The following is a 115,122-nucleotide window of genomic DNA, read 5'->3' as shown; positions in this document are numbered from 1 at the left end:
GGGGAGCCCCAGCCCGGCCGCCAGAGCCCTCGGCCGTCTCCTGAGCCGCAGCGATGGAGGGAAGGAGGCCCTTGGATTCGCCTCCCGGGGAAGGAGCACTCTGTGTTTTTCCTTGGTTCCTGGGTTCATCCGGAATTGTACGTTGACAAATCGAGGGGAGATAAACTGAAGATCAGTCTCGATGGTATTTTTCCACACATGCCTTGTGCCTGTGAGTCAGACTTCTGAACCCTGGGGTGATTTTCACCCCTGCCGAGGCCCGAGAGGCTCCGTGTGCCTGGGGCTGCCGAGCGCTGCCTGGGCCAGGGGCAGGGGGGGCTGGTGGTCCCTTGGGCTCCCGCAGGGATTCCAGCCGGGCCCGCTGGGCGCTTCAGCCAGCGCTTCCAGACAGGAAGCATTATTTTTCTAGGTTCTAAATGAGGCTACGGTGTAAACCCACTTAGACTTCTGTCTGGTGGTGTACTCTGTCAGAGAGCTCAGCAGTACTGAAAAAGCTGGCACAGAGTTCAGCTGGGACTCGAGATCAGACTGTGTGGCTGTTGAAAACCTGTATAGAGCCTCCTTGGGCAGTTACTTGGCGAGGCACAACTTCTCCGTGATTTTTGTACTTAAATTCTGACCGCAATGCCAATGCCACGCGATAACCTTTCTCCAAAACGTTTACAGTCAGAACGGGCATTCAGAATCGGATTACCCCTGAACTACACCTAAAACAAAGTTGCAGGGTGAAGTGACGGAACATTTGGCCACTCTGACGGGGTGTTCCTGCTGCGCATGTTACCCGACCGTCCGCTCGCCTGCCCTGCGCTGGTCCTGTTGGAGTGAGTCCTCTGGGTACCGCGTGGGCTCTGGGCGTGGTGAGTCTGACTCCCTCTGACACCCAAGACATTGCTGGTCTTTCCCTCCCTCGCATTCCGAGGGTGTGGGAAGGCTGCAGAGACTGGCAGGCTCTGCTGTGCCCTGCAGAGCAGCTTCAGCCGCACAAGAGCGTGTGGCCGCGGGTGCATCGTGGTGCTTCGACACCAGCCGGGACCACAGACCTTCTCCATCAGCTTGTTAAAGGGTCCCAGGGCAACGTGCTGGGGGGGAAGGGGGAAGGGTGAGGGGGGTCGAGGCAGGAGGCAGCTTTCAACCAGTGTTAAGCTGAACTGAAAATGGTTCTGGGCTTCGAGAGGGTTGGGTTTGGTTTTTGCCTTGAGTGTGTTATTACCTTTCCGGGTGATGCTTTGTGTGGCCGTTGGCAGCGGTCCTTGTGCACCCAACCCCAGCTCGTATTTCCACTGTGGTTAATGTCTCTAATAGTGATGGTGTTGTATTGAGAATCACCAGGTTAATGACAAAGAAACGGGTGAAGTCAGGACTAGTTTCAGCAAGAGGTGCCCAGCAACTTCCTCGAGATCGACATCTTCAACCCCCAGAGTGAGCGTGGACCACAGCGGATCCCCCCGCTCTGAGCTCCCAACGCAGCAGAGACACACGCCCTCCTCTGCGGTGTCTGTCCAACGTCCCCCTCCACCAACGGAGCCGGCTCTGCCTCATCCCTCCTGCCGTGACAGACGGTCCTGGCAGAGAGAGCCCGGAGCTACGGACTGAATGAACTCACCACACGGTTTGGAGGGGTGGCCACAGACTGCAGGAATGACATGTGTGTGTGTATATCACCCCCCACCATGTCCCCGGTGTCCCCAACAAGGCCGACAGCTTCATAGGAGCCTTTTATTGGGGAGCAGGGGGGTGTGTGTGTCCCAGCCCCCCCCAGTTCTTGGGCCTCGAGGCCTCAGCCAGCACCCACAGCGAGTAGCAGGTGCCTGCACGGACAGGGGGGGCTCAAGGTCACCCTGTACCCACCCCTGCCAAGGGACCCAGGTGTCCAGGAGGGACCCAGGCATCCAGGGGGATGTGATGGTGGTGGGTGCAGCCTGGCTGGTGGTGGGGAGGGGACGTGGGAGTTTGCGGAGCCTCATGGACGATCTTGTGGATGGAGGACACTTAAAAGGGGGGTGCAGGAATTTGGGGAGCACAAGGGGGGTTTCAGGTCCCCTTGGTCACCCCAGGGTGGTGACAGTGGGGAGGGGATGGGGACAGGGCGGTGGGAGCGGTGGCCGAGGAGGCTGAGACCTGTCGCTCTCATTTCTCAGATGAGCGGCAGGAAGGTGCGGAGGTGGGGTGGGGCAGGGGGACGGGGTTGGGGACAGGGACACTTGCTGCTGGACAGGAGGAAGACACTGCTGGGGCTGGTGGCCAGGCGGCAGGGGACGGCGTCTAAGCAGGTACCATGGAGTGTGTGACTTGACCTGGCGGAGGGAGATGGGGGTGGCAGCGGTGACAGGGATGTCCCCAAGCCCCTCCCCCAGCCTCGTTAGGGCTAAGCACCCCACAACCTGTCTGGTTGTCACCTGTTCCCCTGTGGTCCCCACTGTCCTCTTGGGTCACTGCAGGGTCCCCAAAACGTTCTCTGGGACCTCCGGGATGCCCAGTATCCCCCTGAGTCAGCCCCAAAGTGTCCTCTGGGGTCCCCCTGGGTCACCTCGTGTGCCCCATGATCTCCCTCGTCCTGCTCATTCCCCTCGGGGTCCCCAGTGTCCCCCTGGGTCACTTCATGGCCCCCAATGTCCCCACCAGTCACCCTGTGTCCCCAATGTGTGGCAGGGTCTCCCAAGTCCCCCTGGGGTCCCCATGTCTTGCCCTGGTGTGACCCAGTGCCCCCCTGATCCTGCCTGTTCCCTCCTGGGGTCCTCACTGTCCCTCTGAGTCCCCCTGGGGTCCCCAAGTTTCCTGGCAGTCCTGTTGTGTCCCTGCTGGGGTGCCCCCATGTCCTTCTAGTGCTGCTGGGTCCCCCCGGGGTCCCCAAAGTCTTGCTGGGTTGCCCTGGCCCTGCCTGATCCCCCAGGTCTCTCCCAGTCCCCCTCAGTCCCCTCCCGGTGTCCCCCTGCTCGCCGCAGCTCCCCCGTGTCCCCTCAGGCCCAGCCCCGCTCCCCAGCTCTGGGCCCCCAGAGGTGTGTTCCCCCACCAGGCCTGTGCTCACCCACCCCGGGCCAATAAAGCCGGTTCGGTACTACTGGGTGTCACCTTCCGTGGCCCCCCGGGGCTGTTCCCGCCCCCCCGGGCCGACCCGCTGCTCCCGGGCTCCATTGCCCGTCCCGGGGGCTCCCGGACGCGGCGCGGCCCGGCGGGAAAACCGCGATGGGCAGGGGGAGCAGCCAATGAGAGCGGGGGCGGCTGTGTTGGCCCCGCCCCCTAAGTGCCCACGTCTCGCCGATCGTCCCGGTGCCCCTTCGCGGCGCGGTGCGACTCCTTGGCCTGGTCCCTCCCTCGCCGGGCCTGGGCCTGGGCCTGCGCGTCCCTCCCCCCCGGCCTGGACCCCCCCAACCCACTGGGTCTGCGCCCCCCCCCCCCGCCCCGGGCCTGGGCCCCTCACGGCTCTGAGCGCTCCTCGTGAACTGGGACCCCCCGGGCCGGGAACCCCCCGCGACTCCCCCCGCCCCGGGTCCGATCCCTCCTCTCGCCCTGGGCCCCGGCTCTGTGCCCTCCCCCGGGCCTGAGTCCCCCCCGCTCTGACCCCCCGAGGCCGTTTGACCCCGGCATTGGCCCCTCCCCGGCAGATGCCGCCGCGGGGGGGCAGCGCCCGGGGCCCGAAGCAGACTCGCAGCCGCCGGTGAGGGCGGGGAGGCACCGCACCCCGCCGCGTGTCCCCCCCACCCCGTGTCACCCCCCGGCCATCCCTCGCGGTGCCCCGTGGTGTCGCCTCTTCCTCTCCTGGTGCCCCCCCGCCTCCCCGCGATGGCACTCGGTGTCACCTTCCCGTGCCCCCCCAGTGTCGCCCCCACTCCGGTGTCCCCCCTTTGGTGTTCCCCTGGTGTCCTCCCGTGCCCCCCGTGTCCTCCCATGGCCCCCCAGTGTCCCCGCTATGTACCCCCCCTCTGTGCGGCGCCCCCATGTTCCCCCCGCTGTCACTCCTGTGCCCCCTGTTGTCCCCCCACGTGTGCCCCCCCCGTCGCCCTACTGTGTCCCTCCCTGCCGTGTCCCCCCCCCAGGCGCCCCTGCCGGGACTGGCGCTCGCTGCTCCCGGACCTGGAACGGATGGTGCCATGGCCCCGCGGTGGGGGGGGGCACCCTTGGGAGGGGGGACACGCTGGGGGTTGGGGGGAGGGCAGGGTGTCGGGGTGTCTGTGGGAGGATCCTGAGTGCTGGGGGGGTCTCAGAGAGGGCTGATGGGGGGCAGGGTGCCAGGAGGAGACTGGGGAGGGGATCTGGGTGCTGGGGGTCGTCTGGGTGCTGGGGAGATCTAGCGGGGGGCTGAGGGGGGGCTGCACCCCCACACCCATCTGGACCCCCCGGACTCCCCTCCCCAGGCGCAGGTACTGGAGAACGTCCTGGGGTACATCCGGTACCTGCAGAGGATCCTGAGCATTGCCCAGGGTGGGGCAGGTAATGGGGACCCCCCCACATCCAGGGACCCCCTCCCTGACCCCCACCCCAGATTTTTGAGAATCCTCCCTGGGACCCTCCACCCATTGGGCCCCCCCGACCCCGTCCTTTGCCCCCCCCCCTCAAGCTCTACACGCCACCCCTAAGCCTCTCTGCCCATTTGGGGACCTCTCCCAGTTGGGGCACCACCCCCCCAGTGACGCCCCCCCAGTGACACCCCCCCCATCTCCACAGGCCGCCCTGGTGACGGTGACACTGCAGAGGTGGGACTGAGCGCTGGAGGCACATGGGGGTAGGTGATGGGCAGGGGGAAATGGATGGGGGCACCGCTGGGTGCTGACCCCCTCCTCGCCCCCCTCAGGCCCCCCAGGCAGCGGCTGGTGCCCTACAAGGAGGAGGAGGAAGAGGAGGAGGTAGGGGGGTCCAGCGGCCCTTGGCTGGGCCCTGGGCCCTACTGGGAGGCACTGGACTGGGATGGGGGGGGTTCCCCTGACCCCCTGCCCGGGGAGGGAGGGGCTGCTGGGGCTCAGCCCCTCCCTGCTGGCCTCCCCACCCCCCCCCGGGACCCCCAGATGAAGTGGTACGAGGTAGGTTTGCGGGGGCCGGGGGGGTGACAATGTGTCTGTGTCCCCACAGTTCAGTGTCACCGCCCCCCCCCCAGCCCTCTTCGCAGACGTCTATCTCAGCCCGCAGGTGGGGACTGTCAGCCCCCCCAGTGTCACCTCCCGCCCCCCACCGGTGTCACCCCTCCCAATGTCACCCCCAGGGGACATGACTGTCCCTGCAGGCTCCAGCAGTGGCACCGCAGGAGGCAGCGGCCGATGGCAGCCCGGTGAGCCGCAGGGTGGCCGTGGGGATGGGAGGGACACCGCGCACACGGGGACAGGGTGCGCCCCCCCCCCCCCGCCCCAAGAAGAAATGTGTGAACGGGTTCATCATGTTCTGCAGTCTGAACCGGAAACACTACATGAGGTGGGGACACAGGGACAGCAGGGGGGACACGGGGACCCCGGGGGGGGACATGGGGACCCTGGGGACAACATGGGGACCCTGGGGACATGGGGAGCGGAGGAGAGGGATGTGGGGATAACATGGGGACCCCAGGAGGATGGAGACCCCAGGGAGGAGGGGGGGTGTGGGGACCCCAGGGAGGACATGGAGACCCTGGGACAACATGGGGACCCCAGGAGGATGGGGACAGCCAAGGGGGATCTGAGCTCTGTGGGGCGACACGGGGACTGGCGGAGGGGTGTCCTGAGGTGGTGACACCCCGACGGTGGTGCCAGCGCCCACTCAGGGCTGGCCTCCACTGTGGCCACGCGGGAGCTGGCGCAGCTCTGGCACAGCCTCAGCCCCGATGAGTGCCGCCCATACTGGTACATCCTGGTTCCGACTGGGTGCCCGGATGCCTGGGTGTCCCCCCTGGACACCTGGGACTTCCCCCCCAGGACACTGGGGTCCCCCACAGCGTCCCCTCTGTCCCCCGCAGCCTGTGGGCCCGGCGGTTCAGCCGTCTGCACAATCGGGTGACATGGCCGGACGGGGATGGGGACGGTGACACCAACCCCCCTGCGCCCCTCCAGCTGCTGCTGGCTGCCTGCGCTGGCACGCTTGGGGGAGGCCTTGTGCCACCCTGATGTCCCCTCCTGTCCCCACCCCTGTTCTTGTCCTCATATCCCTGTCCTCATCCCATCCTTGTTCTTGTCCCCATTCCTTCTCTGCCCTGGTCCCTGTCCCCACCCCTGTCCCCATCCCTGTCCTTGTCCCCGTTCCTGGTGGTTTTAACCCACAAACCATTTATTCCCCTGGGGGGGCTGGTCCTGCCCTGCAGGGGACAAGGACACCTGTGGACACTTGTGCCCCCCCCAGGGCAGCGGCTGTCCCAGCTGGGCGCTTGCTGAGTTGGGCAATAAAATCCCTTCTGTGTCTCTTGCACCCTTGTCCTTCCATGTGTTTTGTGTGTGTCCCAAGTGTCCCCCCCATGTCCCTGGTGTCCCCAACAAGGCTGACAGCTTCATAGGGGCCTTTTATTGGGGAGCGGGGGCTGTGGGGGGGTGTGTCCCAGCCCCCCCCCAGTTCTTGGGCCTCGAGGCCGCAGCCAGCACCCACAGCGAGTAGCAGGTGCCTGCACGGACAGGGGGGGCTCAAGGTCACCCTGTACCCACCCACACCCCCCCCCCCCCCCCCCCCCCCCCCCAAAGGGACCCAGGTGTCCAGGAGGGACCCAGGCATCCAGGGGGATGTGATGGTGGTGGGTGCAGCCCGGCTGGCGGTGGGGAGGGGACGTGGGAGTTTGCGGAGCCTCATGGACGATCTTGCCCATGGAGGACACTTAAAAGGGGGGGGGGCAGGAATTTGGGGAGCACAAGGGGGGTTTCAGGTCCCCTTGGTCACCCCAGGGTGGTGACAGTGGGGAGGGGATGGGGACAGGGCGGTGGGAGCGGTGGCCGAGGCGGCTGAGACCTGTCGCTCTCGTTTCCCAGATGAGCAACAGGAAGGTGCGGAGGTGGGGTGGGGCAGGGGGACGGGGTTGGGGACAGGGACACTTGCTGCTGGACAGGAGGAAGACACTGCCCAGCTTGGCTGCCCCACGGCCAGGGCCCCATCCTGCCTCCATCGTGGTGGGGTTGGGGGTCCCAGCCAGGCTCGCAGAGGGGTGAGAAGGATGGGTGGGGAGGGAAGGGCTTTCTCCTCCCAGGGTTTGCAGGTGAAGAGCAGCCGTGGGTGCCCAGACGCAGCCTGGCACCCCCAAGTCCCCCACCAGCAAGGAGAGCGTGTCCCCAGTGCCAGGGCATGGCTGGGGCCTGCGGGTGGGGGAGAAGGTCACCCTCTGGCTACGTGTCACAGTGTTTGTCCTCTCTGGATGGCCCCTGCCGCCCAGCACAGACACTTCTGGGCCAACCTTGCCTTAGAGCTGCCAGTCTTGGCCAAGTGGTGCCAGCCCGGCCAGGGCTCCGACCTCGTGCAGGCTGGGCTGGGTGCGGGTGCTGTGCCAGGGCCTGTCCTGGGCGTGGTGGGTGCCCCACGTGCCCCATGGTTTGGGATCCGTCCAGGGTGCCGGGTGCCTCTCAGGCGCTGCCCCCGTCCCAGAGCCATGCGGTGCAGGGTGCCAGGCACCCTCTGGGGCAGGGCTACCCCTCAGCTCTAAATGCTGACCTTTATTTTGTCCCTCGGCTGCTCGAGGAGGGGACAGAGGTGTTCAGCAGTGGTCATGGGCCACCGCAGAGTGCCCCAGCCGGGCTTGTCTGCGTCCTCGGGGAGTGGGACGTGCGTTTCTGTCTGTGCGTCTCCTGCAAGGGACGTCTGTCCTGTCTGCGCCTCCTGTGCCAGCCATGCCGGGGCTGTGGGGTTGGGTCTGGTGGGTGCCAGCACCCCTGGGTGCCGTCTGGCCCCAGGACCCTCTGGGCTCAGAGCTGGGTGCTGCCCGGCTCTCCCCTGTCACTGCAGTGTTGTCCGGGCGCTCGGCTCTCCCTCTCTGTGAGATCTGATCTCTTTCTCTCTCTTTGTTTTCTCCCCCTTCTTTCATTGTTCCCATTCCCCGCACACATCCTCTCCTTCGTCCTCTCTTTGTCTACTCTGTGACATGCCTCTGTCTCTTTCTCTCTCCTTCCCACTAGTTCACAGTGGGAAGGGTATCAGGTTTACCCTTAGTGAAGAAATTTATCCTGAGAAGGGTCTGTGTGCTGCTCGCCCATCCCTGCACCTGCCTGCTGCCGCCGGCCTGGGCTAGTAACAGCCCTGGCACTGTGGGCCGGGGTGGCCAGCAGCCCTGTGCCAGCACCGCCAGCCCTGGGGACTCCTGGCATGAGCTGGACCCCTCCACCCACAGACTTGCACTCCCAGAGCGGCTTTGGGCTGAATTTGGAGGAACTGTGCTCAGCTGTGCTGACCACCAGCCTGGGGAGGGGGGCTGTGCCCCATGCGGATGGGGGTGCCTGCCTTTGCTTCAGTCCCGGGGCACCCTGCATCGCCCGGGAGGGCCGGCCCGTGGGCATCGCTGTCCTGCAGCTCCGCGACATCCTGCAGCACCCGGCTGTGCCTGCTGGCTGCCCCTGCCTCATCCTGCCTCCATCCTGGTGGGGTTGGGGGTCCCAGCCAGGCTCGCAGAAGGGTGGGAGGGCTGGGGGGGGGAAAGGGTTTAACTACTGCCTGTGATACTGGTCATTTCAATGATCTCTCCTTTCTGGACTGTCTTCTCTTACCCAAGGTGATGACCCTGCTAATTCAGCTTACCTGGCCTGGCAGGAGAGCAAGTCTGGGAAACAGGAATGATGAATGGAAGGGGAAAATGAGGGAAGCTTCGTGAGCATTTGCATATTCTCTGCCTTCTCAGATCTGGACTGCACTTGTACAAGACCACCTAAAATCAGATCTCCACTGGAAAAAGTTGCTCCTTAAAATTATTAACAGAAGGCCAAAAAATATGTAAGAAACGGCTCTTCATGGCATCTGCCAGCCTCACCAGGACATCCTTTCTGTGCTTCTCAGTGGTCTCGAGTTTCCTTTCCAAAGGTGACACCTCTTGATGTAGAGTCACAGTCTCCTTTTTAGAGCAGCAGCCTCCTCCTGCAAGGCACTTTGTAGAGAGTTCTTCTTGCGTTCTGCCATCTGTGTCTCTGCAGCAGGAAAGGCGAAGGAGAAGATGACAAGCAAAGCAAAACCAAACTGATTTGCATCCTACACAGAAAACATCATTTTCTTACCTGCCTGTCTGTGTTTTCCAGGCTCTAAGCCCACAAGGACTTTCAAACCACACATAAATAAAGGAAACTTCCAGGCAGAGAATAAAAGAAGAATGAGAGTGGCAAGGTTCAGGAGAATGTGAAAATGTGCTTGCTCTTCTGTGAGTTGAAAGGGCAGGGCTAAGGGCATGGCAGCACATCACCCACAGGGTGAGAAGCAGGTAGCACTGACATCAGTGAAACACGGGCAGAGACAGGAGGTGAGAGTCAGATCCGGTGTCCTAAAGGAAAAGGAAGAAGCAGCAAAAGTGAAGACTGACTGTGACACAGTTCATTGACCAGGAAGACTTAAGAGACTTTACAGAAAACAACAGATCTGTCAACGTTGTGCTTGAAGATGCGCTTTGGTATTTGTTCAAAAGAACGAAGCTAGGGGAATATGTTGTGCACTGGCAGGAAAAAGAAGAAAGGAAATATCCAGTGGTACTAGGACAACGGCAAGGAAAAAACAATTGAACATCACACCAGTACCGAGAGCTGAAGCAAGGATGACTACAGATAGACAGGAACTAAAACTAAACTAATAGACAGGAACTAAAGGTGGAAAGAACTGACTAGTGGGACAAGCAGGATCCATCCAATGGCAGAATTTCAAGTATATAAGCTTTGTCATATGTAACATATGTAGTAAAAACTGTGAATGTTCCAGAAAAAACTGATGATCTAAGGCCTGGAAAACTCTGAGAAATGATCAGCAGTTCCATCTCAGAGAGGGAACATGAAGAAACATTGAACAGGTAAAGGCTCTACATGAGCAGGAGACAGCCTGTGGGGGAGGCAACGAGCAATGCCCACACCTCCCTGTTCCTGCAGTCTGGGACAAGGAAAACATGACAATGAGATAAAAACCCAATTCTGATGTGGGGAGTGGGAAAGCAATGACAGAGAAAGGAGAAGGAATGTCTGTCCAGCTATAATAGAGAGAGGCCAGTAGCCCTGGAGGCTCTGGGATGGCCTGGAGATTAGAGGAAAAGGTGACTAGTTACATGTGAAAAACAGTTTATAGATAAACATGAACATGTTACCAAAGGCTACGGAAGTAAAAAATTGTGTTTTCTATGGCTGTGAGCTCAGACACCAAATCAGTGTCGGCAAGAAAACAGGTGAGAAGGATGCAGAAGCACGAGGTACCAGAGAACGAGGAAAAGCAGCAGAAGGAAGGATGCAATACCACAGGAACTTAACACTGAACCAATGCTCTGTGAATCTGCCATGTAAGAGGAAAAGGAAGTCGACAAAGACAAGGCTTTTTGAGGCTGGTGCTTTCAAAGACCACACAGAGAAGGATACTGTGAGGCATCACGCTACACCTACTTAGCAGTGACATGGGACCTGAAAGGCACCACCTCTGCACATTATCACCAGTCACACAGCCAGATGCACTGCCAGACACTGGACCTTTCTGCTCAAAAATCTTTCCCTGGTAGTTCTATCGATAAGTCTCAGGCTTGTTGTTTTTCTCCTCTTCCCATCTCTGGGCACTGCATTTTTCCTCTGCGTGGTATCAGAGACCCCCACTGGTGAGACAGGATGGGGTCAGTGGGTTGGAAAAGGGAAGTTGTACCTTCCTGGCTTTGAGCCAACTGTGTCTGAAGCTCTTGATCACGGGCACTGAAATACTCCTTCTCAGCTTGCCTCTTGCTCGGCTCCAGCTCCGAGTCCTGTATCTTCTTCCTTGCATCCTTCTGGAAGAGGTAAGAAGAGAAGCATCACCTCACAGAGCCACTGCTGGCGGGAGACAAAGAGGTACAAACACACAGGCAGAAACAGCCAAGGTGGGAGGGGGCAGCTGGGCAGTAATGGTACATGGGATGGGGATTCTCCTTTCCCCCGTGGCAGCAAGCCAACCTGGCCCACAAGAATTTACATCCGTTCTGGCTTTGGCACTCTGCTTGTCAGTTCAGTGCAGCAGCAGGACGGGATTTCTGGGTGCACTAGACACAAGTTACCAGATCTTGCTGAGTCTGCTCCAGGTGCTGACGCAGGTCTCGTAGGGCTGCGGCCACTCTGTCCACTGTGAGCTCCGCAGGGAGGTCCCTGGCCTGGGAAGCAGCTGGGCCCCAGGCATGACCCTGCTCTGGAGAGAGAAGCCATTCTGTTGCAAGCTTTAACCGAAAGGGTCTCCAACAAACAAGGCCTCTTTATGCACAGGAGGAGGTGGCAGCGCCTTTGACGTCGTCCTAGAGCTCGTGTTACAGCACGACGTGTGTCCCGGGCTAACGTTATTTTGATGACCACTAATGTCAGCACTGCCTCGAGGAAGGACGCACGTGCCCTGGGACTTGGGCCCTATTTCATTCTGATGCTGGTCATTTCCCCACATACAAACACGGACTTGTCTCTGCAGGGATGTCAGGCTTCCAAGACTTCCCAAGGCTTGAATCAGCCTAAACTGACAGGACAGGTCTGTCACATCAGGATTACAAAGAACCACCCCCCCTGCACCTGCTCCCCTATACCCGCCTACAGACCTGTGAACCCAGCCCCACACTTGCCTGAACTCCAAGGGACTAAGTCTCTGCTGTCACAGACCGTGCGCTGGAGAACCAAGCGCAGTTTGTCCAGCTGGGATCGGGCTTCGCAGGGGGCACTGTTGGCTGCTGACACCCCGTGGCCAATGCCTGTGCTCTGCTCTCTGTGCTGCAGAGCCTCAAACGCAGTTCAGACACCTCAGCCTCCAGCACGCGCAGAGAGTTCCTCGAGCACCGTTCGCCTGCTTGGGACTCCTCCAGATCCCGCAGCAGCTGCTCCTCCTGAGCTGCCAGGCCAGCCTCCTCCTGCAGCGACTGCACCTGTAACACAGACGCACAGCGCTCAGGGACAGCGCTGCTGCTGAGGCACAGAGCGGGACAGAGGAAGGGGCCAAGGAGGAATTACTTCAACCCAAAAACCACACTGGAAACAGAATGCACGAGGCCAAGGATTCAAACTGAGCAAAATAAGCTACAAACAGGTACCCTACCTACCCTTTCTCTTCTTTCTTGCGTTCCTTGGACAGTCAGTAACATCTGTAACTGGTGAGGCTGGCAGGGACCCTGCTCAAGCCCTTCCAGACACCCGTTGGGATTTTCTGAGGAATGAGGAAACAGATGGCAATAAGAAACATGCTTATTTCTTGGGTGCCTCAGAGGGGAATCTGGCTTAGTTCAAAATCATGGTTTTAACCAAAGGTATCAGGATGGAAGACTGATACACATCCCAAATGTTTAAAATTTACTAGACCCAAGACAGGGCTGATGGATGTATCTAGCTCATTACACTGCAGCTCGTTCTGCCTCCTTTGGTGTGTTTCAGGTTTGAAACCCCTGAAAGTTTCATTTCACAGCATTAACATGCCGACCTAACAAAACAACACCTCATTTTAAGGAAAGGACTACTCCAAAAGCCACTGTCTTCAGAAACACTGTAACTGAAGGATTAAAAGAAAATGAAACACCACATCAAGACAATGAAACATATCTGCATGGATAGTTCAGAACTCTGCTTTTTAGGAACTGCTGCCAGAGCCACTTGGATACGTGAAGATCTGAAAGAGGGAATCCATTAAACAGAACAGAGAGTTTCACAGACTTCCATTTACCTGGCGTTTTCATTCTCTAGAAGCTTCAACGAAGCCTGAAATTCTGTGTTGTGACGCTCCACTTCTCCTCATCGACTGCTTTCCCCCTCCAAGGACTGCAGACACACTTGCAGCTCCTTGTTCTGATGTTCTACCTTCTCCCATTGACTCCTCTTCTCCTCCAGGATCTTCTGGACGTGCACAACCTCCAGCACCTTCTGCCTTGACAGTTCCTGTGCCTCACTCGGATCTTGCTGAGCTTTGCGGCCAATCGCTTGCTGGGACTCTTTGGAGGCTGCTAGTTGAGATGTCAACTCTTCCACCTCAAGGAAAACACAACAAAGCAGTCAAAGACTACAGCTTGCCACTGTCAGCCATATCAGCCATATCATATACTGTGAGGAAATGGAAAGAACAACTTTAAATTCCACCCTTTCATGGAAATACCAGATCCACAATGGATACAGCTGGCTTGTTTAAAAAGCTAAGTGGGTCACCATGTTCATCTGAAAAAGCACCTTAAAAAACAAGGCTAGGAGTTACAGGCCAGCAGAAATCCATTCTGATGAGTGCTGGCAAACAGGCACAAAGAGCAGCCCATCTGTCCAGGGCAGCAGCTGGCCGGTCAGTCTCCTTCAGCCCAGCTGAGATGGAGACCACAGTGTGATGGCAGCCAGAGGGACTCACCCCACCCCTGCTGCTCTGCCATGGGGAGAGACCACCTGGCTGATGACTGCAGTGGCTATTGCTGTTTCACTCACCTGCTTTTGTAGAGCATCCCTCTGCTGAAGGAGGACATTAATTTCTTGGGTTTGATTTCTTCCTTGTGCCTCTTCTCCACTGCCTTGATCTTACTCTGAGTTTCCTGCAGCTCTGCTTGCAGTTTTCCTGTGATGTTCTGCAAACACAAATGGAGAGCAAGCTGCTGGGACCTGCCATCAGGTTCAGCTTTCTCTTCTTTCTGTCTCAAAATCACATTCATTCAGCCACTTCTGCTTTTCTACCCAGCTCTGCTTCCACTTTAACACTTCCTTCCTGTTGCTGATCTCTGGAGCTCATCAGGCTCTGGGCTTTCAGTGCCTGCAGCAGTCCCTGCCTCCTCAGTCACAGCACTTAGGTTTTACTTCCTTGTCACTGCCCTTCACTCTGTTACCTGGGTCTCTCAGCCTCTCTCAGCTTACGTCCAGTTGCCAACGGCCTGTTCCTTCAACCCACCCTACTAGTCAGACTTACCTGCCCATCCTCGTGCTGCTCTTTCACCTCCTGCCTGAGCTGCTCCAGCTGCTGGTTGGCTTCTCTTAGCTCTCCCTGAGGCTGAAGTAGTGTCTCTAACAAAGCACTCTTCTCACGCTCCTTTTCTTGCAGGACCTGCACAGAAACAAGGAGAAGACAGGTTTAAACTTCCCACACAGAATTTGCGTGGCAAGGCTCCAACACCGACGGGCTGACACGTTCTCAAAGCGCCGTGTTGCTGCTCTCCCAGGCCCTTCTCTGCCCACTTGCAGACACAGCTTCCTAAGTGAGACTGGCCGTATGAACATGGTCCAGCCACAGTCCCCCTGTGATTGAACCTCCAACAAACATCTAACGCCTAACAGGAAAATGTGGGGCACTTCTCAGATGTCTCGCCTTGCTGGTGAGGGTGTCCCTCATCTTCTGCTGTGTCCTGTTTGTCTTTCAATAGCAACTTTTACACCTAGTTAGCAGCAGAGAAAATGCAGGGCTGCCAGAGGGCTGAAGCAAGCAGCTCCTTCAGAAAACTCCTGTATTCCAAGTGGGGTTTGGTGAAAATTACTTCATTTTTAGGTATTCATTAGACTTTGGTAAAGTACTGACATGACAGGGACACACTGACATCTCTGAGCACTGCCCTGGCATTTCAATACCTGCAGACACAGTTGGGGGTACTGCTGTCCCCAGGCAGACTCCGTGAAGAGGACTTTGGGTGGGACACAAGGAGGACTCTCACTGTGTCACTGGGTTGCACAGGAGATCTGGGCACAAAACAGCTTACCAGCAAGTGACTTAAAACAGCCCAGAAGACACCCCTGTTTCACTGCTCAGAAATATTTCAGAGGAGTCTTGAAAATTGTTTTTCTTTTGTCAACAATCCTGCCATGTCCCCCTGTCCCCCCCAGACAAAAACCCCATCCTCATGGGGATTCAGTCCTACAAATTCTGTTTGGTCTTTAATGGAGTTAAGGTTATAAGCATGTATCAGTACAGATCAAAGGAGGACTGTTAAGAGAACTGTGAAGATACTCTGAGGTAAGTCTTAAAAAACCAATAGCAGCACAAAAATCTCAACTGAAAGGTGATGCTTCTGCCTGGCTTCCTCTGACAGGTCTCACTCCTAGTCCCAAAGAGAACCCTGCTTGCCTTTCACCTCACCAAATTCAATGTAGAAAGCATGTAGGGCATGCTCCACACAGCCCGACATCCAGACATCTCCCACGGCTCTAGCCTTGCAAAAAAGCTACACAAATTCTCCTTTCACAGTCTTTACCTCTTGCTTGGCATTTTCGACTCTGGTTCGTTCCTCCTCTTGTTGAGCTCGTGTGGTAGCAATTTTCTGCTTCATATCAAACAGCTTCTTCTCGTGCTCCTCTTCTGTCTCCGCCTTCTCTTTTTCCCATTGCTCCAGTATCTTCTGCAGCTCTGAATGATGCCCTTCCCACTCGCTTGCCTGAGGAGTGGAGGGAAAGACTTCAGGGTGAAGTCCCAGCCACGCTCCTCAAAACAAATGTGAAGCTTCATCCCTCCCACAACCCCCCACCTCAACAGTGCACAACAATGGCTTTGTGCTCTCCATAAATCACGTCCTGTCAAGGAACTTAAAAGGTGGGTCAGCAGGTGGATGAATCATAGAATCATTTAGGTTGGAAAGACCTTTAAGAACATTGAGTCCAACCATTATGAAAAGGAGATGTTACCTTCCTCTCTCCATGGCTGCCTGTTTCCTAGCACCTGTCTCCTCAGGATTTCTCTCTATTCTTAGAGTCTATTTTCAAAGCTCACATCCCTTTCCATCAGTGAAAAGATGTAGATGAACTGCAGGGTGAGAAAGAGACCGGTACCCTGATGCCCCAGTCACAAGACAGGCCACGAACGGAAGTACCAGGAACAAGGGGCCTGTTCCACATGCGTCACGCTCAGAGATAACACCTCTGATGATGGTGACAGGACAGAAAGAAAGGAAGAAAGTTCCCGTGACTGCAGTTGGCAGCAATGTGAGGAGTCTACTTCATGGCAGACAGGAGTCTGTAAGATCCTACCCCTTTCCTGCCAGGCTTTGGGTGGGGAGCACCCAACCTCCAGCTAAACTCGCCTTAGGCCCACACTGAATCTCTGGCTGCTCTTACTGTCCTGGCAGAGTCCTGGGGGTCTTCACATGCCTTCAAGTACAAGGTTTAGGGTTAGGGAGAATAGGGGATAGGGTTAGGGATAAGGGGTTAGGGGCTAGGGGTTGGGGTTAGGGGTAGCAGTTAGGATTAGGGGTTAGGGTTGAGGGTTGGGGGTTAGGGAGGAGGGGGAGGGGTTGGGGTTAGGAGCTGGCGGTAAGAGGTAGGGATTAGGGGTTGGGGTTAGGGATGGGGTTAGGGATCAGGGGTCAGGGTTAGGAGTTAGCATTAGGCGTAAGGGTTAGGGGTTGGGGTGAGGGGTTAGGGGAAGGGGTTAGGTGTAGGGGTGAGGGGTCAGGGATTAGGGGTTGGGGGTCTGGGGGTAGGAAGTTGGTGTTAGGGGTTGGGGGTTAGGGTTATGGGGTTAGGGGTCAGCAAGGTGTGACCTATGACAGATGGTTTCTCCCATTTCACACACTCAGGCTATTACTCTTCTAAAGCCAGCCCACAAAGCTTGCTTGAAGAATTCAGAAGCATATTGTTTCCTACCAGGTCTTGCAGGAGCTGGTTCATTTCCACTTCCTGATCAGCTTGCCGCAGTTTGAGGGTATTGTTACACTGCTGTTCCGTCTGCAGGAGCTGTTGTGCCATGTTTTCCCGTTCCTGCCTCATTAGAGATCGCTCTGCTTCCAGCTCACACTGAAGGCACTTCACTTCCCCTGCAAACAGGACAAACGGCAAGATTCAGAGTCTACACAATGGTTCTGACTTCACTGACCTTACGCCATCTGCACTTCAGTGCAGGAGAGATCTGCCTCCATCTCCTTCACTCCTCAGAAGCACTGCGGACACAGAGCTATTTTTATACCATCTTCCCTAGCAGGGGGATCACCAGAGACAGGAGGCTCTCACCTTGTATCACCTCCACACAGTCACGCAGGCCAAGAAGTTGGATTTCCAGCTGACTCCTGGTGATCTCCAGCTGAGATAAGTTCTGCTGAGCTTCAAACAGGCTGGATTCCAGCGTCTCCTTCACTGACCTGTGAGTTGTGAGTACAGAGAGAAATGAGTTTGTTGCTCCTGACACCCACTGAGAGTTATTCCAGTAAGAAGTCATTCCAGATCCCTACCCCTGAGTACGGAAAATGGGTTGCAAGGAAACTTGTATACAGAAAGCATATTTCTGCCATTTAAAATAGCAATGCCGGCCCCTCCGGGAGATGCCCAGGCTTTGCTTATGACCCAGCATAACACAGAAAGCCCAGCCGAATTTGATCTCAACGGCCCAATCTGGAATTGCTGTTGGCTGACACACGGGTAGCTGTGCCCAGAGTCTGGGCCAACAAGCAAAAGCCCGGGCTCTGCTCACAGCCCTCAGCTCATCAGCGCTTCCAAGCTGCTCTGCAGGGGGACAGAACAAGAGTATTGCCCTGGGTGACTTTTTGAATGCTGTTCACAGTGTAGCTATAGGTAAGTAACTTTCCAGACTCCTTGTATTTAAAAGGGACTCAAGAAATACATCAGATGATATAGCAGGATCTCTCGCTTGGAGCAGCATTCGTAAGAAACCTGAACTAGATTTCATCTGAACAAGGACCACTGAAAGGAGAGACGGGCAGCCTTCAGTTTCAACTGTTGAAAGTTCAAGAGAAAAACTTGCTGCTTTTCTCTAAGTGTTGCTAACTAAGTAGGCAGCAGCCCAAGTGACTTGTTGCTCTTTAAAATGGAAGCTGTAGTACTGCAGAGCCAAATTCTTACAGCCACAGACTTCAACCAACTGCTGCGTATGACACGAGGGTTCTGGAACCAGGAGCTGAAGTGACCTCCCTGATCTAACACAGCGCCCTGTGTGCCAGGTTCCCACAACACACAGCACTGCCTCGCTAGGACGGGGGTGCCATAAAAACCACAGCAGTAGAATTTCACTGCTTGGATGGACAATGGAGGGTGTATCTTCAAGGAGAACAAGCACATATTTCTGATCGTGCCAATCTCTGGCAGTCCAAAGCAAATATGCTCCATTTCAGGATAAATAGAATCAGTCTCTAAAACAGAACAGAAAAGATCGAGTCCAAAACTGTGACAACAAAAGGCTCTTGAGAACAACATCTGCCAAGAACAGTTGCTGAATTTTTATCTGTTGTCAAAGGTTCTTCAGAACTAATTTATCTTCTCAAAAAATAATGTATCCCTTTTCAAAAAAATTTTTAAAAAGGAGATGAACATTTAATAGTTTAGTAACAGCCCAATAATTGACCAAACATAACTCAGCTCGATCAAATAAGAGAAGCTGGAGCTCAGAAGAAGCAGCAGCTCTCAAGAAACACACTGAGTCAAAACAGGTGTTTATCAGCCATCCTAACGACATACTCTGGAGTAATACAGTGTAAAAGTCAAGAAACATGAAAAACAATGTCTAAAACATCATTTGTACAGCTCTGCAAGTTCAGGAGTCTTCTAAAAAACACCTACAAGGAGGACAAACAACTCCATTTTTTTTTTCTGAGCAGAACTTGTCACATATGACCTTAGAAAGGCAGAAGGACAGAATCTTGTTCCTTCTCTGTAACTTCTCCACATCTGTCTCTAAACAGCAGGTGGTAAGGAGTACAGGGCACAGACATCAGTGATGGGCAAGAATCCTCAGAGACGTGAGGATTCAAAAGAGGTTTCCCAGCTGCTGGTGTAACCAGCCCTGGGTCCTGCACCACAGTAACAAGAGTTACCTTCCAACCAGAAGGCCCTCGAGATCTGCAGCACCAGCCTCTGGCTCCACCCTAGATGGCAGTGTCCTACTCACAACGTCTGCATGGAACAGCCATCGACAGCCAAACTACTTGATAAGGACAGATCTATGTTCAAATGCATAGAACAAGAAACCAAAGCCAGAGAGAAACTTCAGTTTCAGTAAACACCTGCAGGGTTTAATTATTACCCAACTCAGAGCCAAGCTGCCTTGCTTTGGACTTCACACAGGAATGTGCAGGGGGACATAAACCTGAGCCCGAGGCCCAGGAGATGTTTGCTAGTTTGAGCTGTCAGGAAAACAACGTTAAAATCATAGTATACTTTTTTTCATTTTGCTCAAGATTCTTTCATTTTCTGCCCGTGGAAGGTGAAAACATTTAAAAAGCACACAGGATGCAATAAATCCTCGTGGAATGATTACCACTTTTATAATTACAGCCAATATATAATGTCCTGCCTAGGGTTTCCTCCCCGCCCTTACCTGGCCTCTGCCAGCTGCTCTGACAGGCCTTGTCTGTCCCGCTGCAGGGCTGCCAGGCGCACCTCTAGGGCAGCCTCCTCATGCTCCAGGAACTCCTTCTCTTTGGACACCGTGGCCAGTGCACGCCCCTGGCGAGAGGACTCCTGGCACAGCTGCTCAGACCGCTGCGAGCTGACTCTTGCTGGTGGTAAACCTGACAGCAGGACAAAAGACAGTTAGAGCCCTTTCTCTGGAGTTCTGTGCAGAGCCAGCCAGTGCCACTTCTGCCTCGGCTGGAGGAGAAAGAGCTCCTGTACTGCGGGCTGGAAGTTTAAGAGCATCTGCTCCATACCACGCTAACACCCTGGGCTGCCAAAAGGCACTGGGACTGTTAACTTGAAGGTGATGAGTAAGGCCACGCTGGGCTGCCTGGGACCACACAGCCCCTTCACAGCAAACATAAATACACCAGACTACGTGTTTGCACGCAAAAATACGGCATCTTCCAGAACTGCCACCTTGCAAACTGGAGTTCTATCAGAATCTATCCCAGTGCTGGAAATTTGCTGGCTGAAGAAAGTGAAAATACACATGGTTTCTCCTTCTGGAAAAGAAGAAAAAGATCCAAGTGCATTGGCTGCAATGAGGTGATGCTGGGCAGGGAAACAGCCCTCGGGGTGAGTTATGAAAGTCTGGCTGATGCGGCCAGAGAAAAGGTAGACTCTATTCCTACAGCAGTTCATGTCAACAACACTGTCTGCTTGTTTCACACAAAGAAGTTGTCTAATATACCTTGCTGGTAGTCAAACTTGAAGATTAACCATGATTCTTTAGCTTTTTTCTTCAATATAACACCTCTGCTGGGTATTTCCCAAACATACCGTGGACTCCAAGACTGACCATCTAACAGAGAACAGACCATCAGAAACAAACAATTCTCTCAGAGTTATCCCATAATACCCAAGATTGTACATTATGAAACTGACATTTAAATGATGACCAACTCCCTGGTCTCCTTCAGCGACATGATTCTCCCAAGCTCTTTTTCCAGGGTATCAAAATCAGTTAGTCCCGAGTGAAGAGTCTTGTGTGATCACCTCTTTCTCATCTTCCTCAGAGCCTGAAGAGGCTCTAACAGCTCACAGAATCAGAACCATTTAGGTTGGAAAAGACCTCTAAGATCAGCAAGTCCAACTGTTAACCCAGCACTGCCAAGCCCACCACTAACCATGTCCCTAAGCACCACATCGACATGGCTTTTAAATACCTCCAGGGATGGTGACTCAACCGCTCCCCTGGGCAGCCTGTTCCAAGGCCTGACAACCCTTTCCATGAAGAAATTTTTCCTAATATCCAACCTAAACCTCCGCTGGTGCAACTTGAGGCCTTTTCCTCTCGTCCTATCGTTTGTTACTTGGGAAAAGAGACCGACACCCACCTCGCTACAACCTCTCGGGTAGTTGTAGAGGGCCATGAGGTCTCCCCTCAGCATCCTCTTCTCCAGACTAAACCCCCCCAGTTCCCTCAGCCGCTCCCCATCAGACCTGTGCTCCAGACCCTGCACCAGCTCCGTTGCCCTTCTCTGGACACGCTCCAGCACCTCAAGCTCTTTCTTGTAGTGAGGGGCCCAAAGTGAACACAGTATTCAAGGTGTGGCCTCACCAGTGCTGAGCACAGGGGGACAACCCCTGCCCTAGTCCTGCTGGCCACACTAGTTCTGACACAAGCCAGGATGCCATTGGCCTTCTTGGCCACCTGGGCACACTGCCAGCTCATAATCAGCCAGCTGCTGACCAGCACCCCCAGGTCCTTTTCCCCAGGCATATTTCCAGCCACAAAGTTGCATGTATGTCTTAAAATACAATTTCAACAATTTCAAGATCTCATTCCCGTTCTTAGCAGTACAAGACAGCAGACACTGACCTGCAGCTTTGTCCCGCTCTCCAGGCTCCAACAAATGGAGTTTTGAAAGGTGCAGATTCACAACAAAAAGCATAAATAGAAACAGGCAACCCCGTGGTTTTTTGACTCAGAAAAAGGGTGAAGAGCTACGCTGTTTGCTTCTTTTGCCACATGGGGGAGCAGCAGCCTCACTCAGATTCACGGGCAAGACAAATCATCTCTCTGCAGCTTTTCAAAAGCCAAAAAAGAGGCCACCACAGGCAGGTGGATTGAAGTCATCTGTAGCAGCAGAGGACAACTGAGAGAATTGCAGAACAGCTCTGCCAGCCACCAACACATTTCCAAAAGGCAGTAAACAAAGCTTCTGACCTCCAGCACTACCAAGTGTCTCCTTGACAAAACCACCGCAGAATCCAACAGACGGAGCTTCACTGAGCCGAGCAGCCAAAAGCCCACCCGGAAAGCACCAGGTGTTTGGTCTCACGTGACTGAGCTGCTCTTGGTTTCTGCCTTCTCCTCTGCCAGTATCCTCAGCTCTACCTGCAGCCCCTCCCGTTGCTCCTCCACTTTCTTCAGCAGCTGCTCCAGGTGGGCTTTCTCTGCACCGAGCTCTTCATTTGTTCTTTCACACAAGCTCAGCTTCTCCCGGTCAGAGATCCTTACTCTCTCCAGCTCAGCCACTTTACCCGACAGATCTTCATTCTCTTGCTCCAGCTGCAGTCACAGAAGCACAGAGGAAATGAAATACAGTGAGATTTACCATGGAGAAGGTTTGGCTTCGACAGAAAAAGGAACATTTCCATATTCAGGCAGTCATACGTCTGAAGGCAAGAAGTCTGAAAAGCAGCAGCAGCTGCAGACGAACACTTGCCAAGATCTTTGGCAACTGCTCACCTGCGACACAAGTTTGTTCAGTCGCACTTTATCCAGTGCAAGAGCTTCACTGACACTGCTCATCTGCGCTGCTGCAACGTGTAGATCAGCTACTTCAGCACTTGGCTTATTCTGAGCCCCTCTCAACTCTGCCACTGACTGCTCTGCCTGAAGAGACAAAAGAACAACATGAAAGCAAAGACAAGAAAATCCCTGACTTTAAGCAGCGACTCCAGATCCCCTTTGGTGTCTCTGACACACCCCCCGCCCAGTGCTCCCAATAACCACGTGGGGACTGACTGCACCAAGGAGCCTGTGTGGTCTGATCTCCCCTTTCCAAGAAGGAGAACAACACTGTCACTGTCTTCTGCTGACAGAAACGGCACCTGTGCTGGTCTTGCTATCACAACTCCCTCTCCCACAAGTTCTGCTAGGAATAAGGTGACCACACCTTCTCCAGGGCCATGGTAAGCTCATGCTTCTCTTGCCTCAGCAGATCCCTCTGAAGGTGCGATTCCTCCAGTGTCTCTCTCGCAACTACCAGGTCACTCTCTAATAAAGAATGTTCTTCTTCAAGTGCAGCTAAGTCCTTCAGCCTACGAGAAGGGGAAAGACAAACAAGTCTTTAATGTAAAAACATTCTCATTTCCAAAACCAAGATTACATACTATTTCTGAGATATGGCAGTTGGAACGATTTGCAACAGCTTTCTATTTACCCCTAAAGAATGCTGCAATTTCCTGCCTAGCGCTGCATCAGTCTTTGTCACTGACCCAGGTGAAACATTCATCATTGAGAAAGTAAAACAAGCTTCCAGAAATCACAGGTTTCCAAAAAGTTCAGGTGCTCCCAACACCTTCCTGCCTGTTAGCTCTCTCTCTCCTTTTTGATACATTAGACACCAGACTTTCCAAAGTTCTTCTTTGCATAAGACAGACTTTTAAAGTCCAGATTAACATTCTCTCCATTATTCTTGCCTGTGGCAACAAAACGATGAAAGAGCCTGCAATGTATGTGGGGAGATCTGTATGAATTTCCAATCCAATAACCATAAGATGACAGGATGATTCAGGCTGGCAGGGACCCCAGGAGGCCTCTAGCCCAATCTCCACTCAAAGCACCTGGGGTCAGTTATGGGATCAGTCCAGGTTGCTCAAGGCTCGATCCACTTGGGGCTTCCAAATTCCCAGGGATGGAATCTGCACAACCTTTCTGAGCAACCTGTTCTGCTGCAGGATTGCCCTCATGGTTCCATTTTTTGTTCTCCTTAAATCCAGCCTGAACCTCTCTTGTTTCACCTTAGGCCTGTCATCAACTACTCTGGTCAGCTTTGGAATGATTTTTTTCAAGGGCCATAAAGAAAGTACAAGGAGGCACCTCTGCTGTGTGTCCTGCCCACGGGCTCCCTTCACCAGTCTGTGCTACACATGCTGAGCAGACAAAATCCACTCTTTTAGGGGGGCCTCCCACCGTCCGGCAGCGCCCACCCCTGCCCAGAGGAAGCTTTAATACTCACAGGAGCTCCTGGTCACGACGCACTCTCTCCACCCTCTGCTGCTGCTCCACCCTCTTCCCCTGGGCTGCATCTTCCCTCAGCTGCAGCTCAGTGTTACTCAGACACGAGGCTTCTTGCTCCGTCTCTTCAAGCTGTTGCTGTAGCTCTGCCCTGGTTTTCTCGAGGTTTGCACAGTCACTGCAGAGACAAGGCTCAGTCAGAAGAATGAACAGGCCTGAAGAGTCACGGATCCCATTCCAGTCACTCCAGGCTGGCGCTGTGGGCAGCACGGTAAGGAAGAACTTGCCCTTCCCCTCACAAGGTCACTGGAGCGGGACAGAGGAAGGCAGGCAGGCTTTTGCCTTCATTCACTGAGAAGCCGTGGCTAGGAAAGGGCCCCCAAAGAACAGAATTCAGAGAAGCAGCACATCAAGAGGGAGGCGTCTTGTATTCCAACGTCACTCTGAGTCTCCAAGACAGCCTTAGGATTCACAGTAGAGCAGGAAAAGCAGTGACAGGAAGTGCCAAACAGGGGCATACATGGGGAGGGCAGGCGAGTTCTTTGCCCGTAACACCTCTGAACTGCCAGAACTGGAAGCAGATTGCCTCCAGAATGCAGGAGGAGGAGGGAACACTCACCTTCTGAGTGCTTCTACCAGAGACTGCAGGTGCTGCTGGTGGCTGCTGGCCGTCTGGCACTCCTGCTCCAGTTGCTCGAGGCTTTGCTGCAGCTTCCAGCACTTCTCCTGCTGCTGCCTGTGCTGGTGCAGCAGGAAACTCATAGAGTCCTGCCTGGCAGAGAGCTCTTCTTTTGGGGCCTGAAAGGAATGGGCAGGGAAAAGCACAAACAAGCAATAAGGAGCAGGGAAGATGGCTCCTGATAGCTGTGAGAGAAGCAAGCAGCGAGACAGCTCACCTGAAGGCAAAAGTTGTGATGAGGGGGTGGAGATCAAAGAGAGAAAAGCAGCAGAACACAGAGCTGGTGAGACTGGTGAGGCGATATAGTACCAAGAGTGGGATGGCTAGAAAGAAACTGGTTAAGTGAATGGAAAGGTTTCAAGATAAGCAAGGCATCAGCAGCTGAGCCTGCGGCCAGTGGTGAAGGCAAGGAGAAATTCTCACCTGTGCTGCTCCTCTCCTCCTTGCCAGCGCTTCCTGAACCAACACAAAGGCACGCTCTGCATCAACGGAGCTCAGACAAGAGAGGACGTTGCTAGACTCTGCCTGCTGGGAGCTGTCAGCGACCACACTGGCACATTCATCTAACACCACCTGAAAGCCCACATCAAGCTGTTACTCTCTGCTCATTCTGCTTGATTTTCTTTGTCTATTTCTCCTTTTTCTCCCACTTCACCCCAGAGTCATTAAAAACTCAATTCTCTCATTTCTTCAGTCAACAAAGAAGTTTTGTCCCTGCGGTCACAAGTGCTCCAGGGGTTTCTGAATACAGCTACTACAAACAAGAAGAAACAAGTGTGAAGTGGCTGGAGGCTGCCTGAACGCTCAGTTTCTTGAAGCTCTCATGAATGGTTTTAGTCTCCTTCAGCTTCTTAGAGCCACGGAGATGAGGAGCACCAGGTCAACACTGGAAATAGCAATGAAAGGAAATATTAATGCTACCCAGGGAAGAAGGAAGCTGATGAATACTGCAAAACAGCAATGAAAAAGCTAATGTTTATTCTGAGCAGTAGCACAAGAGGATAAAAATGACTGCATAAGGGGAAAGAACTGACTTTGTGAAAAGCTGTGTAAAACATCTGATGATTAAACCCCCCTCCCTAGAGTGAGGTTTAGGACTAAGCTAAAGTTAGCCCTAAACAGTTAGATCAGTTGCAATTCTGGGGAGATAATAATGGTCAGTGAATGCAGAGTGAAGGAGCAGAGTTGGCAAGCGCATTGATTCAGTCAGTGACCTTTTATAAAAATCTAAAGAACAAGAGAGTCATTGCTCAAGGAGGTGGGAGAAGCCTCCAGGCAACACTAGAACACAAACGTCAAGTAGCCAACTCAAAGCACAGTCAAATAGAGACCTTATGGGAAAGGCAAAGGTACGGAAACTTCTAGTGACTTAGCTCAAGTGTCACAGGACAGCCAACTCAGCAGTTATAGCAGGTTTGATGTCAGAGAAGTGGTATAATAATTAAACAGCCAGTAGCAGTTAACACAGACAGTATAAAACATATATATCTATTCCCTGGGCCAGTCGTTAGCCTTCCTCAAGTACTTTTAAATCAAATTACAGGGATGTGGTCCCAACTCTGTACTCACCTCCATTATATCTTTTATCAGCTTTTGGAGGGAAAGATTCTCTTCTTTGACACTTTTAGTCAATGAAGCTTCATATTCTTTCTCTAACCGACTTGCTTCCTGAGAATAGAATAAGCAAAGGGTGGGTGGGGAAGAGCTGCTCCCCTCTGCAGCATTCCCAGCCTCAGCAGCATCGTCGTGCTGATAAGCCTCAGCCCTAGTGATTCCAGTGTATCCCTTCCCACATCTATTGAACTCCTTCTTTGCTAAAACTAAGAAGAGAAAGACCAACAGCTGGTTTTCACAGGCTGCTACGAAGCTGTCAATTCCAAGGAACTTTGATCCCTGGAGATCTAGTCACAGGCAGAATAGCACTGGTGCAACCCCCAGAACTGTCTGCAGCTCCCCCGCCACTGCCTGCCCCTGGGCTGACTCACACGTGCCTGATGCTCCCACACAGTCAGCGTCCTCACCGCTCTTTCTCTTGAGGAAACCACACCCCTTTGTGCTAAAGCTGGAGAGCAACCATTGGGCCATCTCCCAAATAAAGGTAAAACATACTGGGATCTCCACAGTGTCGTTAAGTGTTTTCACGGTCTTCTCCTTCTCCTCGTTCTGCTTCTGAGACTGTACGAGCAAGGCTGAGAGCTCCGTCCCCCTGAGAAGAGAAGGTCCACGTGCCATTCCAAAAGCATCGCACACCAGCACCCGCTGAGGAGCTAAGCAGCTCCCAGAAGCACAGCAGAGAAAGTTCAGCCCAGAAAATACAGCAAAGGCAGCGTTCATCTCTACAGGTTAACATGCCTGATGTTGCAAAATGGCCCTTCCTGCCCCAAAGGACTTCTGCACTCAGTCTGGTAAGGAACTGTCAGTGCAGAGGGGCTTAGGATGGCCCTGGGCAAATCCCTCCCAACTCCTCTGCACAGCCCTGGGGGTACCAAGGGCTGTACAAGAGACACAGCTCTCTTTATGCTGGTCTCAGCTTCTCACCAACAATCAGGTAACAGCAAAAACACTGTAATACACTGTGATCTCTTTTCCAGTCTTGTCTTACAAAAGCTTCTGTCGGTCAGACGTGTTTTTCTACCCGTGCTGTTGAAGGCCATAGCTTGGCTAGGGACAGAAACAAAGCTGTGCAGAACGGGTGGGTTTGAAACGTGAACACAGCCCGCCTGTGAATCCAAGAGGCAGCCACAAAAGGTAATGTTGGTAACAGCAAAGTTTAAAACACATTTACCTGTCCTGAAGCTCCTTCTTCTCCAGGTCCCCCTTGACTTGTAAGTGCATCACTTCCCAAGTCTTCTGGCTTGTTTCCTGTCCCGCTTGCTGCTGTGCCTGACCCTTTAGGACAGGTCTGCCCAGGCTGACGGGCTCCCAGAGCTGCACGCCAGAGTTCAGGTGGGAGCAGTTTACAAGTACAGAGCCCAAAAGCCTCCTCTGCTCTGCCTTCAGCTCAGACACATCTCTGCAAAAGGATCAAGAAAGAGATCATACTCACACCACCATCTTTATCAGCTGACTCACTTCTGAAGCACGTTAATGGTGCAGCAGTAAAAGCTGGCAGGAAAGATGACATCTTTGCTGGGGACAAATCACCCATCTGACACTTTGGGATCGCGACACATCTTGATAGTTGAGCAATGGGTCCATTTGACGGGTTGAGGAGTGAGGCTATTTTCTCCTCAGAGATAAGAAGAAACATATGGAACAGCCAAAAGGCTTCAAGAATTAACTAGTAGGTCAGGGCATACCCTGCACATTGAGGGAAGCTTACAGCCAAGTAAGGTAAATGGCTGACAGCAACTCACAGTTTGAAACTGCATGACAGGAGAAACCTCCTGGGGTGAGTCCCCCAGATTCAGCTCTAGGGGCACTGAAAGGGGAAATCCCCCGTGCTCAGCGGTGCCCTGGCTGCTCCCTGACAGAACGGGGAAGGAAACCCAGAGAAACTCTGCAGCAGAGATCACGATGGGCAGAGGCAGCGCTGGCTGTGAAGGCGACGGCGAGGGCTGGCAGCTGGGCTGGCACTGGACAGTAACTGGGCTGCCTGCTGACAGAAGGGCAGCAGCACGCGAGCTCAAAGCTTTATACAAAAAGTTATTTAGTGATTGTTCTCTCCAGTAGGTACCATTAAAGCATCTTGGCAGGACCCTGCCCTGCAGGCCCAAACAGGGCTTCTCTCTCCTGGCCAGCTTTGCCTTGAAGAAACCTGCAGTAACGACATCCCCAGAGCTCTCGGGGCCTGAGAAGATTCACTCTGCCAAGGGCAGCTCTGAGTAGCCCCAGAGATCCAGAGCAGAGGGAAGAACAGTCCCAGGGTGCAGGGCTGAGGCAGACGGGGGCTTCTCTTCAGGGCAGCTCCTCTTCCCCCCACAGACTGTCACCCTCCTCCTGCAGGTCAAAGCTCTGGGAAGGAGCAGGACAAAGAGCTGCCGAGAAGTACGAAAGCAACAGCTGCACTCTGCTGTGGGTCTGTCAGATTGGGTCTGGGGCAGCGTGGGCTCTTCAGAGGGTCCCCACCTCAGCCCTTCCAGCCCAGACACCAGCAGCACACAAACCCCGTGGGTCACCAGCACAAGGCCAAGCTTCCCACGCCTGCAGAGTTTTACCCTCTGCCCCAGGCTCTGCTTTCCCCAAGGGAAAAAAGAGCAGAGCTGCGAATGACCCCAGAGCAGCGCAGGAAGTGGAGCCTTTCTTACCTCCAGTTCTCCCACGACCTGGCCCAGGAAATCTGAATTCTGTTGGTGAGCAGCTGCTGGTTCGATGCGTCACTGAAGAGCTGATGGGAAGGAGAACGCTTGTCACTCTAAGCAGGGGGCACTGGGTGTCTGGAACACACGGAAACTGTTCCCACACCCCAAGAAAAAACCCCAAACCTCTGCAACTCCCTGCAGCGACCGCCCCTCCCATGCAGCCCAAGAGCTGCCTCAGCCCATCTCCTGCTCTGTGCCTGCAGCAGCCTCCGTGTCCCTGGGCTGCACAGGGCTCTCAGGGGTGGTGACCCCAAGAGCTGGGTTCTCCCTTCACTGCACTGGTGCCACCTGCATTTCTGTAGGTCCTACCCAAACCCCTCTGTGTGCCCCAACCCCACACGTTCCTGTAGGTCCTACCAAAACTCCCCTATACTCCCCATCTCTACACATTCATGTAGGTCCTACCCACCCCCCCGATAGCCAAACTTTGCATATTCCTGTAGGTCCTACCAAAACCCTCCATATTCTCCATTTCTAAACATTCCTGTAGGTCCTGCCCAAACCGCCCCGTCCCACCATACCTCAAGGACAAGCCAGGTAGAGGCAGTGACGAGGAGGGGGAGGACCTAGTAGGGGTCATTTCCTGTGGTGGTTTTTTTTTTTTTTAAAGTATATCATGACATCATGGCCGGCAGTGGTGTCACGCTCCTCCGCCACTTCTCCCTTGTGAGTGTTGCCCTCCGTGGTGACGTCATGGCCGTGCTGGGGCTCTGCGGAGGGAGGGCTTTGCCCCTGGGGTGGGAGGCGATGATGTGATGTGACATCACATGGCCCCCCCCCGCCCCCCACCCCCCCGACGCTGCGGGGGCCCCTTTGGGCCTGGAGACACCCCCTGGGGCTGGGCCCCACGTCCTGAACCCACCCTCGCCACCGCCAGTGCCCAGGTGAGGGGGGGACGGAGGGTTCGGGGAGGGGGGGGGGGGCAGATTGGGGGGGCTGGGGGGCACCACGGGGCAGGGTGGGGGTTCGGGGGGGCTGTGGGTCAGACCCCCCCTATAACTCCCATTCTCCTCCCCCTCCCAGGCAGCCTCCCCACCCCCCATAGCCACCGTGGGGTGAACAGAGCCCACCGTGAGTCTGAACCCCCTGCTGCGGGTTCGGTTCCCCCTCCCCCTCCCCGCCGTGTGTGTGGAGGGGGAGGAGCGGATGGAGCATTTGGGGCTGGGGGCCTACACCCCCGCGGGGCTGGTGCAAAACTTCCTCCGGTTCCTGCACCTCCACGTGGGGCTGCCCTGGTGGGGGCCATGGCTGTTGGTGAGCGGGGGGGCGCTCTGTGGGGCTGGGGGGGGTCTCTGTGGGGCTGGGGGGGGATTTGGGGAGTTGGAGGGGGTCTCTGTGGGAGTCTGTGGGGCTGGGGTGTTCTCTGGGTGGCTGAGGAGGTCTCTGGGGTTGGGGGAGCTCTGTGGGACTGGGGGAGGGTCTCTGGGTGGTTGGGGGAGATCTCTGTGGGGCTGAGGGGGGATCTATGGGATCGGGGGGGTGTCTGTGGGTTGGGGTGTCTCTGTGGGGCCAGGGCGGTCTCTGTGGGTCCGTGAAACGTCCCTGTGGGGTTTATGTGGTGGGGATTTGTGGGGGCTGCCTCGGGGCAGGTGTGGGGGGGGCTCCCTGGGGGCTGCCCCTGACCCCCCCGTCGCCCCCCAGGGACGCTGGGCCCCGCCTGGCCCCGCTGCCACCGCTGGTGCGTGAGCAGTGCGAGGCCGCCCGCCTGCCCGCACCCCCCCGCCTCCAGCGGCTCCGCCAGCGCCGGGCCTGCGGGGGGGCTGAATTCGCGCGACCCGCATTCGGGGCGCTCGCCGGGACATCCCGGCCCCCGGTGCCCCCCGGGAAGGACGGGGAAGGGAACGGCGACAAGGAGGAAGGGAAGAGGGGAGGGAGGACCCCAACCCCCCCCCCGAGCCGCCGTGTTCACACCCCCCGGGCGGGGTGAGGCCGCGACGCGGGCGTGACGCCACCCCCGAGGTCCGCCCCCCCACCCCAGGTCCCCCCCCACCCCAGGTCCCCCCCTACCCGCCTTCCCGCCTCACCTGAGCCCGCAGGGCCCGGAGGAGCGGCCAGAGCCGCGAGGCCGCCGCCGCCATCATGGTAGCCCTGAGGGGAGCGGGGAGAAGGGGCGAGACTAAAGGTAGGCGGCTCCGCGGAGGCGCGAAGGGGCGGGCCCGGCGACGCCACGTCCTCCATGGAGAGTGTGGGCATTGCCAGGGCAGGGGCGGGGCCAGTAGGGCGCATGCGCAGGACGCGGAGGATAGGTGCGGAGCAACGCCGAGGCCGCCATGGGGAGTGTGGGCATTGCCAGGGCAGGGGCGGGGCCATTGGGGTGCATGCGCAGGACTCGGAGGGGGGTGCGGAGCGACGCCGCGGCCGCCATGGCGGGTGAGGGCAGCCCGTTCGGGGGCGGGCGGCGGCAGGGCGGGAAGGCTCTTTCCTCCCCTCAGCAGCCGCCGCCGCTGTCGTTGTGGAGGCGGCGCTGGTCGGGGCGGGCGCTGCCGCCGCTGCCCCCTCCTCTCCCCCCTCCTCTCCCCGCCTTCCTTCCTACCAGCCCCTGAGGTAGGCAGGGGCTTCCCGCTGGGCGCCCCCTCCCCGCGGCACCCCCCGCGCTGGGGACGGGGGTCCCCGAGTTCTCCCTGGTACCCCCGGACCCTCACGCACCCCCGTGTTATAAATGCCGAGGCAGAGGCGAAAATATCTTTAATAAATTTATTTGCAATAAGAACAAGCAAAAAAAACTAGGCACGCCGGGGGGCAGGGGGGGGCTTCCCACTCCGCACCGACGAGCACCGGGTGGTGCTACGTCACTCTCTTTTGTAGTCCCTCCTTCACATGCGCAGCGGGGTCCCTCAAACTTTCCCGGGCTTTCTGGTGTTGCTGGGGCTCCTGGCAGGGATTCCTCCAATCATATTTTACTTGCGCAATCCGGTGTTGCTGGGGTCTTCTGATGGGGGTCCCGCCAGTAATTTTCCACCTACTTAGCACCTGTCACTGAGGAAAAATAAACCTCCAAATTCCTTTTAACAATAAAACCATGTCAAATCTCCTTTAACTTATGTACATGGCAAATTCTTAACAAAGTCATCATATTTTAACACGAATCACCACCCTATTCTTCACACCCGTTCCCCCTCCTCCCGGGGACCCCTCTGACAGGGCACTTGGGAACGGGGGACGGGACCCCCCTGACAGGGTGGGGAGAGGGACCCCCCCCCCCCACTGGGATCCCCCCCACCAGGGGCGTTTTGGGGGACAGGACCCCTCGGGGACCCCAGGTGAGGGGTGCGCCCCCATTAGAGTCACTGCTGCCCCGTTAACTCGTTATTTTCGCCATCACCCCCCCCCCCAAATTTCCCTTTTCCTCCCCGTTTCTCACCCCTCAGGTGATGGTGGAAGAGGCCGAGCCCAGTGCCCCCGTCCCAGCGGAGGGGGCTCCACACACACTCCGGGGGGGCCCCCCCCATCCCGGAGGCCTCTGAGGGGCCCCCCGAGATCCTGAGGGCTCCCCCCACACCACGGGGTCCTCCCAGGGGTGCCCCCCCATCGCGGACCGCTCTGAGGGGGCACGCCCCGACCCAGGGGGGGTCCCCCCGAACCCTGGGGGGCAGCGAGGGGCCCCCCCGCCCAATCTCGGGGCGCTGCGTGCGGCACTGGAGGTGGCTCTGACCCAGGACCCCGGGGAGGCGACGCTGGCTGAGCTGAGCCCGATTTTGGGGGTCCCCCGGCCCCCCCGAGACAAGTGTCAGCACCTGGACGGGGCCCAGCTGCTGTGTGACAGCCTGTGCCTGGTGTGGTGGAGGGGGGGCCCAAAATGCAGGAGGGGGACACCCAAAATTACGAGGGGGCACCCGAAATGGAGGGGGGCACTCAAAATACGGGGGAATGAGGTGTGGGGGGCGGTGGGAGGGGGAGTGGGGGGATGTGGGGGTGCGGTGGTGGTTTGGGGGCTCCCCCGACCCTCCCTGTCCCCCCCCAGGTGCCGGGGGGCAGCCACAGGGTTTGGGGGGGCTGCGGACGGCGCTCAGCACCCTGGAGAAGTACGGCTGGAACCTGCTGCAGCCCGGCCCCCCCGGCACTGCCACACCGTCCACTTCGGGAACCCCGTCTGCTGCGGCACCGTCGACGCCGTGCAGGTACCCCAAAACCCGCAGGACCCCAAAACCTCAAGGAGCCCAATCCTCCCGTATCACCCCAATATATACCCCACAGAACCCCAATTTCCCTCTCTAGCATCCCAGTATTTTGCTAACTGAGAGCGTTACTGGGACATACTGCAGGGCACTGGGCCATACTGGGGAGTACTGGGAGGGGCAGTGGGACGTGCTGAGGGACACTTTGATGTACTGGGATGCACTGGGAGGACTCTGACTCTCCCCCTGCCCTCCCCCCAAGAACCAGCACCGAAACCCCAGTTCTTCACTGACATCCTGGCGGGGGGGCTGAAGTGAGCGGGGACTGGGGGGAACTGGGAGGGACTGGGGAGAGCACACAGCTATACTGGGAGGGACTGGGAGGAGGTTGGGCTGCACTGGGAGGGGTGGGTGGGGCACTGGGTTATACTGGGGGTGCCCAGGGATGTACAGGGAGGGGCGGAGTGGGGGTGTCACTGGTTCATACTGGTCTGTACTGCTGTGAACTGGGAGCGGCTCCTCTTCCCGCCCCCAGGGGCTGCTGGTGGCTGATTCGCTGCCAATAACAGATGGGGAAGGCCCACAGGTACGGGGCTGGGGGGGGCTCTATAGGGGCTGGGGGGGCTGTAGAGGGGCTCTGTAGGGGCTGGGGGTGCTATAGGGGGGCTCTGTAGGGGCTGTGAGTGCTCTATGGGGCAACTGTAGGGTTGGGGGGGCTATAGGGGGTGCTGGGGGGTCCCTAGGGGCTGGAGGGTCTGTAGAGGGGCTGGAGGGCCTGGGGGGGGGGCTCCTGGGGTCACATGTGGGTCTGTAGGGCCCCTATAGAGGCCCTATAGATCCTGAGAGTGTCCCCCCGCCCCCTACCTCCTCCAGGCGGACCCCCCAGCCAGCCCCATGGGGGGACCCCAGGGTACAGCCCCTCCAACCCCCCCGATCCCCTATGGGGGATTACGGGGATCTATAGGGTCCCTCACCCTCTTTTCTTCCTCTCCAGCGCTATAGGGGCCCCCCCGACTCTGGAGCTGCCCCCCAACACCAGCAGCGAGGTGGGGGCTGTGCCTGCGCCTCCCGCACCTTCCTGAACCCCGGCCCCAGCGTCCTCTGCGGGGTCTGCGACTGCCCCCCCCCCTCGCCAATGGCCCCCCCAGCCCCCAGGTCAGTTTGGGGGGTCCCCGCCCTTCCTGGGGGGGTCCCCGAGTTTTGGGGGTGACCCCAAGCCCTGACCCCCCCACCTCTTTTTTACTGCAGAGCTGGTAGTGACCCCACTGCACCTTCTGCAACCAGGGCTCGGGGTGCATCTGTGATGTCTGTCACCGCTCTGGGGGGGTTCCCTGCCCCCCCGAACCCCCCCGCGTCCCCCCAACACCCCCCGGCCTTTGGGGGGGCGACTGACCCCCCCCTCGCCCTCACCCCTTCTCAGGAGGCCGAGGGGCGGCGGGAGGAGCAGCTGCGGGAGGAGGGGCAGCGCATGGTCGCCCTGGTCAGGGTGAGCTGGGGCGGGGCCTGGGGGGGTCTGGAGGTGCCAGGGGGTGCTGGGGGTGTCCTGGGGGTGCTGGGGGTGGTCCTGGAGGGGTCTGGGGGTGATGGCAGGGGTCTGGGGGGGCTCTAGGGATCCTGGGAGTGTTCTAGGGGTGCCAGGAGGGGTCCTAGGGGGGGTCTGGGGGTTCTGGGGGGATTGTGGGGGGGTCTGGAGGGTCTGGGGGTCCTGGGGGAGTCTGGGGGGTGTGGGGGTGCCAGGACACATTTGAAATTTCTGAATTTGGAAATTTGGAAACCTCAGAACTTTAGATTTGAATTTTCCAAATTCCAAATTTGAAATGTCTGGGTTATGGAATGTTGGAATCTTGAATTTGAAAATGACAAATTTTGAAATGTCCGCATCTTGAATTGGACATTTCTGAAATTTGACATTTCTGACTTTCAAAATTTGGAAATCTCTGAACTTTAGATTTGAATTTTCTGAATTCTAAATCTGAGCTGTCCGGGTTTTGGAATGTCGGCAGTCTGAATTTGAAAGTGCTGTATTTTGAAATGCCAGGATGTTGAATTAAAAATGTCTGGAATCTGAAGTTTCCGCATTTCCAGATTTGGACCCCTCCGAGCTGTCCGTTTGTCCTGCCGGTGCTCTGTCCGTGCCGTTCCTGCAGGGCCCATCCCGGGACGCGGTAAGGAGCTGGACACCCCCCGCAGCAACTCAGGGAGTGCCGGGAGCTCCTGCCTGGCCAGACACACAGCTGGGGGTGCTGGTGCTGCTCCCTCTCCTCGGCCGTGGGCTGAGATTTAAATCTCTCCCTCACTGAGGTGCCTTTCTCCCGCCGACAGCAAACGGAGAAACCTTTCCCGCCTGTGCAGAGCGTCCTGGGAATAACTTGAGGCGCAGCGGCCGTGCTGCTGAAGCCTGAGCACAGGCTGTTCCCTCTTTATTCCAGAGGCGAGGACAGGGACCTCCCTGGGGCGACTCCTCTGCTCGGGGGAAAGGCGCGCTCCGAGGAGCAGCCTCGCCAAGACCCCGCTGCTCTTCTCGCACGGAGTGTGGAGCCCTGCACGGGAGTGTGACACCTGAAATAAAGACTCTGGAGACCAAGGTGAGTTTGGAGAGGAGATACTGCTTTATCCCGCGCAGGGGAAGAGTCCGCAGGTCAAGCACTCGGCACAAAAGAACTTCGGAGTGTTCATACACCCCAGACTACATGGTTACACCTTTACTGCAGTGAGTATTGGTTAATTACTTATCGCTTGTACCCCTCAGTGGGGAGTGACGTGCTCGCTCTGATTTAAAGTGACAGTGGGGTTTTAATTGTCTGCGCCAATTCAAAGGGTGAGGGTCTGTGTCCGGGCAGGTTCTTAAACTGATTTAAGTAAAACAATTTTAACGAGCTTCCATGTTCCAGGGTGTTTCTCCTCTCCAAGGACCGTAGCTCCTGATTAGAAGTTCCTTGCTGACTGTTTGAAGGACAGCCTGACCTGTCTGATGTGTCCAATCTGTCCTTGTATTTGATGAGAAACACTTGCATGGACAATAAATGTCCCCTGTGTCCTTGGGGGTGATGAGAAGCCTTTGTGGGGCCTGCAGGGGGCCATGAGAAGCAGTCTTGCGGCCGATGGTTCCCGGTAAACAATACATCCTCTCCCAGGGGTAGCAAGCACATAAAATTTAAGCAACTCTGAGTAAGGCCTCTTGTTCAGGGTACCCAATACAGCCTGGTGTATGCAAACACTGCGTTCCCTCTGGTAACACTTTCTGTCACAAATATTCCCTCTCTCAGAGGTGCCCTTTCTGACAGGAGGGGACAAGACAGACCAAGGACACTGATGGAGAAAGGGGAATGGGAAAAACACGTCACCAGGAGAGCTTCTGCTGCTGGGGTTGGGAAAGCGCCTGATTCCAGGTGCCTCTTCCTCCTCTCTCTCAGTGTCTGTGCAGGGGCTGTGCTTGGGAACAGCGTCACTGTGCTGGTGGTGACACCAGCGTCGCCACAGCCCGATGTATTTCTGGTGGATTTGAGCAGCTCGGAGATGTGCTGTGCTTCCATCAACCCGCCCGGGCTGCTGGCCAGCTTCCTGACGGGGGACGGACCATCTCTGCTCAGGACTGCACGGCTCAGCTCCATTTCCTTGGATCTCGTGCAGTCTGCGAGTGTTACCCGCTGGCCACCGTGTCCTACAGTCAGTCCCTGGCCATGTGTCACCCCATGCTCTGTACAGGCTGATGTGCTGGAAGGTGTTTTCCCCGCTGGCAGCCGGCTCTGGGCTTGGGGCACTGACTGGTTTCACAATCATCACAGACTTCTCAAGCCAGTTGAAGGGTTGTGGCCCAGCCCAGTTGACCACTTCTGTGATGTGATGTCTCTGCTGGACATACCATGAGGCACAAGCAGTCACTTCCTGAATAAATGGGGATAAACTGGGAAAAAAACCCCACAGATGTCAGAACCCCCCCCAAACTTCCCAGGTGACATGGGACTGGGACCCTGCCAGCCAGCAGGGCACTGCCATCCCTCTCGTGCCCTGAGGAGAAACCTCACCACAGGGGTGGCCGGCAGCCACGGGGCCTTAATGGTGCCGGGTGTGGGCAGAGAGGGACAGGGTCTGCTGTCACCAGTGTCCCCGGGCTGTGGGGACATGGGGACGTCCTGCTCCTGAGGGAAACGTGCGATGGCCCTGCTGAATTAGCACCCGCCTCACACGGTCAGGCCGCCGGCAGGGCCTTGCCCCACAGGAGTCAGGTCCTGAGGAGATGCCTCAGCTTCCCCTGTTTGCAAAGGGCAGGGCAATGGCAGGAGGGGAGCTGGCTGTCCCTCGGGGTGTCGCAGGTGGGGGGGGTCATCGGAAAAGGGATAATTACCCCCCCCAGCTCAGCCTCCTGGTCAGGGTGGCTCTTGCCATCCCCTCAGGGTCAGGTCCCAGCTTGGCAGGATCATGGCTCCTGCCAAGCATTCAGGGAGAGGCTTGGAGAGCCTTTCAGGACACAGGAGGATTGGAAGCACTCAAAAAAGGGATGAAAAATTAAAAAGCAGGTGCATTTCTGCAAAACCAGCCTGTTTTGGGTGGACAGGGCTGACAGCAAAGGGCAGCACAGGCTCGTCGCTGGCGCCTCACCACAGGGTCTGGCCTGGCACCTGGGTGCTTTGCCCTGACCCAACCTGTTCCTGCTCCTTCCTTCACCATCGGCTGCTCTCGGGGTACAGGGAGATATTTCGGGGGGCAGAGTGAGCCCAAGACCGTGGCAACGAGCCCGGGATCTCTGACAGCTTTCAATTTTGAATGAGAATGAAAACTGAGAGAGAAGAGTCAGTTCCTTTTCCCATGTCAAAGCTGAAGCAGAGAAGAGAAACTTAAGAACTGATAAAAAGTAGAGCATTTCGAGGTACCCAGCTGCAGGGAGATCACTGCCCTCCTGGTCAGGGGTGCAGTGTTGGACTAGCAAAGTTTCCAGAAAGGTGCTGGTTCATCCTGGGTGGAAACACTGTTCCTTCCACCAGAGTTAAAAACCTGTGGGCTGCAAGGTGTGACAAACAGGGTTATTGCAAATCACTTTATCCCGTAACACAGCTGCAGACTTTGAGAGATAGAACCATCCTGCATCAGAGCGGGAGCCCTCAGTGTCAGCGGGAGGCTGAGCACGCCAGAGAGTCTGTCCGTCTGTCCTGGAGTCATGGCCAGTCACACTCCATCTTCTCGTGCTTCATTTATTGGCTTTATTGAAGACTTTGTTTGGAAACACCCTGCTAGAGCAGCAGGAGAGTGACCCCTCCACCCTGGCAAGGGAAGGGGGCTCATTGTCTCCACGCTGCCCTCATCCTGCTCCTCTCCCCAAAAGGAGAGAAACCCCCCCCAGAGGATGGGGGAAAAGGGCTGAAATCCAAGCCCTTGGCATCCTCAGCTGTGCTTCGATTGCCGTCAGGTCTCAGCTGGTGACGGCAGGAGCCAACCTGGGCCCAACTGAGCCAAATTTATGTGTTTGGGGGGATCTACACACACCCATGTGCACACATAGGGACGCTACAGCGAGTGATTACTACGAGTAGTAGCCTGGCACCGAGATCACGGCTGTCGTGGCACATCCGTGCCGCGCGGGTGGCAGCACGGGGACGGTTTCCTTTGGGGTGGGTGCTGATGGCTTACGAGGCCACGCGCGTGTGCCGGGGGCCCGGCCCTGCCTGCCCGTTTCGGGGAGCTGGGGCAAGAGGAAGACTTTTGGCAGGGGTTGACCTGAAATGACAGTTTGCTGCTCTGTTTTTCTCACAGCTTCTGCAGCGGGGTGAGATCTCCGTCCCTGCAGCCGTTGAGATGCACACGCGTGCCGGGGTGTCACTGCAGGGTCACTGAAGCGGCTGCTTCAATGTGAAACAGGAGCAGCTGTTCCATGTTCGGGTTGCTTAACCCCCTCCTAACTGTAATAAACACAGTGATTAAGGACACACAAATATTACCCTGGAGAAAGGGGACCAAAAGCTTGGAAAAGGATGAAAGAATCACATTGATTATTCCTTTAAAAAATATGTTTCCTTAGCTGAAGCTGCTAAATTTGACTCAACTTTACACACTGGAAGGTTTTGCGGTTGTTGGCTGTTTGGGGTTTTTTTTACAGTGAATAAAGTGTTTTTTTCCTCACTAAAACCCCCACCAACTCTCAGGCCGAGTGATGCAGTTTCGACGTGTCACGCAGGCAGGGTTAGCGCAGATCCCACTCTCAGGAAGGTCGGTGTAAACCCCAACACATGAGACTCTGGTCTGGAGCGGGGCTACAGGTGCCTGACACCAGCACCTGGCCGCCCCCACTGTCACAGCACGGGGTTTGTTTTTCAGAGGAGGGCTGGGAAGGGACAGGTTTCACCCCGGGTTCATGCTGAGGGGGGTGCAGGGCTTTAGTCTCGACTCCTGGAGCACTAAATCCCCTGTCTGGGGATGTGGGGCCATCAGGGGTTTAAAGCTGGGAGCTCCTCTGCGGCTGGTCCCAGCCTAAGGAGGGGTAGGGCAGGGAAAGGCAGGTGAGCCCAAGCTCCACCGCAGATCTCCAGCAGGTTGGGGCTCCGTGCCTCAGTTTCCCCACCTGCCCTGTGGAGGTGGTGCTGTTGCCACACAGGCCATCGGCAAAAAGCCTTTGGAGACCGACTTCCACCGGGATTCATTACTGGGGGGCGGAGCCGCGGGACACCTGGTTTGCTGATAATTCACCCCATCCTAAGGCAGGTGTTTAAAATAGCTCCTGTGCCTCACTGTGCTGAGAAGGGCCAAAGGGTTTCAGACGCCGCCTCGGGGGCAGCTGGATGTTCTCCTTGTGGCAGGACGTGGGGTGAGATGCCACCTCCGAGTCTCCAGCTCTGCGGGTCCCTGCGGCGAGCCCGGCCCCCGCTCCCCAGGGGGTTTTTCTCCTCGGTGCTCATCTGCGTTGTTCCAGCCGTGGCAGGGGTTTGGCTGTTGCTCATCTCTCATTCCCAGACAGGGATGTGCAAAACACAACCCTCGCTGTTGCTGTGGCTGCAGGCTGCCCTGGCCAGTCCTCTGCATCACCAAGCACCTTTGCTGGGGATGGGTGGGTACAGGAAGCCACAGGTGTGATGAGTGCTGGCCCTTTGCAAGTCCTCAGCCATCCATGGGACTCTGGTACTCCCAGAATGGGAGGTCCAACAGTCTGAAATCTCATCCTGCTCCTGCTTCATTGTTTTTTTCTGCTTTCTGAAATGTGGGTCCTTCCCCTGCTGACAGCGGGGAGCAATAAAAAGTTGTGAAATAGAGGTGGGAGTGCGATGCTGTCTCCAAATCGCTTCCTGCTGGAAAACTCCTGCCTCTTCATCCTCTCCTATCACAGCTGACAGCCCCAAAGGGCAGCGAACATCTCCCTGTCGAGGAGAAATGAGGGGTGAAAAGGCCTTTTCCTTTCCCCCAGCCCCTGTGCCACAATGCCATGATGTGGAGGGGACCAACGGGCATCGGCTGCCCATCTTCAGGTCTCCCGTCACACCTACCGTGGTCCTGTCCCCGTGGCAGAGGTCTGGGACATGACTCTGGTGGCTCTCAGCCCCGTGAAGGCGTTACTGCACAGGAAGGCGGGTGCACGGGGATCAAACACGCACCGATCCTTGGATACACCCCGTCACCCTGGCAGGACAAAACGGTACCCGGGCAGCGGGATCTTGCCGGGGGACACGATGGCACCGTTTGCCTCCTGCAGCACAAGCCTGGCAGGGACAAAACCATCAGCAACAGGTGGAAACAAAGTGACTACCAGCGCCCCAGCCCCGCGCCCGACCTGCTCAGCCTTTCTGCAGCGAGTTTTCTAAGGAACACCGCAGCAGTCAGCCAGCGTTTACGGGCAGGGGGGGCTGAGCTCAGCCCGCAGCCGGGGCAGCCGCCAGAGCGTTTCGGTGGTGCCGAGGGGGACGGCGGCCACCCAAGGGGCTCAGGCTCCTCGCGGTAGCAGGCAGCGTGGCAGGGAGGTTTGCTTTGTGTAAGAGCAGCTTCCCTGATGGTCCGGGGGGAAAAGTGAGTGAGAGAGGAGGGTAAATACAAACCACGTCTCAAAACAGGCCTAAACTTTGAAGGCGTGTGGAGCTGCGCTTCCTGCTTGTAGCAGCCCTGAGGAGATGAAAGATGCAGCTGAGTTTAAAAAAAAAAAAAACAAAAAAGCAAAACAAAGAAACAGAGTTAAGGCTTTCTGCTGAAGACGGAGGCACAGCAGTGACACAGCACACGAGGTCACCCCACGAGGCTGGGACGTGGCTCCAGGACCCCCCATTCCCTCGCACAGCAGCCCCCCGGCTCGGACAGCGGTGCTGGCAAGCCCGGGGTGAGCCTGGGAGAGGGACTGCTGCCTGGGCACGGGGGGGGGGGGGGGGGGGGGGTTTAAGCAATAAAGCCCTGGGGCAAGAAAAGGAAAGGATGGTCCTGTTGTCTGAGATCTGGGGGACTTGCAAATTAACCTGCAGAAGGGGAAATGTGCCCCTTCCTTGGGGCAGACACAGCCCTGCGTACGCAGCGCAGCAGGTGCGCCATGAGGTCAAGCAGGAACAGGGCTTCAAAATTCAGCACACTAATTAAAAAAAAAAAATCCCAAGTGGAAACAAAAAACAAAACCAACACCCCCAAAGCCGGAGCACCGCAGAGCTGGGAAGTGGGGTTTGACAGGGTGGAGGGTAAAAGCTCGAGCGAAGCGTTACTGCTGCTGACTGACAGCGACCGACTTCTCGTAATCCCAAGATCAACTTCCTCTCGCTCCGTGTTTGCCGCAGCTGAGCTGGAGGTGGGCACAGCCCGCCGGTGGCTTTCTTCACCCCCGGCACCCAACACTCGCTCCGCGCCAACAGCGCCGGAGCAACAGGATCTGCCTGACTGAAAATTAATGTGGCTGACAACACCCGGCCTTTCACAAGGTCGCTTTGATGGTTGTTCCCTCGCCGTCCCCAGCACACGCTCCGCACCAGCCTGCGGGTGAACAGAAACGCAAAGGGCTCCACAGCCCTTCGATCCCTCCCAGACCTGCCAGGAGCTGTCGGCCCTGGAAACACCCCGCCGAGGGATGGGTCCAGCCTTCCCCATGGGGCTGTCGCTGGCTGGTCCTGGCTGACGTGGCTCAGCGAGCCTTTGGGGTTAGTCTCAGCTGGAGACAAACGGCTGGTCCCCGCAGTAGCCCCGCAGTAGCCATGCCACGGTGTGGCCACCGGTACCCGGCACGCTCGCAGCATCCTTCATCCCGCCCCGCAGTAAAGGGATGTCTCCATCACGTCAAGTGGTTTGTTTTTATTTAAAACTGCATTAAAAAAATGTAAGATTTCTGAATTTCCCTGTACAATACGAACTACTAAGAAAAAACCCGCCAGCTAAAACATATAAAGACTTGACAGCGCGGACAGCCCAGAGCAGCTCCCCCCTCCCCAGCCCCAAACAAGACACCCGCGGGGAAAACCAAAACACCTGGCAAGGGAACAAGAGCAACCAGAACTCTGTACAGAGAGAGCTGGGGAGCAGGCAGCCGCTCCGCACCCCGCCAGCCAGAAACACTGCGGGTGGGGATGGGCACGGGGCAGACACGGAGGGAAGGCCCGAACAGAAAACCGGGGGGGGCAGCAGCTGTGGGAGCAAGCGTGGATTGGAAACCCACGGGAATTATAAATAAATAAATAAGTTATCCTGCTGGCTAGAACTCTCTCTTTAATAAACAAATCCATGAAAATAAATTGGAAACAAAAACTGGAAAAAAGAAAAAAAGGTAAAACATTGTCACTATTAACAACTGTACATCAAACTTCGCTCCTGTATAACTGAACACATTTACAGCTCTGTTGGTTTGCACTGTTTGTGCATTCGTGAGGGCACCGGGAAGCAAAGAAACCCAGAAAATCCAGGCGAGGTGGAGGCACGGGAGGTGAGGGATCACCTGCTTGGCTCCCAGGTGTCTTCTGACCTGTTTTCTTTTTGAAAGGGGAAGAGGAAGTCTATACCCAGGCGAGTCTTGGAAAAGCAGCAGTGTAGGGAAATTCAAGTATTTCCTCCAGCACAGCCCAGATCTCAGCTGAAGGCACTCGAGCACGGTGACAGCGGAGGAGGCAGCCATTCGGCCACTGTTTTTCCCCCGTTGAAGCTTCTCTTGCAATAAGGTCTCCGATCCTCTCGCCATCCCGAATTCAGGTGGTCAGGGAGATGTTTGGGAGCCACCAAAACCAGACGGTTTGCAATAATGTCTCCTCTCTCCACCAATAACAGAACCAAAACCAAAAAAAAAAAAAAAATTACTGGCAAGACCAGCAAATGACACAGGGTCATTCAGATGGAGCCCAGGACAGCTGGGTGGGGTGGTGGCCACCAGCACTTGGAAGATCAGTCTCCAGCCCAGCTTCGGGACAGGATGTGCGTGTTCCCGATTATCCCTGCTCGGTGCTACGGTGGTGAGGAAGCCTGGTCTTCTTTGCTTCTTATGGCCAGGAGAAGCCTGGAGCTGTTATGTGCCAGGGTCCTGGGCCAAACCGTCCAGGTGGGGTCTCTGCCATCTCCTAGGGCAGGTGAATACCTCGCAGCCAGGAGTGGTTGAAAATGTCCTCCAGATATGGTCTGTCTGAAGGCTGCGAGGACAAACACCACCCAATGAGATGCTGGCACTCTGGGGAGAGAAACCAGACATGGCCGGTCAGAGAAGGCTCCTGTCCACCTTCCACCCCCGTCCGCAGTGCCCAGGCCATGCTGGGTGTGCTCGGAGCTACCCCCAAACCTCCCGATCCAGGAGCTGTTTTGGAGGAGAGCAGGATGGCAGGACACGTGCCACCTCCCCCCGCTAACCCCGGGAGATCACCCTCCTCATGTGCCACCTCCCCCAGCTAAACACGGGAGATCACCCTCCTCCACAGCCGTAAGAGCAGGGATGCTCGTGCACCCGGTGCCATCTCCCAAACCCGCTGCCCGCCACGAAGCCGGGGACCCACCGAGGGAGATCGGCTGGCGGAAGAAGAGCTGTCCCCTGATGATATCCTCATCCTGCTCGAAGGGGACGTCCCCGCAGACCATGTCATAGAGCAGGATGGCCAGGGACCACACTGTTGTGAATGCCCGTGGTAGCGGTGGTAGCAGACCCACTCCGGCGGGCTGTACTCTCATGTTCCTACGGGAGACAGGCGGAGCTCGTCAGGCGGATGCTGCCCGCTCCCGGATCCTCACCCGAGCGTCCTTGGGGACATGGGGGCTGCACCGCTGGTGGGGGGGACGACGCATGGTGTGACCTGCCGCCCCCTCGCCAACACGGGACTCTTGTTTACAAACTTTGGGTTGTAAAAAAAAGCCGCTGGTGCTGGAAGAGGGCAGCACGGGCCTGGGGAAGGCCTGACTGTTACGTGCAAAAAAAAAAAAAAAACCAAAACCCATGGGTGGGGAAAAACCACGCCTTTCCCCCCTGCCTTAGCCCAAAAAAAATTTTAAAAAAGCCAAGGCAAACAAGGGGAGTGGAGCAGCCCAAGCCCTTCCACGCCTGCAAACCAAACTGGCCAGCATACAGGTTCCCGCCCCACCGCCTCTGCTACCCCCACGGGTGTTTGTTTCTGTCAGGCTGGCTCCCCCCACCCCAGCCCCGGGCAGGTGGGTGGCAGCGGCTGGGAGCCGGATCCCATTTCACAACATCCGCCCCGTGCCAAAAACAACTTGGCAGCTGGCTGAGTAATTAATTCCGCCCCCTCCAAAGGGGGAACCGGTGCCCGGTCAGGCTGGGCCATGCAGTGCCGGGAGCATCGCCCCGGCTGTGGGCTCACCGGCAAATTTGGTGTAGGCCGTGTCCTGGAGGAAGGTGCCACAGCCGAAGTCGATGAGCTTGAGCTCACCGCTGGCGAGGTCGATGATGATGTTTTCCGCCTTGATGTCCCGGTGCAGGACACCGCAGGCGTTGCAGTGCCGCACGGCCTCCAGTACCTGCCGGAACAGCCCCTGCGCCACCTCCTCTGACAAGGATCCCCTCTCGACGGTGAAGTCAAAGAGATCCTGCGCGAGCTCCAGACGAACCAGCACCAGCATGAAGCCGTCCAGCAGCTCGAACCAGTTGAGGAGGCAGATGACACCGTGGAAGCCGGAGGAGCCCACCGCGTTCAGCAACACGATCTCCATCGGCGCTCGAGTGTCGCTGGGCTGCGGGGGGACCGTGATGCCATCAGGTCTGGTAGCCCCTGCCCGGGATGTTCCAGTGCCCCCTGCCTGACCCCACAGGTGCCCGGGCATCCCCCCTGCCAAGGCGAAGTTCCAGTGCCCCCCCGCCCGGCCGCCCCAGTACTGGGCAGCCCCTCACCCGGGATGCTCCGTGTCCCCCAGTGACTCCACACCTGCTCCCCCTGCGGTGTCCCAGTTTCCGTCCTCTCGGGCCTCGCCTTATCCCCCACCTTGTGACGCCCCGGTTTCTCCCGGTAGCCCCGGTCACTCACCAGCTCACCCCATGCTGTGACACGTTCCCGGGCCACGTGCTTGATGGCCACCTGCATGCCAAGGGGAGTGGCGGGATGAGCCTCCCCCTCCTCCTTCTCCTCCCCCCCTCCGCTCTGCCACCGTCCCCGCCACTTACCGGGATGCCATCGGAGAGGCGGATGCCCGAGTACACGGAGCCGTAGCCGCTGCTCCCCAGTAGCTGCCCCTCCCGGTACAGCTTCTCCAGCCGCCCCTTCTCCTTCCCTGTGGGCCAGACCGGGCCGTCTCCGCCCCGCCCCGACCACCCCCCCCGCCCCCTGCCGAACCGGGCCCAGCCAAACCGGCCCGTCCCGCTCTGACCTGGCGGTGGTTTGGCCACGTGCAGCCCCCCGCCGCTCCCGGGACGTCGACGGGCCGGCGAGGGGATCTTCGGGAGCGGCACCCCGACCCCCTCGCCCGATTCCGGGCCCGGGCTCAGCACCTCCCGAACCAGACCGGGCACCGGTGGCTCGGTGCCGGCACTTGGGCTGCCGAGTGGCTGCGGGCGGGCGGGGGAGCCCGGGGAGAAGGAGGAGGAGGAGGAGACGGAGGAGGCAGAGACGGAGGCGGCGGCGGGGAGGGAGCGGCCTCGGCACAGCAGCCCCCCGCCGGCCCCGGGGGGAGCGGGGGCCAGGGCCGGGCCAGGCAGAACTGGGGGGCGGTGCTGCCACGCCAGGCCCAGCCGCGCCGGCCCATCCAGCGGCGCCACCGCCAATAGGGCGAGAGCCGCGGGGCAGGGACGAGGCGGTGGGGCCCGGTGCGGCGGGAAGGGGAAGGGGCCAGAGGGGCGTGGGGGGGGTCGGGGGCGAGAAACGCCAGGAGAGCCAAACCGCTGCTGCCGGCCATCACTCGTCCGCTGCCCGACTGCCTGGCCACGGGGCTGTTGCCCAGGGAGCCCCGAAGCGTTCCGCGGTTGCCACGGCTCGCAGGATGCAAACTGGGGGGGGGGGGGGGGGGGGGGGCACGGGCAGGGGGTGCAGGCAGGGGGCACGGGCAGGGGGTACGGGCAGGGGGTATGGGCAGGCTTGGCCCAGCCCTGCCGCCAGTCCGGGATCGGGCCCACGGGCACGCTGCCTGCTCGCCCTGACCGGCTGCTCTCTCTGTCGGGCTGGCAGAACCGGCCGGCTGGCAGCCACGGAGCTCCTCTTCCTCCCGCATCTGCGCCAAAATCCCCATGTTTTATTGCCTTGTTCTTCACTTTATTGTTTTATTCCTGCGATCTCACAACTTCCCGGTGGAGCCCGTCCCGCCCTCCCGCCCCACGCTGCCGTTACTTCACCGCTGGCAAACCGCTGCCTGAACTTTTCCCTCTTCTAGTAAAAGTGGTGACTCCAGCTGGGGACTCTTGACTAACAATCCTTTTAAAATTTTTTTTTCCTCAGAAGTCACTGTCTGAGATGCTTCCCCGAGTTCCAGAGATAAGATAATTTTCTGGATGGGGGTCTCTGATTACTGAGAGGAGGGTGCTCAGAGCCCCCACAGCACGGAGCAGACCTGCACATCGGGGCCAGAAAGAGGACAGGAAAAGTCGATGCGACATGCAGAGAGCTTTGGGGCACATGCACACACACACACTGCCTGGAGACACACGTGGGTACAAAGAGAAGGGGCGATGCACACCCGCAGCGTGCGCACACCCGCACTGCGAGACACACGTGGAACACAGAGTGCAACACGCGGTGTTCACACACAGCCCGAGTGTGCACACACACACACACACACGCTGCAGCACACGGAATGCACCCACCCGCACGCCCCACACGCACCCTGCGTGCACCCGCCCCTGCGCCCACCCGCGAGCTCACAGCACACCCCAGCGATGCACGCGCTCGCACAACGCCCCTCCCACGGGGGCACGCGCAAACTGTGCACTCCTCTCCCTGCTGCAGGTTTTCCAGCAGTTTCCTGGGGTTTTTCCCCCCGACGCTTCTTAAATACCTTCTCCCAGAGGCACGACCACCAGCGCTGACGGGCTCAGCCTTGGCCAGCAGCGGGGCCGACTTGGGGCTGGGGAAGCTCCCAGCAGCTTCTCACAGGAGCCGTCCCTGTAGCCCCTCGGCCGCTGCCAAAATGCCCCACACCAACCCAGCCCAGCCCCAAACTGCATTTCCCCCATCGCCCGCTGTTAAGGGATGCTAGTGCTAAAAAGAGAGGGTTCTTTGAATAGGTCTTATTTAATAGATTAGAGAAAAACAAATAAAAAAGCAAACGTGCTGAATTTATAAACCTTTTCTTCTTCTCTAAGCATAAGTTGGGAGGGAGGTTGAACTTGGGAGAATCCAGAAGGGACTCCTATCCACTTGCTAGCTAATTATCACACTACACCTACCCACTACTCTGAACAGAAAAAGGAAAGAGAAACAGCCCAACGGGGAGGGAATTGCGCTTAGTGTGCTGTGGCAGAAGCACAAGGTCAGTACGAAAGATGCTGCTCAAGAACACGCTCTTCACTGTTGGCATTTTTGATCTGACCCAGCGTTACCTGACTTCATACGCTGATCAGGATGTTATAAATGAGCTCAGACTCATTCAGATTTTAAAAACTTAACTCCAAATTTATTGTTCGAATAAAGACAAGCAAACAGCGCTGGGTGTGCCGGGAGTCTCTGCTCTACCAGGACACACACACACACACACCCCAAAACCGATTCCTTTTACAATGAAGTCCTTATACATATTCATGAGCATGGGTGTGTTCCCTGAGGGGTCTGCGAAGTCAATTTTCGGGGGGTTTTCTCGGGTTTTCCCATTTATGGAGATGACTCAGCAGGGCTGATGTCCGAGCACAGGTGCGATTGCAGACATAGTATCAATGAGTCCAGACATGACACTGTCTGGTCCGATGAAGACGGCTATTTTAACTGCCCTCTAACAGCAACTGATCTTAACAACAGGAGCTATGGACATAACATCTTATTGCCTAAAAAAATACAAAAGCATTTAGGAACTCCATACATAAGGGAATTACATTTTATCACTCACATGGGCACGAATCAGATAAACATCTCTCACATCTCCTGACTAGAAGCAGTACTATCTTACCCGAGAAAATAACCACCTGTAACCAGTTTACAAGAAAATCTATTCAGACTATCCATGAAACAGTGTGATTCTTCCAGCTCTGGTAACAGACTGGTACACAAAACAGTTCAGTTAACAGGCAAAAGTCCTCTCCAGCAAATGGAGGTTTGCCTGTTCTTTAGAGTTCAGCTACCTATTGCTGTTTAAACAATTAATTTGTTGTTTTTAAAATAGGTTAAGTACACCAGAACACACAAACAAACAAATCAAGCAAACAAAAAAAAAACATTAATGGGGAAAGACATCAGGTTTTACCTTTACAAGTAAATCCAGTGCCACCAACTGAAACTGTATCTCTGGAACGCCCGTCACTGTGTGCCCTCCTGCAGCTTCACACCGCAGCAGGTCTCTTCTCAACCTCAGGTTCTACCAACGGACATGGAAAACCACAGCACTGCCAACTCAGAGCAGAGGCTGCAGGCTCTCACCTCTGAAGCAAAACCCTTCAAACCTACACTGACACACTTTATGCAAAATCTACCAGCAATCCAAAAAGCTCAGTGCACCCTAAAAACAACACCTGGCTGCTATTGTTACCGATGTGGCTGGTCATGGATTATAAAGAACAGAAACCCGGGGTCTGGGAGCATCGCTTCACCGTGGGTGCATCCCAGAAACACACGGTCACAGAGACCCTTGCACCTCTGTCCTGTGCTCCTGCACCAGAAATAATTCTGCCAGTTCCTTCCTCTCTATACCCGGCGCCAACCAGGGCATTAACTCTTGCTTCCTCAAGCAGTTACACTCTTACCTTGGTTAAAGGGTTCTAACAGCCATCCCATGTCAGACTCCAGCCCCCATCTCCAGACAGCCTGGCAGATGGTGTTCTGGAGGGTAATGCCGGGTGTCTGCTGTGAGTCTGACATCAGCATTCCCTAGAGACAACTCCCCGCAGCTTTTAAAAATCCGCTAAAATATACATAGTCCAGTTATACTGAGAAGGGACGAGAAAACTGATCCTTTATTCAATCTCACTATTGCCCAAAGTGCAATTTCCACATGGATTTGGCGCCCAGAAACACCTATTTTATTCTCATTTTTTTTTTAATTTACTTTGCACGCTTTCAATTTTATCCTTCGCGCATTTTCTCCCTCTCCCATGAACACGCACAGACTCTCAGCAGACACCTCCCTCCCCAGCGCGCACCCACGACCGAGCGCTGCCCGGAGCGGCCCCGAGGGCGGGCGCGGGCCCCGCTCAGACGGGCCCCCTCGGCGCGGAGCCCGGCGCCGGCCCCGCGTGTCGCTCCGCGCCCCCCCGCGCCCGCTCACGGACCAGCCCCCCTCCCCCTCGCTGCGGGCGCGAGCGCAGCCTGACCGTGGGGCGGGAGGTGCCGGGGGAGCCCCGGCGCGATCCGGGCTGTCCCTGTCTGCCGCCAGCTCGGCCGGGGCTGGAAGCTGCTCCCCCGCCTCGGGGCCGCGGCGCCGGGGCGCGCCGGGACGGGCGGCACCGGCTCGCCCCGCGCCCCGCGGCCGGCAGCTGCCCCGCCCCGCCACGCGCCCCCCCCGCGCCTGCCGCCCCTCCCGCGGGCGTGTGTGTCGGCGTGTCGGGGGGGCGGGAGCACGCGCGGTCCGGGTGTGCGTGCGCGGGTGTGACTGTGTCCGGGGGTCGCTGGGTGTACGCGTGGGACTGTGCCTGCGCGTGGGGGGGCTGTGGGAGCGCGGACGGGGGCTGCGGCGGGTGAGAAAGTGCGTGTGCGACGGCGCGAGTGGGGCGCGGGGCCGTGTGGGGTCTGTGGGGGTGTCGGCGTCAGGGTGCGGGTGATCCCGCGCCCACGGGAGCGCGCACGGGTGTCGCGCCCCGGTGCCTGCGTGTGCGCGTGTCTCAGTGTGCGCCTGCGCGGGTGCGTGAGCACACGCTGTCTGTGCGCGGGGCTCTGCGCCCGCCCGGCCCCGGTGCCCGTGTGCCCCCGCCCCTGCGCGACTGTGCCGCTGCGCCTGCGGCGGGGGGTGGCGGCCGCGTCTCCCGGGGCCGGTCGCGCGTGGCCGTGGCCGTGTCTCGGCTCCGGGCGGGGCCGGGACTCCGCGGGCGGGGGCGCGGCCGCGCACGGTCCCCGCGCCGCTGCCGCCGGGCGCTCTCCAGGGTGCTGAAGCGGCGCTGCCCGCGCTGCCCGCGCTGCCTGCACACCACCAGCAGAGATGGCCGGTCAGCAGGAAGGGGGGTGCTGGGCAGGTGTTTTGTTTCTTAACGGCACCTCTTTGAGCACAGCCTGCCCAGCGCGGCCTGGCTGAGGTTCTTCAAACCCTGGGTGTGCTGAGCGTGGGCAGTGTCAGAGTGGCCCGGCACCACCCACCCCCGCTGTCTGCTTTGCCCCCTGGTTTGCAGAGTATGTTCAGGTTTCTACTGCCATGGCTGGGCAGCTCCTGGCAGCAGAGGATTCCCTGAGCCACAGCCTGGCTGTGGTGGGCACGCGAGAAGGGGACAGGGCTGGGAGGTGGGTGGGTGGGTGTAATTCTAGGGTGCTCTTTAATTGCAGAAGAGCCCGCCTAGACGACTGTCGAATCGGGGAAGCTCCGTTAGATGCGTTCACTGGCACGTGACGCTTTCTCTGGAGCTTCCTTTAAAACACCCAAGTTGCTCTGTATTTGGGCACTGTCATCCCCGCACCTGCAGTCACACAAAACCCACCACGAACATTTGGGGTGACCTGCCAGTCTGCCGAGAGGCTTGGCAGAAAGAGCTGTTCCTTGCCCCCGTGGTGGTGTCAGCACGAAGCACAGGGACCAAGTCGGAAGGGCAGGGAAAGCTCACTCTGATGCTGATGGCCCCTGGGGAGCTGGAGGAGGTGCCACTCTCGGGGGCCTCCAGCTGGGACCACAGGTCCCTGGCAGCAGCCCTCAGCGTTGGCTGCACTTGGGAACCAGCAGCGTCCCCGGTTCTCTGCCTTTGCAGAGGAGACGCTGCGGCCTCCACGGTTGGGTGTCTGTGAGCCATCGACAGGGCTGGGGATCCCATCCTGGAGCCAAAGGCTTGCTGCAGCATCCTCTGCTGGCCTGGGGCACCTTGGGTCAGCCCTTCCCTCCAGGCACCTCCCTGCAGCCCAGAGGTTGTCCCCGACGCTCGCTCGGATTTCAGGGGGACGAGTCGCACAATGTGTGTACAGGGAGCAGGGGAGGGAAGAGGCACGAAGGGTCCACGCCAGGTCAGACAGCCCAGGCGAGGGGCTTCACCTCCGCTTTGGCTCTCCCTTTCCAAGGCAGGCTCTGCCCTTCCACTCCCACGCACGCACATGAAGACGCCCCCCCGCCCTGAGATCCAGTACCTGTCCAGGCCTCAGCCCCTGCCCCACGTTTCCCCAGAGCTGCCTTGGGCAGACACCAGCCCACGGGGCTCCTAGAGCTGTCTGGGGGGGCAGAGGTGCCAGGAAGGACCAAGGGGGAGAAAGCCAGCCTGCCCCCAGCTCTGCTCTGTCTGGGAAAGCTGAGCCCGGCCCAGCCCATCCCCACCTCTGCGGGGAGAGCAGCTGGGCGGGCGAGGGGCAGGGGGATGGGGCTGCCTCCAAACCCAGCTCAGCACCCCTCAGGGGTTGACCCTGCTGCGTTCTGGCTGACAGAAGTGACCGAGGAGCTCCCGGTCCAGCTCTACTGTAGGCTTGGGAGAAATGACAAAGACCTGCTGTATTAAGCCTAAGAACACTTGCTGTATTAAGAAAAAGGGTACAATGGGTGGTCGGGGGCATCCAAAGCAGAAGGAGTGGTCGGAGGCATCCAGAGCTCCTGTGCGTAGAGCAACCGCTACTTCTTGCCATGTTTCTTGCTGGTTTCAATCAGGCGCAGCCCCTGCTTCTTGATGTCTTCCCGGGTGAGGACAAGGTCGTGGTCTTGATCATCGAAAGCAGGGGGGTCTGGAGGAGAGAGCAGAGAGGAGCAGGCTGGGGAGGGTCTGCGGGGCCACCTCCGCTGTGCCCGTGTCCCCGGGGAGATCTGGCCCGTTTTGGAGGGCTGGTGGCATCCCAGAGAGCCCCGTGCCAGGCCCTTGGGCACAGGCACTGCTGACGGGCTCTTCCAGCCCAGCATCCCAGGGTGACCTGCAGGACCGGGGGATGCCACTGCTGGGGTCCATCCCCAACACTGCTGGGGCTTCCCATGAAGGTCTGGAGCTGCGGGGCGGTGGGTTCACCTCCGCTTTGGTATAAAAGGGCGGTGAGCTGCCAAAAGCTCCTTGTCTGCTCCAAGAGCATCTAATCAGAGGAGGCCCCAGGCAGAGCCAAGCACTAGTTCTTCTTCACAGCCAGCGAAGGGGACTTTGAAGACGAGGGCCCCCTCCTTGCCCCGCAGCATCTCTCCTTGTTTCTGCTGGGGCTCAGCGCTTACCACCCCACCGGTTGCCATCGTTCTCCCACATCCCCACCTAAAGCCACCCCCCGTGCTCAAAGCCTTGGAGACAAGGTCTGGAGGCAACTCCTGGATCGGGGTCTGCTGGGACAGTGGGGCGCTCAGAACTCCCCATGGACAGGGGCTGGGACAGTCGCTGGGGGAAGTGTCCCCGCTGTGCTCTCTTACTCTCTGTCTCCTCCAAGGAAATCTTCAGGTTCTGGGGATCCTCCGCCATTGTCTTCTCCAGGAGGTTTCTGACCTTCACAAAAGCCTGTGAAAGACACTCTGGGTTAAGTGCTGAAGGGGAGGGGGGTGTTCCAAGCCCAGGGGTGCTCCACCTCCATGTCCCCCTGTGGGGGACACCCCACAGCACCCAGTGCCACTTGGGGCTGAGCTGCTCCACAGCTCTTCCCTGGGGCCACCTCCATCCTCCCAGCTGGGAGGACAGCTGGGATGGCCACCTGGGAGAGCCCTGTGCGGGTCCCCAAAGACCACCGCAGGGATGGAGCCCCCACACACGCACCTTGTCGTCCTCATCGAGGCTGTGGCTGTTGCGGGGCAGGCTGTCCACACGCTGCACCAGGTACTGCAGCCTCTGCCTACAGTGCTGGAGCTTCTCGTGCACCCCCTGGGCCTTGGCAGAAGAGTCCTGGAATCAGAGAGAGAACAACCCCCTTGGTGGGAAGAAGAGCCTCTTGGGGTGACAGTGGCCGCACCAAGCGTCACCGCGCTGCACCCCCAAGCACCGGCTGGAGCCGTGGTCACCCCCGCACCGCACGGGTACCTGGCCGGGCACGGTGATGCCACGCAGAAGGACAACGAGGTTGTTGGTGGCATTTTCAATCTGGAACAGCAGATCCTCGTCCCTCAGCATCTGGGCTCGCATCTGCTCCCGCCGAGCCTCCTCCTGCTGCAACTTCCTCCTCAGCTCCTCCTCCAGCTTCCTGCAGCCAAACACATTCACATCCATACAACTGCATAGGGGTGCAGAGACACCCCACATCTGTTGCCAAAACTGCTCGTCTCGCCCCCCGCACCGCCTGCAGAGCAGAGATGTTGCCTGCAACCCAACCCCACGCTGCTGGTCCCACTCCCCATGCCAGGCAAGGAGCAAGGGTCCTCCTGCTGCCACCCACAGTGGGAGCTTTGGGTGCTCTGCCAGGACCAGCGCTGGGGGAGCACTCTGCTCAGAAATCCTCCCAGAGCAGGAGGGGTGGGTGGCTGCAGTGGGACGGAGGAAGGGGCGCCCTGTTGGGACACCCAGGATGCCCATGTCCCTCCTCCAAGGGTGGTAGCCCAGTTGGCACGACTGTCCCAAGGCCAGCAGCACCTGTGGGTGTTGGGGGGCTGGCGAAACTTCAGCTCAGCGTGCTCCAGCTCCAGCTTCCTCAGCGTGTCCTTCAGTGCCTGCTCCTTCTCCTTGCACTGCTGGAGATACTGCTCCAGCTCCGCCGAGGACTTCTGCTGTGCCAGGAACCTGCCAGCCATGCCCTGGCCAGGGGAGAGCACAAGGACTCAGCCCGTGGCACTCCTGGAGGGTACAGGAGCCGGGCCGTGGCCTCGGGGAGGTTTCTGCACCACAGACTGCTGCAGGTTCATGGCATGGAGAAAAGCAGCTCCATCCCTGCCTGCACAAGAGGGGGTCTGGGGTGCTGCAGGGGCGGAGGAGAGCAGAGAACCCCGCAAGGACACAAAGGTCTCGGCTCCCCAGGGCTGGCGCAGCCCTGCGTTTTAACGGAGATGGGTTTTTACGTTACCCAGAGGTGGGAGCATGGCACCGCAGCCTTGGCCTTCTCCATCTTTGTGGCGACCCAGGCCTCGTGCTCTATCTGGGACTTGGTGGCCTCCAGTTGGGTGCCTGGGGTGGGAGAGAAGCGTCAGGGAATGCTGCCTGCAGCTGTGCCCACGTCCCACCCCCGTGCACCCCGCCAGGCACTCACCCGCAAGAGGGTCCTGCAGGTGCAGGTTCGAGAAGTCCGTGGCGAGGTTGTGCCCGGCTTGCTGCAAGAACGTTCAGTGTCACCCCCGAGCTGCTGGCACCCTGGGGGAGCTGGCCCAGCAGGCCCCCCACCCACAGGGAGCTCGGCACTGGTGCCTGTCACCTGCCCACAACCCTGCCTGTGCCGGGTCCCCGCAGCTCACCTCTCTCAGATGCCTTTCCCTGCCTTCCTCCACGTGCCCCTCCTGCGCAGCCTGGGAGCGGTACCTGCACTCTCTGTCCGCCCGCAGCTGGGTTTCCACCTTCTTCAGGTCCTTCTGCAGCGTATCAGAGAAGGGAGAAGCGACTGCCAAAGCCGGAATGGACCTTTGGGAGCCAGCTGAGCTTCTGGGGTGACCAGTGTCAAAAAGGACACCCCCCCCACACCACCTAACCAGGCTGGGAAGGAGAGTGGGCCAGGAGGGCTGGAGGATGGGAGCGTGATGTGCACGTTGCCTTCACCGTGGCTGGTGCTTCAGGGAGGCTGTCCCCAGCCCCAGGGCAGTCTGGCCCAAGAGTGAGACCCAGGAGGAGCTCTGGAGGCATGTGGGTGCTGTGGGCAAGCCCAGCTGAGTCTCTGTTGCAGGAAGACTCCCCAGCCAGGGCGCATGGTGCCGTCTGTGGGCTCTGGAGTATGGGAAAGGGCCCCAAGGTTCCCCAGACCATCTCACCTTGGTTGCAGCAGCAGCTCTGAGGGCATCCGCAGCCATGAGCTCCACGTCTTCCAGCTCCCCATCGTACAGCTCGGCTGTCCCACCCAGGAGGTCCAGGTGCGGAGGCAGGTGGGCCAGCTCCTGGGACACAGGGAGTCACAGCACCTCACCCCACTGAGTCCCAGGGGTCCCCTGCACTGTGACAGCGGGTGGAGGGGAGCAGGAGGACCTGGCCGATGCGGCAGGGCATCCCACCAGAGCAGCCCCTTGGACACCTTGTTGCCTTGGCAGGGGGAGCAGGTGGGAGGATGGCACAGTGAGGAGGAGCTCACCTTTCTCAGGACATCCCGCACCTCCAGGTACAGGGCGGTCACCTTCTGTCCAGCGTGGACTTTCATGAGCATCTTCTCAATGCTGTTCTCCAGCTGGCGAACCACCTGGGGCAGAGACGGGAGGGGGGACACGGGGTGACCCCGCGTGCCGAGCCTGGAACCCACCCGGGGGGTGCAGGGCTTGGATGAAGGCCCCCCACGGGTGCTGCCACCCCAGGAAGGGGCCCTGGGTACCTGCAGCTGCTCCTGGTGCTGCTTGTCCTGCTTCTCGACAGCCTGCAGCCACCGCAGCCGCCTCTGCAGCTCGTCCCGGGCTCGGCTCCGCTGCCTTACTTGGTACAGCAGCATGTTGCAGGTGTTAACCCGGGCATAGATTTCGGCCTGGAGCTTCTCCTGGGCCACCTGGATGGACATGGGAGCGTTGGCCAGGCTGGAGGCAGGGCTCGCTGGGCACCTTCTCGCAGGAGAAGGGTCCTGTCTGGAAAACTGCCCCGGAGGTAGAGCCACAGATGTCGGGACGTTGCTCCGGGATATCGTCGCTCCCTTGGCAGGACGGGCTCTGGGAGAGCTTTGCTCTAGGGGGCTGGTTGGGCTAAGGCGGAGGTGGGCATGTGCTGAGGGCAGCGCTGGGTCGGGCTTAGGGGCTCTGCATAGCGCAGACCTGGGGCTGGGCACCAATAAAATCCATGAATTGGTGCCCCAGATGTGGCTGCTGGCAGAGAGCGGTGGCACCGCCCTGTCCCTGCAAGAGGGCCCCGCGGAAAGGCAGCTCCGTGGGGCCAGCGCCCCTTGTCCCCACGGCCTTACAGCCAGGTCATAACCTGGGGACAGGCAGGGAAGGGCAGAGACAGCTTCTCTCTCCCAGGGACGCAGCTGGAGCCTGCAGGAAGCCGGGCAGCCCTGGGGACACGCAGGCTGGGACGGCCAGGAGCTGTGCTGGGGCCAAGGATCTGCTCAGGGAGCTCCCCACCTGGGGACGGTCACATTCTCTGGCTGCCCGGTGCTGCCTGCTCCTGGAGAGGAGCGGTGGGGGAGCTGGCTCTGCAGGGCCAGCACAGGCAGGGGCACAGCAGGCGGGACATGCCGGTACCTTCTGGACGCCGCTCGGGGCACGGACGTCCCTCACCGCCTCATGCAGGTGTGCGAGAAGCTCTCTCTTCTGGTGGAGCTCTTCCTCGCAGAACTGCAGGGTAGCCTTCTTCTCTTGCTCTGGAGGACACGAAGGTGCTGTTGGTACCACGCAGGACGAGGGGGGGACCGAGAGCCCCCCGCCCGCCCTGGGCCGTCCCCGCCAAACCCAAGGGGCAGCACCTTGCGAGGCGATGATGGTGCGCAGCTCCTGGGCGTGCTGGCTGAGCTTTGCCTTCCGGCCCTGCATGGAGCTGGTGCTCCTGCCTCGGCCCTTCAGCCCCGCCGCGCGTGTGGCAGCCATCGCAGCTCCTCGCGCACTGGAGACAGCCCGGGCTGTGACCACAGGTATAGCCGAGCTCCCTGTGCCTGGTAACCGTCGCCGGGGCACGGAACAGTCATGAGCATTTATGAAGTCATAATCAGTTACCAAGCTCTCCGGAGCAGCCGAAGGCAGGGCGGGCAGGGGAGATCCCCGCTCTCCTTCCCATCACCGTGGCTACGGCAGCTGCAACCCGCCCAGCCGGGGGAGCCCCCCAAGCCCAACCAGAAACAGGGCGAGGAGGATTTCAGGGAAAACAGCTGCACGCCTGTATCCAAACACAGCAGCGGCGCTCTCCTGGGAGCTGCCAGCTTGTTTCAAATGCCCAGAAGCATCTCCCTAGATACGCACCTTTGGAAATGTCAGCGCATCAGTCAGGAAACGGTGGTGCAGGGAGTCACGCTCCGATTGAAACAGGCAGGAGCAAACCAGCTGCCAGCACTGATGTTTATTTTGATGCGCGCCGTACACTCTTGTGAACTACAAATAGGGCAGGAAATGCAAGCGTGTACATGTGTTTGTCCATCAATCAAACCAAGCTCCCGCTGCCGGAGAAAATCCCGAACGTTTGACTTGCAGAAAAAGACTTTAGAAGGAAACTGCCTTCCTAGCACCACGCTCGCAAACCAGCTTTGATTAAGTTTCTGTAACTCAGGATCTTCAACCTGCAGCCACCCTGTTGTGCTGCAGGTGCTGAACACAGAAACCAAGGAAACAACTCCCCACCTGGCTTAGTCTTCCCAGGAAGACCATTTTGCCAAAGACGACGTGCAAGCTCATAGCCAGCAGAAGTCAGTGCTAACTGCAGAGCTGCGTGGGAAAGTGCCTGTTTGCCCCTTCTCCACCTGCCTTCTGCCAGAGTGGGAGCTACATACAAGTGTTCCAAGCACCCAAATGAACAGTTTTGGTCTGTAACCCATCCAGTGATAGACATCAACCAGCTTTTCAGAACTATTAGATTATCATAAGAATATATTATGAAAGTCAAAAGGAGATTGCCTGGTTTCTACCATAATCAATCTTCGTTGGCTGTAAGATAATGTAAACCAGTCCCTTAGGGAAACAGACCGAGACAGATATCCAAGAGCCCTGCAGAACACCCCTCTAGACCCAAAGCCTCACTTCCCAAAATTACAGGCCAAAGACAAGTCAGAAATGACTCAGTGCTTCACCTTCTCAAGGGGCACAAAGCACAGTTCCGTACACACAACCACACAAGCTGCTTTTCCAGCAAAGCCTCGTGCTTCACACCTGGGTCTCTTCCGCACACTTGTTTACAGCAGATGATGTGTAACAACACCCCTCTTAAAAACCACGAACCCACTGTTGTTCTGGTAGTTCTGACCCTCTCATGACTCAGCCTCAATGAGCTGGGTCAGAATGACCCCCGACATGCGGGCACAGATGCAGACCCAGACTACCTGGCCATGCGCCACTGGCACTGAGGCTCCAGCCAGGCCAGTGGCAAGAGGAACATAATTTCCTCATGCCAAAGCTTAACTGTGCTATTACAACCTGATGGAGCATGTGGTAAATAATGAAAAGGAAAGGAGGAAAAGGGTTCCTGAAGCCCCCAAGGCCCACGGGGCAGGAAAAGTCAGAAAGCAGGCAGCATTCCTGAGAGTCAGGCCAGCTGTAAGTGAGCCCAGCTCATGGGCTCAGAAAAGCAGAGCTGTAACTCGTACTGAGCGCCAAGATCTGCTCGGCTAAGGTATGTCAAACAATCAATAAAACAGCAGTTCTGGTGTGTTTTTTTTTCCCACTGGATGAATAATCTTTTCTTTCTGGATGCAGTCAGGAACCCAACTCCGATGTGGCTGGGACAGCCTCTCCTCTGATCAGGAACCTGGAAATCTCAGCTCAGCCACTCACAAGTTTCTCGCTCGCAGGGAGACTGCTTATAACAGCGCAGCAGACTAAACACAACAAGCAGTCACTGCAACAATCAAGGCAAACCCAGAGCTGCTGCTTGCCAGCAGAGCATTTTAGTTGAGGGAGCAGAGCAAAGGATCCTCCTTTCACTGATCCCTTGAAAGTACGCAACTGCTTTCCATCACTCATCTCCACCCAGACTGAGAAGGCTGAAGGGGTTCAGTTCTTCCTGCAGTCAGGGCCAAATAACGGGCACTTGTCACCACACATCTGCACTTGGGACTTGTCCACATCTGACTGACACAACCACTGCAATAACACAGCGCAACACCCAAAGTCTGTCCTCACACTTGATAACCACGCCTAGAGGGCACAGCTCATGGAACAGCAGGGCCAACCCTGAAACAGAGATCTGCCCAGGGCATGGGGGAGAACGGGGAGGAAGATGCAGGGCTGGAAGCACTGGGTTCCTGAAGCTAACAGCAGCACGGATGCAATGTAGACAAAAAGCTCTGCCTGCTGCATTCCCGTTGAGTAATTAGGGGGAGGTTTAGCTTTCTGTATTTGTAAGGTTGTCCTGTACCTTGCTAGAGGGGTATGTCTCGTGCAGATCTGCAGTAGGGGATGTCCCAGTTCACTCAGCCCTGGCAAATCAAAGCTGTATCCTAAGGACAGAAAGCAGAGCTGAGCTGAGAGATGGGACCAGTGTGAAAGCCACTGCCTGACGTCCAGGACAGAAGAGCAGAGGTCTCCAGTCTCCATCACAAGGGGCCACTCCCAAAGTGCCTCCTACCTTCTGGTCAGTAAAGCCGTAACTTACAGACCGGTGACATCTTTGAGAAAGGGTCCGAAACCTCCACTACGAACAGCAGACGAGCCCCAGATGTCTTCAGCACAGGGTTGGCTGGATTGTTCACAGCCAGGGAATCAGCTAAGTGCTGTTTAACTCATTTGCCTGTTTAATCCAGAGCACTTTTATATCCCCATAGATTGATCCAAGGTGCCAGGGGTATTTTAACCCTTGAGACCCCAAGACGCTAAACACTGGTTAAGAAAGCAATTTTAAATGTACAAATTGAATTTCCTTCAGTGTTTCAGTAACTGTGAATGAACTCCTCATCCATCCTGGCTACCAGCTCTTGCTACAAGGAGGATTCATTCGGCTCCATCTTGCTTAAAATACTGAGCTGAATCAGCAGATCCTGTCCTGGAGGAACAGGTGACCCTGCCCTGAACCTCTGTGCATCACGCAGCCCCAATCTGCCGCTGCAGATTAAGGGCCAGAAGCAAAACACAAACAGGACAAAGAATAAACTGACGAACTGCTGGATTTGGAGGCCTGGTATCCCCCTCCCAAAAGACACATCCAAAGACACCTGGGCTAAAGGATTGTTCCTTCAAGTACAAGAGGTAATACAGTAAACTCCCTTCTTTTCTCTGGGATTTGGTCACCAGAGAGCTGCCCACCAGCCCCTGGACAGACGAGCACACATCCTAATTAAAGGCAACATGTAAAAGCACAAAGCAACAAAAGTAGAGATTCATTGGTGGCATCTGGCAAGTGACAAAGATACAGCAGCTTTTGGGAACAGTTCTTTGAAGGGAAAGCCAGAGTTGATAGGCATCCCCGCTGGAAGGCTCTGACAGAGGAGAGTGTTAAACAGCGTCAGCTGGCAGGTTTAAGCATTGTCTGGGAAATGTCAAACACTGTCAAGACACCACAGAGCTCTCTGCAGCCAAGCCCCAGCGAGGGACTCCTGTGGGCTCATCTCTGAGAACACAGACTGATGGGCCACCAGCCCTGCCGACAGAAAACACCTTATTAGCAGCTGGTGCAGAGACTACAGCGCCCTCAAAACAACAAAACCAGCCAGGTCAGCCCACCCAGACACCCAGCATCTCCCCGCAGTACCTGCAGCCACATCTGCAGCCCAGCCCTGCTGTCAGGATCCTCTCGGACTGGTCGGGTCAGCGCTCCCAGCCTTCCAAACCCCGGCCTTCTGGGAGCTGCACTCAGCCCAGCCCAGGCAAAAAAGATGAAGACACCCCTTAACTCGATTTGGAGACTTCCAGGAATTCTCCCACCTCAGGGAAAAGGAAATGGAACGAAAGTGTTTGTTCAGTTTTTCCAAAGCAAAATAAAACCCAACCACTGCAGCAGCGAGACAGCTGTCCCGGGAGTAGAGATCTTCAAAGCCCTGAAATAAATAGTCTTGCCTCTGGCTTCCAGCTGCATGGGATTGCTTTATAGCACCTTACACAAAACCCACAATAAAATACCTCCGACAAGTTACCAAACAAACAGCATTAAGGTTGTCCACAGGATTAGGCATTGACTTCTAAACCCCCCATTCTTTGGTATCTTCAGCGAATGGCCAGCTCTGATTCAGCCCTCGGTTGGTTTCTGAAAGGGTGACAAAAGCAGCTTCAGCAAGATCAGAGTCAGACCACAAAATCTGCTTCCTTTAGAGATCAGGCCCTGCTGTCTCTGAGCAGCTCAGATCCCCCAACAGCCGCTGGGCCTGCAGGAACTGAACAGCTCGAGTCTGACCAGGGGACGAGGCAAAGCCTGGGGAAGAAGGCCAGCTGTGAAACAGTTTGACAGAGAAGAGGGGAGAGAGAAAATGTGGGGCAATAGAGCTTCCGAAGGAGATTAAAAGAATCAGGGCTTCACGAACCCAATCCATGAGCTAGAGGTTTTGTATTTGTACAGATGTTACTTTACTCGGAATGGCAGAACACTAAAATCCACTGCCCAGGGGGAACAGAGAAGCTTTGGAGATGAGCACAGAGCACAGCGCTGCCAACTCTTTAACAGCCAGCAGAGCACACCTCCTCCCGGGGGGGGCAGCTCTAACTGCCACACTGCTGCAGGGAGGACAGGGGAGGAGAGTCAGGACAGCTGCAAAAAGTTCATGAGACTTCTCAAAGGGGAAAAAAAGGAAAGAGAAAATAAACAAGATCTTTTTACCAGGCTGTCTGTGACAAAAGCCATCAAAACATGAGAGTGGGTGATGGACAGCTGGGGAGAACAGTCAGGATTCGACAAAACAGTTCAGGCAGCATGAAATCAGAATGAAAATGAAAATTCGTCAAAAAAATCTCTAAATATTTTGCTTTGCCCGAGAGGTACCTCTGTGTCACAGGGCAAATATCCCATTCCACTGCCCAGATGCAGACCAAGACCACTCGTCTCCTGAAGGTGACTGCCACAGCCCCGAGGCAGGGTGAGGATGGACACCATCTATTCTCCAGCTGGTGAACCTGGGGAAGAGCAGCTCCCTCTGCTCCCACACACTGACTTTGGCAGGTATTCGAGTGGGCTGTGCTGCTCACGGTCATGTATGGCAGGATGGGCTCATGGGCTTGTCAGAGCCACAGCGGAAGCTAAATCCAAAGCTCAGCCACCCTGACCTTCCTCATCTGCTCTGGTTCCATAGAGGTACTGCGAGTTTTGAAAATAACTCCACATGGCTCCCCTTTTGTGCCAGGGATCCTGTCTTCATTAGGGTTTTCCCTCTTTCCTTAAGGAAAAAGGAAAGGGCAGGGGGGAGACAGAGCAACTTGTTTCCCATCCGCAGGGAGCATTTGCTCAGCCCTCCAGCACTGGGAGGCAAATTATCTCTTGGTGCAAGGGCACAGAGTTCAGCACAGTTCTGCCAGCAAAGAGCTTGGCCCAGGTCTCCCTTCTTGATCCCTGCTTTCTAACAAGCATCCCATTGCTGAGCCAGGATTTAAAAACGGGGCACCTACACAGCTGAGGAGACCCAGGCTCCCACTCCCTCCTCCTGCCTTCCACAGCAGACCTAACACCCAGGAAAAATAAGATCTGGGAGTCATCAGACATAACATCTCATTTATTCCTTACAGCTGACCCTGTTCTTTTCCCCATACCATTATGGTCAAAATACAAGGTAATTAGTGTCCCCCCTGCAGGTACATTCTCCACAAGGTTTTGAAGGGCCGCTCGGAAGCAGAGCTCCATCTAAATGGAGCCAGCTCTGAGATCTGCATCCCAAAGCTCAGTGGGAAGTGGGCAAGCCAAGTCCTTGACAAAAAGTCAGTCTTCCCCAAGAAGCCACCTAGGACACAATTTCCATGCCCTCTGCCCTCTGCTCTAGCAATTCCCTTTGTCACATCAAAGGTCCGCGTTGTCTGACGGTGCAATTCGACAAACTGCTCCCTCTTGTTGCTTTACAGCACTCCTGCTGTCACAGTATTGCCTCCAAAGCTCCCTGTTTCCCAACCCGAGCAAGGCTGCCCCAGCATTCAAACATCAGAGAACAGGTTTACCTGACACTTTACAGTCAGCTCCGGCACAGATCGAGCCCTGCACACTTTATGGTGCTACTGGAAGCTGGTGGCTACGGTTCAGGTAGCCGTGCATTTGGACAGGCACAGCCTCGTCCCACTGCCACAGCCCCGCACTCGGTCCCCTGAGCCTGAAGGCACATTCTTCATTGCCCTCCGAGTCCCAAACTCCAGAAGTTCCCATTCTTTCCTTTCTCCAGACCTCCATGTGCCCAGGCACTCTGCAGCATTTGAAACGATCATCACCCGCTCAGATCCCTGCTTTTCTGCCTGGACTGTGCCCCATCCCCTGACTCAGGCCAACACAGCCCTCCCCTCCTTTTACTGCCTGAGAGCCCTGAGTAACCCACCAGCACTGGGCTCACCTCTGTTTGAGAGAGCCCTCTCCTTCCCCCCAGCTTGCTACAGCCACCTTTCTAGCTCCCCTAGAGAGCAGAGTTCAGCCAAAAGCATGCAGCTTTCCTCATGTTCTTCTGGAAAGCAGTTGCATCCCAGATCCAGCGGTGATCCCACACATTTCACAAGACCAGCTCTGCTGTGACAGCCCAGAACTAGATGTCTGTTCCACACTAACACAGGGGGGATGTAGTCCCCAACTAGTACCCCCAGCACACAGCAGTAACAGGGAATTCTTAAATAATTCCCATTTCTTCTTAGCAAGGAGGGGTGTGTTTTCATACAACAGCTTTCCAGCCAGCTCACTACAGCATATCAGTGCTCTACACTTAACTCACTTCCCAGTACTTGCTGACACATCATGCTGGGAACAGATTTCCTGGGTCAGAAAAATCAGAGCCAGGTAAGATTCATTTGCTTTAATGTCCTGTCTCAAGAACTCCTTGTGCGAGGACTGCGTGGTTAAAACTGATGCCAGGTTTAGGGTACGGGATGTCCCACTGGGGCTCACAGATGGGTCAGCAGCAGAGGGTGTCACCAATTTCCAGAGCTGTGGCTGCCCTGACCGAGTACCAGACTCAGCCACAAGCACCGTAGTAGCATAAAAGAGACAATCCCTGACCCAGAATAATCATGAACTGTGTTATCAGCATGAACTCAGATGAAGACTCAGTTTTCGCCATGAACTACTTTATCCTTAAGGATCACAAAAATTGAGCAGACCAACTTCAGACAAAAGGCCAAGGCTAGAAAGGGACACCCTAAGACACAGTCAGAGAGACCCTGGCTGTAGTGAGGGAATAAACAAGTCAGAAGTATAACACCTCTGCCGTTTACCTTCCAGAAATCCTCAACAACAGAGAATTATTCCAGTAACCAAGGGCTTTTCTACACAATAACCTCTGCAGCCTGGGGCAATGCAGCCGTGCATTCGAGTACATGCACACCCAGTGTGTGCAGGCTGGCAGCTCAAACCTTTGCATACTTCCCTCTTCATTGCTGCTGGAACATTTTGACTCCCCAACCCTACACTCTGGTTCTGCAATAATTCCCCACACAGTCAAACTACAGTCTCAGGCACATCCCATCGCCTGCCCAGGATGGAATCCCCAAAGTGTATTTATCGATGGCTGTGCTAACACAGATGTACTCCGGTTTTTGAACTGTGCGGATGGTCGGATGACACTTAAATCAATATCATGTGGCAGTTTTATTTTCCCAGCCTTAGACACAATCTGTCCATTGTGCTAGTGCTATTTGTGACTTAAATGAATGCAAAAATTTATAGGTGCATCTCAAAAGTGCTGCTTCCTTTAATCATGCCAGATAAAGGAATCCCTGCCTTATGCAAAGCAGGAGTGTCATCTGGTTAATGGGAAGATACTTAGTAGGTGCAAGCTGCATGAATCCTTCATTTAGATGACTGCATTTACAGTCCTAATCGGACAAAGGAAACCATGGGCCGGCAAGAAGTAAAGGCTGCCAAAAAGAAAATGTCCTGCATTGGGTACACTCTGGCAGGATGAGGGTAATTTTCATAGTCTGTAGTGTAACAGTGTAATATTTTATTCATTTCTTCTGCCATTGCTCACTTTATTGCCACAGCCTGACACCACATGGTGGCCTGGCTGTTTGGGGACATCATCAGATGCTGCAGAGATCACGGTGCCAATCACCCTCTCAATAAGAAGTATCAGAGATGTTGTTGGGATTACACTGGGTGTGTGAACCTTAACTCCGTGGCCAAGAGATTTGCAGATTAGCGTGCAAAGTGTGCAGATCTCCTAGGCTCTCTCAGTGGGGAAATGCCCTTAATGTGGCCTCCACTCTCAAACTGCAGTCTCCTGTGCTGAGACAGTCACCAGGAGCTGGGAGGCCATCACCTTCCTTCCCAGGAGATTCTAACAAATGCATCAGCAGAGAGATGCTGAGGTACTCACCCCGTGACCATAGAAACTCAACCCTCTCCTGGTGAAGAACAAGTCTACTTTTGACAGTCTTTCATATTCACTTTTTCTGAAAGCCAAGAGAAGGACTGTTTACAAAATGTGAACAGTGTCAGAAAGAACATCCAAATTCACAAGCTGGTTCTGTTTCAAAGGATTCAAAAGGACTTTGTGAAAGAACCAACATGCTAAAATATTCTGATGATCTTTTTCCTTAAATGGAAGAAATGAGGATATCTCAGGTGTACCAAAAACTGTGTTTTATCAAACACATTTCTTAGAGCCATTCGAGTAATACTTTGGTATATCCAGCAGTAGACCCACAGCTACAAATAGTTTATGAAACACCTGAGGATAAGAAGTGTTCTGTCAGTATGAAAGTACAATGTAAACAATCATTAAGATATATTGTGCTGTCTGATCTCCAGACGAGCCACTTTAAAAACACTGAGCCTCTCATCTTCCAGGAAATCAAAAGCTCATTTAAATACCAGGATCCACTGAGAGCAGTTCAAACAACATACATCTCTTCACAAAAAGAGGCTCACTCATGCAACACAAAGGAATGCAGTTTTACAAAACTACATGAGAATTAAATCCACAATGCAGCCTGTGCTCTGTTTGACAAGTGATAATTAACTGCTGACAATGTAATTTTAGTTTTGATGCAAACTTGTTTTTCATTAAAAACTAATCAGGGAACGTTTCCATGGGGTGGGACGGCCTCCTACAAGGCAGGAGTGTTCATAGTTCAGTGACTCTGCTCACACATTTACCTCCTGCTGAACATGCATCCTGCAGGGGAAACCAAAGGGTCAGATCTTCTTCCCAGTGAAGTTGGGAGATTTTTTATCAACTCCAACAGCTTTGGATCTGATGGATGCAATGCCCCAGGCAGTGCTATTGATAAGGAGGTGCTTTGTCAACTATACTAATTTTCAGAAAATGCAAATTCAGGGACTCGAGACAACTCCCTGGAAGGCAGCCCTTCCCTTGAGAGGGGGAGGTTTAGCTCTTTCCAAGAATGATCATGTGTATCTTGCTTTAGAGTGACCAGGGTACAGTATTACTGTGCTTGTGTCAGAGAATTACACCGTGGGGTAGTGGGGGCAAAATAAGAATGAAAGCAGCTGCATTTCCTTTGAGAGTCTGGGGTACATCTTGGCATGACCTGGTTGACATTCAATGCATAGGTCAGAGCTCCAGCTTCCAGAGAGGAAAACAGACATCCCAAAGACCACTCTGAACCTTCAAAGGACTGCAAAGGTCATTATCCTTGGGCTCAGCTTTAATGCTGTAACTTCTCATGGGATGGAGTCCTTCTCTAGGCTGCCTGCCTCAAGGTGGGAGCACTAAGTGTAGAGCTGCCCTCCCTCCCTCCTGAACCTGGTCTTGCTGTTCACGAGGTGTCCTCTGCATCGGGAAATATTGTCCTGCTCTTCTGAAGGACCAGGACAGCACATACAATCCATTCTGCTCATAGCTGATGATGATGCTCATTCAAAAATGGAAAGAATACCATTAGGGTGATGTAGAAAGTCAAATTACCCAGATCATAGAGAGAGGCTGTGGCAGAGACTTGAAAAGAATCGAAGACTCATTAACTTGCAGATTTCACCACTAGACACTGCTCCTATCTTCTGGGTTTCCAAATGTGCAAGTGTTGCTATAGTAAATTATGATTCTCAAAGGTTAATTTGTAATAAGGCAGCTAATGTATGTTATTTAAACAATTATTATTAAAAACATATTTGAGGTTTATAATATAATAGGTAATTATCTGTTCCAGAACAGTTACAACAATGCAGCACATCCTTGTCTTCAGTGATCTGCTGGTATTTGTTTAACTTATAACAACATTCTTATTAAACCTAAATTAAATGGATGTAATTCAAGGTATCACATCAAATTTCAAGAAAAACAGCTCTGGCTGAACTGAGTTTCTCTCCATGCTAGTTAGAGCTGCCCGTTATGTTAATGTGACTTGACCCAAAAGTCTTGAGGTCCACCAGAGCCTACTCTTCAGCTGCAGAGAGCAGTGGTCAGGCTCAATACCTGTTAGACTTAAAGCTCAGGCCCAAGCCAATGTAATCACCCTCTGTCTGTTCAACCAACCAGGTCTCTGCATGAGCCATGGTGATATTTTCCAGAAGTGTGAGAAGTTGTCACCAGCTGCAGGACTTTGATGGATCTCTGAGTGTCTAAATTTTTCTGATCTGGCTATGATGATGGATCATCACTCCATTCAGAGACATCTGGAGGGTGTAATGCTGTTGCAGGGAGAGCGAAGCAGTGGCAAAGCCCTTCTCCCATGCCGTGGCATAGAACATCCACCAAACAGGTGGTTGCTGATGAGGAGAAGGGGTAAATTTTTTCCAAGTCCTGCCTCCCACTTGTTTGTCCTGTCGTGACCCCTATCAAAAGCTGTCAGTGAGACCATGACAGTTTAAACCAGCTGACATGGTGTTGCTTTCTCAGCCTGAAGTCTTTCTAAGGTGGTTTTTTCCCCACAATAGTATCTCTTTCATGGGTGATTTGTAATAGAAGTTTCATTATAAGATCACAAAACACTGGGGAGTATGTTAATGTGGTTCAGCGTGTAATCCAGTATAATATCATTGAAAAGAATTGCATTTTTGTCTACAGTTGAGGCTGCAAATGGGAGCTCCTTTTTCTTCTGTATTAATATCCATAGCTGAATTAATATTTCCCTTCCTATAATCTTGTGTAAATTTACCAAAATGTGCATACTGATTAACAACAGCCCCATTTTCTACAATGTCCATAGGTAGGGTTTTTTTGATCTTTCATACATATATTTTGAAGAATTGGGGCTGCTGTTGGAATCTCAAACAACTAATCAGTTCCCTCACATTTGCATGAATCAAAGAGCACTTGTAACTCACAATGTTTAACCTGTTTTTCTCCATATGAACAAGAACTTGGTAGCTGAAAGGGAGTGCTGAGAAGTGTCACAGCTCACTTCTGACCTCACTGTCCATCGGTGGTGTTTCAGTGTCGTCACTGCTGGTTTGCAGCCTGGATCTACCCTAGCAAAAGGCCTGGACCAGGCACCTCAACCAATGTCACGCGAGGAGACGTGATAAAGATGAAGTCGTGTGCTCTCCCTTCCTTAGTCTGTTGTGTGTTTAATTTAAGATATGCACCCACTCCTGTGGCCGTTGTGAGCCTGAGGATGGTAAATGAGCCCTCACTGAGTTCTGTACAGACAGCTAGACTACTATCGATTTGTTAGGCTCTGTGACTATAGAGTAGACGTATCCTTTGTCCATAAATGATGAAACACTTTCAGATTCTCAGCTGGAAAGCATCCAAGATAGACTAAAAGGTTTCTTGGTCATCTTTTTTTGGTACCAGAATTTCCACTCCTCCTTCCTAAACTGCTTCTCGTCTCTCTAATGCAAATCCTATCAATCCACGAACTGTCCAAGCCAACATTCATACAGCTCCTCCCTATTGATTCATCATTGATACTGTAAGGCGATCCAGTGATATATCAGGTGATCAGGGAAGACTTTATTCTGTCCTTGCTCTAAAAAAGCAGAAGGATGTTTTACATTTCTCATATTCTGCGGAAAAAACGGTTTGAATTGTAAGCCAAAGATGCTCACTTGACAGATGGTTTCCTGGCCATGTTGCAGTATCTGAGATGTGTTCAAACTCACCAGATTGCATCCTGTTGACTAACAGGTTCCCACTTAGATGCCTTGGGACCAAGAGATACGGAACTTGATATTTAAGGATCTCTGAGCAGAAACAAACCTGCATAAATCTAATTAGCAACAGGCAGGTAATGCTGACAGAAAAGTCTCTAGCAATTGCAGGGAGCTTGTTTACTGAAAGTTGCACTGCAAGGTCTGAAAGACAAGACTTTTACTGAGGTAGGTCCAGGAAGCATGAGAGCTTAGTGAATGCCAGAGGCCAAGCCTGATGGGAGGTTACTAATATTCCGAATGCATTTTAGAGGAAAGCCTGGAAGTCTGCAAATGTAAGGAACAGGTAAAGGAGGTCAGGCCAAAACCTTACTGGTATAACCTTCGGTGAGACCTGAAGACAGTGCGGTTTGGTTGTGGAGATTAACTGTGCAGATCTTCTGACACAAGGTGGAGAATTTGGAAATACAAGGACACAAGGAAGGTTTCTGATGTATCTGTTTTTATACATGTTGAAATACCAGTAAAACTTCCCTATGTGCTTTTTTCTTGTTTAGTTCCTTACCTCCTACACAGAAGTCTCCAGAAAGGCTAAAACGGAGCACTTCCCTCAATCTCAGTATCCCCTGGAAGGTTACAGCTATGTAGACTGAGGGTTGAGGATGTGTAGAGCAGGCAAGAATCAATAACTGAAGTTAATGAGAACTGAGAATATTTAGGATTGAAAATCCCAGCCCAGACTGTCATGTAAGCAGCAGTTAATTGTATGTCCCTGTCACAAGCTCCTATCGCAATGGGAACTTTTTCTGGTCAAAGCTGCAGCTTGCCTATTAAGTTTTAAAGCTTTGCCACTGTCTAGGCCTCCTTAGCTGCCCACAGAAGTCAAACCTCTCCTTCCATAGGATCCACCAGCAGAGGGGATCACAGTTCTTCCTCTTTCTCATCCTCAATTCAATTAATATGCTTTACAGAGACAGACAGGTTGCATGTGTTCTTATCCTGCTTGGCCAGAAGGAAGTTTCCTTCCTCCTTGGGGAGAGATACGCATCTCTGAAGGAAACATGAAGCGAGGTTGCTTAGCTGCATTCTGTGAAGGTTGCTAAAAGATTTCCAAAACGGATCAGGATTCCATTGGAGACCTGGGAAGTGGCACGAATATTTATGCATAGGAGATCCTTTTCTTTACAATGCTGTGTGCTGGATGGTGACATACTAATGCTAACAGCAAGCTTCAGTGCTAAATTAATTTGAACAACGATCAGCGAGAAAGTCATTCTTGAATTGTAGGAAAGGATATGTTATCAGAGGAGGTAATTCACAAATTAAACCTGTTTTTTATGCCAAGATCTCCATCAGACTTTAGTTCTGAGCAAAGGGAAAGTTTCGTGTCAAGTTTCAGTATCTTCCCCATGCATTATTCACCCTGTTTCTGAGCCAGCAGTCAGGCCAGCTTCACTAAAGGGACTGATCTGGGGTTAATACTGAATTCTGTGAGAGTATTCCTGAACTCAGGAACTTGGTGGTAAAACTCTGCTATGTCAGAGCTTTCATTCTCCAAGAACCACTAGAAAAAAAGAATGTCAAAATTCACCCACTGCATCGTTACTAGTGGATCTCAATGTACTTAGCAAAGGTCTTACTCCTTATTTTAATTACAGAAGAGCAGAAGTACAGAGAAATTCAGTGGGAGTCAGGATGCCACAAACAGGTTGATGGCACATCTACAGACAGGACATTTCTCTTGATGCAGAGGTGGTGCTGTCAGCCCGTGTGCTGAAATGTGCGGATACACGCAGTGCAGTGGGAGGTGTGTCTGGCTTCTGACCCCTCGGTGTGAGCGTTCTCAAAGGGTGCAGGAATCTTTGTTTCAGTAAGAAAATAAAGATGGCATTTATCCATGGCAGATTAACTGTAATGATTTTTGTATTTGGCAAATTATATGTGAGTTGATTTAGGAAAAATAGTTTCTGTATCTTTGTGATATAACTGTATTAATATCGATGCTGTTCGCCCTATAGAAGCCTTTGGATGCATACTGCAGTTCAGTTTTGCAGACTAAAGCAGCCTCACTTTGCTTGTTTCTCTCCAAATAACCTGACATTTTAAGGAAGAAAGTTCACATGCTTAATGATGCAATGAAATGGAAACAAAAAAATACCATTATAAGAGATCCTAAGGGACAGGTTTTTTGCACCTTATGTCCTCTTCTCAGAACTGTCCACAAATATCGTCTTCATCTGCAGCCAGTCCTCTGTGATCGCTTTTGAGTTTTGGTCCCTTTTTAAAAATTGTTGGCAGGACTTATGCACACATCTGGGCATCCTAAAAGAAACAGCAGGAGATGTCAGACAGTTCAGTCTTATTTTAGCTGTCTCAACTTCATCCATACATTTGTTTCTCAGTTCCCTGTTTATCTATTAAAGGAAACTCCTTACAGGCTTAAGGAGTTAATTTTGTTATTTGGGCTATGACATTACAGAAAATACCCAAAATTAATCACAAAGAATAAATTGTGGTATACTAGGAATGAGATGGTATTGAACAGAACAAATAGAAATCCTTGCAAGTATTGATATAAAAATGATAACTGTTACATTGCTTCTGTAGTGAGGGTGAATTCCTATAGGTTTGTAGTTCTGTTTGGTCAGGAAGCGGAGGGAGATTGAGTCAAGTACAGAATCATGTCTCTCTAAGTCTGAGATATCAGTACAGAAAGCTAATACAGGGCATGCACTTACTCATCATTGCATTATGGTAGCGGAACTAGGTTTTGGTTGTCAATGACTGTAGCTCTGGCACTGAAATAAATCCTAAGGTCTACATCTGAGTTAACTGTTTTAGTAGAGCACAAAGATGCAAGGACAGGATTCCCCTGTTTGAGAGGTGTCTCTTTGAGATGAATCTCACCTGGGGTCCAACTTTGGCTGCCTACTAGTTAGAGAGCTACATCTAAGCTAGTATTCCAGACCCTGAAATGGGAAATGAGAGACAACAGATGCTTTGCATGGGGGGGTGGGTGGGGGGATGGGATGTCTGTGTTGCCAGGCAGGAACTATAAATACTTGGTGAAGCCCAGAGTCACTCTCTATCCCTCTACAGGGAGCGTGGAGAAACATAATATTCCAGACCAACCACTGAAATAAATTTATGATATCAACTGAAATTTAGACTCCCTGCAACATCTGCTCCACACTGAAAATTGCTCAAATTTACAATCAGAGCAGTGTAGGAGTAAGGTGTGTACTTACTGTGGGTGCAGTGCAGATACCAGAGCCTGGAACATCCAAAAGTGAGGCTGAGCCTTGGAGTTCTAAAACATCAGAAACATCTTTGTATCAGCTGGTGGCAGTCAATAAACAGGACCAGCTAATGCAGATATCTGTAGTATGCCAGGACTATTCATTCAGCCCTGGACCTGCTGCTGGTGACCCTCCTTCCAGAATCAAGTGGGGAGCAGATTTAGGACCAGACAGGTTCTTCCAGCAGTTCTGTGCCATCCCAGTCTTCCTGTCTCATGACAGGCACGCCTGTGTCTGCTGAGGCCTGCTCTGCACAGAATGTGCTTTTTTGCTGGGTTCTGAGATGCACTGAGGAAAACGTGTGACCAGGAGAGGCTGCAGGAACCACTCTAGCAGCACCATACTCCTAGCTGTTAATTTTCCAGGGTGCTCCTTTGGCCCAGAGAGAGGATTGCTGCAAATAGAGCTGGGAGGGGACACCTTAAATATGCCCTATTAATCCATCAGATTTTCTAACCTAATCTCTTCATAATGTTAACAGCCTTAAGGGAACTCCCTTTTCCATCTGTTGCCTATAACGAAAATCAAAGGGAGGTAGTACAGAGTTTGACATCTCTTGTTTTAGTGGTAGATCAGGGTCAGTGCATCGGTCTGTGGCGTCCACGTGTGGGTGGATCATCTGCTTTGCATCTGGCCAGGGATGAAGGGGAACGTGGTGCAAAGTCCCCTCCTGTGACGGAAGAAATTCAGGAGTATATCCCTGTACATTAGTGATATCCCACTTTCTTCATTTGGGGAAGGATTGGGAAAAAACTTCTGCTGCTAATACATAGGTCTGGATTCATTCAGTATATCACCGGAATTCCTCTGACCTCTGAAAGATCTTGTAAAGTTTTACGTAGGTCAGAGACTTCATGGGATTGGGAGAAAAGCATTAGAGGAAGCAGATAGCCACCGGCAGAAATAAGTTGAGATGTGCAGGCAATGAGAATGTGTTTTATTTTTCTCCATACTGTCAGAAATGATTGCCTTGGATCAATCCAAGCACACTTCATAACCTGCGCAGAGGGGTTTGTTAGATTTATTTTCTTAGCCTGCTTGTTCAAGCCTGTTATTAATCCCCTCGTCAGTTGAACTCACTGGAAGAAAACATACCTTCTTAAACAGTTTTTAGGCTGAAAATAAATGCCTCATTAAGTTAAACATATTAACCTGAAAACAGTATTCATGTCAAACAGACTAATGAATTCCATCATGGGAAGCACACAGTGGAACCTGCAGGGGCTCAGGTGGTGGTTTGGTGCCCTTCACAACTCCCACGCACCCACACACTCCCACCTGTGCTGAGAGGTGAGGAAGGGGAGGGCAAGGCTCAGAGCGATGCCTTCCTCACATACAGTTAATTCGCATGGCATGTCAGGTGCTAGTCAACTCTTTGCTGAAAGAGTATTTAGGCAGCACAGGTACTTTGTGTGCTAGGATAGCTTTCTCCAGAGACTGGGAGCTACACAGATTTGCCCAGTCTCTTTTGGGTGGTAGGGGAAAATCACCCTGTCATTTGTAAAAGCAGTTTTGCTACTTTTGCCCTTCCCGAGGCAGATGAGCATTCATTAAAAAGGATGTTTCTCACTACCACATATCCTTTCATAATGCTTCCAAGCCCACCACCCCCCTCCCAGACATGCATTCAAACATCCAAGTGCAAATACTGTTACCACCTGCTCTAGAAGTACGGTCCTGTGATCCTTGTAGTCATGCAGAGAATGCACAGGCTACATTTAAGCTGCCTTTATGCACAATACAGGAGAGGAATCCAAAGCTCAGCCAGGGTAACTGCAGCACCCGTACTACCCAGATGGAGAGTCCTGTCCTCAAGCAACTGGCAGGACAGAGCAGAGAAGCACAGCACAGTTCCTGCCTGTGACACTTGCTTGTGAAAGAATTTTCCTGTGCCTCAGTTTCCCACATTGTTTGGTTAAGGTGCTTAGAATGGGACTAAATCTGTAAACTACCCAGTGGAGGGGCTGGGATCTCACTGAAAACATCTCTGATTTACCAGATTAAAAGACTTACTGGTGAGTGGTTGTTTCCCTGTTCCTGTACAGCTGGGGCGATGGTTCTTGACATGGATTTGCTCCCCCATATGGGAGCTAAGCACCTCACAGGCATAGCTAGTCATATTTTTTAAGAGTTTGAGGAGTGAAGACAAATTCACTTGTGTTTTCCAGAGGTCAGGGACATCACATATGTCCTTGGCTACAGTCCTGAACAGCGTGGTGGGTGACATTAGGAAGCCAGTTTCAGAGCAGGGAAAAGAGCCAGCACAGAGCCCTAGGTTAGTCAGTACACACACAGGTAGCCTTCCCTTCTCTGGAGCTGATGTACCACATTAATATTCCAGTGACAGCTCCTCCGGCCCATCTTCCCTCCCTAACACTGAGCACTTAACTGAAGATCTGATTGGAATGCAGCTCAGAAAAGTCTCATGTAATTCACCCAAATCAAGATAGAAGTAGCCAGGAGGGGATGAAGAGAATGACAGCAACAATCTCATACTAATGAGCTATTGTCCTTAGAGGTGTTTAATTGAAGGCTTCTACAAAATATGCTCCAAACTTAATGCTTCATATAGGAAAAATGCAAAGCTATGAGTTGGTAAAAGGATATGTGACATTTTAATAGGGAGGCAGACTGGCCGTGATCCCTCCCCTGAAAGGTATGAATGACAGTCTTCACTTTCCCTTCGTGTCAGAGGGTATGACCCTATAAATTCATAGTGAAGTGGGCTCTGACACAATGTTATGAAGGTCTCTAAAAATCGAGGCACTTTGTGCTCCCTCCAAGTGGTTCAGTCTCTGATCATTCCTCTGCCACAGCAGAGCTCTTCTTGTAAAGGGAAGGGGTCATTAATATGCTTTGCTCTTCCAAGTCCCCACAGAAGCAAATTGACAGAGCCACTTGCCTGAACAAGCTTCAAGCGTCTGGCTTGTGTTCCATGAAAATCTGGGCAATTGGATAGTGGCAGTGCCACACATGCACAGCTCAGCCCAGCTTCACACCTGCTGTCTCTCCTACCCCTCTCGGCAGTTTCCCTCTCTTTGCTCTATGTCATTCAGTCAGCAGGAGCTATAAGGAAGCCACAGAGCTGTGGAAACCTGACATGAAGTCAAGTGTGGCACCTGAGGCACGGACTCTCCCTTGAAGTGCAGAAGGAAAATCCTTTATTATTAAAATGGTACATACTTATGCTCTCGCTACCTTAGCTCTTACTTCATGATAAGCAAATCAGCAGCTAGACGGTCATCAATGCTCTTACCCCACAAACAGTTCCATACCACACAGGCAGTCTCAGTGCTGACATTTTCTTCACCACACTAGCACAGCCTGGTACCTCTCTTCCAAGGCCTGTTTCTCCTCCAAACCTTCCTGCTTCTCCAGGCCAGCGCAGAGTAGAGCTGATGCTTCTCCAAGCCAGCACAGGACAGAGCTCCTGCCTAGCTCCCCAAGCAGAGCTCTCCACCTTCGCCGAGCTCCCCAAACAGAGCTCACCCAGCAGAGCTGACCAGCTGATGTCCACTTGGCTCTTAAGTACTGAATCTCCCCCAGCTGTGCAGGGCTGACAGCCCAATGCCTACTTGCCTCTTAATCATTGACCAGTAACACATGATTTGACTCTTAACATATTGAATCTCCCACAGCTGTGCAGAGCTGACACTCCCACAGTCAAGGACAAATTGCTGTTGATTTTATTCGACGAATCTCTGACCAGTGTGCCAGAACCCAAGCCTGCCCTCTTCCACAGTGTTTTTCCCTCTGGACCATATGTGGAGTGGGCTGACCAGAAAGGCTGTGAGGGTTTGGAGCAGACAGTGGGGCTCAGACTGACCTTTCTCTAGGGCCAGCAGCAATGTAACTGGTTTCTGCCAACTGGCATGCCAAATTTAAATACTGTCTCTTAGCACAGAGCAGATATAACCCATATATATCTTCATATATCACCATATAGATGGCATTGTCTATGCTTATTACCCAGAAAGGGCCAGGGGCTGTTCCCTGGCCTTGACCCCAACTGAAACATCCATGAGGTCAAACTCTTAGTCTCCAAACTGGTGGCTGTATAGAAACTGCTGTCAGGGAAGGGAGCAGGACATTAGGTAAAAATGCTTCACCGTGCCATGTCGCAGGAGACTGAAACTGCACTGGGACTGTATAGTTGAGTCACACAGTGCAGTTTCAGTGGTCCAGACCCACACCCTGATACTGGGATTGACACGTGTTGAGGTGCTGATGCCAGCATCTCAGCCCACCTCTCTAGGGAGCTAAACCTAGAGAACTGGGCCGGCCCGCTCCAGCCCCTTCTGCAGCTGTCCCTGGGATATCCACATGGGTGGCGGGAGCTCTGCTGGGTTAGTGTGTGTGGTGGGGTTTTGGCAGTGGAGGAGGGGGGTTACAGTGGTGGCCCCTTGTGAGAAGCTTCTCAAAGCCCCTGCTGGCTCCAAGTCAGACCTGGCTCTGTGCCAAGGCAATTAGCGACGGTGGCTGCGCCTCTGATAACGTGTTTAAGAAGGGGAACCTCGGAGGAGTAGTTGGGAGTTGTGAGGAGGAGTTGCGAGAAGGACGCCTATGTGAGCACGAGGTCAGTGGAAGAAGGGGGGGTGGGTGCCAGAGCAGAGACCCCCCTCAGCCCGTGTGGAGAGGGCAGGCTGTGCCCACAGCCCACGGAGGTCACTGAGGGAGCAGGTGCCCTCCGGCAGCCGGTGGGGAACCCCACACCGGAGCTGGGGGCTGCGCCTGGAGAAGGCCAGGACTGTGAGGGAAGAAGCCCTCGTTGTTGTAGTTCGGCACTGGGAGGACTGCAACACGCAGGGGGGACCCACGCCGCGGCAGCACAGGAAGCTGGAGGGGAGGAGGTAGAGAATTGGGGAGCAAAGCTGAGCCTGTGAAGAAGGCAGGGGTGGGGGGAAGGTGTTTTCAAAATGTGGTAATGCTTCTCACTGTCCTACTCTGTCTGTTAAGTGTTGTTGTTAGTCTCTGTATTAAATTGTTCTTCTTCTTCCCTTAATGAGTCTGTCTTTTGCCCCTGACAGTAATGGGTGAGTCATCCCTCTCTGTCATTACCTCGATTTCCGAGCCTTCTGCTTTATTTTCTCCTTCCCAGCCCTGAGGGGGAAGGGGTGAGGGAGCAGTTGCCTTCTGAGCTCAAACCAGGACAGGAGCCCTGTTGGCCTCAGTGTCCAGATGAGCGTACGCACACGTGTTCTTCCCACTGGAGGCATGTCCTGTTGCCAGAAGGCTGAGAGCAGCCAGTCCAGCAGCCAGAGATGCTGGCAGAAGGGACAAGCAGGATGTGGTTTTGCTGCAGTGTTTCCTTGGTTGCAAAAAGGTGTTCACCTGAGCTGCTGAGCTGATAGAGGGCCCAGTGGAGCTGCCTAAAGTGGCAGAACATGACTTTATTACACATTGAGTTACACAACTCTTCGTAGTTAGGCAAAGTATTGCTTTCATCCCACCACGGTTTAATTTACCCCTCGCTCTCCATGTGATTAGCCATTTAGTACTTGCTAATATATCTGATTTCCACAGGCTCTAGGTGATGTTTTTAAAAAAAGCAAAAAAAAATTGAACCTTCCATGCAAAATATCCTTTTGAGAAATGAAGTAACTATCTCCAAAGCCTAACTGAATTACACTCTTATCAACTGAAGGGAAATAATCCACTTGCAACATGAAATACAAGCGGAATGAAAAGCCTTTGCAAGTTGCAATGGAAGAAGAACACAGTGTGAGTCTCAAATATCCATATCCATCCATTTATCCATATGCGAAAATACATTTTTCTTGGAATCGTTCCTTCTTTCAATATATAATGAAGTTTCTCAGTTGCTCACCCTTCCACCCCCCTTCTGATAGAATAAAATGGAAATAATCTCTCTATTTGCAAAAGTCCTGAGAAGAGAGTTCAGATTGTTTGGAGCTTGGCAGGACCACCTTCTACGGATGTTGATGAGATTTCTTCTTTGTTTTGTGGGAGAACAGTTGTATTTGCTGAATTATGCTTTGGTGTTTAAATTAATTCTCACTATTTGGACTTTCCAGCAGAGCTATGTAGAAACCCTCAGTCAAGATATTCTCAAAACACTGCCTTTCTCCATGATTTTGCTTCTCCTTGTAAATACAAAAAGCCTGAAGGAAGAAATGGGTTTATAAGTAAAAGCCACAGTCCGCATGGATTCCCTTCTGGGAAGTTAATTCAGGTTTCTGATTAAAGACTGGTTTCTGTCTCTTCCTTTCTCTTCCCTGCTAAAGAGAGTCTTTTATCCTTTGTAATAGAGCTATTGAGTACCGTCAGGTTGAATCACTGGAACAACTCTCCTTAGAGCAAATAGAGAGTGAAAGTTAGTCCGGATAATGGCTGGGCAAAGATCTGCCTTGCCTGGCCAGCCAGGGCAGAACTGGCCAAGCCCTTCTCCAAAAATGAGGACTTACATCCACCGCTGAGCCCAGTATCCCTGTGCTCCCAGAGCTCATGTTTTAGTTAACGATATAGGAAGCTGAACAGGGTGGGATTTGATGCTCGTCTCCAGATGGCATTTGTGGTTTGCTTTCCTATTTAATTTCTGGTTTTATTTCATGTAACCAACATGAAGCAGTTTTATCTCATTTTCATCTTTCAGTCCAAAGATCTGGAGAAACTGAGAATGACATCACTTCTGCAAATAGCAAGTGTAATTCTGTAGCGAAAGGTGGTCAGAGTATTTCTTGGTGACAGTGTCAGATGTAGCCATTACACCGGGCAGGTAGGAGACCCCCGCAGATATGTGGCACCCGGCAGGTCGGTGACACCCAGCAGGTGTGCAGCACCCTGCGGGTACGCGGCAGCTGGAGCCATTCACTCCCTGCCCCGTCCCGGTTCCGCTCACAGAGCTGCAGCCCAGCTGCCCTCCCCCATAGTCCCTGCACACGCTGCTTTTCTTGACGCTTGTGACCCTTTTTTAAATTTCTCTCTTTTTAAAAATTATTATTATTACTTACTCTCCATATGAGAACTGCAAAGGGCTTTGTGACCCAGAGTGGAAGGTAGAAACCATCTCCTTGCTGAGTTTTCAGGATGCCGGGATCACAGCACGAATTATACAGGTTTTGCTATCCAGGCACAAAGCGAGGGATGGACTGCAATAAGCCCACCCAGGCACCATTGCAACAGGGGTAGATCTTGCATTAACAAGAACTTGCAGTGGGTTTTATGCCTAGAACAAGGAAACTAAATTCACAGATAAATGAAACTGATTAAACATGCTACTATAAAAATTAAAGCTTTCCTTGTTTGTTTAGGGTTTTTTTGATGAGTGAGGGTTTTTTTGTAGCTTTGGTTGTGTTTTGGTTTGTTCTTTTTCAGATTTGCAAACTGCTGCTGTGTTTAAAAACAGCACTGCAAACTGCAGGTTGGCCTCGCCTTTAGCCCCAGATGTAACAAACTTTTATCACTGGGCTTTTGAAAGGCTCCAGAAGAGCGTGTGCCAAGAACTGCACACTCCAGCCACCCTCACGGCCAAGTCTCTTACATCAGCAAGGTGTGACAGGTGTGTGAGAGATGATTCGTGCCCATGTGAGTGATAAAATGTAATTCCCTTATGTATGGAGTTCCTAAATGCTTTTGTATTTTTTTAGGCAATAAGATGTTATGTCCATAGTTCTTGTTGTTAAGATCAGTTGCTGTTAGAGGGCAGTTAAAATAGCCGTCTTCATCGGACCAGACAGTGTCATGTCTGGACTCATTGATACTATGTCTGCAATCGCACCTGTGCTCGGACATCAGCCCTGCTGAGTCATCTCCATAAATGGGAAAACCGGAGAAAAGCCCCCGAAAATTGTTACAACTTCGCAGACCCCTCAGGGAACACACCCATCCTCATGAATATGTATAAGGACTTCATTGTAAAAGGAATTGGTTTTGTTGTGTGTGTGTGTGTGTGTCCTGGTAGAGCGGAGACTCCCGGCACACCCAGCGCTGTTTGCTTGTCTTTATTCGAACAATAAATTTGGAGTTAAGTTTTTAAAATCTGAATGAGTCTGAGCTCATTTATAACAGGTGTAGTTGATGGGAGCCCTCTGGTATCGCACCCCATCTTCCCTTCAGCACTGCAGAAATTGTCCTTGCGTGGACAAGACTGCAAGACTTGCAGTCTGCGAGACCTTTGTGCCCGCTGAAGGACTTCCTGAGGCACACGTGAAGAGAACCCTTCTCCAGGGCACACACATCAGGCCGTGGTGGCAGCTGGTTGCATGAAGATTTTAAAGCAACCAGTTAGAGAACTGAGGTCCTGCTGAACCTCCCATACAGCCAGGATCAGTGTTCGGTGTCTGAGGTGTGTGGAGGGGACAGATCATCGGGTTTGCTGTTGTCTGCTCCTGAAGTCAACCATCTCAATGGCCTGGACAGTCCCAGCAGGGAGCAAAGAGCATTAACCCTTACTATGGACTCCACTTAGAATGTCTTATATTGGTGCTGCCCAATTGGCTATAAGTGGTATTTATCACTTGGGGTTGGGGGTTTTTTCTGCTCCCATAAACTGATGCACACGCTTTGGGTGTTTGGCACACAGCTGCCTTATTCTGTGTAAATACACAGCACATAACTAAGGAGCAGTGGTGAGATCAGTCAGAGCCAAGCCTTCTCTGAGGCAGCTTTAATGACCTGAAGAGCTCCAGTGCTCTCAGATGGCAACTGCTGGTGCACCACAAGACATCTGCTAATGAAATTTTAACAGCTGCAACTGGAATCTAAATCACAGATTCCAAGATGCACCAAATGGAACGTGAATGCATCGCGTGCTCGGGACTCCACGGTCAGCTGTAATTCCTAAGAGCTTTTCTGTTGTAATAAAAAAGTGGTGTGTCAAGGCACCTGGGATTACTAATGAAACCTCTCAACACAAGACCCATTAGACTCATTTACACAGAAGTGGAGTCTGCAAACCCGTGCAGCACATTATCGCAGGGAGGGATGTGTGCACACAGACAGCTTCTGTGTGTGATTGCAGTGCACATCAGTGAATAGCTCTGCTCCAAGGAAAAGCAACGGGATATGGGGACGCCACAGGGACTGCTGTGCAGGGAAATTGCATGTCAGGGAAACCAGAACAGATCTCCCAGAAACGTGGAATGGCTGCCTCGTCTTTACTCACATGCACAATAAATAAACGGAGGGCATGGGGAGATTTAAAAAAGCTGTAAACCCATTATCTGCTAATGTTATTAATAGCATTCCTGACAGACGCCTTTAGGCAGCAAGGAAGCATTGCTAAGGGCATTCAGCACTGCAGGAGTTGGACGTATTTAGGCCATTTAAAACAATCTGGTTTTTATCTGTTCTTTTATAATCAACTCTGTAAAGATTGGGATCTAAGGTTGTATTTAGCATCATACTGATCCAGGATTCCTACTAACCAGGGCCTTTGGCAGGCATTTACATAAATGCAAGTTGAGTGGCTGGGAGTCATCAAGTTTTGTCCGATTGCCGTGGTAACATTTTACAACTGCTGTTTGCTGCTGTAACAACAGCTTGCAAGGTGGTGGAGAGTCATCCTCCATGAGTTTTCTAGCTGTTCTGACTTCATTTGTTGAATTATCCAGTAATTCATTACAAATAAATTTCATTGGACGTTTTGCCAATATTTTTCATCAAAAATGACATGAAGACAAATACTGTCATTATTTGTCCAGCTGTGCAGCTACATTTATATTCTCTGCAGGACTGAACCCGTTATCAGAGCTAAATAACACTGATAATAAAAGGGATATCTCTCCACTACAGTGCATCCAGTGTCAACACATGCACCTAAGCAATATGAAAACCCTTCTGTGTTGATTTAATAACCCTCCACACCCACTTTGTTCAGATGCAGACTTGCTCTATAATCTTCCAATTGAACATTTTTTCAGCAAAAACCAGCCATTTTTTAAAAGCAAAACATTTCACAACAGCATGCTGAATTTGGTGAATTCGTATTTCAGGAGGGGAAAAGAAATAGTCAGGCTGTTCAATAATACATCAATATCCTGTTCCCAGGTTGTCAAAACAAAACATTTTTATTTGTATTTCAAGTGACTTTTTGTTTAGAAGTATCTTTGTTTTACAACATAATTATTCCTTTAAAAATATGTAACCAGCCTGGAACATTTCTCTCTCATAAAACAAAATAGCTTCATTATCCCCAAATGCCTTTTTTTAACACTCGCAGGACTGGCATTTACATTTTTACTTTTACACTCTTCAGCAGCAGAAAACAAACTTGCTAGGAAATGGAATACATGAATTCAGCCCATTTCTTGCAGCTCTGGGGAAGTGCCTGCAGAAGAAACTGTAGCAATCACAAGTTGAGTGTTAACACAGCAACTTGCCAGCGCTTTTCCTCCCTGGACTGAGAGGAGTAACAGCTCGCAGTTGTGGCTTTGTAGCAGACTGGCACTCCAGGAGGAGGAGGGGGGCTGACCACAAGCTTGTCCAGCACAGGGCAGAATCCACCTCGACTGCTCAGATCCTGCACTGCCAGAGATGAGAAAGACAAGACACTGCAGCATCCTTAGTGGTTCTTTGTACCATGAGACTATTCAAGAACCTCTCCAGCCTGTCTCTGATTTACAGCTCTGCTTCCTGTGCTCCTCCTCAGCACTGGTAAGCAGAAAAGAGCTGTAAATCAGTTAAGTCCAAGGCTGTCACTGTCCCAGCCCCAGACAGGGACTGCTGTTGCACTCTTACTTAGGTAACTAGTCTGTGGATGTCTCTCCAGGTGGGGAATTTAGAGAGGTTCATGAGATAATGGGAAATTTTAATATATATAATCCTCCAAAAATAATCACCTTCATTCTAAACTTTAATGGATCTGCTCCCCTACCCCCCACATGAACATCCACCTCCCTAGATCTGTGTGACTCCAAGGACAGGACATTCCTGCTCCTGCCTGGTTACATATGACCAAAGCTGCCTGCTTTGGCTCTGATTCAATCAGCCTCTGAGATTAGACTGAGATTAAATATTTTGTGTGTGTTTTAAGGAGAAAGATTAATTGAACTTTATTATAGGTTTAATGCTTCAGTCCCAATTTGCATTTTAAAAGGCGTGATCTCATCCACTTGCAGAATACTGCTTTTTGTGTTTACCACTTAGAATTGGTTCCATGTTTGATAGGTTATAATTAAAGTAGGCACATTAAGGATTTAATAGTGCTTCTTATTGTTAAGAAGGATTAAAGGAGTGTTAGAATTCATACTTTAAATTAATGACTTTGATTAAACGAGGGCTTGAGGGGATCCTTCGATACTGACTCCTGTTCTGACCTTAGGAAAGTCACCTGGGCCCAGGACCTGTTCTCAGTAGGGTAAAGCTCCCTCCTAACTAAGCGCGTTTTACAGATTTGGGTTTAACTCCTTTGCATCTTGGTCAGTTCTCTTCCTAGAAGCTGGTGACTAGGAGATTCCTGCTGTGTGAAGTGAGGCCTTTTCCAGCCCCATTAGAACAGTAGTTTGGCAGGATTGAGCCCAGATTCCCACGTTTTGTAAGCCTAACTAACTTTGGATTTCTCACGTTGCTCCTGTTTGAAGAAATCTGACCCTCTGTCACAATGCACACATTTCTTTCTGAAAGTCTTTGACTCATATTAACAGTGAGTGGCAAATATGTTCCAACTGCAGAGCAGGGACCTGGGTTTTAGGGTCAGCGTGCTGGAGATTTCTTGGAGTTTTATCTTATAAAGTACTAAGTGCATCATCTGACTTGAGCAGCAGTGATGGGAAAGAGTTCATTTGTGTCTTGGTGCCTGATTGCATCATGAATGTGCAACTGTTTCATTAAAATAGGGAAAATTTCAACTTTGCTCTTTAGAAAAGAGTTCTATGAACTATGAACCATGAAATACTTTCTTGTTCAGTCATTTCTGGCACATGCTATATTTTCTGCAGGATTCATCCAGAAATGGTGGCAAATCTTCAGCTCTGATGTGAGAGTGTACCCCAAAGGGGAAAATCCTGCCTAACACTGAGAGCACTGAAAAGGGAATGTTTTAAATCAGTTCAACAAAAAGCAGTGAGATCTTTCAGCTTGAAACGTGTCAACCTGTTTCTCTTCATTTAGAAAATGTCTCACTGAAACGCTTCTGGAGTTTAAGTTCAATAACAAACATTCGCTTTCCATCACAGTTTCGGATGAAAACAAAGTATTGAAACATGGGGATCTGCCACAGAATAGGAATCCCATATATTGCTCAGCTTTAACCATATGGCTTCTGCTTCATACTCAGAGAATTTGAATTGTGCAATGAGAGAGTAATGAATTAGGAACAGCTACTCCGTAGAGTGAATAGCAAATGCTCTTCTTTCCCTTGTTATCCCTCTTCTCCTCCAAATGTAGAGGTGAAGAGTGAATGGTGTTCACATCATGAGGGCTTCAATAGGACGACATGGTGTGGAGCCGTGGGCTGGCTTTCTGTGCATCAATTTCTGTGGCAAAATGAAAATCTAGCCTGTAGAAACAATGACTCAAACAGCTTTTCAGAAATCAGACAAACATCTGTAGCTCTGAGTCACCTCTTGTTTAGGCTGGGGTAAATCAGGAATCGTTTTTTGAAATCCATCTTGTATCATTAGTACAAGTCAGAGATGTCCCCTGGGAAGATCTCTGCTGCTTCATACCAGGGTCTTGCTCAGGCCAGGATCTGGAACAGGGAACTCAGCTGGGGGCAAAGATATATGAGCTGGAGAGGTTTTTTCTGTTGCTGGTCAAGCTGCCCCTGTTCATAGGCTGCCAATCACACACCTCTCAAGCAGTTTCCTGAAAAAGGGAAAGCTTTGCTGGTGTGTAAGTGGTAGCTACACGTGATCGAAGATGTGTTTTGGGTCAAAAAACCCCATCTGCCAATCCCCAAGTAACTGATGGTCAGATCAGCTCCCTGGTAGAACACAAATTGCCAGTGCTCTTGCTCCTAGACCAGTATCTTCTCGCACGTGCAGACTAGTCTGTCAGCTACAGTAAATTGGTGCAGACACGTGGGAGTTGACTGAGTGATGCTGATTTACATCGGCTGAAGACTGTCATGGTCTGACATCCTCCTTTTTTTCCTTTGAGGGCCATAGGCTGGATGACTGTCTGTTACTGTCTGCCATTGAATTATTCATCTCCAATAAGGGTTGAATTAAAATTTCATAAGACAGTTGTATAATACTGGAATGCAAGCTAATAGCAGAGAATGTCTTTTCCGAGATTTGTAAGGGATGTAGCATGATCCTTTACCTGTAACCAGTCTTGTTAATTCTACTGATCAATTTTACCATGATCATCCAGTTTGTGGAACTAATCTTTATGTCTCTACCTATGAAAAAAACAGTTGTTTGAGGACTATAGGAGCTGTCCCTGTTTTAGTCACAACCTGAGCTATTTGTCACTCATCACAACTGTTCAAGTGGATGAAGAGTGTTATTAAAGTTTCTTGTAAAAAATGCACCATAACCACATATGTATTAAAAGCAGAATGCTAAGCATGGTTATTAATTAACTTATTAAGTTATGGTACAGTTAATTTTTAAAAGATATTTGCCCAGTTTTACCAGTGCTGAATGTAAATATGTCTCTTCCGCAGAGCTACTTAACTTTAATTTTGTACCTAATATACCTTCAGCGTTTATTCAAAATGCAGTCGTTATTAACTTTGATATGAAGTATGCTTTTGGAATTGCAAAAAAAGAAATTCATTTCACCTGCCTACAGAAGCCTTCCCAGCTGACTTCATGCAGATGCTGAGTAGGCACGTCTGGAGTAGGTTAAAAAAAAAAAGGCAGTTGCCACCTGGCCAAGAGCATAACTTTCAAATGGACATGAAGTGAAACTTCAAAGAAGACGTATGCTGGGGCAGAAGCCGGGTTCAAAACATGCAGACAGGAGCAGCTGCCTGGCCGTGGGTCCGAGGTTGTCCCTGCCCCCAGGGACATGGGCTGTGTTGGAGTAAAACCCAGCAGTGCATTCGGACCCAGGAATCGCAAGGTGCCTCTTCTTGCCCCCTAGAAACAAACTGTCTTTGATCCTTTTTATGCCCTAAGCCATGCCAGAGCACCTCCACCTTTTAATGAATGGCACCTTTTTCTTTCCAGGTTCTCCACCTATTGGTTGCCAGCAAGAGATCCCTACAGCAGCATGATCCATTTCTAGTGCCAGCTTTATAGCCTGACAGATAAAACTGGCAAGCCAAAGCAAATACCTGTCAGTACCATAAAACTGTTGACTCTGCAATTCTCTTGGACTGCTGTTTGTGAAAAGAGGCGAAAGAATAGCTCAGGCACTATTTCACAGCCCTGTAGATTCATGAGTTAATATGTAGGATCATGAAATTGTTATAAATGCCGAGGCAGAGCCGAAAATATCTTTTATAAATTTATTTGCAATAAGAACAAGTAAAAAAAAAAAATTTGGCACGCCGGGGGGCAGGGGGGGGCTTCCTGCTCCGCACCAACGAGCACCGGGTGGTGCTACGTCACTCTCTTTTATAGTCCCTCCTTCACATGCGCAGGAGGGTCCCTCAAACTTTCCCGGGCTTTCTGGTGTTGCTGGGGCTCCTGGCAGGGATTCCTCCAATCTTATTTCACCTGCGCAATCCAGTGTTGCTGGGGTCTTCCAACGGGGGTCCAGCCAGTAATTTTCCACCTGCTTAGCATCAGTCACTGAGTAAAAAAACCTCCAAACTCCTTTTAACAATAAAACTATGACAAATCTCCTTTAACTTATGCACATGGTAAACTCTTAACAAGTCATCATATTTTAACACGAATCACCACCATATTCTTCACAAAATGGACACGTAGTAGAGTCCTAAGAAAGATTGTGCAAGAATGGGGGGAGTTGTAACCCTGTCTTTTGACGGAAAGATAGCACAGAAAGGGAAACTCAGCACTAGGACCCATGCCGTAAAGGTTTGCTCCTTCGCTTCATAAATCAAGATGGTTCCAATCTCCATAAAGGAGATATAGTTCAAATTCAGCCTTTGCCATGAATTTTTGCCAGCTTTTCTTTTGATCTAATAATTTCCCCCCAACCCCTCTGTTTGACCGTGTCTCTCAAATCCAACCAATTCCTGTTCAGTGAGGGGACCATTTCTCCAGCACAAAGCTGAGGCTGCCTTAATCCCAGGGAAGCTGGTGATGAGATGCTGAAAGGAGCCAACAGAGCTTTGTTGGCAATGAGAGTAAAGAACAGGCTTAGTCAGCCTCCTTAGTCATTTACCCTCACCCTTGCAGCTATTAGCTGCACCTTGGACTCAGAGATGAGATTTTTCTAATGAAATTTAGATGACAAAGAGCTGGTTGCTTGATTCTGAGTTGGACACCTCTGCATTACTGCCAGTGGGGGGAAACAGGCACCTCCAGGGGTAATTCATAGAATAGGATCATAGAACTGTTTAGGTTGGAAGGGACCTTAAAGATCATCTAGTTCTCCTCTGCCACAGGCAGGGACACCTTCCACTAGCCCAGGTTGCCCAAAGCCCCGTCCAACCTGGCCTTGAACACTGCCAGGGAGGGGGCAGCCACAGCTTCTCTGGGCAACCTGTGCCAGGGCCTCACCGCCCTCACAGGGAAGAGTTTCTTCCTTACATCTAATCTGTATATACCCTCTTTCAGTTTAAATCCATTACCCCTCATCCTATCCCTATCCCCCTGATCAAGAGTCCCTCCCTCCCTTCCTGTAGCCCGTTTAAGTCCTGGGAGGCCGCTCTAAGGTCTCCCCGGAGCCTTCTCTTCTCCAGCTGAACACCCCCAACTCTCTCAGCCTGTCCTCACAGGGGAGGTGCTCCAGCCCCCCGACCATCTTCATGGCCTCCTCTGGACCCACTCGAGCAGGTCCATGTCCTTCTGATGTTGGTGCCCCCAGAGCCGGGCCCAGCATTGCAGGAGGGTCTCCCGAGAGCAGAGCAGAGGGGGAGAATCCCTCCCCTCGCCCTGCTGCCCACACTGCTCTGGATGCAGCCCAGCACACAGTTGGCTTTCTGGGCTGTGAGTGCACGTTGTTGGCTCACAGTCAGTTTTCCACCCACCAACACCCCCAGGTCCTTCTCCTTGGGGCTGCTCTCAACCCACTTATCACTCAGCCTGTGTTTGTGCTTGGGATTGCCCTGACCCATGGGCAGGACCTTGCACTTGGCCTTCATGAGGTCGGCACATCCCACTTCTCCAGCCTGTCCAGGTCCCTCTGGATGACATCCCTTCCCTCCAGCGTGCTGACCACACCACACAGCTTGGTGTCGTTGGTGAACTTGCTGAGGGTGCCTCGATCCCACTGTCCATGTTGCTGACAAAGCTGTTAAACAGTGCCAGTGCCAACCCTGACCCCTGAGGAACAGCACTCGTCACCGCTCTCCACTTGGACATCGAGACATTGACCACAACTCTTTGAGTTCGACCATGCAGCCAATTCCTTACGCACTGAGTGGTCCATCTGTCAAATCTGTGTCTCTCTAGTTTAGAGACAAGGATGTCGTGTGAGACAGTGTCAAAAGCTTTCATCTGACCTGCCTTAGATACCTGTCATAGGATGAGGTGAATGTCCTGTTGGATATGTCCGTGTCCCTCCACTGAGTGCAGAAGGAAGCTTGGGACACCAGCTCAGTTATAAATGCCTTCAGTTATCCAGCTCTGTTAGGTCAGGCTGTTCACAGCCGAGCTGTTCAAGGTAGCTGTCAGTGGAAGGGGCCGTGGGCTTCATGCAGAATAGAACCACTGCAGTCACAGCAGTGACAGCTTGTGTTCATGGGAAGGTACCAGCCACATTCTCCTCCTCCCATGTCAAATGGCTTTGGAGCTTGTGCTAAGCCAATTCATACATACCTGAGAGTCTGTCTAATGATGATGTGCAGTCTGAACTTCAGAGCAGAGTTGAACCTGAACTTGAGAGAGAGTGTAGACCCACAGAGGGGACAAGAAACCTGTAACAGGTACACTGGCTTCACACTGTGCTCTGCACTAGAGTTCAGCAGTGAAAACATGGGAAAAAAGAGCTGAGAGGTACGTGGAGCTGGGAGGTACACAGAACATCAGGTTATTTTATGGTGATATTTTTGTTTGTTAACTCTCTGATCTTTCCACGTGCTGCCATCCGTAGAAAGCACACATTGTACATATGGGATTTTTATTCATGCTGTTGGGGGAGCTAGATTATTTCCTGCTATATCAGCTCCTTCCCTTCAATATTCAGGAAGAAAGACAGCTTTCTGTAGTGCATTCTTGCTGGAGTTTCAAAATAATGTTCCTTTTCCTGTTGTTTTTCTGCATTTCTGTTTCATAAACATTGTTTTTCATCACCCTTATGTTCCCCGTTGCTTCTATCCTGATTTGCACCATTTAGGCCCTTGCTGGAACCACTGTTGTCAATAGAGCTGTTCAAATAAAGATAAAACCAATTTGGGAGTGAACATCAGGCCAGACTCTGCTGAGGTAAACCAGAGCTGAGCCAGCCTGTGGATGTGTGCCAGTGGGGAGCCTGGTGCAGTCTGGCTTTGTTACACTTATGTTAACCCCTATTCTAAGGAATTCAAAGGACCGCAGAGACTCTCTGTCCAGATGTAAAAATGAAATGACAGTGTGCTTCAGAAGGGACCATTGTTCATCCAGGAATGCGTCGGTTGGTTCAGTGGTGACTACACTCCAAGCTTAAACTGTCCCAGGCATTTAGAAAAGGAGCTGTGGAAATACCAGGCAATGCGAGGGTGAACCTTCTGAGAAGGTGTGTAGCCTACAAGAACTTCCCCATCTTGGAAATTGTAACAATGATGGGAATGGATTCTTCTGGGCACCTCTGGGAGAAAAGCAGCAAGACTCTCTGAAAGCCATTGTCTGCTTGGATTTCATCCTTCTGCCACGAGTATTTAATTGCACTGCTGCGAGGCCAGACCGCTTTTCCCACCCAGCAATGACACAGAGGAGCAGTAATCTTGACAAAATCTAAATAGAGGTATTTCTAGTAAACTGGAGCAGAAAACAATGATCAAGACAGTTTTTTCAGAGTCCATAAATTTATGTGCTGATAAATTACTTCAGAAAGTGCATTGCACAGACACAGGATCCTAATTCACAAGGGGGAGCTGGTGATAATGACTTCACAGGTTGTTGCTACCGGGGCATAGCCAGTCTGTTTTTCTCTTTTATGGCTATCCGTTCTCAGGAATGCATCCATCAGGAAAAAAATCCTTTCTAAATGTTGAATTTATTTGATGGCCAGCCAAGTGCCAGTGCCACATTGGCTGAAGCATGTGGCTCAGTAGCTAATATATAGATTAACAAAACCTTCCTGCTCTGTTTCTTCCTCTTTGCTGGAGACAGCTGGTGGAGCTCTGGACAGCCTGCCATTCATTCATAACAATCTTCTTGGCTCACAGGGTGACAAATTCCATTCTATCTTTCATCCCAGCTCTTCCAAGAATTAGTACAGAAACTTTGTGGTGCTTGACTATGGTCCTCTTTGAGATCATTTTAGGTGATTAAATGGTGGATGAGCAGTCACTTCTGATTATTCAGACCTTCTGCCACTGCCTTGGATGGTATTCCTCAAACGATACCCTTGGGGACTAGGAAGAATGTTGGCATTACTGTTGCATTCACTGCTGGTTTTTCTTAATTAATAGCTCTAGTTTTGGACTCGTCTCCACAAAAAAGCTCTCTTTGAGCAAAATGGTGTTTAAAACTCAAGATAGTTTGTTCATCAGCAGGGTGTAATGTCCAAAAGCACTGAGAAAACAGCACTTCTGAGCTGTTAATCAGACGGCTCTGCTACTGCTGTTATTTTGGACTGCTGATCCGACCCCCCAGCAGCACGCAGCAGTGGGTCACCCTGTGTGAAGCCAGCCCAGCTTCGTGCCGTAGCGTGAGAGAAATACCTTCAGCCCAGCGCTGCAGTGGCCTCTCCTCCCCTTACTGGTAAGAGATGTAATAAGCTGGATGTGCAGCTCTACCAGCTGAATGCATCCAAAATTCATGACTCAAAAATCCTAAAATTGGCTTTAACAAATCATGAGTTTAATTTTTCTTTTATCTGATTTTTCAGTGGTAGTTTGACATTTTTCTTCTTCACCTTCTCCTTGTGTCTGGTCACCTGTATACATTTTTCTGCTGATCTGGGTGGGCTGTGAGAAGCTTGTCTTTTATAAAGGAAAGCTGAGGCTTCCATGTACACAGAGAAATGAGGAACTGAGGAATGATGATATGTATCATTATCAGGAGACTTGTAAGAAAATAATGGTAGCTGACTGGTAGATTTAAGAAGATGTTTACAAGATAAATAACAGCAACAAGATTATTAGATCCACTGACTTAGAAATAAGAACAGATATATTTTCTCACCCAGGAGAGGACACACTTTATGTCAGCTTCCAGTTTCGTGTACACATGGCTACTTGTCAGCACTGGGTGTGAGGTTTATCTCTCTGCCTTCCACCTCTTTGAGCAGGGCAGCTTTGTTTCATGCATTTGCAAGCCAAGCGAAGCATTGGTATTAGCTCCTGCTCCTGCTGCTGCTTGTCAGGATGGGGTGAAGGGTGGGGTGGAGACAGGTGAAGAACAGAGCCAGGGCTGTTGAGCCACAAGCCCAATTCCTACTGCTCAGTTGGTGGCCAGCCAAGCACAGCCTCCGTAGCGCAGAAAACGGACTGTGGCGCTCCGCTGTCCTGCTCAGCACTTTGTGCTTACGCACAGAACTCTCTGTTAATAGGTCAAGTAGGTCCTAGATCTGTGCCCAAGCCAATGTTCTATTAAATCACAGCTGTATGACAAAATGAAATCTCAGCTCAGCGTGAGCCAGAACTGAATTCTCTTGTTTCAGAAAGATCAGAACCTCAGGCTATTTTTTATCCTTGTTGTTGCTGCTTCTAAAATCTTTGAAGCAAAAGTCAGTGACCCATCATCCTTGTATGAATTCATTTGCTTGCTGCTGTTCAGTGCTAACATAGGACTGATTTCTCAAGGCCTAAAAATTTCTGAATCATCCTTGTTTTGCCTGCAGCCTGCTCTTCTCCTCCCCAAAAAACTGTCAGGTAAATGAAATTATCTCCATTATGTGGATGAGCAAAGAATATGAAGATTGTTCAAATGTTGTAGAAATCACTAGTTTATTGCTACTACATCTTGGGGATAGGTCTATACTTGCTGGAGCAATAAGTAAGATTAAATATGTATTTTTAACATAGCAAATGTGTTATATGTATGTACTGTATTGACTTTATGTGGCATTGTTTTGCTCTGGTCCCTCAACCACTGGACTCTGGGATTGTTCTGTTCCATCCTACTTTCTGCCTCAGCTCCTTTTCATTAACTTGTCCACCACGGGATTAAAAAACTTGTGAGATTTCATGATCACACTTTTCAGCCTCACAGGGTTAGCCTGAAGAAGAAACTGCTCTTGAAAGGAGTAGAACCTCAGGCTTTTTTTACCATTTTTGCTAAAAAGCCTTGAAAACAGACTGGCAGAGTCAGAAGGGCATGCTGACCTTGGGCTTCAAAGAGAACTTCTCTGCAGGGTCCTTCAAGGGTGTGCAGAGAGGGGCATAGCAGGACTCTGCAGTTTGTGATGGTGTTTTCACCACTCACTGTAGGCCTGCAGTAAAAAGTGTGTGAAAAGAATCAAAGTACAACCATCATAAATAGTTTCTGGCAACTCCTTTCAGGTACTCCAAAGTTCATGGGATAGCCTCAGAATTCTCCAACTTGTTTAGATTTGCCTTAGTGTTGAGTTTTGTGTTACATTACTCTAAGACCAACCTCTGGAGTTGGATAGTAAAGAGATTAAAGTGAAATGCAAGTTGATCTTGTGCTCAGGTGGCCAGAATATCTGAACCTACTCTGTCTTCTGACATGTTACAAATAGTAATTAATCCTCACTTCAACACTATCAGCCTCATTGCTCACGTAGGAAAATAGTGGCAGGAAAGTTTAAGTTCACGTGGAAGTGCCCATCATAACTGACTTACTCCAAGGGTTTCCGCTGGGCCCCTGGAGCTGAAAGACCTCTGTCATCTCTGGCATGACTTACCGTGCTGGCAGCCAAGGAGGGACAGATATTTTCAAAGGTCTGAACAGGGAAACAGGTATTCCACTCCCACAGCTTTTCAGTGGGAGAGAAGAGAGATGTGAAAGGGACACACAAAGCAAACTGTCCAGATTTTTAGAAACTGGAACTGAACTCACTCACTCTCTTGAGGAATCACATGCAATTTCCTTAAACTTTCAGACTTGGTCTTTCAAAGCAACCATGTTGGACCCTGTATATCCACCTGATGAAATTAATTTCTTGCTAATATCCCCATAGGGGACAGAGGCTCCTTAGCTCACAGGCATCACTGCTGAAGAGCCATATGAACATCTTTCAGAAATATTTAAGCAGGGAAAAGGGAGAAAGGAGGCCAAGGCATTTTGAGAAAACCAGAGCAGCATTGCCTGGCAGACTATGGCCTCAGTGCCATTCATCTACCTGATTTTATAGCCTTGCTTAATGATGAGCTGTGATGTTTGATGAAGCCATGAATCGATCTGAGATGACAGACTGATAGGGACGTATCAGGTGGAAGATAAATCTCCCTGACTGGCAGTCCTCAAAGTGGAGAGAGCTCTTCCTTTTCTCCACACGTTGTGCCCTTGCCAGCTGCAATTCAGGCTCGGGCTTTGGTCTTTTGGATGTAAGAGTAGAAAACCCTGATAAATATGTGAAAGGGAGGCTTCTTAGCAATCTCTGGGCTTTGTGGGCAGTGTCAGGGCTGCCTTGGTGAGTGAGAGGCTGACTGTGCATCAGCACAGAGGCCACATCCTGCTAAGGTCTTCGCGTTCAGTGACAGGGAAGTGGTGTATCATAGGAAAACAGGCATAGCGAAGTTTTGGATGAAGCATTATCAAAGCAGCTCGTTTCAGTAAGATCAGTGCTCTTCCATTTCAATAAAATAATATTGCCATGAGAGTATAAGAATTCAGAGCAATCAATCAGCATTTCCCAGTCTTATCTCCAACAGTGTTTGCTGTCAGAGACTTAATCACGTTGTGTTTTATTATGTTGCGTTAGCGTGACTCTTCAAAGTAAAATGTACCACCTCTAAAACTCAGAATATGAGAATAAGATACAGAATTTCTGAATGCCATTATTGTGGGGAAAGATGGTGTAAAAGGCAAAGCAAATTAAGATTGTTCAATTTAGAAGGGAGAATGGAACCAGCAAATGGAGTTATTGGTTATAAATGGATTAAAAAATCTGAAGTTAGAGCTTTCATTTTTATGTGTGGGGGTTGGACCATCTCACTTGGAGTCATGTGAATTATCTGGCTTGTTGGAGAAGGTACTTGTGAAAGTCTCTCGATCGTATGAAGCAGGACTTGAACGAAGTATCTGTAACAGTCTCCCTTTTCTATAAAATTGCTGAACTAGAACACAGCCAACAAATTCTGAGGTAGCGCAGTAAAAACCAGGATCAGATTATTGTGCTTAAGAAGTCAAAGCAAGAACCTGGGGTATGAGCAGAGAGGAAAATATCTCCTGAGAGTGTCTGCATTATGCAGCCAGCCTGCCCTGAGTCAAAGCAGAACTGCAGCATTATTCTCAGTAAAAATAAATGAGTATTTTCTCCATGGCTCCAGATTGTAGTCAGACAAGCCTGAAACACCCCAGAGGCCCCTCTTGCCAGACACCATGAAATGACCCCTCTCTGAAAAGCCGTATTACTCCACCATGTTCTGAGCTGAACACTTAAATTAGTTCAGGGCCCTTTGGCAGTTTCATATTTAACTGCTGGTCTGAAATGTTTGTCGTGCAGCCTGTAGATATATAGCTGATATTCTGAGAAATGTTAGTATGTTGTACTGCTATATACCGCCCCATTTCCACTGCTGATAAATAAATGACAGTCTGTGTTATAGCATATAAACTCTCATGTTTATGGAGATTATGAGAGAGACTGGTATGCAAAGTCAAAGGGAAATATCTCTTTCTAATAACGATCCAAATGTCTCTCTAACTCATAGTTTTACAATCGGCAAGTTATTAGCTACTTCAGACAGAATTGCTGTCAGTGTTACATGGATGCTTGTGCTGGGAGACAGTTGAACACCCGTTTCAGTCCACCAAGAGGGACTGTTATCTTACGGACATGGATTTGTTCCTTGGAAGGAAGGAGAGAAGACTGTGGAATCCAGATTAACTTACAGCATGGGTGAAATAGGGATAGTTGGTGGCAAAAGTAAAGGAAGGAGCAAAACAGTGTCTGTCTTAATGCACCTTTCTACACCTGTATTTTGAAAGGTTTTCCTAAATATTTTTCCTTTAGTATTTTAATATTTAATTAAAAGCATCATCATCATAGTAACAACCACAAGATGGGGGTGTTTCTGGCTGACTTGGTAATAACTCTGTGCTCAGCTAATAAATTTCAGTGCTGAATATTCCAACACCGTCTTTTAGAATTTATTTTGTCTATGATATGGTTATTGCATCCCATAAACAAGAAGCATCCTCAAGTTACCATTACAATAAAACTGTTACAATGCACTGCTTTTTATATAGGAATTATGGAATGTGCTTTTGCATGACTGAAAATTTATATATTTAGTTCACAGATTTATATGCAGGTGTTTTGCTGGCATTTTCAAGTGCAAAACTACCGTGCTAACGTATGTGAACACACCTTAGTGTGCCATGATGGTCCTGTACTAGGCAGATACACAAAGTAGATGCCATATAGTTAGGTAGGTCCTTTGGAATCCTTTAGGGAGAAAGCCTTGGTTTAGAGATAATGCAGATTATTATTATTTCCTGAATAAACAGCAGATTTCCTCCACCCAGGCTTGCTTCCTTCCAGTGAGCAAGACGAGAAAAAGTAGAACACGTTCTATTAGTAACTGTTTGGATATGTTGAATGTTTTTCATACACTTTGCAAACTGAGTGCTAATGCTATAGTTGCTTTATTGCCCCAGATAGCTTTTATTTAAGCCAACTGGGAAAGAAAGAAGACAGAAGGGTGTTTTGCTGATTAGGGATATCAATTAGACACCAGAGTGAAAAGAGCAGGCGTATTTTACTAGAAATAACTAAATAATATAACAGAATAATACAGAAAACATACAGTAAGAAAAGACAGAATAGTGCACTTAAACAAACAGGCAAATCCAGGGTAATGCATCACATCATTGCTACCTGAGAGAGAGAATAGTGATTAAGGAAGATCCATCCCCACTCACACCCATTCCCACCACCCAGACCCGCAGGCGCTGGGCAGCCCCGGGTGCAGCGAGGATTTGGAGAGCCTGTCCTGGCGAGTGGGAAATCCTACGCGGGGCGTCCACCCGTAGGTGAGGGACCCAAAGCTGTGAGCGGGTCTGGCCTTATATACCCAAAAATCAGCAAGGCAGAATAGCTGGCACCTTTGTTTTAAGCGGAAATACCTGGTTTAAATTTCACATTAGGTTCCCCCAGAGCCGGGCCAGGGCTCAAGGGAGAAGCTCAGGGAGTTTCTTTGCTTCTCTGATCAGGTTATGCACAAGGTCTCACATCAGGCCTGGAGGACAGGCACCTGTCTCCATGACTCTGTTATTCTATTCACATACAAAGAAAGGGAAAGATACATTCATCACATCAGGTCTTGGAGACAGAGACCTGCCTCCGTGACTCTGTTGTTCTATTCACATACAAAGGAAGGGAAAGATACATTCAAGATGGCTCCATCCTCCATGCAGATTTCATTAGGGATCACATACTGGATTAGCAGTTTCGGCTCAGGGCCTGTTGCTCAGGCTTCAACACTTCCACTTTTTACATCAGAGTAGGTGGTTTGTTATAACTTAGTATAACATCTGTTAGCACAATGGTTATTGGTTATAAAATATACAGGATTCATCTATAGGTCAGCTCTGGCTTGGGCCTATTGTCTAAGCCTTAGCACTTCAAAGAGAAAAAATTATTCCATCAAGGAAGGAGTGTGTGACCCTTGACCTAATTTTGATGTGCCAGGTGGCCTTCACTTGAGACTGTGAGGTGAATGAAATCATGGGGGGAGCTTTAGGGCCCCCATTAGAGCTCAGGAGAGAGGTGCTTAGGGTGTGTGCGGAGGGGCAGCAGTGCCCTGTGAGCAGCCCTGGGGTGCACAGCGGGAGAGCAGAGCCCTCTCCCCACCACTCTCACTGCTCCAGCCATCTCGTTTCAGAGCCTGGGAGGGGACTGTGGAGCCCTTTGGGCAGCCCTGCCTTCCCTGCCTGCTGTGTGCAGACACCCTCACCCACCCTTCACCTCAGGATCAGTCTGCACGATATCCATACGTCCTGCCAGCTGTCTAGGGAGCTGCTTTCTACAAATTCTCAGCCCGTGGGAGGAGCTCTGGGTACCAGGGATGAAATCGGTAAGAGTTCTGGACAGGAAAAGAACAGCCTCCCACATTCACTTGCACCCCTCTCATATGCTTTGTGACGACGTACATCAAACTCAAAATGTCTGAATTCAGGAAAGTAAATTCATGGGGATCCTCCAGTCTGGCAGGCTGTTCAGTGGCAGGGCTGCAAGGTGGGTGCTGAGCCAGAAAACTGCCTCATGCACAGAGGGTGGAATTGCTGTGACAGTGGAGAAACCACCAAGAGCTTTGCACTCCTGAGCTCTGCTCCTCATCGCTCTCAGGTCCTCCACGCCAGACCCAAAATGGGGCCAGGACCTGGCCAAATGAGAGACCCTTCCCACTTGCACTGGTGGGAACGGCAAAATGCGAGGCTGTGGAAACCCCCGTCCTGGGGGTATGAGGGTGTGACGTGGAGCGTCCGCGCTGCACCCAGCAGTGTCACTGGGGAGCAGAGGGGAGCTCCTGCCCGGTCAAATCCTGGAGCATCAGTGATTCCTCTGTCATCCGCTGATGAAACTGAGGAATAACTCAGGCTCAGCATGTTTCATCTGCATGAGGTAACCAGAGGGAGAGGAAATCTCTGTCTGCTGGTGAAGGAGAGAGCGTATAGGAGCAGTGAGAGCCTCATGTGCATTAACCTTTCCACCCAAGATTGCTTGAGTGACATTTTATGTGTAACCACAACTTACTGTGAACTCACAAGTGGTTAGAGAGTAAAATTGAATTGAGCACACAGGAAATCAAAGAGGGTCAAAGAGAGTTGCAAATGGGAAAGTATTGTCTGTAAGGGTACCCCAGGGAAGTAATTAGACCAAAAATTCTGGGTGGGATACAGCTGATGGCATTATTTTTTATTGTGAACAGCCTCAATTATTTGATCCCAGCCTTTGTGCTGCCTGTGTACATACAGTTACTTGAAGTTGAGTGAGCCCACTGGTATTCAAATCGCCTTCCAGAGTAACACAGTATTATAAATTTGCTTTGAAGTTCGACACAATGCTTTTTCCCAACTTTTTTTTTTTTTTTGGTATAAAATTACCTTTTCTTAAAAAAAATAAATCATGAAAACCAAAAGCTGGGGCGGAGGGTGTAAAAAGGTTCAAGGTTTTATTTTTCCTTCCATTTGCACTCCTCTGCAGCCTCTTTCTACCACTTTCTGTCCATTTTAAATGGGAAAAAGGTGAAAAGGAAAACAACGATCAGTTAAAAAGGAGACATGAAATGGAAGATATTTGCGAAATTGTGCAAACGTTAATTATTTTTTGTAGGAGTCTGGGCCACGCTGGAGGGAAGTTAGTGCAGGCAGAAGGATGCAAGGACGAAGACAAGGCCAGCAAAATAAGGTTGGCAAAAACACACAAGATAGCAGATAAGCGAGAAACACCTGTGGTCAGCAAAAGCACACAAGTCTGAGCAAAACAGGGTATGAGATAAGGGAGTTTTTGGCAAGTTTTGGGCTTTACGTGCTAATTGCAATTAACCAATGGAAATGCTTGTAGAGGCGCATGAACAGCACGTGTAGATAACCTGTAGCCTATTAGAAGATAGATGAGTGCGTGTACGGAACTTAGTAGAATATAAATGTAACCAGGATTGGCAAATAAAGGTGGACGATCTGATCATCACATTGGTGTTGTGTCATTCCTGTTCCTGCACAGAGAAATAAGGACCCCGGCTAGTGGTGACCCTGACAATTTTTTTCATTACAGTTTATGGAATTTTGCAATCACTTCTCCCTCATCCTCTTTTTTTTTTTTCCATTAACTGTACATGTGCAAGACCCCCAGCCCCCAGAAAGATGAGGTCAAGCAGTTAATTCAGTGTCAGAGCAAAGAGCACCATCAGCCTATTTGCCGGGTGCAGGAAGGATCTGAAAGTATCCCAGCCGCAAGCAGGGCCCTCCAGCTGCTGTAACCACCCAGGCTGTGACCAACAGCAAAACTCCCAGGAAAGCAAAATTATTTGTTCTTGCCCTCCGTTTGCTGTGTCAATTAATTGTCTGTGGATAGAGTGCCTGGATGTGTATTAGAAAGCAGTCAGCGTGTCTAGAGATACCACTTTTAAACTAGAAATCCTTGGCTATTCATCCTTGCAGTAGTCATAAGAAAGACTCACCCAAGTGGCTACTGGCTGTCTAAAGAGGATTTATTTTTCTATAAAAAAAAAAATCGCTGTCTCTCCTGCAAACACTGTATAAAATAGTGGCCTGTCACTTACCATCTTGCTTTACAGTGCTTTTCTGGTACACTTTACACCAAACAATAAAGAGGGCAAACATGGGAAAAAACAATAGGTGTGAAAGTCACTGCTGCAGGCTACAGAACAGGCAGAAGGGAGACGTGGAGGGACTCTGTAACAGGTTAATAAAATCCAATATGCTACATGATGTGTTTTTAAGTACACTGTACTTGTTGTGGTCCAGTGGGGAAAGTCTGGGATGGGGAGTTCAAGGGCATCATTCTGTCAGCCTGTGTCAGCTCTGCAACTTCAGCAATTCGTGTAACGGTTTTGTACTTTGTTTTCTTGTGCATGTACGTGGTTTAGTGCTGCTTAGTCTCCTTTGAGAGTGAGCAGTGAAAACCACAGCATAGTTTAGGGTTTGGAGGAAATATTTCAATCAGTATTTCAAAACAAAGTGCCAATTTTCATTTAGTTGAGACTTAAAATGTCATTTTGCGTTTTTTTTGTTCCAATAAAGCAATATAGAAACTAACTTGAGCAGAAACTTCATGATAGCTAATTTGCTGTCATTATTTTCATAAGCCATGTAATTTGACTTTTAAAATTTTATTTAGTTAAAAAAAAAGGAAAGATAATTTAAAAAATAAATTCAAAATGGAAATAGTAATTTATTTTCATAATTTCAAAATTATACTGAAAATACATATCTTGTGTCTAGCATTATCTCTGAGAGGACTGAACTGTTTCATTAGAAATTGTATCTTCCCATAACAGAAAATTTTTAAAATGCTTTAATATATGCCTTTCACCAAAACCACAGCTTTCCACGGGAGCTTTTGCTGTTCAGGACCCCAGTCTGCACTGCCATAAGCATTGTTTCATTCCAGCAGTAAGAAATGTTTTCTGGCTGTGAGAATGGTCACACACACAAACATATTTCAGGAAGGACTCTTCCACACCCTCCATCCACACACAGAATATAGTCTGGGCAGAACCAAGAGCCGACTCGGTACATCCATGGTTGCACACATAGGGTGGGGGCATCGTCATACAGGCAGCAGAGCCTGTCTGTCACTCCTCATCCCTCCCCCATGAAGTGTTACAGACAGTAATTTGCTGGCCCCGCTCCCTGCTGTGTCCTCGCAGGTCTAGATAGGAGCTCCCTGGCACAGAGGTTGTTTCTCTGCTCCGTGCATGTGCAATGCCAAGCACAACTGCACATGAACGTGCCTCTGGAGCTCCTGGCTGTGCTGCAGGAACTGGGATGCTAGTAATAGTCTTGGTATAACTCCACATCTGTTTTTGGCCAAGAGAAGCAGTACAGCCTAGATGATGAGACATCCATCAGCGGTCTAGACTACACTCCCAGTTCTGAAATTACTGTCGAGTGATTTTTATTCAAATGAACTCATTTCTTCTCACACTTATTACCTTCTTAAAGTGTATGGGCAGTTCTTTAAAAGTGTTTGGGTGTCTGATACAAAACTGGGAGGAGCAGTTGATACACCAGAAGGTTGTGCTGCCATTCAGAGTGTTATAAATCCAGAGGCAGAACCAGAATATAGTTTTATAAATTTATTGGAATAAGAAGAAGCAAACCAGCGCTGGGTACGCTGGGGAGCCGGGGTGGGGGGTGTGTGTGTCCGCTCTGCACTGACGCACGCTATACAGGGCTATACCACTTCCTTTTATAGTCTTTCCTAATACATATTCACAAAATGGGCGTATTTTTCCCAAAAAGTTTCCACCTCTAGGCTGCGCAGGTGTAATAGAGCTTCCCGAACCTTCTCCTAGTCTGCACATGCGTAGTAGAGCTTCTTGACCTTTCTCGGATCTTCTGGTGTTGTCAGGGACTCAATGCAGGGGTCTTTCAGGTGTTTTTCCACTCCCCCTTTGCCCATGCACAACAACAGGCCTCATATCATAGTCTGCAGTTACAGAAAAAAACTTCCAACCGATTTAACAACGAAAACTGCGGCAACTTCTCTTTAACACATATACATTGCAAAATGCTTGCGGCACATTTGTCACTAAAGGTCACTATATTTCATAACATGAATCACTATTACATTCCTCACTGGAGGGACCACGACAGGCTGGAGAAATGGGCATAGAGGCACCTCGCGGAGTTCAGCAAAGGGATTTTATTTGGCCATTCCTGATCCTCATGCTTGACAATGAAGTGTACATAGAGGAGGTGGAATAAGGAAACAGAACAGGCCCTAGGAAAACAAAGCAAGGTGAAAGTTTTGGGTGTCCTGATGCCAGCAGTCGAATGCTGCCCACACTTTGGTGTTTGGAGGGCAACGGAAGAGCCTGGCATTGCAGATGAATCATGGCAGGCTAATATTGCTACAAATCACGAGAGATGTGCTTTCAGCGCTGATGGTGTGATGAAAAGCTTCAAAGTGATTTATCACATGGTTTATCCATCTCACCTCCCTTGCTCTCCAGCACGTAAATCACTGTAGCCATTCAAGGGGACAGGCAGCTTCAGCGTTCAAAGTCATTCACAGCTGCTCAGGGCACATCCACCACCAAGATCAGCAAATGTATTAACAGTCTGCTCAGAGCAACCAGCTGCCTCCTCCCTCCTCCTGTACCTCGTGCACACTTTTCCTGCCCTCTCATGCACACGCCGAGAGTTTATTGTAGGTATGGAGGGTTTAACAGTGGTAGCTCAACTCCAGGGAGAAGGACAATTATAGTTTATGTTGTTCTGGTGACTCTTTATAGGTGGGAAGTAATGACACTGGAAAGCCTCAGAGCAGTGGGTATGTGCACGGTGGGTTTATCTAAGAACGTAGCGACTGTCACGTCCCTTCTTGCCATGTCTCCCATCAGCTAACACATTGTGCTCCTGTACTGTAAGATGCACAATTTTATCTGTCCATATATAAAAAAATACATCCCTTTGAGGGGGATTCCTCTGCCCTAAGTTATATGTTTATTTTTTAGGTGTGTAAACATGAGCTAATGACCGTAAACTCATAGAGTCAGTGGGAATAAATAGGCTCCAGCAATGGGAAGTTGTTCCCATAGTCAGAGAGCTGCCTCAGTTGGGTCAAAATAATTTAATTTTGAAGATAGCACTGACTCCAGAGGAAGCCTGGAGTAAGTAGCAGATACATGGACAGGTCCCTGTTAGGCATCTAAAATGAGAGGAGATTAATTCCGATTATTTTCTGAATGCTTTTCTTGGACTTCACTTATAATTTTCTACCAGTGTTTTTCAAGGAGAATGAAAACCCACCCAAGGAGCGCTACACCTGCTAAAAGGGTGGGTGAATAATGATTTAATTACTGCCAGTGCACGGTCTGTACTCACTTGAAGGCAGCACTGGAAGGAGTTGCCAGCTGCCTACTTTAGCTTCCCAATTAATAAAGGGTAAATGATACTTAGATGCTGCTGTGCCTTGGGTTGGTCCTCGGACGCTGACGTTCCTTGCCTCGCTGTTGGTGGTTCAGATATCCAGCCTTGTCTTTCAGCAATGACTATCCCAGAAGATAATTCAACTGTTGCTGCATAGACTCCTGGATTTTTAAAGGTACATGAAAGCATTGTGCCCTCAACAAACACATCTATCACTGTGGCTACAGCAGTGTGATGTGATTCATATCAGTTCTCATTAATCTGAAAAAAAATTAAGCTTTGAAAACATTAGGGAAAAGTATTAATCAAATAATCATTTGAAAATGTGCCGCAAAATAAATCTAAAGCATTTATATGACTAATGTTATTTGACCAGTTTGGGTGATCAGCTGCAAATTTGCAGATCATCAAATATGAGTTTCAGAGCCCTACAGAATCAAGTTTTTCTATTTGATTGACTGATTAATGAGCTGTTAGCACCAGGCTGGGCATGTATTGACATTCCCAGCCTGTCCAGTAACTGCTGGGCTCTAGTCAACATGAAAGGAAATGTTTATACAACCTCTGCAAAACTGAAATGCCAAGTTGAACGCACTTGCAGGGCTGTTTGAACAGCATGGGTTACCTCTGCTCGTACGTCTTCCTCACAGGTACACACAGCACCATCTCGAGGAGGCTTTCCCACCCACTCCCAGGGCTGGAGGTCTCGCAGAGCATTGTAAAGTGGGTCCCTGGGGTCTAATTTCCCCCTTGCAGCTACAAGTGTTACACCAGCGGTAACCCTGCTGGGCCAGACCCTGAGCTGGGGGAAGGCAGTGCAGAGTTGGCTTAAACACCAGCTCCAGGTCCTTTATGGCAGAGGCTGCTGTCGCTTCCTGCTGCCTCGGCAGGTGGGGTTTGCAGCCTGCTGAGCCTGGTTTAAGGGAGTTTTGTCTCACCACCACTCCAAGCCTGTGCTCTTTGGACCAGGCAGCTTTCATTCAATTAGAGAGCTGCTCTGTTAAAACCTTACCAGTCCTGACTTTGATTACTTTTTTCTTTATGAAAAGCCACAATCAAAATGAGATCCAAACAGTGTATAATGCTGTGCAAAGATCAAAAGACCCTGCCTACCCCAGGGACTGCATTTTCTAAGTATGGGTTATGACAGACAGAAACACAACGGCTAAACTAAGTCTTGCAACAGGTTTGGGGTAGGGCAGAGAGTCAGGCCTGTGCCCTGGGCCCAGGGCCAGACATGGTATTTAGTACGAAGAAGCTAGCAGGCAAGAGTTTTCCAGATCCAGGCAGTTATCCAACATGCCCAAGATTTCCTGATGTGTTATAAGTAAGGATACCTTAGCCAGAAACCCCGCTTACTGATATCTTGGTAAGAACCAGCTTGTGCGTTGAAAATTCAGACTCAGAGCTTTTTCAGCAGCTGAACTTCTGAAAATGCCCGTTGGCTGTTCAGTGCTAAACAACGGCACGTATTTATCAACTGAAAACCATACGCTGCTGGATTAGCAATTAAACCTTGCTGATTTATACTTCCCAGTGCTAAGGGGCAGGAAACGGCTCCGTCTCCACATGTAGTTCTGCTGGCTTTCCAAACTGGCCTTCATGCTTCAAATCAAATTGTCTCCAAAACAACGTGGTCTTTGAAAAAATACAGCAGTGCAGAGTTATTCTGGCTGCAGTTGTGTGTGTTTCAGTGCCTCCCGTTTTGGTTTGCAAAGCAGCTGGTTGTGTTGGGAACAAACATATGCTTCATTTAAAGAAGTAACCAAGTGCTTTTATGTTTAATTTTTGGCCAAGTTTATGTAAAATTAATTGCATCACATGTTCTGTGTATCTTTTAATTGCAAAACCAATTAACTTTAAAATGTTCTGCTTTGTAGTTCTCCTAATGGATGGCACAATTTTAATTGGCTTTACAAAATCCATCTTTTGTTGAAACTGGGCAGGCAGCCATACTCAGTTATCTTCTGGAAGTGAGTTCCCTTCAGCTTAGCCAGTTTCAAGCAGTTGATGCACTGATGTTATTTTACAGGCATGTTTTTTGGGTGAGCATCTGTAAAGAGGCTATACAGCCCTTCAAGAGGAAATGCTGGGTTCCTTGGGAGAAGTGTGGCTGGCTGTTTGAGGTTGCTGGCATTTGAAGCTGGAAAGGCTGATTCCTGTGGACAAAACTTCCATCACTGGTGTTTGATTGCCATGACAGCAATGTCCAGAGCTGTCTCCAGCTTTCTGAGCAGTGCAGGAGCAGGGACTGTACCTGGGGATGGTTGCTGGGATGAAGAGCTGTTGGGGAGACCCTGGTGAGCAGGACTTGCTCCTGCCTGGGCGACTGGGTGACTGATCCTGCTGGGGGTCCCCGCTCCTCCGGCAGAAGAACTTGCAAACCCAGATCCTTCCTTTGGCATTAGCAGACGTGTGGCTCTTGGGGGCTGTGGCACAAGTAAAGTGGAGAGGAGAGCCATGAGTGCTTCTTCTGCCTTGTCCTGCTGCCTTTACTAACACCCCATAATTAGAGCCAGCCCTGACAGTGCTGGGCTTTATAAAGGACACTTCTGCCCTTCTAGACCTTGGGAAGCAAAGGATGGAGTCCTACAGCAACATCCTTCCTTATTCCAGGGCTGGAAAGACAGATGGCCAGAAGACCCTGTAGCAAAGGTTTGCTAGCAGCCAGCCTTTCTCTGGCTAGTAGAGATCATGGGGGGAAGAGCTGTCAGGGAGAACCTCAGACATCTGACATCGCATCGTGATATCCTCTATGAGCTGAGCTGATTTGATTTTACAGCTATAAGGAAAAAATTAATACTCAGCATATAAGTGAAGGGTTTCCTTTTAAAAAAAGTTCTGAAACGTTTTGCAATTTGCGCTGCTGTTGTCTTCAAATAGGGCTTATTATTTTGTTATCTGAAGATTTTCACACTATTTTCTTCTGTCATATGTCAGGGTTTTGACTTTTGTTTTTATAATTAAGACCAACAATAGAAAAATAAAGCTTTGCAGCTTGGTGGTAGCTTGGAAAATGTGTCACTGCTGCAGAAATTTATTTTGTTTCCTGAGTTTCTGTCCCTTTGCCAAAGTTTGGGGATATTTTGGTGTTTGAGATAGTGTGTTGGGGGAAATTATTTATTTAAGGAAAAGAAGGAGAGAAGAAAGGGGAAAACTCCAGCCTCATTCTATTATTATTGAGATAGGTAAAACCAACAGAAGAAAAAACTCTCCAGAATATGAAATAGTATATGCTTTTATAAAAAAAAGAAGTTAAAAATCAAGTTATTTTAAAAGACCCCCAATATTTCAGCCTTACTGCACTTGTCCATCCACATAAGATCCTCTTTATCTTCTGAGTGAGGCAGGTCTGATCCCTTCTTTCTCCTGGGCTGAACACAGGGCACACATGGGATCTCCCCCCTCTTCCTTCTCACCTCTATCCCAGGCGCCCGTAGGAACCAGGCTGTCTTTGAGACCTACATCCCCTCCCAGACTTGATGGATAGTGGCCGGTGGATTCACCCACGCACACCTGCACACACACAATCATCACATAAGCCTCCTTTGGTTAGAAAGCCAAGAGAATAATAACAGGTATTTGAATAACCAGATCGTTCCACCTGTTCTCTGATTACCCCCCAGCGAACAGCGAGGTCAGACACCCCTGCTCACAGTTTGAGCCTTGTTATCTCACACTCCTTCTAACACAGGGATAACCGTAGTGCTTTTAGAGAAGCCAGTCCTGATGGATACTGCAAGATCAAAATCAATCAGGACTCTGACACAGAAAATGAATCTGTCCTCCCAAAAAAGAAGGTCCATCCAGTTCAGAACCGTGACCGTCATTTCTGAAGGGTGCATGTGCAGCCAGCTCCATCCCTTCTGGGGGGGCCTACGGCAGGGCAGACATCCCGTTCCTGCTCTGGAGGAGCTTGGCTGGGCCCCCATGAATCCCCTGCCCAGGAGGCCTGGTACCCCCCAGCCCTGGCACGGGGGAGGCCGAGCTGTCCTGTTCCACAGCAGCCTGTGGTGCAGGATCTCTGAAAGCAGAGCCCCGGGCTCCCTTGGGTGCTGCACAGATCCACAGTGCAGGCAGCAGATGGTTGCCTTAGTGTCACCCCTCTGCTCCCATCCTCGTGGCTAGCGAACTGGAAATGTTCTGCCCTTGGCCTTCCCTGGAGACACACTGCATTCTTGAAAATGCCAACAGAAAGCTGTGACTCTTTCTTCCCTCAAAGTGGACAGGTTACAGAAATGTGAGTCCTCAAAGAAGCGTTGCAATTGCATCGTCTTGGTAGAGCTCCCGGGATTTATGTCACCAGCACAAAGATCCCAGCCCTGTTTTGCCCAAGACTCTTGGCTTTGAGAGCTGAAAATTGCCTGTGCAGAAATACCAGGACAGTTGCCAGTACTGGGCCTTGCTGAGACCCCGGGCTCCCCGGCTGCTGAATGCCACAGAGGAGCAGGCAGCTCGCGTGGCTTGTTACCACGGTGTCCCTTTATGAGCATCACTCACCCGTGTGTGTCTGCACAGGCCAGGTTTTTTTCCCCCTTTCTCCTGCAGCCATTTAATTGGTTCTGCCCATACGTTTTGCTATAACTGACATTGCTGTCAGCGTGAGAGGTCAGTGATTGACTCTGCCCTGGCTTCAGGGCTAGACAAATGCAGAGGCCATGGTCCCTTTCACATCCATCTGCATACCCGCACAAGGATCCTTCTCCCTTATTTTCTCTTTACTTCTCTTTTTTGGATATAAATTTATTCCAGGAGAACATTTCTGTCAGCTCCACTTCATTCATGTCTCCCAGCAGCAGATTACTCAGCCTCAGCTGGGCAATTCATTGGTTTTTATTAATTAATTATTTTTGTAATGTGGCATGAGCCCTTTTTTATCTGTGCCCAACCGCTGAGCTGAAGTAAAGTGCTTCATGGAAGAACGGATCACCTGTTAGTGAGGGCTAATCTGTGGGTCACTAGTTTGGACTGAATAAATAGACATTAAAGTACAAGCTGAACCCCACACCTGTGCACACTAACCTCCTCTATTGGTGGTGCTCTGCTCTCCCAGTCCAAGCTTAGTCATTACTGAGCAGGTGTCCACAAATGTCGGTGGCAGCTTGGTTCTCCAGGCTGCTCCAGGAGCTGCTGGGATCACAGGCCGGCAAAGGCAGGAGGCAAGGGCTAGGAGCCAGCCTTGCCATTTATTTAATAGAACAAATGGAAAGGAATGGACAAAGATGGGCAGAAATGGTTGGCTTGGATATGTGGGATCCCGAGCCAGCAAATGGACTTTGCTAATAAAATCTGGTTCATATAGCTTGTTAGGGCTCCTGGTGTTAGCTCCATCTGTTACCCCGTGGGGTCTGCAGGTTTATCTCACGTATTCTGGCTGGAGGGGGTATCAGGGAGAAGTAGGCAGAGAAGAACGTGGCTGAAATACCAGCAGTTTGAAACTGCAAGTTTTAAAATGGGATAAAAAAATCTTGTTTACAGCAGCCACTCAAAAGCATCATTAAGCTGTGGGACTTGGTAGGGCACAACATTTGAGGAATCTCAGCACTTCACAAAAAAACCAATGGATGGCCCAAGGAGGACCCAGCTGTATTCCCTGTCTGCCACTGCCCTTCTGCACCCCGTGGCTCAGCTGCTGCACCTCCTTTCACATGTCTGTTTGTGCTGGAGACCTTCGGAGGCAAGAAGTGCCTCTCTCCATGGATTTGTAGGGCACCCGGTATGATGGGTTTTAAATTGGTTCCTGGGTGCTACAGGAATATGGACATAAGTAACGTAAAAAAGCATTTGATTGAATAATGTGTTTATCTGCTGTTCTGAGAGACACAAATAAATGCTATAGGCTTATAGATTAAAGTGCCTGATGGAAAGTCAGAAAAGTGTTGACCTAGAGAGCTCACTCTGAGTCACCATCATGGGGACTGATCCTGCTGCCTCTCTCCAAGGACCCTGAAAAACACGTGTCCTGGGTCTCGCTCCTGCTTGCAGTCCCTGTGGGGCTTTAGTTGTTCTTTGATCCAGAATGGCCCTTTCCTCAGTGCTGGCATCTTGGGCAGTCACTCCCATAGTAGTGAGAGTGCCCTGCAAACAAAGATTTGTCTCTGCTGTCCACACTCTTTTTGACGACCGAACTTCAGTGGTGTCTAATAGACCCAGCTGAGATCGTGGCTGTCCTGTAGTGGGTGCTGCAGTGTGGGGAAGAACAGTCCTCACCCTAACGAGCAGTGATCTAGGCAGAGCAGGTTGTGAAGCAGAGCGGATTAGAAGACTCCCTGGTATTTTCAACTTCAGCAAACAACTGAAGATCAGGGTATCTTGGTGTGTTGGAAAAGTACAAATATTTCCCTTTCTGATGTTTGGCATTTTGAAAGAAACTTGATTTTCTGTTTGAGTTTTTTGATGTGGAAAGCAGATGGATTTGGTGAAAAATTCCCTTTCATAAAGAGAAAATTAAATTTAGAAAGGATTTTTATTGGAACATTTTCAACCTCAGTGGAAGGTGGGAATTCTCAATCATCTCATCCTTTAGGGGACAAGATATAGACAGGGAGGGACCATGAGAGGACTAGGAAAATGAGATAAGAGATATACACTGGACTTTTAGAGAAGTTTATAGCTGTGAAGTGTATGACAAAAACTGAAGGCTCCTGGTGTTTTACTCTGTCCCATTGCCCCATGAAATTAACAGCCAGTAAATTTAAACTAATAAAAAGGCTGTTTATCTTCCCTCTGTGTAGAGCTAGCCTGTATAATTTGTTATCATCTGGAGCCAGACCTTGCAGTTAGATTGGTAAAAGGGTTGGATAACTTTATGGCCAGTATTGACATAACATGTAGGTTATCAAACCTCTGCCTCAGAGCATCAGCTGGGGGCTGCTAGAAGCTGTGACATGGCCAGGAAAAAGGCTCCATCTGTTCATGCCCTGTTCCTGTGCTCTCCTCCGAGCATCACTCCCCGCAGGGACAGAGAGGGGATTAGCCGAGGGGAGTCTCTGCTTTGACCCAGCCCCACTGTTAGGAGCTGAGCTGATTGCAGCAGGAGGTCACCAGTGAGCTGTTCCACTTCCCCTGACAGGACTGTGTAAGAAACTTTTATTATCTTATGGAAGGGCTGTCTCAACGTGCTGTAGCAGCAGAGGTGTTACACCAGCTGGGATGTATTGCCAGCCCGGTGCAGTGTTGGGCAGTCTCTCTTTTTTTCTCTGATAGGAATTGATTTTGATTCCCAGGTAACTCAACCAATTACAGGAGGGCTGAGAGAAGAGCTGGCTGAGGAGTCTCCATCAAAACATGTTACATTTAAGAAGGTGTTAGCAAGAAAAAAAATACCTGATTTTATTTTTGTTGAGGTTGTTCAACGTTTACTGAAAGGATGAGATCTACTTTTTATGTAACCCTCATCCAAAAAAACCCCAACCTGGAAAACAAAAAACCTCTCCAACAGTCAAGTGCCTTAAAACAAACAGTCAGTTGTCCTACTTCATGAAAAAGAAAACAGTGAGGGTTTTTTTTTTTTTTCAACTGATGTTATAAAAAATAATTTTTCTCTCCCAATTACAATAGTCTTTAAAAAACCCAGGCTTTATCTCTGTACAATTCTCCTTTCATGTAAGCCACTGTCTCATCAATTTGAACTTTGCTTTGAAGACTGAGAAGATGCCACCACTGTCACTCTGGCGAGGGGAGCCTGGGACAGCAGTGGGTTCCAGTGGGTTCCCCAAAGGTCCAGTGACAAAAGCTGGCTGAATAATATCTTGAATTCTTCAACAGTTTTAATAACTGAAAAAAGAGTTGTTTCAAGCTGAAGAGATTTTTTTTTTTTTCCTAAGTCTTTTTCTTACAGATTGAGGTACTGTTTTCATTTCTTGTAGGTAAAATGCAAGGACATTTGTAAACAGAACAAAACAGTTCTTTGAACTGAGAAAAAGTAAACAGTTTTGCCTGTATAAAGTCACACTAAATCGTTCATAGTCTGCCACATTTTCTTTCTCACTGCAAGTTAGTGAAGCAGTAACAGAGACCTCTTGCTCTCCCCAAATCTGCATTTTGGTCATGAATCAGTTCTGTAACTGTTGACAGCAAAACTTCAAAAATAAGACTGCAGTAGAGAAATCTGTTGATCATGTACATGGGCCTCTTTACTAGTGTGTGCGTGAACATGGATTTGAGATGCTGCAAATGCTGATTTATTTTCTGGAATGTTGCTGGAATTGTCCACGACTGTAGAGGAAGCTGGTGGCATCTTGACCCGGGCACTAGAAATTACATAAAGGAGTTGGGAATTTGCAGAGCAGGTTTTCCGAGGACAGTCTTATCATACTATAATCACCTTCAATATGCAACTAATTGATAATCAGGTTGAATTAGCCAACTGCTCTGGACAGGCTGGTTTGCCTCTGTTTGTCCCATAATACAAACCTCAGCTTTTGTGTTTTGGAGCAAACCTTTGTGGTCTCTCCAGTTTAGTATAAATCTGTCTGCCCATATAATTCATATCATATGATATCATATCGTAATATATAATATAGTATCATATCATATCATATCATATCATATCATATCATATCATATCATATCATATCATATCATCATATCATATCTGATATATATCATACATCATACATCATATATCATATCATATCTCTCAATGGCAAAGAAGGTTCACATCCATCCTCCTGATGGTCACCTGGCTTGTCTGAATTATCTTTATGGGTTTCTTTTGGGTTTGGTTTGGTTTTGATTTTCTGGCTTTGTTTGGTTTGTTTTTTTTTTCTATAGGCTGCATGTCCTCGTTTTTATATTCACAGCTGTTTTGGCAACATTTTTATTACTCCCAAGTGGTTAAAACAGTTTCCTTTCTTTAAAGAGCTGTGGGGAGAAAACTTGAAAGCCATTTATTTTATCCTAAATGGCACTAATTAATTTTCTCTCTACGGTTTTACTCACTTTGCTTATTTTAAAAATCAAGTATTTGTGGGTCTGATGTTGGTTTCACTTAAGCTGCTGCGGAGTCAGGAGTTGCCTCCATTAATGCCAGCAGTTAATGTAAAGTTTGAGATTGAAACAAGAACATACATGGCATTCATAATGCTATCAGTGGGGTGCTGTTCAGCTTTGTTTCTCTTCTGTACTGAACTGAAAACCATGAAGACGACTTGCCTTAAATAATTTGTAAAGGCATTTTTAAGAGAATGCAGAAGAAAAAGCAAGCAGCCTTACTGAGTCTCTTTATTTGAAAGTCAAGAATGTCAGCAGCCAACGAACCTTGCTTTATAACTTAAAGATAGAAGTGCTAAGAAGACAATTTCTTTGAATATTTTAAGTACAGCTGACCAGCTTCTTATTTATATATATAAGCTGGGTTTTTATCCCTCTGACAATATGAGGGTGTTTTAAAGGAAAAGTAATTTTTTTTGGTGCTCACTGTAAGGCTTTCTTGAGCCACTAGAATGGCAGACAGCAGTATTCAAGCAGTAAAAATTCATGAGCCAGGCCTTGCCCAAAAATTAAGAAGAGACTAAAAATCAGGGGATCCATAAACAAATATTTAGAGTTCTTCATTTTTGTCTGTAGTCATGAGGATGCTTCCAAGTCAGCCTTCCAGTTTATTTTCCCTGCAATATAAAGATCCAGAAACCTAGTTATGGTTGGTTTCTTTCTCTGTGAAAATAGAAAATTTCAGATCATGTGGCTTCCAGAAATGGAAGATAAGTATCTACCATTAGCTATGGGTTTCATGATAAGAGCTGTATTAGTTGGACATTACAGCTATCTACAAGTAAATGATTTTCACACTTCCTACCTTATTAATGATGTTGTCTTTCAAGATAGGATTTCTCCATAAAAACACACTTTGCAAGTCTCGTGTTCTCCCAGAGGAGCAAAATAACTATCCCCAAGCTTGAGCTTTTAAGAAGCCTGCTCCATATTACCATACTAAGCAATGTTTTGAAAGAGCAAATGATGAGTTGGTGGAGAGGCAGGACAAGACATACAACTGATGTCTCATCTGCTCAAACAAGATTACAGGTTCCATCTGCAGTTAGCTCAAATGTGATGCGGGATGATCTGGCTGGCGCAGCAGGGGCTGATGTAGATGTGTCCAGGGCAGTGTTTCAGAAACCAGACTGCCCGGCAGGTTAACGAGGAGGGCATTTAGCTGGCTGTTACTGTCAGTGAGCCTGAGGAACAGGTACCAATCAGGAAACGGAGCTGCAAAAGCGGCCATGGCTTCTCATGAACAGAGGTAGTTTTTCCAAAAAGGGACTTGGCCTCCAAGATGGATCTGGTGTTGAAATATTCCAGCTGAAGCATGTCTGTCAGGTTAAGGGAACTATATCTGTGGTTTCGTTTCCCTTCTCTGAAGAAGTGAACACCCTGATCAGACTGCAGAGAAGCTATGCTGGACACGGAGGATTTTTCAGAGCTGCTCACACTTCAGGGTTTCTGTCATGGAGCCTCCCTAGTCTTTGTGTCTTTTACTACAAAAGTTGTCCAAATCTGAAATGCTTTTTCAGATCTGTTAGTCTGACCTGGGGATAGTTAGTGGAAAATTCAGGTTGTGGCTAGCTCGGTTTTGAATCAGGAGCCAGCTTATCAGTTCAAAGACCCCATTCATCAAATGGTTCATGTCTGGAGCAGTCACGCAGCCCTGGAAAAGGCCCTTGGGTCTACAGCTGTTCAAAGGTTTTTTCTGGGATGTGCTGAAGGTCACCCCCAGCCAATGTCGATGCAGATGGTCATTCAGGTTGCGGAGGAGAAGGCAGATGGATGTGATGTTTATTACATCTCTCCCGTACACTAGTTGGTTGTAAAACTACAGCGTCTGAGCCATCCTAGTCTGATGAGTAAGTCTGCTCTGGCAGCACTTTTTCTTGCTCAGTGCTTGGCGATTGATGAAATCAAACTTAATTTTAAAAAACCCAAACCCATGTCTGGTATCAATGTAAAAATATATCAAACTCATGTACTAACAGTACAGACTAAAGGCAGATGCAGTAAAAGGAACAGACGTTGGAGGCTGGAGGCAGAGGAGATGAAAGTTCTGCAAAAAGTGGTATATTCCCCCCCCACACCCCCGATGCCCAAAGAGATTAAAAAGAGAACAGGATGTGAATTGAGGTATGAGACTGACTGTACTGAAAACATTATGATGGTGGGGACAGGTGTAGAGCAAATCAAAGAACAGCAAACACAATGAATGTGAGCACAACCGCTGCCTGTACTAGGAAAGATGGGCAGGACACTACCCATGAGGACAGGACCACCTGAGACAAGTCTGGTCAAATATGAGAGATGGCATTACACATCTGTCTGGGTTTGTAAAGACAGAATAAAATGAGAGGAATGAGAAGAAAAGGAGAGGGGCAGCAATATATGTGCATGTGTTCAGGGATGATTATTTTCAATATCTAGTTCTTGTGACTGCAGAGATGAAGTGCTAAGGCTTCGACCATAGGCCCAAGCCAGAGTTGACCTATAGATGAATCCTGTATATTTTATAACTGATAACCATTGTGCTAACAGGTGTTATACTAAATTATAACAAACCACCTACTCTGATGTAGAAGGTGGAAGTGTTGAAGCCTGAGCAACAGGCCCTGAGCCAAAACTGTTAACTCAGTATGAATGAAATCTGCATGGAGGATGCAGCTACCTTGAATGTATCTTTCCGTTCCTTGTATGTGAATAGAACAACAGAGTCACGGAGGCAGGTGTCTGTCTCCGAGACCTGATGTGATGAATGTATCTTCCCCTTCCTTTGTATATGAATAGGGTAACAGAGTCATGGAGGCAGGTGCCTGTCTCCAAGACCTGATGTGAGACCTTGTGCATAATCCGATCAGATAAGCAGAGAAATTCCC

The 115,122-nt window shown here is 51.4% G+C and overlaps 2 protein-coding genes, 1 long non-coding RNA gene and 1 pseudogene across 15 annotated transcripts; 1 reads left to right on the top strand and 3 right to left on the bottom strand.

The window, feature by feature from the left end:
* Positions 1 to 8,717: 8,717 nt before the first annotated feature.
* On the bottom strand, positions 8,718 to 30,620 carry LOC141945690 (centrosome-associated protein CEP250-like). Of its 13 annotated transcripts, none has more exons than XM_074874079.1 (25): positions 30,573 to 30,616; positions 29,070 to 29,280; positions 28,495 to 28,574; positions 27,924 to 28,201; positions 27,033 to 27,260; positions 26,850 to 26,908; positions 26,357 to 26,453; positions 25,817 to 25,915; positions 24,671 to 24,820; positions 24,188 to 24,366; positions 23,570 to 23,746; positions 22,505 to 22,649; positions 22,075 to 22,221; positions 21,665 to 21,894; positions 16,983 to 17,110; positions 16,620 to 16,789; positions 15,236 to 15,415; positions 13,963 to 14,097; positions 13,491 to 13,627; positions 12,751 to 13,052; positions 12,137 to 12,240; positions 11,666 to 11,962; positions 11,120 to 11,247; positions 10,735 to 10,855; positions 8,718 to 9,044 (listed from the first exon to the last, which is right to left on the bottom strand). In XM_074874079.1, exons 8-20 carry the CDS (start codon positions 25,820 to 25,822, stop codon positions 13,040 to 13,042), a joined length of 1,797 nt encoding a protein of 598 aa, XP_074730180.1. In that variant the 5' UTR covers positions 25,823 to 25,915; positions 26,357 to 26,453; positions 26,850 to 26,908; positions 27,033 to 27,260; positions 27,924 to 28,201; positions 28,495 to 28,574; positions 29,070 to 29,280; positions 30,573 to 30,616; the 3' UTR covers positions 8,718 to 9,044; positions 10,735 to 10,855; positions 11,120 to 11,247; positions 11,666 to 11,962; positions 12,137 to 12,240; positions 12,751 to 13,039. The 13 variants fall into 13 exon arrangements, with proteins under 13 accessions (XP_074730180.1, XP_074730172.1, XP_074730173.1 ...); XM_074874071.1 differs by lacking the exon at positions 26,850 to 26,908 and having other exon boundaries at positions 8,718 to 8,805; positions 8,891 to 9,044; XM_074874072.1 differs by lacking the exon at positions 26,850 to 26,908 and having other exon boundaries at positions 8,718 to 8,788; positions 8,891 to 9,044.
* Positions 30,621 to 34,124: 3,504 nt separating this feature from the next.
* LOC141946236 (uncharacterized) lies at positions 34,125 to 35,091 on the top strand. Its single transcript, XR_012629767.1, has 3 exons — positions 34,125 to 34,149; positions 34,749 to 34,828; positions 34,986 to 35,091. It is a non-coding gene; the product is annotated as an uncharacterized LOC141946236 (long non-coding RNA).
* An 8,010-nt stretch (positions 35,092 to 43,101) lies between these two features.
* On the bottom strand, positions 43,102 to 45,770 carry LOC141946202 (serine/threonine-protein kinase pim-1-like; annotated as a pseudogene).
* A 6,120-nt stretch (positions 45,771 to 51,890) lies between these two features.
* Positions 51,891 to 56,909, bottom strand: LOC141946201 (coiled-coil domain-containing protein 183-like). The gene is made up of 13 exons (XM_074875659.1): positions 56,747 to 56,909; positions 56,526 to 56,644; positions 55,670 to 55,837; positions 55,436 to 55,540; positions 55,122 to 55,244; positions 54,615 to 54,728; positions 54,413 to 54,473; positions 54,230 to 54,330; positions 53,803 to 53,963; positions 53,257 to 53,416; positions 52,996 to 53,121; positions 52,659 to 52,743; positions 51,891 to 52,000 (listed from the first exon to the last, which is right to left on the bottom strand). Exons 1-13 carry the CDS (start codon positions 56,865 to 56,867, stop codon positions 51,891 to 51,893), a joined length of 1,554 nt encoding a protein of 517 aa, XP_074731760.1. The 5' UTR covers positions 56,868 to 56,909.
* Between the last annotated feature and the right edge of the window lie 58,213 nt (positions 56,910 to 115,122).

The sequence above is a fragment of the Strix uralensis genome, chromosome 7, assembly GCF_047716275.1.
Source record: "Strix uralensis isolate ZFMK-TIS-50842 chromosome 7, bStrUra1, whole genome shotgun sequence".
In the NCBI taxonomy this organism is placed as follows: Eukaryota; Metazoa; Chordata; class Aves; order Strigiformes; family Strigidae; genus Strix; species Strix uralensis.
This window is presented reverse-complemented; position numbering and strand designations above follow the sequence as displayed.

Coding starts and splice junctions, on each gene's coding strand:
- LOC141945690 (XM_074874069.1), bottom strand. CDS start 27,082: ATGCACTTACAAGTCAAGGGGGACCTGGAGAAGAAGGAGCTTCAGGAC. Junction 26,454..27,032: donor AAGAAGGAGCTTCAGGACAG/GTAAATGTGTTT, acceptor TTCTCTTCTCAG/GGGGACGGAGCTCTCAGCCT. Junction 25,916..26,356: donor ACGACACTGTGGAGATCCCA/GTATGTTTTACC, acceptor TTCTATTCTCAG/GAAGCAAGTCGGTTAGAGAA.
- LOC141946201 (XM_074875659.1), bottom strand. CDS start 56,867: ATGGCTGCCACACGCGCGGCGGGGCTGAAGGGCCGAGGCAGGAGCACC. Junction 55,838..56,525: donor CCCCGAGCGGCGTCCAGAAG/GTACCGGCATGT, acceptor ATGTCCATCCAG/GTGGCCCAGGAGAAGCTCCA. Junction 53,964..54,229: donor TGCCATGCTCCCACCTCTGG/GTAACGTAAAAA, acceptor TCCCCTGGCCAG/GGCATGGCTGGCAGGTTCCT.